General features: G+C 34.9%; 1 protein-coding gene and 2 pseudogenes across 1 annotated transcript; all 3 read right to left on the minus strand.

Annotated features, from left to right (window-relative positions):
• Positions 1-14,711: 14,711 nt before the first annotated feature.
• On the minus strand, positions 14,712-83,413 carry LOC149540239 (uncharacterized). The gene is made up of 16 exons (XM_089801384.1): positions 83,138-83,413; positions 51,423-51,555; positions 50,757-51,333; positions 50,408-50,659; positions 49,663-50,313; positions 47,938-49,564; positions 27,271-27,350; positions 27,099-27,156; positions 26,743-26,948; positions 26,023-26,652; positions 25,815-25,926; positions 16,293-16,372; positions 16,121-16,178; positions 15,769-15,974; positions 15,050-15,679; positions 14,712-14,968 (listed from the first exon to the last, which is right to left on the minus strand). The coding sequence occupies exons 1-16, from the start codon at positions 83,217-83,219 to the stop codon at positions 14,846-14,848; spliced, it is 5,505 nt and encodes a 1,834-aa protein (XP_089657510.1). The 5' UTR covers positions 83,220-83,413; the 3' UTR covers positions 14,712-14,845.
• Positions 64,855-72,420, minus strand: LOC149540240 (taxane 9-alpha-hydroxylase 1 pseudogene; annotated as a pseudogene).
• A 28,194-nt stretch (positions 83,414-111,607) lies between the features above and the next one.
• On the minus strand, positions 111,608-112,843 carry LOC149540241 (protein RRP6-like 3; annotated as a pseudogene).
• Between the last annotated feature and the right edge of the window lie 31,336 nt (positions 112,844-144,179).

The raw sequence follows: 144,179 nt of genomic DNA on the forward strand, positions 1-144,179 counted from the left end.
ATCTACCTTCTCAGTAGAATTATCATACCATTTTGAGAGCTTATTACTTTCAAAGTGGTATTTGGTGATACTCAAATTTCCATGCATCTATCAAATCCATCCATTTGAAGCTTGAGCACAAGAATTAGCACACATCCACGATTATGACCACATCTACATATCAAGGAGGCAACACAGAGATGTAATGTTTGTATGTTCTGTTATTTGGTTTTCTTATTGGTTTATCATATATCTTTGTTAGATGTCTGGCTTGGGATTTATATCTTTTGCATCTTGATTCTAAAACATACAATTTATAGGTAGAAACTTCTTCTTTCTAGATTCCCTATCATCATCACTAAAGTCTTGATCTTCCCTTTTCCTTTATTCTATCAATCTATTTACAAATGTTCCCACCAAAGTGAAGCATAACCCTACAACTTGGTGACTACTATCTTCACTTTCCTATTATTTGGGGCTCATCCATAAGCAAATAAATTCTTCATCTCAAAGATCTAATCCAACAAGGCATTGGTATCCAATTTCCCATCATAACTATCAACTTAAACAATAGATTTAGAATTCTCCCTTGATAAAATTCGTAAAAGCCTCTCTTCATCTTCTTCAACTTTAGGTTCAAGATTAGGTGCTACCACTGCTTCATCATCACTATCATCATCAAGATCTACTCCTTTCCTTTAGGTTGTCTCAACTACATTGATTTTGGTATAATTTATTTTAGTGTGTTCATAATAACATTGTCTATATTTCGTCTACCACAAATAATCTTGACAATAGTTTCTTGCAAGATCATAATTCTCTATAAGCTATAGGTCATAAATTAGATATGTTGTCCTACAACCAATCCAACTAGGGTTTCCTGTGATCTAAACTGCACAAGGATTAAACCTTTATCTGATACCACCTAACATAGGGGAGAATGATATTTAGGGCCAAATGCTCACCCAATTGTTATGCAACCTTACAAAGATAACATAATAGAAGAAAATAACCAAGAGACAAGGCTAGAAAGAGAGAAAACAACAAATCTTTATTGAGTTAACAATTAACTTCATACATGTTGGGTCATAAGGTCTTCCAAGTTGTAGCTAAATACAAAGATTCAATTATAGAATAGATTCTTCATTATTCATGTGCAATGTGCAATTTCTAATCTTACAGACTTCTTATCTTACTTTTCTCCATATCTCCCAGCATGCATAAACCTAAGACTTGACCCCCTATTTATACTTGCCTAAATGTCATACAGAAGATTCTAGATCTAGATTGGATAAAGTAATCACCCAAAATAAATAGACACTCTTTCCAATAATCAGTCCCATATATTGAATTGAGATCACAAATTAAATGCACAAGTCATCCCTTGAAGAAGAACCAAATAGAAAACTCAATGAACAAAGGAACTAAGCATCAACAAAAAAACTCATACAAGCAACTGAGCATATTCAATGAATAAAGATAAGAAATAACTCAAGAACATGCACACTAAGCCAAGCCAAGCTAACTCAATTTGGTAAAACAAGACAATAGCAATCCATAAAGCCAACTACAACAACAACTATCGAGTAGGTTCAAGGAGGTAACTGAGGATATCCACTATAAAGGAGTAGGATAACGAAACAACCTAAGATGTTCTCACATCAAAATTGATAGATCAACTCTCCCTACATAACCTTCCAATCTTCTATGAGGATGAATCCCATTGATGCAACAAGAACAAGAACTACCAAAATCTCCCTAAGCCTAGCCTCATCATGCTTAGTTTAGTGCAATTTATCTATTTATGAGAGAACATTAGACCATAGGTACTGTTGTTTGTAGTGCTCAAAGATCTTGACTCTATGTTAGGACTCCATAACTAGTATTCTTGATGTTATATGCATTTCATAGGAAATTTATTGCAAATATGAGTTAATGTTTAAATTGATAATTTCATCATTTAATGGTTTAATTAATCATTTTTGAATTTTAATAGTTGTTTATGATTTAAATGATTTTATATGGTTCTTCATAGTAAAATAATACCTAGATATTGTTTGGAGGCCTTGGGAAGAATTAGGGTTTGAAAAAGATGTGTTGTGCATTTGAACCGTGATTTAATATTTATTGGATCTTAATATGGCATAGTTGTGCTCATTATTGTGGGATTTGCTTGTCACTGATGAAGCTCATGAAAAATTTGGACACAACCACTAAAGATGACTCTTAATTATTCTCAAAATCTTATCAGAAATTGACTTTTTGACTTTTGAGAAAGTCTCTTATAACTACATTTCATATATATACAAACTGTATTCTTTGATGTATTAATTTATTTATCTTCCTTGGTAAAAATATAAAACAACTAATCTTTTATGGTGACATAATCAATGTGAAGGTGTAAGAAAAGAGATAATGCTTAATCTTTTATGGTGATTGTATGTAAAAGCTTGTACTATATTGAATCAAAATAGTTACATTGTAGACAAATCACCTATCAATTTGAATATCTTCATTTTTATTTTCCTCTAATACATATTCTAACAAAAGAATACCATAATATGTCTAAAATATTCTCAATTATAAACTAATTGTAATTTAATACACACAACTATCTTATATAAACATGAATTTATTTTCCCTATTAACATACCTATCGCACCTCCTTTAGATGCAAGTGCTAATATTATACTTATTAATTTTAGAAATAAATTCAAGAAGAAAATAGAGCTACAAAGATATATTTTTAAATAATAATAAAATATGCTGATTTATTAAAACATTAAAACTAGTACTATATCTTATCTGCTTCATGGCATTTATCCTTCATCTAGCTCATTGATGAAGTCAGCTAGGGAAATTTGAGGTTTGATTTATTCAATAAAACCATCCTTACATAGATCCCTCACCTAAAATGACCATTGAAAAATAAAAACTTTGAAAGGCTTGTCAATTTATTATAAAAAACATAATTAGCAAAGATTAGAAATTCAAACTCACTGCTTGATATAACCTACTTTATCCAACACATCAAAAATGCCTTCCAAACCACTACTAGCATCATTTGTGAAGCCATCAACATCACCAACCCATTTTGACAAATCAAAGCCATGCTTACGTAACAAGTGTTGGCCAAAAGCTTTCAAAGCTAATCGATGAAATGTTGGAGCAAAATCTCTGCTCCCTTTCAATGAACATTTTCTTAGGCACTTCAAAGCTAATGGATGAAATCTTGGAGGAAAATCTCAGCCCTCTTTTAATGAACATCTATTTGCACACTTTAAAGCATAACCTCTGTGATATGCCCCTAACACTAACTTCTATATACACATTTCTTCCAAGAATATTGCTAGAGCCTTTCCTCTTCAAGCCTTGGAACATGCATGATTGACCTTGAGCCAATATTGAAATTCTATTATGTTCGGTATATATGTGAACCCCAACAGTATTTCATTTATTACGTACAATTTATTATTGTTTTCCCTTTAATTGCCTATCTCTTCATTTTCTTTGAGACTCTCTCTCTCTCTCTCTCTCTCTCTCTCTCTCTCTCTCTCTCTCTCTCTCTCTCTCTCTCTCTCTCTCTCTATCTATCTATATATATATATATATATATATATATATATATATATATATATATATATATATATGTATTGGAGGTTCATTATTTTGTATTTTTTTCGAACAGCTGAAGCTACTGCTGTGATGTAAAGTTTAGACTTTAACATTAATAAGAGATCTTCCTTGCAGTGTGGAAGTAGCCACAATTTGTGGTGAACCACGATAAAATTATGTGTTTCTGCTTTTCCTCTTTATTGCTATTCTATTATTTCTCAATTTGCACTTTCAACAAACTTCACAATTAGTATGAGAGCTTGGCATAATCGTTGGAATCATTTTTGGTGTTTGAAAATCTAGAGTCATGGAAGATTTGCGAGTGCAGAAATTCTTAGGACAAAATTTTAGTTTGTGGAAAGTTCAGATGCATTCATTGCTAGTCAAGCAAGACTTGGAGGTAGCAATTGATGGAAAATAAAAGAAACCACTTGTAATGAAGGATGAAGACTGGGATAAAACTGATGAGAAAGAAAAGGAGATAATCTCTCTTTCCTTATCACATAATGTTTTATTCAATGTTTACAACGAATCTATGACCAAGGAAGTTTGGGATAAACTTCAAAGTATGTACAAAATAGCTTCAGTTGCAAACTAAATATTCATTATGAATAAGCTCTACAAGCTGAAAATGAAGGATGGGACTACGATGTCAAATCACATAAATAATTTGAATACTTTATTAGTCAAGCAACCTTGCTTGGCATGACATAAGATGATGAATCTAAAGCTATCATCTTGTTGTGTTCATTAGCTAATAGCTGGGATCCTATTGTTATAGCAGTTAGTACTTCTAAGTCCTCAAAGAGCAAGCTAGTCTAAGATGAAGTTATGAAAACTCTACGTAGTGAAGATATGCAGAGAAGCAACAAGGAATCCTCACCAAGTGAATCCTTGACGACTATCAGCATCAAAAATAGAGGAAAAAGACAAAATAGAGGAAAAAACAATCATCATAGAAGATCAAAATCAGCTAGGCACTTGAAGTCAAGGAAAAGGAAAAGACGAGACTACTGGTTTTGAAGCAAAAGTGGTCACATGAAAAATGATTGTAGAGGTTATAAAAGAGCACAAGAACAAGTGTAGGAAAGCCAAGCCAACACCATCTATGATAAACATGATAGTGTGTTGATTTTATCTACAACTGAGACTACTTTAGCCTCATGGGTTTTGGATTCTAGCACATCATTTCATGCCACTTCATGTACGGAATACTTCTCAAATTATCAAGAAGGTAAGTTTGGTTAAGTATACTTGGGTGATAATAAAGCATGTGAAATAGTAGGAAAAATGAAATATTTTATTATCTTTGAAAGAAGGTGTTAAATGGCTATTAAAAGATGTGCATCATATTCTAAAACTAAAGAGAAATTTTATTTCCATAAGTCAACTATATATACAAGGTTTTGTCACTTATCTAACTAATCCATGAAAAGTCACAAAAGGATCCATGTTAGTTGCAAAAGGAGACAAGATTGGGAGTGTATATATTGTAGAAAATATCAGTGAAATGGGGGTTTCCATGATAGTTGAAGATAGAAATTTAGAATTGTGGCATCAAAGGCTTAGTCACATGAGTAAAAAGGGCCTTGCTATTATGTGTAAAAGGGAGCAATTACCTTGAGGCTGAAATCAATTGACTTACAATTTTTTGAACATTGTCTCTATGGAAAATAGAATCGGGTCAGCTTCTTGAGGACCAGACATGAAAAGAAAGGTACTTCTTTGGCACTTGTTTATTTTGATGTGTTCGGACCCAGTAAAGAAAGCTCTATTGAAGGAGAAAACTTCTTCCTCACTTTCCTTGATGATTGCACAAAAAAGGTATGGATTTACATATTGCATAAGAAATCTGATTTTTTCAACAAGTTTAAAATTTTAAGGCTTTAGTTGAGAATCAGATTGGTCACAAAATAAAGTGCTTGCAAATGAACAATGGTAGAGAATATTTTTCAATGGAGTTCGATTCATTTTGCACAGATAATGGCATCCATAGAATTAAGATTGTTCCATTCACCCCACAAGAAAATGGAGCAACAAAGAGGATGAATATGAAAATCCTTGAGAAATCTCACTGTATGCTTTCTAATGTTAGTTTAGGCAAGGATTTTTGGGTAGAGGCATGTAATACAATAGTATACTTAATTAACCAAATTTCCTCTTCTCAATTGGACTTTGGCATACTAGAGGAAGAGTGGCTGGAAAAGAAAATCTCATATTCTCACATCTAGGTGTTTGGATGTGAAGCTTATGAACATGCTCCAAAGGAAAAAAGAAAGAAGCTTGACCCAAAATCACAAAGAGGCATTTTTGTGGCCTATGGTGAAGACTAGTTCGGTTTTAGATTATGGGATCTAGTTGGGAAGAAAATTATTAGAAGTAGAGATGTCATCTTCAATGAGAAGGTATTTCTAGCATTACACAATGAAGAAAAAATGGTATGTGAATATGTCCCTTTCTCTATTTTTGATAATAATAATGCTAATAGAAATCAAAACAACGTTTCTTCAAATACTATACCTCCCACTTCAGTTCTAGCTCCTGTCCTTCTTTCCTCGTCTACAAGCATGTGGAATCAAGATAATGAACATGGTGATTATCATAGTTAGAGTGATAACACTTCATCCTCAAATTACAATAAAAATAGAGAAGATAATCCTATGTTTGGGTACAGAGAAAGTGGAAAATATATTGAGCAAGGCACTCTCCTTGTCAATGTTGTAGAACACATGTCACTCACAGATGAGGTGGACTCTACACAGGAGCCTCACCCATGGTCTTCCCCACACTATATTAAGTGTGACTTAGTAGTCAATTCTATGCAATGACTTCCAAATGTTGGACCATCCACACATACAACCGGCCACTTCCATCACACCTTGGATGTAGATAGAGACATGGACAATAGACATGCTCCACTCACAATACATAGTGAAAGACTTGTGATAATCCCACATCACATGGCTTGCATGAAGCGACCTCTACTGATGTTGACTAGTGTGAATCACACACAAACCATGTTACCCATCCACGACCCTTATCTCACATCCATGTTCCTATTCATAGCTTGACAGAAGCACATAGACTTCAAATCTCCTATTTTAACAAACATACAAGTGACTTTAGGCAGTACTCTAAAAATACTCCTTTTTATCAAAATTGTGTTGTTCCTCATAAGGTTGAGCATTCACATTTGACCAATTCTGGTTATGATTATTAGCATGAAATCCATACGGGTCAAATAATAGTGCATGATAATCCTTGACTACAAATCTCTACTATTTGCCAAGGTGAAGATGACAAAGGATATACAATAGTAGGAAGACATAATTAGGATTGTTTCCATACATCCATTGATAGAAGTCATAGTGAAAATTTTAGTAGCAGACTTCCTTCACAATAGAGAATTCACTTTGATATAGAACATGAATATCAAACTGATCAAAAAAATAATAGAGATGTATCTTTTTAGGGGGGCCAAAATGTACAGAGACATGATCCCAGTATGGGGACTATACAAAAAGAAATTGGTCAAAATCAAACTCAAAAGAAGTAGTGTACATCTTCAAAGGGTAGTGACTTTGAACTCCAAACACCAAAATTCTAGGATAAAGAAAAGGGACATTTTGATCATAATAAAAATGCTCAAGGATGGAGGAAATCTAAAAAATAGAGAAGGCTTCCTACCCGATTCTCTAATTATGAACTCTTGCACTCTAAAGAAGTAGAGCTAGAATTTTTTCTTTCAGACCAAGTTGAACCAACAATCTTTAAAGAATCTTGCAAAGCATCAGATTCTCACAAATGAGATGCAAGAATGTAGAAAGAGATGGATTCTCTATTGCAAAACAAAACTTGGGATTTGGTTCCTTTGCCACCAAATTAGAAAGCACTCAAAAATTGATGGATTTATGGGTTAAAAGATGAATGCAAAAATCAAAATCATAATAAAGCTAGGCTAGTTGTTAAAGGTTTTGACCAAAAGGAGGCATATATTTCAATGAAATCTTCTCGCTCATTCTCAAGATGACTACAAATTGGGATATTCTTAGTTTAGTTGTTGCTCATGGTTTTGAACTTGAATAGCTAGATGTCAAAACGACCTTTCTCCATGATGATCTGAATGAAGAAATCTACATGATCTAGCTCAAGGGATTTATTAAACATGGTAAAGAAAACTTATATTATAGATTGAGGAAGAGCTTGTATGGTCTCAAGCAAGCTTCGAGGTAGTGGTACCTCAAGTTTAATCGATTCATGACTGAAAATAACTTCATTTGGTGTGAATATGATCCATGTGTCTACTACAAGAAGTTACCTGATGGTCCCTTTATTCTTTATTGTTGTATGTTGATCACATGCTTGTCATTGGCTCATCTATGAAGTTGATTTCAGAATTGAAAGAAAAGATGTCAAAAAAGGTTTGCCATGAAGGACTTAGGGGCAGCAAAATAGATACTTGGCATGGATATTATCCATGATAGACACAAGAGGAAAATAAAGCTTTTGCAAGAACACTATATTCTCAAGGTACTAGAAAGGTTTGGCATGGAAGATGCCAAAATGATCAACACTCCTCTTGCCAATAATTTTAGATTATCTTTAGCCATGTGTCCCAAGACACAAGAAGAACAAAACTACATGAATAATATCCCATATTCTTCACTAGTGGGTAGTCTCATGTATGTAATAGTTTGTAGTTGTCCAGATATCGCCCAAGCAGTGGGGGTTGTCAGAAAATTTATGAGTAATCTAGGTAAACAATATTGGGATGTGATTAAGTGGATCTTAAGATATCTTAAGGGAAATCCTAATTTTGTACTGTGTTTTAGTGTAAAGACAATTCACTTAGAGGTTATATTGATTTAGATATAGATGGAAATTGAGATAATAGAAGATCTACTACTGGTTATGTATTTAGCTTTGTTGGAGCAGCAATAAGTTGGGCATTAAATTTGTAACAAGTGGTCTCACTTTCTACTACTAAGGCTGATTACATTGCTCTCATTGAAGGAGCAAAAGAGTTGATTTCGCTGCAACATCTATTTGGTGATTTTGATTGTCCTCAACAAGGATCAACCTTGTATTTTGATAGTAAAAGTGTCATTGACTTAGCCAAAAATGTAGTGTTTCATAGTAGGACTAAGAATATTGAGGTACAGTATCATTTCATTCGCAGTAAAATTGATGAGGGAAAACTTCAGGTCTTGAAGATTAACACCAAGGAGAATATAGTTGATGCACTTACAAAGGTTGTTCCATGAGAGAAGTTCGAGTTCTGTAGAGCTTTGCTCAATGTTGTAAAGAAATAACAGTAGGAGAATTTAGGGGAGAGTCATAGATTACAACAGTTGCACTTCAAGTGGGGGTTTGTTGGGTGTATATGTGAAGCCCAATAATCTTCCATTTATTATGTACAATTTATTATTGGTTTCCTTCCAATTGTTTGTCTCTTCATTTTGTTTGAGACTCTATATCTATATATGTGTGTGTGTGTGTGTGTGTGTGTGTGTGTGTGTGTGTGTGTGTGTGTGTGTGTGTGTATTGGAGGTTCATTATTTCACATTATGTTCGAAGAGCTGAAGCTATAGCTGTGATGTAAAGTTTAGACTTAAACATTAGTAAGAGATCTTCCTTGTAGTGTGGATGTAGCCACAAATTGTGATGAACCACGATAAAATCATGTGTTTATGTTTTTTCCCTTTATTGATGTTCTATTTTTTCTTAAATTGCACTTTCAACAAACTTCACATCTAGAACTTCTATGCTTTGTCCAATCAGGAAGATGTAGCTATTATTTCCATACTCTGCATTAAGATGGTGTCTTACTTCATCTATGCTATCTTCCATGATTATATTGTCCAGAACCAATAATACCTTTTGGCCCTTCACAAATGTACGGAAGATATATCATGCCTCTAACATATATGGCATACATTGTGCAATAGTTCCTTTATGAACATAGAAACATCCCCCAAACAAAAAGAAAATACACGTAATTACTTACATTGTCAATGCTTGTTACCAATTCAATTTCTAGCATAGAGAAGTGAGTGAGATAACATAGGGCATGCTTTTGTCTGTCCAATGCGTTACCTTCACAAAATTGCAAAAGGCATACTTTCCCAACAAAATTCCCCAATTCATGATTGTAGAAAGGCTTGGAAATTGTATTCTTACCCAGGCTTGGTTCTCCATATAATCCATATAATCATGCAATCAGAAAAAATAACTTTCAATAACATAGGGCATGTTTTTGTCTATCCAATGCATTACCTTCACAAAATTGCAAAAGGCATACTTTGCCAGCAAAATTCACCAATTCATGATTGTAGAAAGCCTTGGCAATTGTAGTCTTACCTAGGGCTGGTTATCCATGTAATCCTTCTCTAAGGGGAGGAATGTTGTTCTACACTCATGAAGCAGTTTCTACATTAATCATGGAGCATCTACCATAAGTGTACATTCTACATTAAGGGGTGACTACATGGTCCCTCTTCTACTTCTTCTCTCTTATATGGAAATTTTCTATTGTAAATACATAATGTATATCATAATGGGGGGTTGATGCAAGTGTATAACGAATCATAAATTACATTATCACAACTTCATTACTTATTAGGGAAATATTACACACTTTTCCAAACTCATAATCAAATCAACAAACTAGGACAGATTCAAACCTGCAGTCACCAAAATGACCATAACTTCTGCAAAATTTAATAAAATTTGACCAAACTAAAATCAAAGGATAGCTAACTCAAATACCTTTTCGAAACTATAAGTTGCAGGTTTTTATCTTTTCATATAAATGTGTACTAATAGAAACAATAGTCAGGTTTTTATCTTTTCATGACCATTTTCCTTCTCCCTTACATGATCTTTACATATTGTCAATATTATATGACAATTTTATTACCTATTTGAGAATTTTCATCTATCTTGACAATGTGACTCTAAACATAATAAATGGGCATATTAAATATCAATTAGCATTAAATTAATCCTTTTACATCAATAATCCTTTGTTTAATCATGCTTGAATTGTAAGACTCTAATTGACTTTACAACATGAAATATTTCTTGAATCTTTATCCAATGTGTGCTCTTACACCATACTCCCAACTTTGAAATCTTTCCAAGTACTCTTGGAAACACCTATAAAATAAACACTATAAAATATTTTTAAAAAATTCATCTTTACTTTAGGCTTATACTCATCTTCTAGTTGCAATCTTGTCCTTACTTAACCATGACCCACTTGGATGTGTCTGCGCTTCTTCATTATAATCTTTGGTTTGCCTCTTTTTGGTAACATGAAAACCATTTGTTGTTGCAAATTAATTTTCAGAAACAACTTAATCACATATACCAGCTCTACTACTAAATACATATGTAAATCCACAAAATACACTTTCCAATAATGCTCCTTTTTCTTGTCACCATAAACATACCATATCTCCATACATGGAGACTACACAAATATTTAAGCCCTTTCATAGCCCATAACCAACTCTTTTATAGCCTCTTCTCTTGAGACCAAATCAGATTTCTCAATCTAAATTTCTTCTTCTTTGCATTTCATTCCAACATTCAACTTTAAGGCATCAACATTTTCTTTCAAATTCTCTATTATAAGAGTATCTTGTTGAATATTAATTGTTTTTATATCTACATCAATTTGTTCATTGTGTCCTTCCAATGGTCAACTCTTTTCTTCATTGGTAACCAAGTTTTGTATTCCATCTTCGAATGCCTTTGTATCCTCAATAAATGTCTACTCCAAATTACTATTTTCCTTCTCCATATTTTTCTTCAATTCTTCTTGTAGTCTCTCTAAATTTGTTTCTCCTTTTCTAAGTTCCCTCATTAGGAAACTTATTTAGATTCTTCTATCTCTTGTTTTACTCTAGCTTCCTCTTCTCATTTCTTTTCCTCTTCCTTCTTCTTTTGAAAATCCCAACAAGAAACCCATGGATCTAATAGTGTCCTCTTATCATGAGATAAATCTCCTTGAGTGGCCACCTTCTTCTATCTAGGTTCTCTCCAAGGCCACTCTATAGGTTCTCTCTTCAACCCATCATAACAAACAAAAATTCACAATGCACCTTTGCCTATACCTTTTTTTGAGCTCTAATACCAATTTGATGCAAGTGTACAAGGAATCAAAAATCACATAATCACAACTTCATGATTTATCTAGGCAATATTACACACTTTTGCAAACTTTTAGTAGAATCAACAAACTAGGATAGATTCAGACCTGCAGTCACCAAAATGGTTATAACTTCTGCAAAACTTAATGAAATTCAACCAAACAATAACCAAAAGATAGATAAATCAAATACCTTTTCGAAAATGTAAGTTTTAGGTCTATATCTTTTCATATGAACTTGTAATAATAGAAACAATAGTTGGGTTTCTAGAAATTTACACAAAAAAGTTGTCATAAAACTCCCAAATACAAGCTTCTTTGGCCATTACATTCTAAAAATAATGATCAATACATCATCTACTAAAGTCTTTTAAAATTATATAACTAACTAATTACCCCTCATGACCATTCACCTTCTCCCTTACATGATCTTTGCATATTGTCAATATTTTATGACAGTTTTATTTCCTATTTGAGAATTTTCATCTATCTTGACAATATGACTCTAAATATAATAAATGGACATATTAAATATAAATTAGGATTAAATTAATCCTAGTACATCAATAATCTTTTGCTTAATCATGCTTGAATTGTATGACTCTAATTGACTTTACAACATGAAATGTTTCTTGAATCTTCATCCAATGTGTGCTCCTACACCAGGGGGGTGTCTTGATTACTCCATCCATCCATGAACCTTTCCCTTCTTTTTATCGCTCTTTTTGGAGGAGGATTTTTCCCATGAGGTTTTTACTCTTTCTTATTTTTATGAAAGACTGCACTACATATTATTTACTTTTTCATATTGTACATGGGTACCTAACACATGGCCTAGTAGCCTGGACCCACCATGCATTGTCATCTAGCTTTTGTAATCTTAAATGCATTTTCTAAGGTTCACTTTAGGAGGGTGTTGGTGTAATTAAATATTATTAGTTATACTTTACTTAAGTTTACATAGGTTAATGCATTTACATGTTAATTGTCATGTAGACACTTAGGAGTTTGCACTTCATTTGAGTACAAGTTGTCTCACACCTCTCCTTGTGTGATACACATGTGTATTCTTATCCTCTCATTGTTTCACATTCTTTGATGCAAAATACAAGATAATCCATATTTTATGGAAAAGTGCTTAGTCAGGTTATGCTTATTACTTGCATCACTCCTAGTTATCCTTCATTACCTATATATTTAGGCACATCTATATGTCTTATATATATATGAATCTAATTATCTATTATTATCAATCATCATTGAATTAGTTCACTTGAGAATCATATCATTTTATCTCTCTTGTGCTATCAATTGAAATTCTAGGTCTTGAAATTTCATTATTTTCCGTAGGAAAAGTCTTACAAAATTATATTTAATAATAAATTCTAATCGATGTAGTAAAATATATATGTTATATTGAAGTGGATTATTATGACGCTAAAGATGATAATTTGTCTGTATTTTCATGGAGGCTTCACTTAATGAACCTAAATCATAGTATGCACATACATGGCATACTAAACCCTCCCATTTCCAAGAGATTTTGCCCCAAACTAACTTTTTGCTAGCCTCCTCGAATACCCACCCAATAACTCGCACACCTATTTTCCTATATAAACAACCACCCCTCTCCTCCCAAACCCACCTCCCCAACTATACAAGCAATGTATTACCCCTTTTTTCCCATTTAGGATGCATGTGCTATTTTACTACCCCTCTAGTGAAGACCCCATGGCTATTTCATGAAATTTATTACATGATATTACTATTGTTACATTGTATATAATGAGCATATATGAAAGGGGTATCATTATAATGTTCAAATACATAAAAATTATTATGTTATCAAAACTCCATTTCAATAGCTCCAATCATTCATATACATATGTGCTTTGGCTACTGTATATGCATGAGTAGGTACACTTGACATGAGAGTGTCAAAGAAACAAGGCATCGACTCCACCTATCTCAATAGGTCTAAGCATGCCCTAGAGATGACACATTGGATAATCCCTCTAAGCCTAGCCTCATCATGCTTAGTTGAGTGCAATTTATCTATTAACGAGACTCACATTACACCCTAGGTACTACTATTGGTATTGTTCAATGTCATGAATCTACCTCAAGACTCCATAACAAGTGTTCGTGGTTATATGTATTTCATAGGTAATTTGTTACAATTATGACTTTATGTTTAAATTGATGATTTTCATAATCTAATGGTTTAATTAATGATTTTTTCATTTTAATGGTTGTTTGTGATTAAAATGATTTTTGTATGATTTTTCACAATAAAATAATGTCTAGATGTTGTTTGTGGCCCTTGGGAAGAATTAGGGTTTGAAAAGGATGTGTTGTGCATTAAAACTATGGTTTAGTAATTCATTAGTGCTTAATATGGCATAATTGTGCTCATTATTGTAGGGTTTTCTTGTCACTAATGAAACATTTGGACACAACCACCAAACAAAACTCCTAATTATTCTCAAAATCTTATCAAAAATAAACTTTTGTGAAAGTCTCTTATAACTACATTTCATATATATATATATATGGTATTCTTTGATGCGTTAAAATATTTTTTCTTGCTGAAAAAGAAAACAACTAATCTTTTATGGTCACATAATCAATGTGAAGGTGCAAGAAAAGATGTAATGTTTAATACATTCATCATATTAAACTTAAAAATAGGATTGTATGCAAATACATGAACTATTTTGCTTAAAAAATGGTTATATTGTAGGCAAATCACCTGTCAATTCTAATATCTTTGTTTTTATTGTTTTTATTTTTCTCTAATACATTTATGTTTATTTTCTATTAAATGACTAACAAAAAAATACCATAATATGTCTACAATATTCTCAATTGTAGAATAATTGCAATTTAATACACACCACAAGCATCTTAAGTAAACAAATACTTATTGTTCCTATCAACATGCACATTGCACCTCCTTCAATTAAGTGCTAGTATTATTCTTATTTATTATAAAAATAAATAAGAGAAGAAACTAGTAGCTACAAAGACATATTATCCAAAAAAAAATTAAAAAGTATGCTGAATTATTGTTTTAGTAAAACACTAAAACTAGTACTAAATCTTAACCGCTTCATTGTGTTTCTTCATTTTCCATTGAACTAACTTCTTGATGAAGTCAGTTATGCAAATTTGAGGTTCGATTTCTTCAATAAAACCATCGTCGCATAGATCCCTCACCTGAAACGACAATCGAAAAATAATTTATCAAAACGAAAACCTAATAACAACTCGAAGAAAAGCTTAGAAATTCAAACTCACTGCTTTCTTGATATACGCGATCTCTTCATTGCAATTTGTTGCTACCCATCTAACAACATCGTCCGAAGGCTTACTCTGCGGCATATATATAGCGAGAAACACGAATATCCTGCGGTATCTAGGATCCATATTATCAAAAGCATTTTCCAAGACATCAAAAAAGCCGTCCAAACTATCACTGAGACCGTTCATGCAGCCCAATACATCAGCAACCCACTTTGACAAATCGGAGCCGTGTTTACGGAACAAGTGTCGACCAAAAAATTTCAAAGCTAACGGATGAAATGTTGGAGCTGAATCGCTGCCATCCATGAATGAACATATGTTTGCACACTCCAAAGCATAACCTCTGTTTTCTGCTCCTAATGCGGACTCCTCTACATATATGTTCCCCAACAATATGGCTAGAGCCTCTTCCTCTTCAAGCCTTGGAACATACATGCTTGACCATGATTCAATGTTGAAAGTCTTTAGAACATCTACGCTTTGTGCAATCAAAAGGATGCAGCTGTTGTTTCCATACTCTGCCTGAAGATAGTGTCTGACTTCGTTTATGTTATCTTCCGTGATACTGTCCAGAACCAACAATACCCTTTCTCCCTTCACAAATGTACGGAACATATATCGTGCCTGTAAAATATATGACTACACTGTGCAATAGTTCCTTTACGACGTAGAAACATCGCCCAAACAAAAAGAAAATACACGAAATTACTTACATCGTTAATGCTTATTACCGATTCGAATTCCCGCGTAGAGAATTGAGTGAGAAAACGCAGGGCATGTTTTTGTCTGTCCAATGCGTTACCTTCACAAAATTGCAAAAGGCATACTTTCCCGGCAAAATTCTTTAATTCATGATTGCAGAAAACTTTGGCAATTGTAGTCTTACCCAGGCCTGATTCTCCATATAATCCATATAATCCTGCGATCGGAAAAATCCACTTTCAATAACGCAATGCATGTTTTTGTCTGTCCAATGCATTACCTTCACAAAATTGCATGGGCATACTTTCCCAGCAAAATTCTCCAATTCATGATTGTAGAAAGCCTTGGCAATTGTAGTCTTACCCAGGGCTGGTTCTCCATGTAATCCTACACTCGGAAAGTTTACAAAAGCTGCGACCTCCTGCAACCGATACGTATAATTAATAATAATAACACATAGGTATATCCATATATGCATGAGAATGAACAATGGAACCAATCAGTTATAGCAAGTAAATTAGCGATGGGGTTTAACCTGGCATATGCGTCTTTGTCCTTGCATAGAGGAGACATGATACCTTGGTACGAGAGATATGGCTTCCGAAATCTCCCACGCTACCAGAAAACAAGTATTAGTAAAGCCAAAGTTAACAGGAAGTTGTGCTATGCATCACTGCTGTAGTTTATATTCATTATAAGTTATTATGGAAAAACATTTTGGATGATATAAATGAAGATTGTGTGAAAAATCAACTATTGTAGTCACTGATTATTAATTTCTTATCGTAAATGATTATTAAACTGCTGAAAATAAATTCTCAACTAATATCGAAAAATAACACAACTGCAACTTCACTTATAAAATATGGAAAGAAATGCGCAACACAATGAACACAATATTTTCGAACAAATTGTCCCTGAAAAAATCAGTTCTACAGATGAGGAATTATATTAAACTTCAGCAAATCAAGAGATACAAAATTCTTTGCCTCTCACTGGCAGAACTCCGACAACCTTCTAGTTTCTCCCACTGATATTCTCCACTGCTATCCCCACGCTAACACTGTGCCCTTGCTAACACTGCAAGACTGTTTGCTAAAACTGCAAACGTTTCTCCAAAACTTCATATTCTCCAAATGCCCCCCTGACCTCCTTTTATACTACTCCTGTTGGTAAACAAACGACCGAGATTGATTTACAATCGATGGTTGAGATTAAAATAACTCGACAGCCAACAATAGAATTGGTTGCAAGGTGTCCAAAAGGGAATCACTAAAATTAGTAAATAATTATCCTTGCAATAACCATTTACTAATTCTTGGCAAGTGGACAAACAGCTATCCAAACCACCCATAACTAATGCTGCTTTACATAGATAAGGACGAACAGTTGTCCAAGCTACCCATAAATACTACTACTATTTCTGGGTCAGAAATAATAGTTGTCCAACTAACAATAATTAACACTCCCTCTTAGTGAGGAAGCTGTTCTGCAAGACACCTAACTTATCTCTGAAGAAGATAAATTTTGCCTTCCCCAATGCCTTAGTCAGAATGTCTGCTACCTGCTCCTCTGTAGGTATTTACTGTAGCTGAACAACTCCCCTTTGTACACAATCTTTGATGAAGTGATAGCTGATATCTATATGTTTAGACCTATCATGAAACACTGGATTCTCAGACAACTTGATGCAACTCTGATTGTCACAATGTATCACAGTAGTCTCAACCTTCTGACCAAATAAGGCTCCTAACAACTTTCGAATGCCATATAGCTTCACATGTCGCCATGCTAGCTACTTTGTATTCTGCTTCTGCTGAACTTAGAGCCATAGACTTCTGCTTCCTACTGAACCAAGATACAACTCCTGATCCCAAGCTAAAACAACACCCTGAAGTGCTCTTTTTGTCTATTGCACTTCCTGCCCAATCTACGTCAGTATAGCCTATCAACCTGATACCTTCACCTCAAACATATCTGATCCCATACTCGACTGTACCACGCAAGTAACATAGCACATGCTTAACCGCTATCCAATGCATTCTCTTTGGTTCAACCATGAACTGACTAAGAGAGTTAACTACAAATGCTATATCTGGCGTAGTGTTGACCAAATACATAAGCGAACCAATCAACTGTCTATATAAAGTGGGATCTACATCCTTCTCCTTAGATGTATCTACCTTCCTCCAATTCGTAATCATGGGTGTAGACATGGCTTTGCAATCCTCCATCCCGAATTTCTTCAAGATTTCAATGCAATATTTCCCTTGACCAAGGAAAATCTCCCCATCTATCTACCACACTTCCATGCCTAGAAAGTAGTGCATAAGTCCTAAATCCTTCATCTCGAACTCTTCTGCAAGGTTCCTCTTGCAATCCACTATGAGCCCTAGTGAACCTGTAAGGAATAAGTCATCCACATGAAGAACAAGAATGAGAATTTCACCCCCAACCATCAAGTAGTAGAGGTTAGCATCTACTTCACTCTTCACAAAGCCCATTTTCTGCAAGTATGTATCAATGCGCTCATACCACTCTCTAGGAGCCTGCTTGAGTCCGTACAATGCTTTCTTCAATTTGCACACGTGGGTCTCTTTGTTGTGTGCTACAAAGCCTTCTAATTGTTCTATATATACCTCCTCCTTCAACTCACCATTAAGGAATGCTATCTTGACATCCATTTGATGGATCTGCCATCCCATCTGTGCTGCAAGTGAGATTACAGCTCGTATAGAAGTATACCTGGCAACAAGAGCAAATGTCTCCTCATAGTCTATTCTCTCCTTCTAAGAGAACCCCTTTGCCACTAACCTCGCCTTGTATTTCTCGATGCTACCATCTGCATCGTGCTTTATCTTATAGATCCAACATGATCCAACTATAACCCTATCTGTTGGTCTAGGTACTACCTCCCACACATCCTTTTGCGTTATTGAAAAATATTTCTCAAACATAGCATCTCGCCATACCTGATGTTCTGTAGCTTCCTGATAGCAAGAAGGCTCACTATCTACCAACTGGCTAACTAATGCCACATAGTCATTGAACTTGGCTGGTTGTCTTCGCTATCTAGTGCTCTTCCTAGGAGCTCCCACAAACTCCTAAGTATCCCTTTGTGTATCTAGAACCACATGGTTCCCACTGCCAAGTGTAGAGGATGAAATTTCAACCTCGAAGTCTTCTAGATGCATTTCCTGTTGCACTTGTTGCTCCATACTCTATGAATCTTCACTAACTGAGTCTACACTCGTACTAGTAACTGTACTTGAGCTTTGTTGCTCTTGACTTGGTCTTGGAGCTTCTATTGGCTGCTCACTCTGATCATCTGCTGGCAAATATCTGGATCTCCTGTATGCCTTGTCCCCTATGAACTTGACATCCTGTCTGACAATAATTCTTTGTCCTTGGAATGAAAATCTTGTATGCCTTTGAGGTCTCACTGTACCCAACAAAGTACCCCCTCTCTGCAGTCTGATCTAACTTTGTACGTGTATCTCCAATAATATGGCAATATGCCAAACTCTCGAATATCCTGAAGTGACTAACATCTGGCTTCTTCCCTGTGAAAGCCTCCTCTGGTGTCATCTTCTCTAGCACCTTGTATGGAACTCTATTCTGAATGTAGACTGTTGTATTACACGCCTCTACCCATAAGTAACGGGGCATGTCCTGGTCATGTAACATAGCTCTTGCTGCCTCCAATATAGAACGGTTCTTCCTCTCAGCAACTCCATTTTGCTATGGATTGTAAGGAATAGTCCATTCTCTCTTGATTCCTTCTCTAGTGCAGAACTCCTAGAAGACATTTCCTTTGTACTCACCTCCATTGTCTGACCGAAGAACCTTTATCTTCTTTCCTGTCGAGTTCTCCACAAGAGCCTTGAACTCTTGGAATCGACTAAAAACCTCACCCTTAGTCTTCAAGAAGTATATCCAGGTCTTTCTAGAGAAATCATCAATAAAAGTAACATAGTACTCATATCCTCTGAGAGATTTCATTGACATCGATCCACAAACATCTGAATGTACTAGATCAAGAACACCCTTAGATCTAGTGTCACTCCTTGGAAAAGATGCTTTCGCAAACTTTCCTAACACACATCCCTTACATACATCGTCATGCTCTGTGCTCACCTCTGGAACACCTATCACTGTCTCACGAAGCAATCTAAGTGCTCCATGATGAATATGGCCCATCCTCCTATGCCATAGCTCTCCAAGATCTCTAGGATTACTGTTCCTCATAAGTGCCTTAGGAGTATCAAACTGCAATCTATAAAGACGACCACTCCTAACTCCAATAGTTATGGGTGATTTCCAATCCTTGTGCTTAATCAACACATTTGTCCCTCTAAAGAGTACATTATACCCCCTATCTTGAAGAATAGATATAGAAATCAAATTCATACCTAAGCCTGGCACATATAACACATCATGAAGTGGAATTATCTTTCCATTCTCCCTCTAAAACTAAACAGTCCCTTTCCCAACAAGGTTGAGTTTGGACAAGTTTCACATAGAAATTTGGATGTTGGTGTCCTCCTCCTTGTAACTGGAGAAGTACTCTCTAACTCCTTTCATATGAAATGATGCCCCACTATCTATATACCAAACACATTGTGAGGTTGAGCTAACCATACAAGCTATGAGTGCAAACTCACCTTCCATTCTACTGGAGAGTTCTTCCACACTTGCTGAAGCTACCACCTGCTTCTTATCCTTCTTCCTCTCTGGGCAATCACTGACATAGTGGCCAAACTCGTGACATCTAAAGCACTTGACCTTAGAAAGGTCCTTCTTCTTCTTCTCACTTTGTGAATTTGATCCTTTGCTAGATCCCTTCTTTGCTTTCCCTTTACCCGCTAGGGCAACGTTCTCTTGTTCCACCTCATTTTTCTAACTCTTGTTGGCCCCATTGACAAGACTTAGTCTAAACTCCTCCTGAGTGAAATCAGTCCATAGTCGATCCCAACTTGGTAAAGTCTCTCGTCCACTAACAACTTGAACAAAGACACTCCATTGTTTAGTAAACCCATTTAGGGCTATTCTCACTAGCTCGTCATCACTGGGGCTATCTCCAACAGCTGCTAACTCATCCTTGACAAGTCTGAGCCTGGTGAGGTAACTTGTGACATCTTCTCCCTAATTCATTCGGGTATTCTTTAGCTTCTCTCTAAGAATCAACTTCCTGTTGGTGGTAGCATTCTGGTACAGATTCAAAATGGCGTCCCACATCTTCTTCGCTATATCTAGCTCCAAGATATGTGGAACAATATGATCCTTGACACCATCAAGGATTATCCTCCTTGCCTTGGCATCGTCCTTTCTATATGCTGCAAGCTGTGTTGCATCTGTTGGTACAGGTACAACACTGGTAGCATAATCCTTGATACCATTCTCTTCCAACAATAAAGAAATTATGGCCTTCCAGACACCAAAATTTGAGGCACCATCCAATCTATCCAGATCTCTCAAACCAGTAGAAGCCATCTCAAGGGTTTAAAGCAATAATAAATCTAAAGAGATCAAAAAAAAATTCCTAGGGAAAAACTCTTCTACCCTTTACAATGCTCTGATACCATGTGAAAAATTAACTATTGCAGTCATTGATTATTAATCTCCTATCGTAAACTATTATTAAACTGCTGAAAATAAATTCCCAGCTAATATCAAAAAATAACACAACTGCAACTTCACTTATAAAATACGGAAAGAAATGCGCAACACAATGAACACAATATTTTCGGACAAATTGTCCCTGAAAAAACCCCTAAGGGAAAACCAGTTCTACAGATGAAGAATTATATTAAACTTTAGCAAATCAAGAGATACAAAATTCCTTGCCTCTCACTAGTAGAACTCCGACAACCTTCTAAATTCTCCTGCTGATATTCTCCACTGCTATCCCCACGCTAACACTACACCCTTGCTAACACTGCAAGACTATTTGCTAACACTACAAACATTTCTCCAAAACTTCATATTCTCCAAATGCCCCCCTGACCTCCTTTTATCTACTCCTATTGGTAAACCAATGGCCAAGATTGATTTACAATTGAGGGTTGAGATTAAGACAACTTGACAGCCAACAATAGAATTGGTTGCAAGGTGTCCAAAAGGGAATCACTAAAATTAGTAAATAATTATCCTTGCAATAACCATTTACTAATTCTTGGCAAGTGGACAAATAGCTATCCAAACTACCCATAACTAATGTTGCTATACATAGATAAGGACAAACAGCTGTCCAAGCTACCCATAAATACTACTACTATTTTCAGGTCAGAAATAACAGTTGTCCAACTAACAATAATTAACAGATTGACGTTGCTTGCATGTTTTTTAAACTCCAGCTTCAAATCCACCGCTTTCCCACCCAACTCCGGCTCCACCGATACTAAAGCAACTATTTCATAATTTTAATTTAATTTTTAATAGTAGAATAATGTCTATTCCGTCGGCTGGGTAGCCACTTCCCTTGAACAGCAGCAATGCACAGGGAAGTGTCTACCCAGCCGATGGAATAAACATTATTCGACTATTAAAAAATTAAATTAAAATTATAAAATAGTTGCTTTAGTGTTTATAAATAATTAATAAATTGCAATTTTTTTGGCTGAATAGTTGTTCAGGTTCTACAATAAACTTTTACATGACTGAATAAAAAAACATTGAATATCAATAGTATAGATTGTAAACTTCTATATTGAAGGAATCTTGTGAAAGAATTGAAGAAGTTAGAAGCCGAGAAAAGTGCAGTCCAAGTGGAAATGATTGCATAATACATTGTGATATGAAAGAATCGAGCTAAATTCTTTGAAAAACTTCTCTCTCTTTTTCGTGTTGTATGTGTTAGTGGTTAAAATTAAGGGGGAGGTTGTTGACATTGTAATTTTCTCCAACGTTCATCACAGGAAATCATTCCTAAAGTTTCATATGGATACATTAGATATAATAGTTTATTTTGTAAAACAAATGATAATTTCAGTTAGAAGGTTTACCTATGTAGTCTAAGAACTCTATTCATTGAGGCTTTTGTAATGCATTCAGTATCTTTCATATATATGATGAGTTGATCATTGATCTTGTGATTGAAAAATTATTTCAATCAAATTGAATGAGTGTAATGTTTTATCTATTATTTGCATATTTTCTTCAATTTTATATTCTAGATATTTCAAAAGCTATAACATGATGACATCAAATTTTACACATATAATAATAAATTAGATGACCTCCTTATTACTGATGAATGAATCAATATAACTAAATAATTTTTTTTTTAAACATAAAAAAATTAAATATAATTATCAACATAAATAGTAAAATAATGTTGTAGGAGAGGCAAGAGTCTAGAACACAATGCTACGTTATGAGCCTCTTACTTCGGAGGTCTTTTGTTCTAGTCTATTCAAGCTTAATACATAATAATGATTAGAAAAATAGTTTAGGAGCACTTGAACGTATAATTTGTTCCCAATTTCTATATTATAAAATAAAATGCCTTCTAAAATAAATGTTCTAATACCATGTCAATGAAGATAATTTAAGAAAGTTTAAATGCTTTTTCAAAATGATTTTTTTGAAATGGGGTTTGAGCTTCCAAGAAAATGCAATTGGTAGTTGTAATGCCAAAATTTCAAATTCTAGCAAGTTTTAAGAAGATCTTATATGTTTTCTTTGAAGAAAATAAATGAAGAGGCAAGGCATGATAGAAGGGAATTTACAATGGGAGGAATTTTACTCCTATGAACACTCCCAAATTATAGTACTTCATGGTCATCAACCTCACATACACAACATCAGTATTGTGCAAAAGGCATAAACTAAGTCAAATGAGTTAATAAAAATTGCTTTTGAATAATTCCATAGGATTTCCCTATGGCTATGTATGGTCATAATAAAATCTTGTGTTAACATCTTTTTTGGGCCAAATAATTTGCAGCTAAATGTTAAGATATATTTTGCATTGTATAAGTCTAGCCTAAGTAACTAGCCTTGTTCATAGTATTAAATCACCCTCCATTATTAAGTTCTTCAATTTCCTTTTTCTAGAGTGAGGATATGGTTCACCTAAAGCAATAAATTCCCAAATCTTAAAAGAAAGGTAGAGAAAACTCCTCAATTTACATTAAGATTTACAAAATGTCAAACAATTGAATTAGTAAAGAATTTGGTATTTGTTGAAGTTATAACTAGTTGGGGGTTATTACATTTTATCTCTCTTGTGCTATTAGCGGAGCTTCTAGGTCTTGACATTTTCATTATTTTCCTTAGGCAAAGTCTTACAGAATTATATATAATATTAAATTCTAATCAATGTAGTAAAATATATATGTTACATTGAAGTGGATAATTATGAGGTTAATGATGATCATTTCTCTTTATTTTCATGGGGGCTTCACTTAGTGAACCTAAATCATAGTATGTGCATACATGGCATACTAAAGAACCCTCTAATTTCCAAGAGATTTTGTCCCAAACTCACATTTTGTTAGCCTCCTCCAATACTCGCCCAAAAACTTGCACACCTATTTTCCCATATAAACACCCACCCCTCTCCTCCCAAAACCCCCTCCCCTTATTTAGGCAATGTATTACCCCCTTTTTCCCATTTAGGATGCATGTGGTATTTTATTGCCCCTTTAATGAAGACCCCATGACTATTTCATGAAATTCATTACATGATATTATTATTGTTATATTGTATATAATGAGTATATATGAAAGGGGTATCATCATAATGTTCAAATACATAAAAATTATTATGCTATCAAAACTCCATTTCAATAGCTACAATCATTCATTTATGTGCTTTGGCTACTGTATATGCACGAGTAGGTACACTTGACATGTGAGTATCAAAGAAACAAGGCATCGACTCCACCTATCTCAATAGGTCTAAGCATGCCTTAGAGATGACACATTGGACAATCCCTCTAAGCCTAGCCTCATCATGCTTAGTTGAGTGCAATTTATCTATTAATGAGACTCACATTACACCCTAAGTACTACTATTGGCATTGTTCAATGTCTTGAATCTATCTCAAGACTCCATAACAATTGTTCTTGTGGTTACATGCATTTTATAGGTAATTTATTGCAATTACGTGTTTATGTTTAAATTGATGATTTTCATAATTTAATGGTTTAATTAATGATTTTTTCATTTTAATGGTTGTTTGTGATTAAAATGATTTTTGTATGAATTTTCACAACAAAATAATGTCTAGATGTTGTTTGGGGCCCTTGGGAAGAATTAGGGTTTGAAAAAGATGTGTTGTGCATTAAAACTATGGTTCAGTAATTCATCAGTTCTCAATATGGCATAATGTGCTCATTATTGTAGGATTTTCTTGTCACTAATGAAACATTTGGATACAACCACTAAAACAAACTCCTAATTATTCTTAAAATCTTATAAAAAATACACTTTTGTGAAAGTCTCTTATAACTACATTTCATATATATATATATATATATATATATATATATATATATATAGTATTCTTTGATGTGTTAAAATATTTTTTCTTGCTAACAAAAAAACCAACTAATCTTTTATGTTGACATAATCAATGTGAAGGTGCAAGAAAAGACGTAATGTTTAATACATTCATCATATTAAACTTAAAAAATGGATTGTATACAAATACGTGAACTATTTTGCTTTAAAAATAGTTATATTGTAGGCAAATCACTTGTCAATTCCAATATCTTTGTCTTTATTGTTTTTATTTTTCTCAAATACATTTATGTTTATTTTCTATTAAATGACTAACAAAAAATACCATAATATGTCTACAATATTCTCAATTGTAGAATAATTGCAGTTTAATACACACCACAAGCATCTTATGTAAACAAATACTTACTGTTCCTATCAACATGTGCATTGCACCTCCTTCAACTAAGTGCTAGTTGTATTCTTATTTATTATAAAAATAAACGTGAGAAGAAACTAGTAGCTACAAAGACATATTTCAAATTTATTTTTCAAAAGTATGCTGAATTATTGTTTTAGTAAAACATTATAACTAGTACTAAATCTTACCCGCTTCATAGTATTTCTTGATTTTCCTTTGAACTAACTTCCTGATGAGGTCAGTTATGCAAATTTGAGATTCGATTTCTTCAATAAAACCATCGTCGCATAGATCCCTCACCTGAAACGACAATCGAAAAATAAAAGCATTGAAAGGCCTGCCAATTTATTGAAACCTAATACCAACTCGAAGAAAAGCTTAGAAATTCAAACGCACTGCTTTCTTGATATACGCGATCTCTTCATTGCAATTTGATGCTGCCCATCTAACAACATCGTCCGAAGGCTTACTCTGGGAAATATATATAGTGAGAAACACGAATATCCTGCGGTATCTGGGATCCATATTATCAAGAGCATTTTCCAACACATCAAAAAAGCCTTCCAAACCATCACCGGCAGCGTTCGTGCAGCCCTCTACATCAGCAACCCATTTTGACAAATCGGAGCCGTGTTTAAGGAACAAGTGTCGACCAAAAAATTTCAAAGCTAACGGATGAAATGTTGGAGCTGAATCTCTGCCCTCCATGAATGAACATACGTTTGCACACTTCAAAGCATAACCTCTGTTTTCTGCTCCTAATGCGGACTCCTCTACATATATGTTCCCCAACAATATGGCCAGAGCCTCCTCCTCTTCAAGCCTTGGAACATGCATGCTCGACCATGATTCAATGTTGAAAGTCTTTAGAACATCTACGCTTTGTGCAATCAAAAGGATGCAGCTGTTGTTTCCATATTCTGCCTGAAGATAGTGTCTCACTTCGTCTATGTTATCTTCCGTGATACTGTCCAGAACCAACAATACCCTTTCTCCCTTCACTAATGTTCGGAACATATATCGTGCCTGTAAAATATATGACTTACACTGTGCAATAGTTCCTTTACGACGTAGAAACATCCCTTAAACAAAAGGACAATACACGAAATTACTTACATCGTCAATGCTTGCTACCGATTCGAGTTCCCGCGTAGAATTTTGAGTGAGAAAACGCAGGGCATGTTTTTGTCTGTCCAATGCGTTACCTTCACAAAATTGCAAAAGGCATACTTTCCCAGCAAAATTCCCCAATTCATGATTGCAGAAAGCCTTGGCAATTGTAGTCTTACCCAGGCCTGGTTCTCCATATAATCCATATAATCCTGCGATCGGAAAAATCCACTTTCAATAACGCAGGGCATGTTTTTGTCTGTCCAATGCATCACCTTCACAAAATTGCATGGGCATACTCTCGCAGCAAAATTCGCCAATTCATGATGGTAGAAAGTCTTGGCAATTACATGTAGTCTTACCCAGGGCTGGTTCTCCATGTAATCCTGCTCTCGGAAAGCTTACAAAAGCTTCAACCTCCTGCAACCGATAAGTATAATTAACAATAATAACACATAGGTATATTCATATATGCGTGAGAAGGACCAATGGAACGAATCAGTTATAGCAAGTAAATTAGCGATGGGGTTTAACCTGGCATATGCGTCTTTGTCCTTGCATAGAGGACACATGATACCTTGGCACGAGAGAAATGGCTTCCGAAATCTCCCACGCTACCAGAAAACAAGTATTAGTAAAGCCAAAGTTAGCAGGAAGTTGTGCTATGCATCACTGCTGTAGTTTATATTCATTATAAATTTTTATGGAAAAACATTTTGGATGATATAAATGAAGATTGACGCTGCTTGCATGTTTTTTAAACTCCAGCTTCAAATCCACTGCTTTCCCACCCAATTCCAGCTCCACCGATACTAAAGCAACTGTTTCGTAATTTTAATTTAATTTTTAATAGTAGAATAATGTCTATTCCATCGGCTGGGTAGACGCTTCCCCTGAACAGCAGCAATGCACAGGGAAGTGTCTACTCAGCCGACAGAATAGACATTATTCTACTATTAAAAAATTAAATTATAATTACAAAATTGTTGCTTTACTGTTTATAAATAATTAATAAATTGCAATTCCGTTGGCCGCTGTTCAGGTCCTACAATAAACTTTTACATGATTGAATACAAAAACACTGAATATCAGCAGTATAGATTGCAAACTTCTATATCGAAGGAATCTCGTGAAAGAATTGAAGAAGTTAGAAGCCTAGAAAAGTGCAGTCCAAGTGGAAATGATTGCATAATACATTGTGATAGGAAAGAATCCAGCTAAATTCTTTAAAAAACTTCTTTTTTCCATGTTGTATGTGTTAGTGGTTAAAATTAAGGGGGAGATTTTTAACATTGTAATTTTCTCCAACGTTCATCACAGGAACTCATTCCTGAAGTTTCGTATGGATACATTAGATATAATAGTTTATTTTGTAAAACAAATGATAATTTCAGTTAGAAAGTTTACCTATGTAGTCCAAAAACTCTATTCATTGAGGCTTTTGTAATGCATTCAGTATCTTTCATATATACGATGAGTTGATCATTGATCTTGGGATTGAAAAAATATTTCAATCAAATTGAATGAGTGTAATGTTTTATCTATTATTTGTATATTTTCTTCAATTTTATATTCTAGATATTTCAAAAGCTGTAACATGATGAAATCAAATTTTACACATATAATAATAAATTAGATGACCTCCTTATTACTAATGAATGAATCAATATAACTAAATAATTTTATTTTTTTAAATATAGCAAAATAAAATATAATTATCAACATATATAGTAAAATAATGTTGTAGGAAAGGCAAGAGTCTAGAACACAACGCTACATTGTGAGCTTCTTATTTCGATTATTTCGGAGGTCTTTTGTTCGTGTCTATTCAAGCTTAATACATAATAATGATTAAAAAATAGTGTAGGAACACTTGAACGTATAATTTGTTCCCAATTTGTATATTACAAAATAAAATGACTTCTAAAATGAATGTTGTAATACCATGTCAATGAAGATAATTTAAGAAAGTTTAAATGCTTTTTCAAAATACTCTTTTTAAATGGGCTTTGAACTTCCAAGAAAATGCAATTGGTAGTTGTAATGCTAAAATTCCAAATTCTATCAAGTTTTAAGAAGATGTATGTTTTCTTTGAAGAAAATATATGAAGAGGCAAGGCACGATGGAAGGGAGTTTACGATGGGAGGAATTTTACTCCTGTGAACACTCCCAAATTATAGTACTTCATGGTCATCAACCTCACATACACAACATAAGTGTTGCCCAAAAAGCATAAACTAAGTCATATGAGTTAACAAAAATTACTTTTGAATAATTCCATAGGATTTTCCTATGGCTATGTATGGTCATAATCAAATCTTGTATTGGCAGCTACATGTTAAAATATATTTTGCAACATATGAATCTAGTAGATTCAAAACTTAGAGTTTAGATATAAACCTCTTCTAAATATTAATTCATTATCTAGCCTAAGTAACTAGCCTTGTTCATAGTATTGAATCACCCTCCATTATTAAGTTCTTCAATTTCCTTTTTTTAGAGTGATGATATAGTTTACCTAAACCAACAAATTCCTAAATCTTAAAAGAAACTCATCAATTTACATTAAGATTTGAAGAAGAATGTTCTTAACATGAACCAACTAGAGGTCAAAGGTATGGGAACATTAAAGAGTTTAGCTTCAAGGTTTCTTGGTCTCTTTTTTTATTTTGGTTGTTTCCTTGTTTGTTTTTCATTGTCTTGTTGTTGTCAGCCAGGTGTATTTTACCTATACAAGAGTAGCCTTGGTTTGTGGGTACTTTTGTTTATGTTTATCTTTAGAATCTCTCTGCAATAGGGTTTTGGGTCCATCTAATTTTTTTTTGTTATGTAATCTAAAACAAAATCCAACTTTTTGATCATACAAAAGACAAGAAAAATATGATAATATATTATAAATGAAGATTATAGTACAGTCTAATAAGTATTGGATGCTCTAGATTGTTTGTATAAATCAATTGGTTCTACATTGAAATAATGACTATTAATGCTCTTGAATCAATAAGGAAAAATAAATGAAATCCTCAAATTCGAAAGAACTTCAAAAATCTAACAATACAAACAAATTTTCTATGAAATTGTTCTATGTTTCATTGCTTTCAAATTTTCTTCTAGAACAATTTGAGGAAAGTATAATATTTTCTTAAAGTTTGTTAACTCACAAATAAAATTGTCATATATCAAAAAATTGTTGGATGTTGGATGCTGAAAATTTGTTAATTGCTTGAAAACTTGAAGGCCACTTTAGATAGAAATATAGAAAAATATTTGGTTAGAATATTATAAAATAAAATTTAAAAAATTAGTGGATGGGAGTATAGTTGAATGATATTCCTTAAATTAGGAATGATTTTTGTTAAAGTGGGGAAAGTTGATGGTTATTGGGTTTTTTCTCCTCAGCAAAAATAGTTATTAATTTTGGGATATTGAAAAAAAAATTACAAAATTCTAGGGGTCGACTACAGCTAATAGAAACTTGCATGGGAAGAAATAAAAGCAAGAGAATGAAGAAGGTTATGCTATCTGGATTCAAGGGGTGTCGCCTTCAAAAGAAAAAATAAAATTAAAAAAATCTAATTTTGGGAAAATGTCACCACTGAATGAGACAAAAGAAGAGAGTTTCAACTACATTTTGTAGCATAGAAGATTCCTATATGTTCAAAATTTTCCGATTGTTGTCAAGACATGCTCTACTTTAACTCAAAACCATTATTGTCAAGACAGGTTCTACTTTAACTCAGAACATTTTTTGTGACTACTTTTGTGTTGCATCTTTAAGATTTTTTGCCAATGTTGCATTGAATAGAAGACTGCATTTTTTCCTAAGATTATCATAATTCTTGAATTACTTGTGGGGAAAAGAAAACAAATCTCACCTTATTGTGGTCTGTATGGTTTATGCACAACAATAGCAATTTTTTTCTTTATAGAAAGATAGACTCCCTACTCTAAACAAGACAAACACATCCAACTTCTTGAAGAAAAGTGATAAATCAAAAAATTGGAAGCCGTCGTGATAGATACAAATAAGGAACTTTTTGTTTTATTGTTTGGAAGTGTGTTTAATTGTCTAAATTTTGTTAAGGTGCAAAAAATGAGTTATTTTCTTGCATTTTAATAAAATTGTAGAATTTTTGGAGACTTTTATGAGTTGTAGAGAGATTGGATAAACAACATGATCGTGCATTCTCTGTGTCAAATTAATGAACTCTAGAATGCCTCAAGAATCAATGTTTTTTACTCCACTCAAACTCGGATTGGAGTCCTTGAATATCTCAAACTAGAACTACTCTCTTGTTGTTGTGGTGCAGACACCAAAATTAAATGCAAAGGAAAGTAAGTGACCTGTTGAACTAATTAAAAACAACAACACAAAGAGTAAAAGCATAACTCTAAAATCAGAGAAGCAAAACAAGATTGAACATATCAAATATGCACACTTTATTAGTAAAGCACTATAATGTTTCTTCTTGTATTTATAGTTGAGAGAAAAGCTCTATTTATAGAGCTTATACATATTTTTAGAGACTTCAAGAAAGGAAGCATTCTAGAGATTTCTATATATTTTTAAATTTACATATTGCTCAAAGAGAGAAGCTTCATTAGGTAAGTAGAAAGTTCTGGAGTATGCATTAAATGCATTCCTACCACTGAATAAATAAACATTATTCCAACACCCTCTCTTAATTTCTACCACTAATGGATCTATGTGTGGGATAAATTAATTAGATAGGACATGGGTCCCAGCATTATACCCATTTACAACATAAGATTTTGGTTCCCCTTGTCACCATCACTTTGTTCCTCTTGTCATTATACTCTAGGGTTTTTACTAGTTCACCCCTAACCATTCGATATTTTCCAACTAATACAATTTCCTTTTGCTTTAGGTTTTTCACCCAAGAAAGTTGTTTTGGATTACCACAAATCATTCAAAGGTTTGGCACAAATATCATCTCAATAATGGGGAAACTATCTTTAGGATTTTCTCCTTTATTAAATCTCATTCTTCGTGGATGTCTTAGTGAAAAATGATTTTGATTTTCTCAAACCATTTTTACTCCTTGAGAATTCACACTTTGATGGATTTTAATTATTTTTCACACTTGAACATTTGTACTTAAACAAAACTTTGATCATATCAATGATCTTTTGCCAACTTGATCCATAACTCCATCCAAAGTCCATTTTAAAGCAGTTGTCCATACAAATATTTTTACACTTTCTATTCCAACACATCTTTTCACTATGACTCTTTAAGCCACAAACATTAAATTGATGAAGATCCCAACACTTCTCTTTCATGTGTCCTTTCCTATTACAATTTGAAAATTGCATATATTGTTTATCTTGAACAATTTTTCTTGAACTAATGACATCATTTCTTTCATCTATTGTATATCCTAGTCCTTCATACTTTGGTCTCATTTTTGGTAGAATAGGTTCTATGATTCCTTGTTCATGTTTTTCCAATCCTTTACCTTTGTAACCAATTTTCTTCATGATATTCCAACCACCATTCTTATTATCACGACTAGTATTATTTGTGAACATATTGTTCTTTTCTTTTTTACATTCATTATCATCTTTAAAAACACATTTATCAAGTGTTGATTCCAAATATTCTATAGTACATGAAATATCACATATTGATTTCGTCTTCAAGCATTCATTCCTCAAAGTTAGTGATTGATTTAATTCATCTTTTAACAATCTATTCTCTTCTTCTAATTTCTTCATTTCTCTCTCCAATTCTTCATTTCTTTTCTTAACATAATCAAACAACTTCTAGTTCTTCATTTGCATCCATATAAACACTAATCTAATCTAGAAAGTTATGTCTTTCTACACTTAGTTTCTTTCTTAGCTTTGTCAATTCTCTTTACAAAACATCATTTTCACTTATTACTCTTGCATTTTCTTTCTTTACCTTCATTAATTCTTCTTCTAAATTATTGGCCTTCTCCCTTTTAACTCTTCCAGCTCTTCCCATTGAGATTAAACACTCTCCCTCTCTTTTGTCAATTTCTTTACAATTTCTCAAATCTTTAAAAAAACACATTTACCAAACAATTATTGTTTTATAACTATAACCTTCCAATCCAAGCTAACCCTTAAGCTATACGCAATTCTTAACACTCTTTGTCAACATCAAGATTCATTTTTTTTATGACATTCCTGACTGCGATTTGCAAACTTTGATCACTTTCAACCTTGGTCAAGAGATGAAGACTTCAATCTCCTACTAAAGACACATAACCTTTTCTCAATACACTTCAATGTGCTCTTTAAACACCATGGTGTCTTTCTTTTCTTCTTCAGAGTTGCAGTTTCTTTCATAAGACAATAGGAATCCTTACGAACTAGTTGCTCCAAAACAATGCTTGCTCTACTTGATCTTTCTTCTTACCAAGAAAATTATTTTATTAAATTAGACTTCTGCTAGTTTTTCAAAGCAACATTTCTATTCTCCAGGTAAATGTCTTTACAACCAGTAATCTGGTCATTACAAAACTTTAGATCTGCAAATAAGTCAGAATTTTACATAATAGAAAAAATAGCACATCCCATGAATCATAATATGCTTTGATACCATGTCAAACTAATTAAAGACAACATCACAAAGAGTAAAAGCAGAGATTAAAAAACAGAGGAGCAAAACCATATTGAACATATCAAATATGCACACTTTATTATTAAAGCACTATAATTTTTCTTATTGCATTTACAACTGAGAGAAATGCTCTATTTATAGAGCTTATACATATTTCTAGAGACTTCTTGAGAAGCTTCAAGAAAAGAAGCATTCTAGAGATTTATATATATTTTTCAATTTACATATTGCTCAAAGAGAGAAGCTTCATGAGGTAAGTAGAAAGTTCTAGAGTATGCATTAAATGCATTCCTACCAATGAACAAATGAAAATTATTCCAACACAGCCAATAATGAAGGAAGAAAGTCTTAATGTCTGGCATAATTTTGCCTCGGATGAATTCATTTAGTTTCCATTCTTCAATGTTTCACGGTAATCTATTTAGGATCAAATTGAAAATAAAATAAAAACTCTTGATTTTGGAAGTTATTACATGCCTCTTTAAAAAATCCATTTCCTATATTATGAGGCTCAATGGGGCTCAAGTTGCAATCTTAATTTCCATGATTTTTTCCTATCATTTAGATGCTTTCCTTTCTTGAGAATTGGCCAAGGACCATGGCTAGGATTCATAGACCTATGATATTATTGAGGTCTCGTTGCATTTTATTAGTTGTAAATATAATTGGACCAAAAAATGAAATTGTAATGAAATCTTTGGGTGGTTGGAAGTGTCGGTATAACTTCCTTGTTAAGATTATGGGTGTGTAGCTTTAGCACAATCCAGAGAAGATGTAATGACCCGTACCAATAGGCCACTAAACAAAACCCTAAATTTAATACACTGCTAAAATACATTGCTGAAATAAAAGAAACAATAGTGCCAATGTATTCATTCAATGAAAACCAAATGTTTTTACAAATGATATGAAAAATTTCAGCACCAAAACATTATGACATAGCACATTACAGAGAAACCCTAACTTGTTGTATACAATTGAGAACTTGTTGCAACTACAGATTGAAATGAAGAACCTGGATTGATCAAATGGTGGAGATTGAATGCTGAAGATGATATGGTGAAAGTGCAACTCCACTTGAAACTCCAAATCAGCAATTAAGCACAAGTGAAAGGACTGAAATATCCTTCCCACGGCTGCAATAATTCAAGTGATCTCTCACACCCTCAAAATTGCATACCAATTGAGAGTTTTTTTTTTCTCAATGGCCAATTGTGACTACTTGTAGAAACCCTAGGATCCACAACGCACATTAGCAAAAAGAAATAATAAATCTTGATGATAGGCAATAAGCCCTCAATTCCTATTTATTTATTTTTTCTTGATAGGTTGGCCTCCTTTTTATTTATTCATTGCTTCTTCCAGCAACCTCTAGAAGATTGATTTATTTAATGATTTTATAAAATATCACTTTATTGAGTTAATTAAATATAAAGTTATCTTGTAATATATTTTTATTGATAACTTTATAAATAATTTAACTCCTCCAAAAACTGGGGATATTACAGGTCCGCCCCTCCTAAAATTGCTTGGCCTCAAGCAATCTTAATGCTAGATGCTGCAAAATCACTTCTCCCTCCCAAGTAGCATCTTCAACAGGTAAATCTTTCCACTTAACCAGATACTCTCTGATTACTCTCCTGCGAAGCTGCTTCTCTCTACTATCCAGAATGGATTCTGGCACTAAGATTAGTTTCCCCTCATCATCCAAGGGAGGTAATACAATAGAAGGAATCACATTCTAACCCAATGCCTTTTTGAGGCGTGATACATGAAACACATTGTGCACTGTACTATTTGTGGGAAGCTCCAACTCATAAGCCACCTCACCAACTCGTTTGATGATCCTAAATGGTCCATAATAGCGTGGCTTGAGTTTCTCTACACCACTCTTCTTGAGAGTGGATTGCTTATATGGTTGCAACATGAGGTAAACCATATCATTTACCTCAAAACTACACTCAATCCTCTTCTTGTTTGCATACTACTTTTGCTGGTTCTAAGCTCTAGCAATGTTGTCTCTGAGAGTAGCAACTATATCCTTACTTTCTTGTAATAGTTCACCTGCAAGGGGTACTCGACCGTCTCCCAACAAAAAATCTAAGAAACTAGGTGCCTCATAACTGTAAAGTGCCATGAATGGTGTCATTTGTATAGTCATATGATATGTAGTATTGTAACAATTCTCACAAAGATATATCCATCTGACCCAAGCTCGTTGTTGATCTGCTACATAATTCCTCAAATACCCTTCCACCCATTTGTTTAAAATCTTTGTTTGACCATCAGTCTATGGGTGATAACTGGTACTAGGTGTAAGCTCAGTGTCACACAACCGAAATATTTCCTGCCAAAAGTGACTCATGAAGCAGTTGTCCCTATCACTCACAATGCTCCAAGGAAAATTGTGTAATCTAAAAATCTCCTTGAAGAAAACCTCTACCACCTGAGTTGCTGAGTATGTAGTAGCGATAGGGAAGAAGTGAGCATATTTTTTTAGCCTATCCACCACCACATAGATGCAATCGCACCCCTAGGCCCTGGGCAAGCCCGTAATAAAATCCATAGAGATGCACTCCCACTTCCTGTCACGAATAGGAAGTGGTTGTAGGAGCCCTACTGGATAAGTGTGCTCTTGTTTATTTTTCTAGAAAACATGAAACTCTCGCACATACTACAAAACATCAGCCTTAAGTCCCTTCCAAGTGAATTGTTCTCATACTAAACTGTAAGTCTTGAAATACCCAGGATGGCCTGCTGTAGGTGAATTATGGAATGCTCTCAAAATCAACTGCTTCACTTTCTATCCTAGGACTAAGTAAATCCTGTTCTTGTAAATGATCAAATTATTTATGAGAGTGTATTTGGTGTCAATTGTTGTTCCCTCCACTATAGCAAAGGCCCATGTGTCTTTGGCATATCTGCTACAATTGAGTGTCACCAATCCTCTGATATCTGAATCATAGAAGTGAGGTGTGGCCTATGGGATAAAACATCTGCAACAATATTTTGTGTCCCCTTAACATATGTGATATCAAAATCATATGCTTGTAACTTACTCACCCCCTTCTTCTTATGATCATTCAGGCCCCGCTATCCCAAAAAGTGCCTCAAACTATTATGATTAGTTTTAATACAAAATTTGTTGCCCACAAGATACTGTCTGAATTTGGCCAAGGCATGCATGATGGCCAACATCTCCTTATCATATATGTTGAATGATCTCTCAGCCCCTCTGAGTTTCCTACTCTCATAAGCTATAGGATGTTTGTCCTACATGAGTACAACACCAACTCCCTCTCCAGAAGCATCACATTGAAGCTCAAATGGCTTTGTGAAATCAGGCAATGGTAATACTAGGCATGTAGTCATTATTTCCTTGAACCGCATAAAACACTCTTCTGCCTCCCGAGTCCACACAAATGCCCCTTTCTTCAGAAAATATGTCATGGGTGCTGCATGTCATGAGTAGCCACTAACAAACCTGTGATAGAATCCACATAGACCAAAGAACCCTCTTAACTATGTAAGGTTCTCTGGTGGTGGCCAATCAACAATAGCATGGGTCTTTTTAGGATCCATTCGCACTCCTTCCATACTAATGATGTGTTCAAGATACAACAATTCTATCATCCCCAATTCACATTTGGACTCCTTGGCATACAAGGACTCACTTTGTAAAATGCTTAATACTATCTCCAAGTGCTCTAAATGTTCCTGCCATGTCCTACTATAGATCAAAATATCATCAAAGAACACTAGCACAAATTTCCTCAACTGATGGTGGAAGACCTTGTTCATAGTGGACTGAAAAGTGGCAGGTGCATTAGTCAAACCAAAAGGCATGACTACAAACTCGGAATGCCCGTAATGACATCTAAAAGCAATTTTTTCAATATCGTGCTCTCGAACTCTGATCTGGTGATAGCCTGATCTCAAATCATTTTTTGTGAAATAACAAGCCCCATGCAATTCATCTATTAGCTAATCAATGCATGGGATGAGATACTTGTTCTTTATAGTTCTCTTATTCAACACCCTGTAATCAATACACATTCATAGAGTACCATCCTTCTTTTTTACCAAAACAACAGAAGATGCAAAGGGTGACTTACTTGGTCTGATGTGTCCCATTGCTAGCAACCCATTGATGGTCCTCTCCATCTCATCTTTGAGTCATTTTGGGTGCTAGTATGGTGTGATCATGACGGGCTTAGCACCTTCCTCCAACTCAATAATGCGCTCAATACCTCTGTCTGGTGGCCTGCCTAGTGGAATCTCACTGAATACCTTCCCATACTTGATTCTCAATTTCTGAATATCTGGATGATATTCAGTCTTTTGTTGCCCCTCCTGGGTAGGCATCAAAGCGCATATTGCCACCTACTCTATATTATTATGTTTGGCTAATCTCTCCAACCACCTAAATGAGATAGTCTTAACATCACCATTACGGATAGCCTTTAGCACATGAGTCATGCCATCCACCACGAATCGTATCTCCATATCCTCCAATCTTAGGGTAACCTCCTTCAAAGAATGTAGCCATTGCATCCCAAGTACTATGTCCATGTCACCCATGTTGACCACATGATACTCTGCCTTAAGTTCATAGTTGTTTAGGCGCAAAGGTAGATCTCGTAACATCCTATCACAATGAAGAGTATATCCATCAGCTACCTTAACTCTCAGTCCCTCAAACTCCTTAGTAATGAGTCCACGCCTCTCCACAAATCATGCATCAATAAAATTATTTGTGGCACCTATATCCAACAGAGTAATAATCTTTTGTCCTACCAAGACTCCCCAAAATCTAAAAGATCCCTCTCTTTGAATACTAGATAGACGTGTCTCTTGTAAATGTATCTCTAGAGCCTCTTTTTTCTCAGCAGTATCTACCTCTTATTCACCCTCTGCCTCATCGGGATCCTCATCATGGTGCTCTGAGATGTCTGAATCTGAACCTTCGTAATAAGCCCACATAACCCGATTAGCCTTCCCCTTAGGCTTCATAGGAAAATCATGACCAAACTCATAGGGACCTTTGCAAAAGAAGCATAGCTTCTTCCTACACAGGTCATTAAGTGTTTCCTTATCCCAAGGTGCAGCTAGCTTGTCTTTTGAGTCACTAACCTTCTCTTTACCGTTACTGAATTTCCCTTTGTTATCTCTAAATGATGAAGAATTCTTTGAACTAAAAAAGTTTGCTGGAGCTGCAAGTTCCATAATATGGGCTTTCTTCATGGATTCCTATAATGTAGGAGTATCAAAGGCCTTAACCCACCCCTTGAGTGGTTCAGTTAATCCCTCTGTGAATAAGATAACTAGCCTCCTTTCTGAAATGTCAGGCACCATCACTGCAAGCTTCTAGAAGTCATTGATAAATTGTTCTAAACCTCCTGACTATCTCAATTGGGCTAACTCCCGAAAATAAACTTCAGTATTTTTTTATCAAACCTTTCTATCAATCTATCCACAAACTCTTGATAAGTGCTTACCTGATTGTGTTGCAGTGTGATCATGCCATCTGTCCACCAATCACGTGTTTTCCCATCTAAGTGTAAAGTGGCATACTTGAGTGCTTCAAATTCTATCATAGTCTTTAGAGATAGGAAATTATCTACCTTATGAATCCAAGCATGAGCAGTCATTTTTCCACTGCCATCAAATGTGGGTAATACCAACTTGTCGGTGAACTGTTGCAACTCACTATGTTTATCTACTTGCTTCTGCCTAGCAGCTCTATAGTTCAGGTACCTATCAAATGTCCATCCATCCTGTACATATTCTGGTAATAAATCCCACTCATTCCTCACTTGTTGGAGTTCATCTACAATATCTGTTACCATAGCATCAGTTGTGCATGTTGGAGTTTCTTCTCTAAATGTAGGACATGTGGGTCTATCAACTGTTCTAGACCATGTCCTATGTTGTGATCCTGCTATGCTTCTTTCATCCTGATCATTATTGTGATTATTTCTCCTATTTTCCCCAATCAAATGTTGCATCATAACCATCATTTCCTGTGTACTTGCCTCTATTGACTGTAGAAGCCTCTCCTATTGCTGTAAAGTCTCATCATCTCGCACACTTCTGGATGGGCTTTGAGAATGTCTCTTAGCCATATTCTTAGTTATGTTGGTTCCTTTCTAAACTAAATTAAATGGTAGCTGGGTAACCCTATCAGGTTGGTAGGAAACTGCTTTGATACCACTGTAATGACCCATACCAATAGGACACTAAACAAAACCCTAAATTTAATACACTCCTAAAATATATTGCTGAAATAAAAGAAACCATAGTGCCAATGTTGTTGAGATAATGGGTGTTGCACACATTGCATAATATTGTTATTTTATTATTTTATTTTTATTATGTAATGTTGTACCTAGATGGATGTCCAACATGTAAAGATTCCCATAGAATATTCTTGATGAGTTGTATTGTAACATTGTGATAATATTTCATGTAATTATTTAATATTGGGGAAAAGAATTAAATGCCCAATATTAAATGTGGGGTCAATGGGTTAGCTAGCACATGGTATTAGCACATGGTTTATGTAATACCACTTAGTGGTTTTGTTGGACTTGCTACTATATAAGCAGCCACAAGGTTAGTTGTTGTAGAGTGAGAGTAAGAGTGACAAGGAGAAGACAAAAGGCAAGAGTCGAGCGGGACAAAGCTTAACAGGTTAGCCAAGGGAGCATTTGTGAAGGTTGAAAGCATGGCATGGGATGTGTGGATTCATGCTTGTTCACATAGTTTGCTTGGTTGTGGCTATGGCCATGAAGGCTTCCATGGTTGTATGGCAATGGTATTTTTGCTGAATAATACATGGTAATGGATGCTTTTGGAGGCTAGGTTTTTCCCTCAATGAGGGTTTCCCAGGGTATATCTTGTCTCATAATTTTCTGGGTATGTTGTCTATTCTCTCGCATGTGGATTTTAATTCCGTGTTTATTTCAGATCTATTATGGGTTATGAGAAAATGGTTATATTCTTTGTTGCCAAGTTTCCTTACAAGTGGTATCAGAGCTATGGTTTTATTATTGTAATCCTAGATTGAATCCATGGGAATGCATGAGAGGATAAAAGAAAAGGGCAAGATATACGAATGATTTATTGCAGATCTGAGGCTTTTGGGTTTGCTGTTATGATGGGATGTTAAAAGATTTGGGCATGTCAAATTTTTGGAGAAAAGAATTTTTTCGGATATTTCATTTAAATGAGGGTTTTGGGGGGTAACTTGCAGAAATGACCTCCTAGGTAAAAACAGACCTCACCATTGGATCCGGATCGACATTCCCATAAATTTTGATATATAATATGCCCTAGTTTGGCCATGTTCAGAGGAAATGAAAGAGTTTTTTAGTTTCAGCCCATGATGGCCATCAAATTTAATCCCGTCAGAATTTTCAAAAACTGAAAAAAATTAAAAATTAAAAATCGTACTGAAAATGGTAAAAAGACCATCTTAGTAAAATGGCCATAACTTTCTCTCAAAATATCGGATTTCAGAGTTCTTATAGGTGTTGGAAAGCTAATTCAGAGCACTACAAGATGATGTAGGTTTGATTCTATGATTTTGAAATTTTGTTAGGTTTTCAGAGCCCTAAAGTCAGATGTTGTTTATTTTGAGCACAAATTAGGGCATAACTTGGGCATACGGAGTCGAATTTTGGACTTCGAGTAGTCAACGGAAAGATCTTGGAGAGCTCTACACATTGGTTCAAATTTGGTGTAGGTTTGGCATGATTTATTTGGTGATATATTTATCTGAACAGTTTATAGATATATTTTAACTATGGTAACATTGTGAGTTTATGGCATTGGAGATTTAAGTTTTGATGTCATTGTATACTCAGTTCATATTCAGATTGGTCTCATGATGATATGGTTATTAGTGTTTAGTTTGGATATGCATGATGACTTGTTGGATCTACAAGTTGTGCAATGTTGTAAGCGGTTTATACTTACAGGTTGCATTTATAGCTTGGTTATAGGTTGTCTTTGCCCATTGATCTTTCATTATTGATGCATATTTAGATTGGTGGCTTGGATTTGGGTTGTCTATGCCCTAAGTCACATGATTTTATCTTCATGTAGAAGGGATGAGATGTTCTTACCAGGTACAGTCATGGTGGAGGATTGTGGTTGACTATGCTGACAGGTTGGACATATTGAGAGCCAGATGCTCGGTTCATGGATGTGATCATGGTGTCATAGATTTTGGCATGACATGATTGGTTATACAGGTACATCTTTGATGTTCATTAGCTTGGATTTTTTGATTCAGTTATGGTGATATATCTTCTTGGTTGAGGATCATAGTTATTTGGTTTCTTTTGAGGAGCTCATGATGTGCACTTTGAGTTCTTTGATGGTTTGATGCCTTGGTTGATTCTCATGGTTAGAGGATGGATTTTTCATCATCATGTCATGGATAGCTTGGATACACGATTTAGTGGGAGCTTGTGACAGTGATGGGGTGACAGTGCAGGATTAGTTCCTGATTTGGTTTATATCTTCTTGGTTTGGAGAGGATGGATTTTATGATGCCATAGGTGATTTGGTACCACAGTCGAGTGGGAGTTGTTGGCATTGATATATTTATTGAGTGTTTGCAGATGTTGGAGGTTTGTCTTAGATCCTGTTGCTGCAGAAGTGTCTTTGACATTTGCATGGTGCACTTGTTATCTTCATGGTGTGTGGAGATGGTTCTTCATGGTATGTGGAGATGGTTTTCTTCATGGTGTGTGGAGATGGTTGTATCTTGAGGACTCACAGGATTCTTGGTAAAGGTGTGGTTTATGCTTCTATTTGGCATGTTATCCTTGGTGTGAGGATGGTTTCATTATTATGTCATGGTATACTCTTGATACGCGTTTAGAGTTGTGACATGTTATAGTGTGTTCATGTGGAGCATGTTATCTCTTTAGTTGAGATGGTTAGATCATGTTGCCATGTTTATGTTCCTGAGGCCATGGTTGGAACTTTGACATTGATCTTGGTTTAGTTTCTTGGTATTGAGTACACTGATCATAAGCTGGATACTTCGTGATATTGCTATGTTGCATTTGGAGCTGGCATGGATTGATTGGTTACAGGTGCTCATGGATACTTAGAGACGGTGGTGATGTTGATTTCTCTTGGATTAGAGAAGTATTTGTTGGGACGATTGATGGTTTCAACAAGAAGTCCGAGGGGCAGTCACCTGATATGGACTTGAGAGGAGATTGTTATTAGATGAGTCTTGGTTGGAGACTTGGGTATCTTGATAAGCATTCTAATTCCCCACTCTTGGTCTACTCGGTGGTTTGCTACTTGAGAGGTATAGCCCATTGTTTCTCTCAATTGCATTATATTTATGCTTGTCTTTCATGGATATGGATCTTGAGCTATGGTACATGAGTTAGTTCTGGAGGGTTCATTTGAGAGATGGTTAAGCATTGGTTATCTCCATGTGCATATGTTGTTATGCTGGTTGAGTTTGGGAGATGGTTTTATATTGGGCATATTCCTTGGATTAGGAATGGTTATTCCTTGGTTTAGGAATGGGTTTATTGAGTTTTATCTTCTTGTGAGAGGCTTACATCCATGATTAGTTATATGGTATGGTTTGGGTGTTGTTGAGGCTTCTTGTTGGGGTTTTATGGAGGAGATCATACTTGCACAGTTTACATCTAGAGGTGTGTGTAGAAGGACATGATACATGTTATGATTTGCATGGTTTCTCCAGTCTTGGTTATCTTCCTGGTAATCAATTTTTCTTACATTGGATTTGAGATTGGTTAGAGATTGTAATCACTGGTTTATGCTCATGTATGTCATGTGAGAGATGACATGGTTATTCATTTATCTCTTTCCTCTTTTGGTTGTGGTGAAATTGGGAGAGCATTGGAGACTTGTTATGAGAGTTGTTCTTGCAGGATATTAGTTTATGTATTGTGGATGTCCTTGATACTACATGGATTCACTTCTTTGAGATGTTGTGAGTGGATTGGTTATAGATTTGACATTATCTTTTGCAGTGGGAGCTTCTTGGTATATATGTGGCAGGTATTGCTCTTGAGGCTTATGATTGCAGGTTACATTGGATATGTTGGTGATATGAGATTCACTTGTTATACCTTTGAGGTATGGATAGTTGGATGGGTTTGGCACTTGCTGTGGGTGCTATTTCAGCTATGAATATTTTGACAACTATGGATACATGTGATTACCTTTGGATCAGGTTATTTGTGCTTGGAATTTTAGTTGGTACAAGATTTTATGATCTTCTAATGCAACAGGTTGGGTGGCTTTCTCTTTGGATGGCTTCTATGTATGTCCAGTGGGAGTGGCATAATAGGAGGTGAGATCATTCATGTTTGAGATGCTGGATACTTTGATTTTGTTGCAGGTACCAGGATGGAGCACTTGGTTTATTTTGATCCATGATGGTGGATATGCTGGGAGGGATTGTTCCCCTGTTCATTTATGTGGCTACGAATTGACCCTATGCAATGTATACAACAAGTGGGAGATTGTTGAGATAATGGGTGTTGCACACATTGCATAATATTGTTATTTTATTATTTTATTTTTATTATGAATGTTGTACCTAAATGGACATAAACATGTAAAGATTCTCATAGAATATTCTTGATGAGTTGTATTGTAACATTGTGATAAAATTCATGTAATTATTTAATATTGGGGAAAAGAATTAAATGCCCAATATTAAATGTGGGGTTAGTGGGTTAGGTAGCACATGGTATTAGCACATAGTTTATGTAATACCACTTAGTGGTTTTGTGGGACTTGCTACTATATAAGCAGCCACAAGGGTAGTTGTTGTAGAGTGAGAGTAAGAGTGACAAGGAGAAGACAAAAGGAAAGAGTCGAGCGGGACAAGGCTTGACAGGTTAGCCAAGGGAGCATTTGTGAAGGTTGAAAGCATGGCATGGGATGTGTGGATTCATGCTTGTTCACATAGTTTGCTCGGTTGTGGCTATGGCCATTAAGTCTTCCATGGTTGTATGGCAATGGTATTTTTGCTGAATAATACATGGTGATGGATGCTTTTGGAGGCTGGGTTTTTTCCTCAATGAGGGTTTCCCAAGGTATATCTTGTCTCATAATTTTCTGGGTATGTTGTCTATTCTCTTGCATGTGGATTTTAATTCCGTGTTTATTTCAGATCTATTATGGGTTATGTGGAAACGGTTATATTCTTTGTTGCCAAGTTTCCTTACAAATGTATTCATTCAATGAAATCCAAATGTTTTTACAAATGATATGGAAAATTTTAGCACCAAAACATTATGACATAGCACATTACAGAGAAACCCTAACTGGTTGTGTACAATTGAGAACTTGTTGCAACTACAGATTGAAATGAAGAACCTGGATTGATCAAATGGTGGAGACTGAATGCTGAAGATGATATGGTGAAAGTGCAACTCCACTTGAAACTCCAAATCAGCAATTAAGCACAAGTGAAAGGACTAAAATATCCTTCCTACAGCTGCAATAATTCAAGTGATCTCTCACACCCTCAAAATTATGTACCAATTGAGAGTTTTCGTTCTCAATGGCCAATTGTGACTACTTGCAAAAATCCTAGGCTCCATAACGCACATCAACAAAAATAAATAATAAATCTCGATGATAGGCAATGAGCCTTCAATGCCTATTTTTTTTTTTTTCTCGATAGGTCGACCTCTTTTTTATTTATTCATCGCTTCTTCTAGCAAACTCTAGAAGATTGATTTATTTAATGATTTTATAAAATATCACTTTATTGAGTTAATTAAATATAAAGTTATCTTGTAATATATTTTTATTGATAACTTTATAAATAATTTAACTCCTCCAAAAAATGGGGACATTACAGAAGAATTGATTATTTTAATCATTTTGTCAAAATTAGCTAAAGTTTTACAAAAATGGTCATTGTGGCATAAATGGTAAAATAGGTAATTTTTTATATGTATCGTTAAGAATTTATAGTTGGAAGTAACTCTTCCATAGAACATAGATAGTAATGGTTTTAATTCCAAAAATGAAAACTATGCTACTATTATCACCAATAAAAACTTGTGATACTAGAGTAGATGTCCCTATGCTAGTAATTTTTTCATCTAACATTCACTAGAGATGGCCTTCAACAATTTTTTTATCCAAGTGTGTAAACCTTTTGTCATAAATTTTATGTGTATTTCCCTTGTGTAAACTATGCATATTGGGAAAGTGAATGACTTTTTCCTTTCTTATAAGTATAGAGAATTTAACATCATAGTTAGGCTCTACACACAACTTCCTTAGATTCTTTTCAGCATGCACAATCTTCTTTATTGTTGGGCGTCTCTTTGTTACATATATCCAAACTAGAATGGTTGAACTTGAAATCCCATGCTCATTGCCACATGTGTAGGACATTGCAAATGGATCAGATTCATAAATCTCTCTTCCTTGGAAGAATTAAGATCATCGGCATATCAAAATTATATCATAGGCTGTAGATGCTCTTTAATGTAGGTTCAAGAGCTTGAGCTTATTCTCCATGTTGTAAAATTGCAAACTAAAGGGTAAATTTGGAGTATTTAGATTATACAATTATCTTTTAGTCTCCAAATATGCATGATTCATTATGCTATTTGAGTAGTTGTTCTAGCATAAAGAGAATCCTTGGTTTGCAATTTTGTTCATCTAAATTAATATATGAACTTTTTGCAAGTTGGTGCCCATATTTTTGGGAGTAATTGAATAATTAATAATCCACCTTTTGACGCATATCGAACTACTACTATCCAAATAGCAATCCTTTTGAATAAATTTATTTGCTATAAATGTGTAGTCACAATGTAAACCTATGTCATCTAAGTGTCTATCTTGCTTGGAACATTGAACTTCTAAAGTCCTTTAAGTACCTTTCTAGGATATGTGGATTGGGGGTGTTATATTATACAAATAGTTATAGTGGTGAGTAATCGAGTTGTAGCATTCAATAAGTTTCTATATGGGCCAAGCATTACTTACTCTTTTGTATACCTACACCTTGATCTTCCAAATTAAAGCACTTTGATGGATTGAAATGATTGTGGAAATTTGACTATTAAAGTATCATCTAGTAAATGTTCTTATAAATATGTAGATGGAATTAGTAATTTTTGATGTAGTGTCGATTTTAGATGAAAAGCTTCTAGTATGAAGTACATTAGTACATTTGTTAATGATCAAGTTGATCAAGTTACTATGATATGCATTTGAGTAACACACATGTAATGAGTGTTTATCTAGTATTTAAATGTGAATATGTTGCTTAATTTCTTTTGTAAGAAAGATTTATTTTAGAGGCTATGGAAAAGTGAAATTTGAATTCTTTTATCAATAAGTTTACTTAACCATACTTAATCAATGCATTATATTATATGATTTTCAAAACAACACATGTCATATTTAGTAGGATTCTTGACAAATTTATGATGTGCAAGTTTTACAAATTGATGATTTTGTTACAGCATCTAGGGGACAACACCCATTGCTATATTTAAGAAAATTTTGTGTAAACACATTGTTACCAACTCCATCCTTACAAAAAAATGCATATTATGATATTTAATATATCTTGCTCTTATGTTATTAAAATTAGCTTCCATATTGATGCACCTAGTTCCTTTATTTAGAGTTAAAAAACACTATCTCACAATGGCAAAAAATACAATAAAGACAATATGCTCTGATTGGCATAAACATTGCACCTTTTGGTGCAACTACTAATAACAATATTTTTTTTTTCCCTTGTATTAGGATCTTGGAAGACCAATTTTTCTTGGAATGTATTTCATAAGAAGACAAATCTTACTATCACATCCCAAACAATAACTATGAGACTAAACTAGTTTGAACAATAAGTATGAGATTAAACTAGGTGAATTTATAGTATTGAACCAAACTTATGTTTCAACCTAATTCATATTTGTATTTGTAACTCTAATCTTTTTGGTAAACTTATTGAACTAATATGCAATCCTAAACATTTATCCATTTCAATGAATTGTCACATATTTGAATGTTGAAATTTGTTTGGCTATGTCTTTGTAGAACCAAATATAAGAAGGAGAGAAATGACATTTATAGATACTATTGAATAATTTATCAAAATGAGTTACATTATGACCTTTAAAATGATTAACTCAACTATTCAAAATAAAAATTACGATAGAATACTTTAAAATGAATATTCTACTCTTTATTATTAACATTTTACATTCTAACTCCTAAAAAATAAAACATGATTATAAATTAATATTTTAAATATAACATCAAATATAAAATTCAACACAATTTTTTTTAGCTACCTCATAATTATTAATAAAAAATTAAAACTAAAATTATATTATTTTTTCCTATTTTCAAATTTAAAGAGGAATACGGCATGGATGGTTATGCTGGTTTTACCCATAAAAAGATAACTTATGCATGGTTTTTAAGAGCGATGAAACACAAATACAACCTTTTACAACATATATTTCATATGTAAAAACAAAAGACATATATTTCATATGTAAACCATTTAAAGCTGATTTTAAAACCTTACCGGAGGGGGTACTTCGAGGAGTAATCACATGTTGAGCAAAATAAGCTTGCACTGTATCTAACCAGTCATTATATTGCTTATCCTGCGTCGGGAAAGTCAAGATTTTGTTCTTTACCAATCTGAGCCTCATGACATGGCTGTTGCTGTAACGCTCCGAGCTTTTATAAGGTTCATAAGGAGCAGTGACAGAGTAATAGAGCTTCACCCCGTGGAAATACTTCTTTGCCATCATTGTCTTATTCTCTAACCATTCTTTCAGTTCTTCTGGAACAGATACACCCTCTAAATTTTCTAGGATCGCGTCTTTAAACCAATCAAGACAAGCTTCATGATCGTCATCTGCTTCACAAGTGTTTTCATCAAATCCTTCATATGAGACCTCATTAGTACTTTGCCAACTCACTTTGATTTCCTCTAATTTTGGGCACTTATCAATCTTTGAAACTCCTTTCATATTATGGTTGTAGAGCAGATTAAACAACCGTAGTTCATGGCAGCCACTAATATCAGGAGGAAGTACAACTCTTATGCAATTATATAAACTTAGTTTCTTCAACTTTCTCAGTAAAGAGAAATTAGGAAACCTCTTCAAATGTTTTAGTGAGAAGAAGTAAACATACTCTAACAGGACACAGCATGTAAGATCCGGTGGCTCCGTTATACCACATTTGCCAATTTCAAGCACAGTCAAATTCGATAGACTTCTGAAACTCGGAAGTCTTTCTAGTCTCCCCATATTCCAGAGTTTAAGGCTTTCCAGTCTGCAACAAGACTTCAAACTCTTGGGCACCGACGAAGAACATGATGAAATGTGCAACTCTAGTGTCTTTAAAGCACTTGACACATCCATATCTTGACATTCCCTCACTGCATAGCATTCGAACAAAACAATTTTGGATACTTTGTTACATCCAGCGATGCGCGGCGGGGCAGCCATCTCGCAGCAACTGTTGAGGACAATACTTTGAAGCTCCACGCATCCAGTACAGTCCAGTGGCCCCTTCACTTTATCACAAATACTGAATTCCACTTTCTCCAAATGTGATAAGCCATTTAACTTTGGGAATTCCAAAAGGGATGGACAGCGAACATTTATCTCTTGAAGGAGAGAACAAGGGGTAAGATCTCCCATCTGGCTGATCACCTGGCTGACTGCAACGTCGATCTCAAGATATTGTAACCCGCTGAAGCTGCTTAGCTTGGGAAGCATGAACATTTTATCTACCCCTCTTATCTGAACCCACGTCAGGTTTAGCAAGTTCTCCATTCCTTCAAATTCTACCAGAACTTTGCAATCGTGTAGTGTAATGCTTCTGAGACAATCCATTCCACCCAAGTCAAGCTTCCTCGTATTTTGCATACCAACAAGTTGAAGCAGCAATAGATTTTGATGAAACTTAGGAGCAATTTGGGACGGATCTCGATGCATGCATCGCTCCATCTTAGCCAACTCAAACCCTTGATTGTCTTGTGAAATAAACCCGCGTGTCCTGGGTTCGTCGCCCTTCCAACACAGCCATCTCCCCATTTCATTTGCTTTGCTTTGAGCAAACTCAATATATAGATCGTGTATGCAAATTTCAGGGCTAAATTCTTCAATAAAAGCTTTCCTACTGAGATATTCAACCTGAAACCACATATATTTGGAAAGTTTAATTTAACGGTCTTCGATTACAGTAACCTAATCATTAATTAAAATGGTTTAAAAGAAAATATTTAACTCACTGCTTCCTCGACAAAATCAATCGATTCGTTACTACTTATTGCAAGCCACTTTGTAACATTGTAGGGAGACATGTTGGGCGGTATGTATACGGCAAGAAGCATGAATATCGTGCGATGTTTCGGCCTCATGTCATTAAAAGTTTTGTCCAGCAAACCGAACACATCATGCAAACCATATAAACATCCGCCTACCAAGCCATCGAACTCAGCAATCCATTCTGACAAATTCGAGCCAAATTTATCAGAGAGGTAGCTGCCAAAAGCTTTCAAGGCTAACGGATGAAATCTTCGAACTCTCCGACCATTGTCCCTACAGAGCTCCTGGAAAGCACATCTGTTTGCACACTCCAAAGCAAAAGATTTGTCCTTTGTCCCCAACGTTGACACTTCTGAAGACGTACTTCCCACCAAGATAGCTATGGCGTCGTCCTTTTCAAGGCTTGGGATGCGCATGCATGACTGTGGGTTAATTCTGTAACACTTCACTAGAATATCTATGCTTCGTGCGCTCAAAAGGATGCGGCTGTTTGTCCCGAAGTTTGCCTTGATAAATACTCTCACTTCGTCTTTGATGTTGATTTCTTCTGTGATATTGTCAAGAACCAACAAAACCCTCTGGCCGTTCATTTTATTTCTCAACGCAACTTCTGCCTGTAAGTTGTTAAAAACTGGATTTGTAAAGAGAATTATCAGTGGCAAGGAAAAATATCCTGCAGACAATATTAAATCATATGAAATTGCGCACCTGATCTTCTGTGAAGTTTTTGATACGCGACTGAGGGCAGTGAATAAGATAGTGCAGAGCAATTTTCGCTCTTTCGATTGAATTACCTCTGGAAAAATCCAGATGGCATACTTTACCTTTAAATTCCTTCAATTTGAAGTTGCAGAAAGCCTTGCCAAGTGTAGTTTTCCCTTCGCCCGCTATTCCATGCAATCCTGCAATACGGATTCCCTTTTCATTGGGCTTAACAATGTTGAAGAACTCTGCGACCTCCTGTGACCGTTAAAGTTGTAATTAGCATATGCGTGACTGTACAACAAAAGAGAAAGAACGGAGTAATAGAAAAAAAATGGTAGAGATTATTTTTCACCTGACACATTCGATGTTCGCCTTGCATAAAAGGGACATGGTACCTTGGTGAGGCTGCTGGAAGTTTGCCCCATATTTCATTCACTATTTCAGTTCTGAACTCCGTTTTATCGTCCTTTCTAATGAACTTCAAACCATTTATCCCGCGTATTGCTCGCAATGCATTGCACCATTCGCCACGCTGATTCTCCTCTATGCCAAGCTCTAATTTCCACTTATTCTCGAGTGAAGTAATTTGCTTAAGATCCGCGGGTGAAATTTTATAAAACAAGGGTATAATTTTGGGAGGGAGTCTTGCGTCTCTAGTGTCTCTAGCCTTCACGCAAGCAGCGAGTTCGAGCATTGGCCACTTTGATTCCAAGAATTCCTTAGAAAGAAGAAAAAGTGCTACTCCGCATGTCTCCACGGCTTCGAATATACGAGGGGGGAAAACATCCCCAACTGGCAAACTTTCATCCCGATCTTCATCAAAGAAGCAGGACAAACCTTGATTTGTCAGATCTATGTGGAGCTGCCTAACAAAATTTTTCTGCTTCCCGCTGTGACTGAGAAATACATCATACTTCTGACCGCTACTACTGCCAGTCGAAAACAATGAGTAAGTATTAATGTTGGACTCATTTGGCGGAGGAAGTGAGCAACATTTAAATAAAATACATATTACTACCTGTGCTGAGACGACTCGCTTGTGCCCGAACTTTTAGTCTCCCCGGTCGATTGTTGAGCTCGAGAATATTCCCCGCTGCTTAATTTCTGAGTGGTCTGGGTCTGATGTACTGGGGGACATTTTGCAGGTACTTCTTCACACAAAAAATTGGACACAGGTCACCAACAAGCGTGAATAAAAGGCTAGTGAAATTTCCAAATACTTTCGTACTTACTGCACATCCGCGATCAAATGATATTTCAAAACAGAGACTTGCAATTCTGATTTTCTCGTAGGAATATACAATGGAATAAAAATTCATTTGAAGGAAAAATAAAATGGAGACATACAAGCTTTCTTCTTGCTTTCTACTGAATTCTGAAATAGAAACATACAAAATAAATCTAAAGGCTGCAATTATGAATTACAAATAAACTTGCAGCATTATGAAGCTACGCCTAAACACTTGGAGCTGTTAAGATCTCTTACAGATTGTTCTCAAGGAACCACACGGAATGTCATGAGCAATCACTGTTCACTGCACAGTCAATCTTATACACACATTGTTGCTGCTCACAATCAACTTGATTGACTTAATGAAGAATAAAACATTTTTCACTTTTTTGTCTATTTGTTATCCCATGGCTTCCTCCTATTGTCCTTTATCCCTGTCAATTAGGTTCACCCCTGAGCTTGATGCCCTCTGTATCCATCTTACCTTTACCACTAATTAGCTTCTGTACTAGCCTTTAAATTTTAGTATCGCTATCCCCAATGACTTTCTTCAGGTCCTGCATTTGACCCAGGATGCCATCTTCAACCTTTTCCTGACATCAACCTCTTTCTTCAAACCTTTGTCCAATTTTCCAGCATCCTCTTTAGTGGCACTGATTTCATTAATTCTGATGAACTGTTAATAACAGCAGCAGGAAGAGAAAAAATAGAATAAAATAAAAGAGCAACAGATCAAAATACACACTAAAATGTTATAATTTTACTGATAGAGCACTGCAGATTTTTTTGTTGTTACAGATAAATCACAGAGGCTGGCAATTTATAATCACTTTTTCAGACTTCTGAAAAGTTCTTGGAACAGCTACGATGAGGATAAGGATAAGGATAATGAACAATCTGGAAACCAGCAATGTACAGGATATTTCTAGACTTTATATTAAATGCTCACCTACTGAGCACAGAAAATATTATTCTAACAACCTCTCTTAATTTCTACCACAAATGAATCTATATGTGAAAGAAATTAATAAAAAATCTAAATAGGATGGGTTCTGACATTAAGCCTTTTTAGGTACCCATTTAGAAGATAAAAATTTGATTTCCCTTATCACTATCACTTTGTCATTATGCTTTCGGTTTTTAACCGATTCACCCATAACCATTTGGAATTTTCCAACTAACACAATTTCCTATTGCTTTAAGTTTTTCACCCAAGCAAGTGGTTTTGGATTACCACAAACTCTTCAAAGGCTTGATACAAATATCATCTCAGTGATGGGAAAACCATCTCTAGGCATTTTTCCTTTATGAAATCTCATTCTTCATGGATGATTCTGATTTTCTCAAACCATTTATAACCCTTCTAGAGAATTCACACTTTAATGGATTTTTATTATTGCTCACACTTGAACAATTGTATTTAAACAAACCTTTGGTCATACCTATGATCTTTTGTCAACTTGATTCATAGCTCCATCCAAAGTCCATTTTTAAGCATTTCTCCATACAAAATTTTTTACACTATTTATTCCAACATGTCTTATCACTATTGTTAGGATAAACCACAGACAGAAATAAAAACTGCATGCAAATATGACCAATAACAGAAAATAATAGAACACACAGAAATGAACACAAGGCACCAAGATTTAACGTAGTTCACCCAATCCCTGGGCTACATCCACCAAACAGCAAGTCCGATCTTATTACAATCCAGTGATTACAACCTGATTACAATCCGTAATCCCTTACAGCTCAATACTGCCACAAGAACCAATTTCGTATCACCACATATAAAAAATACCCAACCCTAAGCCCTTTTTATACAAGTATTAAACCGCTTTAGGGTTATAACATGTCGGCCATAATATGTCGGCTACCATGTCGGCTACTTCCCAAAAAAAAAAATTTCATCAGTCACCACAATCTAACAATCTCCCACTTGGGGACTGATCAGGCTCCACACTAAACAACAATCTCCCACTTGGAGACTGATCCTGTAGCAATACAACTACCGCATGGGGCTCCCACCGGATCAAACCACCCTGGACTCTGTTGTTCTTTTATTCACATTTATTCTAAAAGACCAACTGAAGCTGAAGAGGAGTTCAGCTTCTCCCTTGTTACAACCTTTGTCAACATATCTGCTGGATTTTCATTGGTATGTATCTTCTCCAGCTTTAACTGTCCATCCTCCAAAACTGACCGAATGAAGTGGTACTGCAACTGTATGTGTTTGGTCTTAGAATGCAGAGCTGAATTCTTAGCAAGATGAATGGCACTCTGACTATCTGTGAACAAATAATTATCCTTCTGAGGATGTCCCAATTCTTTCAAGAAGAACTGAAGCCATATCATCTCTTTGGCTGCCTCTGTAGCAGCAACATACTCTGCCTCTGTAGTGGAGAGAGCATTAATCTTCTGTAGCCTAGAAACCCAGCTCACGGCTGCCCCACCAACAGTAAAGACATAACCTGTAGTACTCTGCCTGGTATCAATATCTCCAGCCAAATCTGAGTCAACATAGCCCTGTAAAGCAGTAGTAGAGCCCCCAAAGTGTAAACACTTATGGGATGTTCCTCTCAAATATCTGAGAATCCACTTGACAGCATTCCAATGCTCAAATCCTGGATGACTCATATACCTGCTAACGACTCCCACTGCATGTGCAATATCTGGCCTAGTGCATACCATAGCATACATCAAACTTCCTACAGCTGAAGCATAGGGTACATTGGACATCTTATCCTCCTCTTTTTGTGTCTTGGGACACATCTCCTTAGTCAATTTCAAATGACCAGGTAAAGGTGTGCTGACAGCTTTAGCATTCTCCATAGAGAAACGTTGCAACACCTTCTCAACATAATCAGCTTGAGATAGCGTCAATGTTCTGTTCTTCCTATCTCTGCAAATTTTCATACCAAGGATTTGTTTTGCTGCCCCCAAATCCTTCATAGCAAATGCATGTGCTAATTGGCGTTTCAGCCCCTTAATATGATCCATGTTAGACCCAACTATAAGCATATCATCAACATATAAACATAAAATAATGTAGCTATCATCATCCAACCTCTTAAAATAAACACAGTAATCTGAATGACACCTATTATATCCATGCTCATGCATAAAACTGTCAAATTTCAGATACCATTGCCGAGGTGCTTGCTTCAAGCCATATAAACTTTTCTTCAATTTGCACACTAAGTTCTCCTTACCTTTGACCTCAAAACCCTGTGGCTGAGCCATATATATTTCTTCATCCAAATCACCATGAAGAAAGGTTGTTTTAACATCCATCTGCTCTAAATGCAAATCTTCAGTAGCCACAAGACTTAAAACAGTACGAATAGAAGTCATTTTAACAACAGGAGAAAATATCTCATCAAAATCAATTCCCTTTTTCTGTGCAAATCCTTTTACAACTAACCTGGCCTTAAATCTTTTCTTACCTCCTTCCTCTTCTTTCAACCTGTAAACCCATTTATTCTGTAAAGCATTTTTACCTGCAGGCAACTTGCACAAATCCCATGTCTTATTTTTCAGCAAAGAGTCCATTTCATCTTTCATTGCAGACTCCCACTGAATCTTAGTATCCACCTGCACAGCTTCATCATAACTTTCAGGTTCACCAGCATCAGTAAGTAAAATAGAATACAAAGAGGGAGAAAACCTTTGTGGAGGTCTAATTGGCCTTGTTGACCGTCTAACATTCACTGGTGTGTGTGGTATTTGTTGTTGCAGTTGTTGCACATCATGAGGAATGGCTGGAACATCAGCTTTTGGAGTATCATCCAGCACTACATAATCATCTTCTTTCTTCTCATGTTGCTGCAACAGATCTTTGTACAACACTTTTTAATTGAATATGACATCCCGGCTTCTTATAATTTTATGATTTTCAAAATCCCAAAGCCTATAGCCAAATTCATTAATGCCATATCCAAAAAAGACACATTTCTTTGATTTAGCTTCTAGCTTGGTTCTATTTTCAGAGTCTATATGAGCAAAAGCTTCACAACCGAAGGTCTTGAGAAAAGAATAACTCACCTTCTTACCAGTCCATGCTTCCTATGGAATACCACAACCCAAAGGAGTAGAGGGACCTCTATTAATCAAATATACTGCAGTATTGACAGCCTCCGCCCACATGTGTAAGGGCAACCTAGCATGCAACCTCATGCTCCTTGCGCGCTCCATTATAGTCTTGTTCATGCGTTCAGCCACTCCATTTTCCTGTGGAGTCCTTGGAACAGTTTTCTGTCTACGAATACCATTAATGGAGCAATAATCTTCAAATTCATGACTGCAATACTCACCACCATTATCAGATCTGAGACATTTTAATTTCTTACCAGTCTCATTTTCAACCAAGCATTTCCATTTCTTAAAAGTTTGAAATACATCAGATTTCTGTCTAAGGAAATAAACCCATACTTTTCTAGTTGCATCATCAATAAATGTAACATAATAATGAGAGCCACCAAGGGAAGATACCTGAGCCGGTCCCCATACATCTGTATGCACAAGCTCTAATTTCTCCTTCTTGTTTTCCTTCCCTGTCTTTACAAAACTCACTCTCTTTTGTTTTCCATACACACAACTTTCACAGAAATCCATATTCACACATTTTAGACCTGGTAAAACTTTCCTTGAATGAAGTACTTTCATACCTTTCTCACTCATGTGCCCAAGTCTATTGTGCCACAGCGCTGTATCAGAATCTACAGCAGCTATTTGTTCTCCCTGCTCAACTGCAGTAATTGTTCCTGAATATTCATTTTTCTCTGAAACAATCAAAGTAGAAGGAACAATATGACCTATACAAAGATATAAGGTGCCTACTTTCACACCTTTTGCTACTACAAGGGAACCTTTTGAAACCTTCCAATTTTTATCATTAAAAGTAACTACACAACCCTCATCACCGAGTTGCCCTGCTGAAATTAAATTCCTACTCAGCTTTGGAACATGTCTTACCTCATGTAGTAGCCAATGATTCCCATTCTACAACTTAATCTTAATTTTTCCCTTTCCAACAATCTGACAGGGTTCATTATCCCCCAAATAAACAAGCCCAAAATCCCCTTGGACATAATCAATGAAATAACCTCTATGAGGTGTAGCATGAAAAGAAGCACCAGAATCTAAAACCCATGAATCATCAACACTCTCTAAAGACAGAAGCAAAGCATCCTCTTCGGATTTGTTACTTACCACATTTGCCTCTTTGTCTTCATCTGATTTATCTCCTTCATTTTTCTTTCGAGTCCAACAATCTTTCTTTTTGTGCCCTGGTTTCCCACAGTACCAGCAATCATTTGGTCCTCTCGATTGAGACCTCCTCACCTTTGACTTTCCTCTTGATTTCCCACGATTTCTAGAGTTACTTCCTCTTTCAGTCGTTTTGCCCCTGCTTTGTGCATTTAAAGCACTTCCTGATGTAGATCCACCTGAGGATTTTCTACGAGTTTCCTCACTTAAAATAACACCGATCACATCATCATATTTTAGGGTACTAGATCCAGGAATAGAATTACTCACCGACATTACCAAGCCATTCCAGCTTTCAGGCAAAGAACACAAAATCAAGAGAGCCCTAATTTCTTCATCAAAATTGATACCCACAGAAGATAATTGACTAGTAATAGTATTAGACTCATTTAAATGATTTGCAACAGATCCACCTTCTGCCATTTTCATATTAAATAAACGCTTCATGAGAAATACCTTATTTGAAGCAGAGGGCTTTTCATATAGTGTCGCTAGGGTTTTCATCAAATCTTCTGTCGTCTTTGCTTTTGTAATATTAAATGCCACTGATGGTGCTAAGCATAACCGAATACTTCCGAGTGCCTTTCTGTCCAAAAGATCCCATTCAGCCTCTGACATAGTTCCCTGATTCTTGGCTTTTCCTTCCAACGGCTTCCATAAATCCTTCTGATATAGATAGTCTTCCATTTGCATCTTCCATAACTGGAAGTTCTGCCCATTAAACCTGTCAACCCTCAGCTTACCCTCATCTGCCATCGCTCCCACTCAACTGTGAGACTCCCACTTAACCGTGAGACTTTCCTGCAGAGGATAACTGAAAAACAACCTCGCTCTGATACCACTTGTTAGGATAAACCACAGACAGAAATAAAAACTACATGCAAATATGACCAATAACAGAAAATAATAGAACACGCAGAAATGAACACAAGGCACCAAGATTTAACGTGGTTCACCCAATCCCTGGGCTACGTCCACCAAACAACAAGTCCGATCTTATTACAATCCAGTGATTACAACCTGATTACAATCCGTAATCCCTTACAGCTCAATACCGCCACAAGAACCAATTTCGTATCACCACATATAAAAAATACCCAACCCTAAGCCCTTTTTATACAAGTATTAAACCGCTTTAGGGTTATAACATGTCGGCCATAATATGTCGGCTACCATGTCGGCTACTTCCCAAAAAAAAAAATTTATGAAATATGTACATTACTTTCCTGATCAGTCACCACAATCTAACAACTATGACACTTTAAGCCACAAATATTACACGTATGTAGATCCCAACACTTGTCTTTTGTGTGTCCTTTACTATTATGATTTGAACATTGTATATATTGTTTACTTAGAACAAATTTTCTTGAATCAATAACATCATTTCTTTTATCTATTGTATATCTTAGTCCTTCATACTTTGGTCTCATCGTTGGTAGAATAGGTTTTGTGATTCCTTGTTCATGTTTTCCCAATCTTTTACCTTTGTAACCCATTTTCTTCATGATATTTTAACCAAAATTCTTATTATCAGAACCGATAGTATTTGATGCCACATTTTCATAGTCTTTCTTGCATTCTTTATCACAAACAACTTCAACAGAATCATACTTTTCTAATAGTGAATTCAAGTCATCTGTACTATGTGAAATATCATATAATAATTGTGTCTTCACATGTGTATTTCTTTTAATAACTGATTGATTTAGTTTACCCTTTAACAAGTCATTCTCTTCTTTTAGTCTCTTCATTTTGTCCTCTAATTCATCATTTGTTTCCTTAATATTATCAAACATCTTTTTTTTTGTTGTTCTAATTCTCCATTTGCTTCTATATAAACATTAATCTAATCTAGAAAGTTATATCTTACTACACTTAGTTCATTTCTTAGCTTTGTCAATTCTCTTTGCAAAACATTGTCTTCACATATTACTCTTGCATTTTCTTTCTTTACCTTCATTAATTCTACTTCTAAATTATTGGTCTTCTCCTTTTTAACTCTTCAAGATTTTGCCATTGAGATTAAACACACTCTCTCTCATCAATTTCTTTACAATATCTCAAATCTTTTTTAAAAACCACATTTACCAAACAATTATTGTTTTATTAACCGTAACCTTTCAATTCAAACTAACCCTTAAATTACACTCCTCTATTTCTGATTTTGATTATTGTGAAATATGCAATTCTTAACACCCTTTGTCAACATTAACAATTGCCATCAAATTTCATGCTTACCCTGATTCATATTTTTTATGACACTCCTAGTAGTGATTTGCAAACTTTGATCTTTTTCAACCTTGGTCAAGAGCTAAAGATCTCAATCTCCTACTGAAGACACATAACCTTTTTTTTAATAGACTTCAATGTGCTCTATAAACACTGTGATGCCTTTTTTTCCTTCATAGTTGTAGTTTCTTTCATAAGACACTAGAAATCCTCCACAAAATGGTGGCTTCAAAAATAATGCTCATTCTTTCTTTACAATTGGCAATTTGGTCATTAAAGAACTTTAGATCTGCAAACAAATCAGACTTTCACATAACAACAAAAATAGCACAACCCATGCATCATAATATGCTCTGATACCATGATGAACTATTAATAATAGCAGCAGAAAGAGAAAAAAATAGAGTAAAATAAAAGAGCAACAGATCAAAATGCACATTAAAATGTTATATTTTATTGATAGAACAATGCAGATTTTGTGTTGTTACAGATAAACCACAAAGGCTGGCAATTTATAATCACTTTTTCAAACTTTTGGAAAGTTCGTGGAATAGTTATGATGAGGATAAGGATAATGAACAATTTGGAAACCATCACTATATAGGATATTTCTACACTTTATATTAAATGCTCTCCTACTGAGCACAATAAACATTATTCTAACAAATTCCCTAATTGTCAAAATCAATTGAGGCCTTTGATTTCTCCTTAACCCTGTCAATATTATTTCAAGCACCCTAGTTAGGAGAGGAAACAAAGTCTTCCTTCTCCTTCACAATTTTCTCCGCTAGCTCCTCTTTAGACACTAACACTAAGTGTGCCACATTGTTCTTGATAGGAGAATCTACCCTTTCAATATGCTTTCCCTTCTCATCTTCTCAAGCCAAATTCTCCTTGTTCTCCTCTATTGGAGTCTTCAAGATTTTAACCAATGTAGAGGATTTTTTAATTTTTTTGACAAGAGGGGACTCTTCGCTATCTTCCCTCATTTCTACTCCATCACCTTCTTCCCCCCAAACATCTATAGAAACACTATCCTCTTGGGTGTCTATAGATGTGACTTCTTCTTCATCTCCCATTTTTATCCAAGAATCTTCACTCTCTACATGTTTTTTCTTCTTACTGGTAAAAGATTTATTTTTACTTCCTAACCAACTATCATATTTGATTTGAAGGATCGAAGCAAGAAGTCTAGCTTTGTTGTACTAGATGAAAAGAAGGATGAGGCCTTCATGAAGGATAGGGTGGGAGGCTTTCTTCCTATGGTTGGCCGTACTCTTATTCAGGGAATATAGAAAAAAGTAGGGAAGTGAAATTCTATCCCCATACCGAAAATGGTTTAAGAAAATGAAATTGAAATAATGAACCCACTTCTTCCTACCATCCAGGTTAAAGTAAGCCCTAACATAGCTCAAAACACAATGTCATAAGGGTTTAATTTCCTTGTTAGAGAAAGAGCTACCCAACTTATCCAATGCTTTCTTCTCAACTTTATCCTTTGGAAATTTCTTCAATGCCTCTTCTGTGGTTTTTCTTTCCTTGAAGAATATCTAACCATCATTCGACAAACCAAAATTTTTAGAGATAAATATATTGTTAAGGGGAAAGGAGACCCCATACATGGTGACATTGTACTCCTTCAAGCCCTTATAGAATTCCATCATTGCCTCAGGTTTGAAACCATGGATTTGATTAAGATAAGGAGTTAGTCCTCCCTTCACCAATTGATCTCAAACCTATGATTCCTCCTTCCATTCTTTACAACTACAAAGTTTATTTCTCTTCAGCTCACCACTAATGCCTTTGCTCTTCTCATTCTTGAAAACTAAGTGACTTTGCACAAAGCAAAAATAAAGATGAAAAATAATCCAAGTGACCTAGAAAGCGTGCATGTTATCACATCTCTTAAAACTCTGAATCTGCCACATTGACTTGCAATGACTAGTGTCTTGTCCTGATTAATATTTCCCTTATGCAATCTTTTTATAAGTTACCTTTCCATAAAATCTTTCTCTTCGCTCGTGCTCCCAAGTTGACAATATAATTCACTCATAATTTATATTCTTTGTACTCATGAGAAATAACATGACCTTCTCAAATGTATTTAAAATTGATTTTGCCTCTTTTACAATAGGCTATATTGTCCATATAGGATGAGTTCTCATATTTAGGAAATTTATTATATTCTTCTAATCACTTTCAAGCCATAAATTTTTACACTTCATAGCTTTAGCAAGTTTATCTACAAGGAGGGCCCCATTAGCCTCAACCACATAGCTAGATTGGGTGGGAAGTGGACTCGCCCATGCTTCAATACAGTTACCTTTTATGCCTTATTAAAATTTTACTTTATGCATTTTTCCCATTTAATAATTATATTAATTATTAAATGTTTTCATTTGGGCAAGTGAACAAAGATGGGGGACCAAAAATAGGGCATAAGTTGTCACTTTTTTTTCTTCTAAAATTAGACAAATCTGAACTTCAAATACAAATTGAAGATAGTTGGACTCAAAATTTGAAGATATGATAAAAATGAGAGTTGCAACTCTTTGAATCTAGTTTGTAATTTTTTGTTAAATGGTGGAGTTTAAGGCCCTCAAAAAAGGGGAGCACACAAAGTGGTCTAGTTTTTTTAGTAAATTTATAGCATAGTGTCAGGTGTGTTTCCGATAAAATATCAAAAAAAAAAAATCACTCTAATGAGAAGTTAGCCAAAACTATGTAGTTCATCTCAGATTTTTTTGGCATTTCTTTACTCTATATTTATTTATTATGAATTTTTAAAGTGGATTCTTCTTGAAAACTTGGAATTTTGTCCTGGCACCCCAAAAAATCAATGAAGATTAATAAAAAGTCAAACTTTATTTTTTCTAAAGTTTGTAGAATGGAGTCTACTTTCTAGTAAAGTACTTGTTGCAAAAAATGACAAAAAAGTGAAAATATTCCCATAATACTACATGCTTGTTTTTGACAAAAATTGGACATACAATGAATTAAAATTAGGGATGAAACATTTAACATGATCTAAATTCAAAAAAAAAAAGGTTAGATAGCTAACATTGAGATGTATAATGTCATCTAACCTAATTATCTTGTCATATTACCATGAGCATACCTGATCGATGTGATAGAACCAAATATACATTTTGATGTGTATACTAGTTGGAAATCACATCTCAATCTTGTTTGAGATGTCCAATGTTGATCTCCAAGCCTATGTTTTTTATTAATGTGCAAACACTTAGTCATTTACTAGGCAAGATTACATAGTCATCAGTGCGACCGATTTATCTAGTGGAGGCCAAGTATACAAAGCTTATACTAAGTAGGATAGTGATTGTTGAGTATTCAATTGAGACCAAGCACATGTACATGCCAAACAATATAGTTGCATAGGGTCATGTCAAGCACCTTGAATAGGTCTTTGCATGGATTTGGTTGTTTCCCCTTTTTTTGCTTCTCTCTCCTTGTTTCCAACCTCTTTCTAGCAACTTTCTCTAAGAAATTGAAGACTTTGACTTTCTGGGTCAATGACGACTTGATTGGTCAAGGTCGACCTTGACCTTAACCTAGGTCAAGGATGACCTTGACTCTGACCTAGGGCATATTCAACCTTATCCCTTACCCCAGGTCTAAATTTCAAGTTCTAGAGGTTTCGGGATATTAGGCTTTGGAAAGTTTCATTTTCCCCATTTCGGGTCGGCCATTTCAGATGTCGAAATGGTAAACTCTTAAATTGTATTTAAACTAGGTCCATTTCTAGCATTTAAGGTTTATTAGATTTTTTTTTCCAATGTGGGCCTCTCTAGAAGTTTGTGCCTTAGATCACTATATAAGGAAGCCTTCCTCTCTCATTTGATATAACCATTATCAGACGATCAAAATATATATTACCTACTTTTCATGAGAAGATAATCTAGAGATAACTTTCTATGATCAAGCATCTGTAATCAACCATTCAAGTATTCAAGTTCTCTATTGAAGATCAAGGATTCAAGCATTCAGTCCTTTAAAGGGATTTGGTTCAAGCATTCAAGATTCATCATTCAAAACCCTAGATCTAACCATCATGGTGGTGTGATCTGCCTTCAAGATCCTTTGTTCATCTTCAAGATCTACTCATTCTTCTCTGGAGGTGGATTCCAAGCATACAATCATGAAGGTTTTGATTTAAATTTGCTAATGTTATGTTCAAGTTTTCATATCAACAAACTTGTTTACATTTCAAATACAATTGCATATCTATTGAATATCATAGCTTCATTGTTAGATCTACTTCTACTAATTGCTAGCATACTTTATTTCAATTATATTATTAAGGTTGATTCCAAACTAGGGTTTGACCAAGGAAAGCCCCTCATCTAAACAAGAAAAAACCATTTTTCTTGCAAGCATAGGTGTAGGATAGCAAATTGAAATTCATATATAGAGTTGCGAACATAATTTATGTTGGAGCTATTTTAGGTCAAGGACGACCTTCAATGAGGGGTAAGATTGTGCCCCACTATCTAGGTCAAAGTTGACCTGACCTCAGGAGGACAAAAGATTTTTGGGTTTTCTCTATCTTGGGATTTCCAATCTAGAGCAGGTCGCAAAATTTCCTTAAACTGTGCACAAACATCAAAAATAAGCATTTTCTAGATTTTCCCTACTTTGAGGTTAGTATTTATCTTCTATGCATTCACGATTTCAAGTACATAGTTTTTATAGTAGATTATAGGATTTCCTCCTTTCTTCATAGTTTTTATAGTAGATTATAGGATTTCCTCCTTTCTTCATATTCTCCATTGGTTGATTCATTTGTGCATTGATCACCTCTTTGTGATTGATCAATTTGGATCTTTCCTTATGGGAATTTGGATCAAGGATAGATCCTATATTCCCCTTCTTACATCATATCATACCCCTACATCATATTTTCTTCTATTCACATGTTTATTTCTATTCATTTTGGTGAACCCACGATAAACAACTCTTTCTTTTTTGTATTAGATCTTTTTATTTTTATGCTCTTGCATTTTAACATTCAAAATACAAAAAAAATCTATATATTCAATAAAATACAAAAAGATTTCTTGCATTTTATGTACTATGAAGATTATTAAGATGCTTTGGTGTGTGGCCATGTTCCTTATTACCCTTCTTTTAGCATCTCTTTACCATACCTATAATTTTTATGAGAATATCATTCACTTTATTATCTTGATGATCCTTCATCTCATTCTTGCTTATGCTTTTGTGAATTTGATCGATACTAGTCTTCCTACATTCAAAACTTCCATTAAAGATTCATGTGGTAGACTCATTATTCTGTTGGATCATGTGAAAAATTTGGTAGATGATACACCATCTCGTAATCTTCCTAATCCTAATCCTATCATTCCTAATTTAATTCCTAATCTCCTTATTCCTAATTTGATGCCTAATTCTTCATCTATTAATCCTAGTTCTTCCCATACTTATGATGGAATTCATGCTATAGCTTAGGATGCAAATGTGCAAAACTTCTTTGATTTACCTTCTCCTCTTATTCATGATGATATTAAAGGAACAGGTAAAGAAATTTCTTCAAAACATATTATTCCACCTTATACAACCTTTCCTCATAAATATGATAAAATGATGCAGGAGCCGCTTGGGTTTGCTTGGTGACTACTTTGGAGTTCATTGGAGGAGTCTCAGTAGTTTCTTTGGAGGGTGCTTAGACTAATACTTAGTCGAATAAGGATTGGTGCTCGGCATGGTCTGGGAGCTTGGTATGGTCTATGGAGTTCAGCATGATACTTCTCCTCTTCTCTATCAGAGAGAGAAGCATCTTTTCAAGCTTAGACTAGGCCTTCACTACCTAGTTGAAATGACTCCCTAGGAAATTGATGGACACACACATATTCCTAGCAAGAATGGTCTCCAATAGACTATGAAGTGGCTTCAGTTCATTCTCCTCCCTTATACCAACAAACAAGCTGCATGCAATAGAAAATGAAAGCTCTCTTACAAGAGGAAGTACTTTCACCTGATCTTTTCCCTTCCACTTCTCATCAATATGTTGCCTGATTTCAGAGCTCATCTGAGCATCATACTTCTACAACATCAAAGTTCCAAAGAAGGTATTGTTGATGTGTGTTTTATGACCCACCAAATAGTAGAATAAAATACTGAAATATCTTATCCTCTCTTGAATAAGTCTCGTGTATGCTAAGATTGCTAGAAGATCATACGACGACTTCAAGGTTCCTTTAATGTTAGGTCTTGCCTGTGGATAAAATCAATGGTTGATGTGATTTGCTAATGATCACAAGGGGCCTTACATGTTTATTCAGATTCATTTCAAGCCATACTAGATGTGGGAGCTATCTTAAGGTTTTGCAATGAAGTACTTTTTTGGAGTTTTCACAAAATATGTAGAAATTCAATAAGATAGGGTTTAGGAATTCTACTCTAATCCTAATGGTAGTGATAAAAAATAGTACTCTAGTGGACAAATTCCTCAATTTACCAAATTCTACTTTGCCAAGTTATACTACAACAACACATGAATTGGTGCAATCTTCAAGGGTTATGCCAAAGATTTTCATATCACCGCATACGCCATCATAAAGAACAATGCATACGAATGATAGAAGTTGAGAATATACATGAAAGGGATTCAAGCTAACTTTGCACAATGAGTTTGAATCACTAAAATGTCAAAAGTATGAACCAAAGAAATTCATCAATACACCATCATATTATTCATTGAATCACCACACATTAACTAGGCTACACTTAATCTAATTGAAGAAATTTAAGAGAACAAGAAAGCACTAAGACACATCAAGTATTCACCAAGCTCCAATGAAAACTTTATTGTCTCAGTAGCTCATAGCAACAATTTCATAAAAATCTCCCCATACAAATGAGAAATGAGTCCTTTATATAGGTCCTCAATTACAACAGGTGGCCCAGATGATCACAATAACTGATGGTCAAGATTGTGCCACATCAGCCCTAATTAGGGTTAGGGCAAAGGAAAGGAATCTACATTAATGCAACAAGGAATCCACTACTGTAGTGCGTAATAAATGCCCACTATGCATGCTTGTTTAGGAAGGAGTGGGGTGTAATAAATGATCCCTAAGAACACCCACTATGCATTAAATGCATCAATCCTTGATTCCCCTCCTTGAAGGAGCGAAATCGATCTAGCACTATTTCCAACTCCTCTGTACTAATGCTTGGTGCAGATTCTTGCTTGAATTCTAGAACTGCAAGTGCTCTTTTTGATTTTCCCAAGCTTTCATCCCAATCTGGTAATAAGTCCTTAGTAGTGTGCATTGTATTTGAGAAGATGGAGAAGTTCTCAAAATCATCTCTTTCATAAACATTTAGTTGAAAGAATTCCTCTAACTTGACTTTCAGATTATTAGTTGCCATTTCTTCTTCCACCAATCTCTACGATAACAAGGATGCAACTACATTGGATATTCCTTGCTTGATGTTGTCAAAAATCTTCTTCCATCGAGTGGATTCCTTGGTGAAGCTCTCAAACATTTCCTTAGCTATGATCACTACATTGTACCATCAAATAAAATCGTAGACATCTCCCTCATTGATAACTTGACCATTGATCAATTCTTTCTTTGGGGTCTCCATCAGATTCTGAATGTTTGCAATCACCTCTTCTTGGTAAATATGCTCATCCACCCATGATTCCTCCATGCACTGGATCCTGGAGAGTGCAGCTAATGCCCTATTATGTACTTGCACTAATTCTTCTGCATGTTTAAAGGCTACCTCTTGAATTCATTCAACCCAAACCTTTGCACCTTCAGCAGTTTGCTTCATTTTATCAATATCATCTACTACTTCAATAGAAATACCTATTGGAGGGACAAATGATGGATCTTTCTCTCTTACTAGATGAGGCAAGTTATTAATGTACTAACATAAGGCCCTAATTTCTCTTTTCTATATTTTGTACCCTTCTTCCACTTTCTTCAACCTATCCTTCAAAGCTTGTGTGGAGTCATCAAATTCTTCTTATATTTTCTCTCGAGAGGCCCGTAACATGATATTCATCTGGAGCAATCTAATTTTTTCCTTTGTCAACCATGGGAGCCACAATTTACAAGATTCTAGATCCTGATTCTCTTCTGATGAATTTATTGTATCTTCTTGCTTTCCCTTGTTCTTTTGATCTGTTTGATCGGTCCAAAATTTCCTATAATTCAATTGCCAGATCAACCTCCCTTTGTTTATGCAATTGAATTTTTTGCCTCAACCATTCTGGAATGGGTATACTTTGGTCTCCTGGAATCACCAATTGCTCTTTCCTTTGGACTGCTCAAATGTCGATCTCCTCTTCACCTTCTGGACTATCCACTATAACCTCAGGAACTATGGCTTCAACATTTGGAGGATGTATTGCTACTACTGGAGTTTCTTCCTTTGGTGGACCATCTCCATCATTAATCATTTCTTACTTTGAGATTGTAGTGAGACTTTCCTCTGTGGTGATATCTTGATCTCTCCCTCTTTCTTGCATGGACTTTTCATAGGCATTTATACTTAGTCTATCATGAATTGGCCTATCCAAATTTTTTTCTTGCTCAAATCTCCTTATATGTGTCCCTATATCTTGCCTTTCAAATGTTTCTATCTCTTGAACACTTGGAGTGTGACTCGGAGAAGAGGGAGCATTTTCATGTTTTTGCTTCTTATTTTGAGGTTCCTAGATGACTTCCTCAATCCTAGGATGCTTTTCTTGAGGTACCTCTTTCCCTTTCTTGGTTCCTATATCCTCAAATGGAGTTCCTCTTTCCTCAATAATCCCCTCAGATATTTGTCCTGATCTTTCATCCCTAAGTGGTCTATGACCAAGTAACTTATATGTGAATCCATTAGCTAGTGCAGCTAATTTTTTAAGCTTACACTCGATCCACCACTTTGTAAAATCCAAGACTGGCTTTGAAAGAGCCTCTAGATCTGTAACTTCTTTCCTCTTCCAATCATATGGTTGAGCTATTATTTCTGGATTGAATCCCTTTTGTATCACGTTTGGGCCTTCCTCCATTTGATCATGAACCCTGAATATGTTGCATGTTATGATAATGTTCAAAGGTAATCTTGAATGCATCTTCTTTCTAATCTCATTCTCATCTGCCGCATTTGCCTAAAAGTCTTCAAGGTGAACCTTGTGTTGGTACTTTGATCCTCCTATTGATGAGATCTTGTTGTAAGGATCAAAATCATTCCTCTTTGGATAAAGCGGAAGACGGAAGAAGTGGAGCTCATCTAATGATCTCTCTATAGCCTTTAGACATGGGCATACCTCAATTTTTCCTTCTCCTATGGAATTTGGGAAATGTAATCCCAACTTCTTCTTCCCTTTCTCAATCTTTTCATAGGCTATAAGTTGTTGAGTAAGCTCTAACAAGACCATCTTGTCTGTTGGGTAGTTGGAAAGTTTGTATAGCTCCATGGAGAATCCTTGAACTTGGATCTATGAAAAGGTGAAAAATTGAATGAGCCAAGTGCCATATTCTTCGACCAACTTCATCACACCTACTGACAATCTTATATGTAGCCTCTTTTTTAGTGTTCTTAATATGCGCATGTAAAATATATCGTTAACCCTCATGTAATCAACCTTTGAATATAAATGCAACTGCAAGTAGCATTCATGGACTTTGAGGTGTTGGTTTCCACTTCCAATCGGTCCTAGTCCCTCATAATTCATTCTCCATGCTAGCATGTAGATGACATACGAGTTCATGTAAAATTTTCTTGTATGCTCTAGATTCATCAACTATTCATTCAAATTATCACTTATGAGCTTAGCCCAATCTATTATATCGCCTTCCTGCATCACCTGCTTAACAAAATACCACATCCAAGATTCAAATATATAAGAATGAGGCATGCCAAATATGTGACTCAACATCATGATCATGTCACTATATTCCCTTTGCAAGTCGAACCATACTATTTCCTTAGGAATCTTGGAATGATGCGATCTATTCTTTTTCAACCATATTTTGTTGATTATTTCATCACAGAAATGGACTCTAGAGGTGTAGATTCTCAATGCTTGCTCTTGTGTTGTTGTGAGCATCCTTCGGTGAGAAGGAATTCCAAATGTTTTAGAAATGGATGCTAGAAAAAAATCTTCCATAATATTTCATTCATAATCCCTGATGGTTCTGTTCCTAGGACTGTAGTGTTTTGTACATTCCACAATTAACTTTGGATGCTGAAAAGAAGGAGGAAAACTAGTTGCAGCAACAATTCCACTTCTCACAATTCTTGTGGCTAGGTGTGTTGGGTGATGGTCATTGTATCCAAGCATCCTTTGGTTAAAATCTTTCAAATCGAGACCAACGAGGCTTGTATCTCTGATTTCTACCCACTTTGACACAATTTTGGATTCAGTTAAGAATCCCCTCCTTTCATTCTTTATCAATTGGCTACACATTTCTCCTATTCCCCTGGGTTCTACCATTCTCCTTTCTTATAAAATAGAAAATGCCCACACATAAGACTATGCAAAGAAAGTATAAAAAATAGATACAACTTGTCCATAAGATAAAGATTTTAGATTTTTTTCCAAAATTTCCATACTCCTCTCGAGATTCACTTTTCAATATTTCCACGAGAAAAATGCAATTTTTCACAACTCACTAAAAAAAAGTTCCTTTCTGATAAGATTCAAAATCCTCTGTTGCAAATTTCTAAAAAACTCCTCAATGATTTTAGAAATTTCCTCAAAAATCTTCTTTCCAAACTCTTTGAATTTCACTCCTATTCTCAATTTGCTTTTCAATTTTTTGTGTGAGAAGGAATGAATGAGAGGGTTTCTTATATAAATCATCCCTTAAAAAAAATGTTTTTAAAGTTGTAGGCTAAAATTAGGTAGTTGCTTTACTTAGCCATCAAGGTTTCCATCTTTTGTGCCACTTGTCTCTTTTTACTGTTTGTTTCAAAAAGTTGCCATTATTGATTCTTTTAACTTCAAAATGAAACGAACTATTCCTTTATCCCATTTTTATTTTTTTATTTTTTTATTAATTAAATATCAATTAAAATCAATATTTAATTAATTTCCATGTTTTAATGAAAAAATCAAACTTCTTTTTAACTTTTCTCCAATATTCATTTTTTGGATTATTATTTAAACAACCAAATTAAATATCAATAAAACTAATATTTAATTTTCCATATAAATCCAAAAAAATCTCCTTGAAAGAAAATCATTTTTTTTTCTTTTTTTTGGAATCAAGTTTTTCCATTCATGAAGAATTTTCTATTCTTTTATTTTTTTAATATTTCGATCGATTTTCTTTTCAAGATTGGGATTTTTCTCAAATTTTCCAATATTTCAACTTTTCATGATTTTTTATATTTTTAGAATTTTTCAGGAAAATTTGGATTTTCATCCTCAAGAATTTTGAATTTCCGCAAGATTTTGGATTCCAAACTTCTTTTTTCTTCACTTTAGAATCTTTTGAAATGTCTTGAATTTTCACACTTTCCATGTTTTAATAATTTTTTCACATTTTTCAATTTTCTCAATTTTTGAAAACTTGGGTGATTTCTGTGCAGAGGTGTCCAACTTAAATCGAGTTCATGATGAGTACCAAGATAAAAGAGGGCTGATTTTCAGCTCCCAACAAGTTTTAGATGCTCACCAACGGTTGGGTTAGGGGTCAAGCCTCAATATGAATGTTGAAGAGGACAGAAAGGCGGGCATTTCAAAATTCATTGCAGCAAAGTTGCAAGCATCCATTCGAAATGAACCTGCAATTAAAGGCGGTTATGTATGTTCATGGCTGCAGATCGATATCAAAGATTTGATTATTGGCCACAAACCAATAGGAAAGGGATCGAGTGGGCTTGGATACAATTCTTAAAGAGAGGTTGGGAAGTAACAAGCCCTCTTTGCCACTTCCAGTTGCAGTGGACATTATGCTTCAAATATCACGGGGAATGGAGTATCTTCATAGCCAAAAAGTCATGCACATTGATCTTAAAGCAGCAAATGTCCTCATACAACCGTCAACACTACCAAAATTCAGATATCAAGGGTATGGACGAGTCAAGCTTTGTGATTTTGGGCATTCAAGTTTGAGACTACATAGTTTTCGTTGTTCAGATTAGGCTGAAGGAACTTCTCACTGGAGGGCACCTGAAGTCCTTGAGTATCCCCAACAAGGTTTGGAATTAGAAGCGGAGCCTCTAAAGGAGTATACCTACAAAGCAGGTGTCTATAGCTTTGGCATGACTCGTTATGAGATTCTAATAGGCAAGCAACCCTTTGAAGATGTTCAACGTGCCAAACATGCCTGTTTTTCTGGGAATGTTTCAGGAGCTTCCTGTGTAATGTGGAAAGGTATTCTACAAGATGGAACACATGTTGTTGTGAAGGAACAAGTGAAATTAGAACTTTCAATGGGTGAGATAAATATATTGTGCCGATTGCATCTTCCAAATATTGTTCGCTTGAGAGGTGTGGGTCGCAATTTTATTGCAGTTATGGATTAATCATCCGCAGGAGACATTCCATGGCCAACCCAAATGTGTGCTCGAGAATTTGCGGGGAGTGGGGTTTTTTGCCGAATGAAGGATTTTGTCGTTCATAAAATATTCCACGCGATCACATAAAAACACTCCAAGGTATGCAGAAAGCACGTTTTCACGGCAGTCATGGATTTCGGATTTGACCATTCCCTTCAGATGGTTGACTTGCGGTCCGCCAAATGAGGATGAATCCACGGTGAAGTCTAAGTTTTAAAACCGGGGGTCCCAGGCATGGGCGATGGTGACTCTTGGTCACAACAGGTATCAATGGCTGCTTGCAATATCCAGTGCTCCTCTCCAGTTTTGGCGGCGACGGAGTCCTAACCCATCAGTCTCACGAAAGAGGCCGGCCATGAAACCACCAGAGCTTATTCTCGTTGGACAAAAGCAAGCGGTTTCCCTTGTCACCAGATACCACTATTGTGGGATACCCAATAAGGGAAGTCATGAAAACATCTCCATATTTCGCTATTCTCTCATCGAAAAAGTCTTGGGCTTTGTTAGACCTAAGGGCCGCTAAGAATTTCAGAGTTTCGCCCACCAGAGGGAGGCCTAGGTTTCCTAGCTGGAGTTTAGCAGAGGAATTTCTCTTAGAATTACGGAGGAGGAAAAGGAGTATAATAATAATCTCTGCTATGTTTGTTAGGGAAAGGGGAGCAGGAGAAAGAGATTCCCATTGGAGCTTTTCTGCAAGAGTTGCGCTATTAACATGAAAAGCGTACATCTTTTTGGCTCTGATGGAAAAGAGACGAGGAACAATTGAATGTGAGTTGAGAGTGTGTGGGGGTAAGGCCGTTAATAATGATAAAACCGGCTCGGCTTAATCGGCACAACTACAGCACACAAATGGTCTGTTGCACTTGCCATGCGTTGGAACAAGTTCTTCACCAAAAACGGTATCATTTCCATCTATTGTTTGTTTTCAAAGCTGAACAAGTTCTTCACCAAAAATGGTATCCTTTCCATCTATTGTTTCCACAAGTGCTATACATCAACATTAACAACTATTAACTTCAAAAAAAAATATTAATGTGATGGTTACTTTATGATGTCATGTCTTTTATGCTGTTGTTTTTCGCTTTATTTTTGTAAGAAGATGGTGACTAAGACTAGATCACGAATGAGGGGTCATAGCTCCGGACAAGGTAGAGGCCAAGGAAGGGTTAGGAATAACATCCCTCATTTGATTGATCATGAGAGTCTTGTTTAGGAGGATAATAGGGAGGATAGTAGTGGAGAGTATCACGTTGACTCAGAGGATGTCAACACTAGGTAGATGTTGAAGATCATCTTAGAGCGCCTACCTCTTCATAAGGGGATCAAACATGAGGAATCACATCACTTTGGAAATAATGATAGACAAAGATCTAGGAGCTCTCGGAGAGAGCATCATGATGATTGATAGAGGTCCATCAAGGCCACCTAGATGAAGGATCTATAATGGGCTAAGCTTAAAGCTTTCACAGGAGAAGGTACCAATAACAATGTAGAGAATTGGTTGATTTCCTTGGATAGATGCTTTACAATGGAGGACTTTGATTCTAATCTCAAGGAAAGTTATGCCATTACCCACTTGGATACCTTTGTGGCTATGTAGTGGAAAAAAGATGAAAAGAATCTCAAAGTGGACATGAGTATCTTTACATGAGAGTTGTTCCTTGAAAACTTCCATGATTAGTTCTTACCAGAGAAGTGGCACTAGCAGAGGGTAGATGAGCTTCACAATCTGAGGTAGTATACTCTAACTGCATGGTGGAGTACGAGTGAAATTTCTTTGAGCTCATGTTGTATGTAGGGATTAGTGACAGTTCACCACTGATGGTACACCACCACATTTGGGGATTGAACAACTGTATCATTGGGGGTGTGAAGGTATTCCAGACTAAGACTCTTAAGGATGTGGTTCAGTGGACTATATTTGTGGAGCAAAATGTCTCTTTGGGATATGGTGGTTTTGTGGGAGCACCAACCAGTGGGAATGTACCTTCAAGAACTAGGAGCACACAAAACAAAGGAGAAGGCAGTAACAAGAAGCCTTCTTTATCAAAGGGAAATCAGGGCAATCAGGGGAATCAACAACAACATTAGTATAGAGGATCTTTTCAATCAACTCAAAGCACCGATGGTGGTTCGAACTCTTAGAACTTATGTAATGCGCAACACAATAATCATAACCAGTACAGTCAGTTGGTGCAGAGTACCCACTCCTTTACTAGTAAGGTAAGCCACCAACAATCTAGTGCACCTCTAGCTAGTAGAGGTTCAGGAAAAGATACATGATGTTTCTCTTGTGGACATTTCAGGTATATTACATCGAACTACCTACAACATGCTCCATAGTATTTTAGATAGAGACCCACAACATCTGAGCCTATAGTGGGTGATGTGGGGAGGACACATAGAGTCTTGTGACAACAAACCATTGTTAAGTGGATCATCAGGGTACCCTTGTTGATACCATCGGAGCTATCAGAGGTACACCTCTTTCTATTTTATTTGACTTTGGTGCTAGAGACTCTTTCATATCACCTTCTATAGTAGCCAAGAGCAAGCCCAAAGTGGTTAAGCAATATATAGATTGGCAAGTGGAACTAGTTTTAGGAGCCAAGCTAGCCATAGAATCCCTAGTGCATAAATGTGGTTTGGACCTAGGACTATTCACTACCACAGTAAACCTTTGAGTTAGTCCCCTTGGTTTGTATAATGTGGTGTTGGGTATGGATTGGTTAGGACTGCATGGAGCCAATATTGATTGTAGAAGGAAGAATATTAAGTGCAAGGATGAGGGGGGTACGGAAACAATGATCATAGGCATCCAGAGACCCATATCACTCTACATGATATCTATGATGCAACTTAGGTGGAGCATCCAAAAGGGATGTCATGTATTTTCCATTATGGTAAATGAACTAGAGGAGCTCAAGGAATCTAAGGACAAGACACTAGATCACCCTACATAAGAAGAAGTTTATTGATGTCTTCCCTAGTGAGATTCTGGGGATTCCACCCAAGAGGGACATCAATTTTTTTAGTGATCTCATTCTAGGAGTAGAGCCCATATCTAAGGCCCCATATCGGATGACTACTCAGGAGTTGGATGAGTTATGACTGTAACTAGAGGAACTCCTAGATAATGGTTCCATTAGGATAAGTGTTTCCCTATGGGGAGCACCTGTACTCTTTATGAAGAAGAAGGATGGATCATTATGCTTGTGCATTGACTATAGAAAGTTGAATAAAGATTAATAATAGACACCCATTATGAAGGATATATGATCTATTTGACCAGATTAAGGGAGCTAAGGTGCTCTCTAAAATTGATCTTAAGTCAGGGTACCATCAGTGGTGCATTCATGATGAAGACATCCATAATACAACATTCTAGACTTGCTATGGTCACTATGAGTTTACATTTGTTCCATTTGGTTTGATGAAAGCTGCATCAATATGTATGTGCCTAATCAATGGAGTATTCTATGCTTACATTAGCTAATTTGTACTCATATTCTTAGATGATACATTGATTGATTCCAAGTCAAAGGAGGAATATGAGGAGCATCTTTGGTTAGTTGTATAGTGTCTTAGAGACAATTAGTTATATGCCAATGTGGAAAAGTGTGAATTCTTCCAATCTGAGGTGCAATATTTGGGACATGTCATTTTAGGAGATGATATCTCAGTGGATCTCACAAAGATCCAAGCTAAAATGGATTGGCTTGCACCCACTAATGTTTTTGAGACTCGTAGCTTCATGGGTTTGGCTAGGTACTACCACAGATTTTTTCTAAACTTTTCTAGATTCTCCTATACTTTCACTTCCCTCCAAAGAAAAAGAAAGAAGTGTGTTTGGATGGGAAAGTGCAAAGAGGCCTTCCAGAAGTTCAAGGAACTTTTGACTAGTGCACCCTTTCTAGCAATACCTGATCCAACAGGTGATTTCATGGTATGTACCGATGCTTCCGTAGAAAGTATTGGAGTAGTCCTTATGTAGGAAGGATGAGTGATTGCATATGAGTCTTGCAAGCTCAAGGACCATGAGTTGAACTACCCACTCATGATCTTGAGTTAGTTTCCATAGTTAATGCCTTAGTGAGATGGAAACACTTCTTGTTGGGGCATCGATTTGAGCTTCATAGCGATCATTACAGTTTATAGTACATCTTCACACAGCCAAATATGAATGATTAACAGAGGCACTAGACAAAGTTTTTGTACAAGTATGACTTTGAGGTGAAGTATATTTAGGGAAAGGAGAATGTGATAGAAGATGCTTTAAGTCATAGGAGACATTAGATTCTAGTGTTGACTCTCTATGTCTAATTAAAGGGTCATAAACTTTAGGCACTTCCTAGAGATACATGGTATTAGCAATTGAGTACAGAGAATGACTCGAGTAGACCTTTGGAGGGTAGATATCTAGGATATGTATTGGAGTTAGATGGTCTATTATGCGATGACCTTCATACATTGGAGGGATGATTTATGTACCACTACTAGATGACCTTCATACATTGATACTATGGGAGGCTTATCGCACACCTTACTCAACACACACAGGTGTCAAGAAGATGCATGCAAACTTGTGGAAAACGTATTATTGGTCTAGGATGAAACATAATATAGCTGATTTTGTGCCTAGATGCCTTGAGTTTCAAAGAGTAAAGGCATAACACCAACATCCTATAGGGCTTCTCCTACCTAATCTCAATCCTACATGGAAGTGGAACATTATCTCTATGGACTTCATTATGGGGTTACCTATGACTCTCCTGTGACATGATGCTATCATGGTCACCATTGATTGGTTGGCTAAGGTGGCACACTTATCATCGACGAAGTCATCATATAAAACAACTTTAGTAGCCAAAATCTTTATGTGTGACATTGTGAGATTGCATGGTATTCCCTGAAATATAATTTTGGACAAGGATCCTATATTTACTTCCACATTTTGGACTTTATTGCAGTATGATCTTGGAGCACAACTAAATTTGAGCTCATCATATCAAGTGGAGACCGATGGTCAGATAGATAGAGTGAATCAATTTTTAGAGTTGGGATAGTCTAGAGGATAGTCTAGAGTGAATCCTTTTTGTACACATTTGAGTTGGGATAATCTAGAAGATCACATCCTATTGGGTCCATAGATTCTTAAAGATATGGAGCAATAGGTAATTCGCATCCAAGAGCACATGTCTACAACACAAGATAGATAAAAGAAGCAAGTAGATGCTCATAGGATAGATAATAAGCTTGCAGTGGGAGACAAGATATTCTTGAGAATGTGTCTATGGAAGAGTCTGATTTGTTATGGAAAGTGTTCAAAGATAGCACCTCAACTTGTGGGTCCATTTGAGGTTCTTGAGAGGATAGGTCAATTTTCCTACCATCTTGTATTACCACCAAGTTTGGCTCATATTCATGATGTTTTCCATGTTTCTATAATTAGATAATATATTCCTAATGTGGTACATGTTCTTGAATTGAATGCACTATAAGTAGAGGATGGTAAACTAGCTTTGGAGCTTGTGCACATTCTATAGTGATGGGAGTTGACCCTCAGGGGTCAAGCCATAGAGCAAGTAAGGCTCCAAGGGGACCATACTGATGAGACATTAGCTACTTGGGAGGATACAGCTAGGTTATAGGATTTATATCCCTATTTATTTGTAGGCTTCTAGAAGTAAGCCTAATTTTAAGAGGGGAGGATGTAGTGCCTACCATGTTTTTCTTTCAGTTATATTGCCATACACTTTTAGGCTAGTTTTCATGTTATGTTATTTGATGTATTAGTACTTGGTTACTCAGATGGGTTGATACTATCGTCATGACTTGCTTATATATTTGATGAGATACTTTGTACTCAAATAGTTTTGGTGTTATTATGATTTGTGATTATTCATGTGATCATGCTTAGATCATGATGTATATTCTCTTAGCATCCCATACCTTGCAACATGTGTAGTGAATGAGTATGCATCCTTTTTTATTGGTATATTCTTTTGGGAGATTTTGGCACATGCGGTATTCCTATGACATGGACTTGTTTAGTTATTAAAACTTAAACTTCATGAAACTTAAAATGTGATTCAACATTATGGAATGCTTGAGGAATGTAACTATTATTGCTTTGCTTATGTATGTATGTGGTGTGTATTCAAGTGATTGCATCTACATTATTATCTCTTTTATGTTTTAATCTTTCGAAGAAGAAAAAAATTTATTTAGAAAACTTAGCATCCTTTTAAGTTAATTTCTCTTGGGTTCCCTAGTAGGGCATTACACAATTCAAATTGTAGTGTGTATCTCCTATTATGCATATACACAATATCACTTGATTGGGAAAAAACCAAAATATGGAAATGTTTTGGTCCCACATCTTTGTGGGTTTGATCTTCTTTTATAAGGATTGATCATTTGTATTCTCTAATATAGTTCCATTATCTTTGAAATAAATCTTTCCTATTTTTAGAGCCATCCTCTTGCCTTTTGCTTCATTCTTCCTTGTGACATGTTATTTGGCATGTAGGTGGTCATTGGGTTATGTGAAGTTTTATTTCAAAACTTTTATAGTAAATTCTAAGTTGTGAATCTTAGTCTTCCTATTATTGTTCCTAGTATGGTTGATCAAAAGGAGTTCAAATTAGATTGTAAGTCACGTGTTGTTTCTCAAATGAGCACAAGTTTTTTAACAATGTTCAGCATTTAAAATTTTCAAATAAGCCAAGCAGGTTATGATTTTATTTTTATTTTGATGCAAACACTTTTATGCACACCGTTCTGGTCTACTTACCCATAATAGCATACATTTACCCAAGAAACCCTAATGTGGATAATTACTTACACATTTTGAATCTTTTATTCAACTTGTATATAAAATATTCTTTGTAGAAAAATACCATATAGATTTCTACAATGATAAGGTTCAAATCTCATTGGGGACAAGGTCTCCCATTTGTGGCCCTAGTGGTTTTTAGTTATGGATTAATGAATTTACCCATCCTTAATAAGAAAAATGTTTACTATTTTCATGGGCCCAAAGGCATATATGAGTGTACGAGATCAAAAACACTTTTGGATCTACTACCACTTCCAGGAAAATTGGTCTTAGCATATTTCCCAAGAGTACATCCCTTTCACACCTCATGATTAATTGTCTTCATCTTAAGAAGCCTCATCACTATTTTACTAAGCATATTAAATGCTCCATGGTTAAGGGGAACCTTAGTCTTGTGCCATAGAAATCTTATCCCTCCATAGCTTATCACTAATACATGTGGTAGCTCAAACTATAACTAAAACAAGTTGTCATGCCTAAATATAATCACTTTTTATACATTGGAATTCTTAGGATGGATATAGAATTTTCTTATAAGGTCATGATTCAACCCTTGTCTTCCAAATTAGAAACATAGATTACTTTTTCTTTAATGTTAGGGATATGTACAAAATATCTTGAGCTACTAATAAAAGTTTTCTAGACTCCCTCTAAAGCTTTATAATACCAACATGAGTTTCATTTGTTGGACATTATCTTCAATCTTGATATATAAATCAAAATTCCTCTTGTCCAATTTGGTGAAATGTTCTCCAACTCCCGTAATGTGGCATGAATTCCAATAATCAATATACCATATATCATTGGCAATCAAACTTGAGAAATGTAAAATGAGTGAAAATGTTTTTTCCATATTGCAAACTTGTTCACCTCTACAATAGAAGAAAATTAATTTTTTTGCTTGCTCTATTTTTTCTTACTCACACATTTAATAGGGTAGTGACAAGAACAATTCCAAAAAGCTTATTGATCTTTCTCAATTCTTTCTTTTACCCATCCTTAGAAGAAGACCCTTAAGTTTTTCCTTTATTGAGCTTCTACTTACCCTTTCTTGCATGAGAAGATTATCTTCATCTTCAACTTTCTCCATCTAACACTCTAAATTAAAACTTGCATAGATCTCCTAGACAAAATCATTTCAAAGCCTTGCCTAGTGTGGTAGGTGATCTCTACTGATAACAAACTTAATAAATACTTCTTAATGCTTTACAAAACTATTCAAGGCTATCTTCACCAAATCCTCATCAACAATAATCTCTCCAACATATGCCAACTCATCCCTAACTTATGTCAACTTGTATAAGTAAAATGTCATTCATAGGGAATATAATATGAATCTTCCACTATGAAAAATTAGGTGTACCCCCAAGCTCATTCTCATATCAAAAATTGGTTTCCACAATCATAGAACAATTTAGAGACATAATTTTGGTTTTAATTTCAGAAAATATGTGTCTAAAATATTTGCTTTGTGTTGAAATTTTAGAGCTGTAATATCATGTTAATTTCTCATTGCCTAGCTATAGTTTAGTTTCTCAATCATAGAATAAAACAAAAATAAATCTTGTCAATCTAGTTTATAAAAACTAATAAACTACCTGATAATTAGTAGCTAATGATAGAAGAAGAAAAAATAACAAGAAGAAAATTGTAGAAATATAATAACATAGATTTACCCAGGAAACCCCAATTTTATTCAGCCTCTACACAAAACTTTCTTTCTAGAAAAATACCATACATATTTCTAGAATGATCTTTATACATACAACCATGGTAGTTTTTATTAACAGGTGGGAGAAATGAAACTTTCCTTATGAAATGCAACCTATCACACACATAAAATTATTCTTGGAGCTAACTGAACTTCACCTCAAAAGATGTTCTATTAAATTGAATAGAAAAAATGCTATTGCTAAACATCCAACTCCATTTACATTGAAGAAACTCCAAGCTCCCAATCATGGAAAGCCTTTCAAGCTACCAAAAAAATCAACATTTGATTGTCCCTAAAAGATTTTTTGTTTTGTTTTTTTATGTAGTATCATAGACAAGAGATGTGAAGTATTTAATTAAATACCTAAAAAGACATTTCTTATGGAATGGGCTAATCATGGATTTCTCAAAAAAAATAAAAAATTTAAAGGGTATCAAAAAATTTAAGAAAATGCAATTGGTGGATGTGAAGCCAAACTCTACAACCTTTTCTAACATCCTCTTAGCTTGTGCCAAAATGGAATCTTTGAAATAGTAATGGAAATCTATCAACAAATAGAGGGTAAAGAAATTGTATCAAATGTAGTTGGGATTACTTTGAAGACATGTATGCATAATGTGTACTTGTATGTACAAGACCTATGAAAAAACTTGACTTTATTCTTCATATTCACAAATCTAAGATGCTTTAATACGACCCTTCAATTAGTTTTCACTAAGCTATCTTTCATACATATTATCTTTTAAATATCTTCAAACAATCATATCATTCATAGTTAGTCAATCCAATAATTTTTTATTTTTATTTTCAAAATATATTTTAGAATGAAAAATTTAATTGGTAGTCAATCAACCAATTTCTTATTTTATTATCATTCCTATTTGAATTACATTTCACTTAGATTAGGAATTGAATTTAAGACATGCTAAACATTCTGCCTAGAAAGGAAGATAAATATAATTTGAACTAAGAGAGGAGAGAAATACGCAAGGAAAACAATAAATTATAAAAAGAGTAAAATACAATTGGCAAAAGAATAACAAACCAAAAGGGTGAGAAGAGGGAAAGTTGAAATAGACGGCCACCACACTAGAAAGAAGAATTCGCATCTAGATTGAAAAGGAAAACAATGAAGCAAGTAAAAGAAGAAGATGAAGAGAAATGTTCAAATGAAGAAAACTTGAAAGAGGAAAAAATATCGTGCCACCAAATTAGAAGGAAGAACAATTTGCATTAAAATTAAATTGCTATTAAATCAATCAACTTAATATTTTTTTATCATTTCCTAACTTAATTCCATTCATATTAAGAATTTGATTTAAATAAGACATGTTGAACCATCCAACTAGAAAGAATAGTAAGTACAAGTTGAGAGTTAAGAAGAAAATACGAAAGAAGAAAAGGGCAACAAAATCTTTTTTTTTTAAAACCATAGAAAAGGAACCAATTCAATAGAAGAAGACAAAATTGTATTTCATAAATCTTTAAAAAAAATTATGTTAATGATATTATACTTACTTCCTTTGAGATAAATAGTCTCAATCGAAAATTATTAGAAGCATCAAAGACATAACCTTAATCCATTTCCTTAAACATAGTTTAGAAGACCATTCATCAATATATTGTCTCATTTTTTGAGATATATAGTCTCATCTAACAATAATTAGAAGGATCGCAAACCTAACTTAAATTTATTTCCTTAACCAAAGTTTAGAAGTCCATTAAACAAACAATTATTTGAAGCCTCCCAAAACTAAACTAGATCCATCTCCTTATCTAGAATTTAAAAGATCATTTAATAAAAAGTATTTACATCTTAAAATTAATAATCAAGATTCAAATAAATAAAAGATTAAAACAATTTACAAAAATCATTTATATAAATAATTAATTATAAAATCTGAAAACTGAATTTTTTTCCTCTTAATGATCTCCTATCTCCTATATGTCATTTTTGTCGTTGATTTTTTTAAAATTTATTATAATTTTAGATTAAATAAAAGATAAATTGACTTTTGAATCACATCTAGAAAATTCTAAAATACCAATAAGATTGCAAAAGCTATAACGAATATTCAAATAAATTAAAATAAGCCTTGGAGAACTAATTAATGGAATCCAATAACACATTAATGTTGATTTCCCCTAGCTTACCCAAAAGTGCAGTTCCCTGTTTCTGCTATGCTTATTCTATTATAAGGCTCTTTCAGATCGGCTGATTGATATATTTGTGTTCTTTGATAGCTGATTGATATAAGAAAGTCAAATGAATCCCATTCCCTCCGGCACGGCTATACGAATCTAAAGACGTGTTGTAAAGGGTACTGAAGATATATAACAAAGATTTTGGGCAAACTCCTTTCTCAGCAATTAGGCATTTGGATCTGGGCACGTCTAGTAATATTTGTAGCCCCTCCCTTCTCTTCAGTCTAAAATTAATACCAGTTAACCGCTAGCACTTTTAGAGAAGATCCATCTTAAATTAAGTCAGAGTCTGAAGGTAATCTGATCTCTTGTCATATTGCTATCAGGATTTAACTATAATTTTTTAGTCAAATTTATTGACCTATATTTCATAGTAATGATTTATATGAATTTATTTATTATGAAAATAAATAGAAAACCTAGCTTTAAATACAAGGACTTTCAAGGAGATCACCCATCTCAATACTATTCTAGATGAATTCATATAAATTACTATTCATGAAATATAGATCAATGAATTTAGCTCAAAAACTATATAGCTACTTAATTTCTATAGCAAGATCATAATTTTACTTACTGCAGTAAAATATCCCCACTTATCAAACTTTCGTCAGCAACAGATATAAAGGGTAGTGAAAAAGGGATATACAAGAGAGTTTGCATAAAAAGTAGGTCATAGTGTACCTTTGTTCGCATCATTACCGTCTTCCTCTTCTCCGCTTGACTCCCCAGTTTCATCTTCGCTCAAGTACTTCATTTCCTTCATTTCTGCTGCTGCCGAGTACTTCCGATCTCAACTCATCTCATCGCTACACCAACTGAATCAAATCACCCACTTTCAGACCTAAACATACACAATTTCTTTCAGAATGACCAGGGGCCATTTGCCTCGAGAGTTTTTCCGGTGTCTAATTCTAAATTTGACTCAGTCTAAATGTAAAATTTGAGGGGATAGATAGGAATATGTATAACTACTATTTTCGTATTTTCCTATCGCGTGGGGTATAAATAATGTGGCCCCAAATAAGTTAAATAAGAACTGCTTGCGAAAGCTTAGGAAGCGTTCAGCACTAGAGTGGTTTGTGTCGGCCCATCCAATCTTCCGTTCGCCTTCCGTTGTATTCATGTAACACTCTCTATAGATTGACGGTAACTGCCACGGTTCAATTTAAATTTCATTGAATTTCTCCCTCGCAGCAAGTGGCCAGTACTTCTGCCTGTTTATTGTCATTTCAATTGAATCTAAATTTAACCTTTTCTAATATTGTTCTTTTTTCTGGTATATGAAATGGTTGAATTATTAAATAATTTTTGGTTTACTAAAAGTTGAAAGATTCGCAAAAAAACCTACAAAAATCAAAATTGCTCCCGAAAGGAGAAGGAAACTTCCGTGACGGTGAGAACACGATTATAGAACGCGTTTCTCCGACTCAATCAAGACAAGTTATTAAGCGGGGCTCGTTCCCTAGTCTTTATCGATCGACGGTTCACACTGCCCACTAACAATGCAACATAATATTTACATGTGACTGGTGATGTCCGGTGCGCTATAAAGTCTACCTCGCCAAGAATGCTGCGTGAATTTTCGCAAACGCGCTTTGCTCGTATAAAACGCGTGGTCGGAAGAGGAAACAAACGACAAATTCTCTCACGAGGGAGCTAAAAAGTACAAGTCTGAGGGTCATATTTAATCCCTATTTTAAATAATCTGAAATATATCGTGTCTTTAATTTTATGGCTCATACGATGAACACAGTTGGTGCAAGAGTTTTATAAAAGTCACCGATGCAGAAAAATTGGCTTTGTTTCAAATTTTAAAAAAAAAAAGTCACCAATGCAGAAAAATTTGAATGACAAGAATATTATATTGTATCATTATTATTATTTCAAGAAATCTTGTCATATACCTACCACTATGTGATAAGACAAATGATATGACAGAGTAATAATCAAATATTTATTATAAATTAAATAGATAGAATATGTTGGTAGTAGGTACTACAATAGTTATCAACGTCTTTGTTTCTTCCCTTGTCAAAACATAAATATCCAACAATTTAAACAAATATAATATTTTTAAATTTATGATGTTTGATATTTATTATATTTAAATATATTTTAAAAATTATTATTAAATAATAATATAATGTTGGAATTAGACTTATGATTTATGATTGTAATTAAACAAATGATACAATTATATTGACATTTAATTTTTTAAATCTCCTCTTTTTCATTTCTATTTTTTTCAATAGTTGTATTTGTAACAAATCTCAAGATTTATATTAATTTTTTTTTTTTTGGTCTAAATGGCTATGATACAATTCATCTATTTTTGAAGAAACAAAATGATTCATATGGTTATATTAGTATTTTAAAATCTATTGTTTAGTTTCGCAAGTTTGTTTTTCACGAAAAATCTCAATAATGAATGCATGGTTTATCGATTACTAACCTTCCTACAATAAATTATAAAGCTTGACAACAGAATATTTCAAGCATTGCATTAAACTCAAATAACAATTGGTAGGAACTACACACTATACATCTTTTGTTATATATGTCATATGTTTTGACTTCTTTTTTATTAATAATAGGCCAAAGCCTAGATTTATTTTATTATTATTTGTTGAAATTAATTACTACATATTAAGCTCGATTCTAAGGGGTGAGGCCACAATAATGGTTCCCACTTTCCATCACAAAGAAATTAGATGGAAAGTGTGAATTCCATTTTTAAGGGGCTATGAATGAAGCCTAAACTTCAAATGAAGGTCCCTAAGGGCTTCATTCAAAGCCCGACTGGCACTTGGGCATAGGAGCTTCAAATGAAGCCTAAGGCTTCATTTAGGGCCCCTATTGCCATCAAAAGCTCTTTAAGTTCCAACTTTTTAACTTTTTGTCTCATTGTTATTTCTATGAGGTGTTGCACTAGGGAGCTTAGAGAAAATTCTATGACATGTTAGCTTGCATTAGCATCTAGATCTACCATTTTTGACCTCTTTCGAGCATTTGGCTATGTATTTTCTTACTTTTTGTGTTTTTATGAATATTTTATATTTTTAATGAATATTTAGTTGTTTTTAATAAGTTATTGTTAATGAAGATTTAGGTTTTGAAAAAAAGAGGGGTAAATTTTTTATTGAAACTTGGAAATGAAGATTACAAGAAAATCTCAAAACTAAAAGCTCCAAGACAAAAGCACAAGAACAACAACATAGAGAAACATCACAAGTCAACCAACTTCGCAACCATCCATATCCTCGGTCAAGATCCTCCTCAAATCTAAACTATAATCTTGGGGAAGATGTCTCCATTCCTCAACCCTCCAAACATCAAACTGATTTGAAGCCCACTTCGCTAAACAATCACCAACCCTATTCCACTCATGTGGAATGTGGACAAAGGAAACTGACTCCATCTTAGAACTAATTTGTAGAATCTATTGGAAAACCAGAGCCAACTACCAATTAGCATCCTTCACCTTAGAATGAATCAGCAAATTCACAATAACTTGAGGGTCAAATTCACAAATAACCTTACACAAACCTAAAGCATAAGCACGCTCCAAAGCATAGACAATTGCTTGTCTGGATCCATAAAATTGTTAGTCTACCAACCTTTATAAATAGAAAATAAGAACACAACTTCACCTAAATAGTCTCTATCCACACTATCAATCCTAGTTGGTCCAGGATTACCACATGAAGAGCCATATGTGTTAATCTTTAAGATATCCTTAGGAGGAGGCATCCAACTACCCACCCTTTGAACTTTCTTTTTTGTACATCTACTCCTTATAACACAAGAAGAGGCAAGAGACAAACCTTGAAAACACAATCTATCTATAGTTTCAACATCCCCTCTATCAAGCAGGAACATCACCTCACATTTCACTTCCCTAGTCTCCTAGATCATTCTCAAAATTCTATGCCAAATTTGTTGGACTCCTAACCTTTCCCTATGAAAAATCCTACGATTTTTCTCTAGCCAAATCTGCCAGAGAATAAAGGTAGGACCGATGCACCAACCAATCTAGAGAAAATGAGTCAAAGTAGGGGACTTACCCAAGCCTCTCTAGAATTCCACTAAGGATGAATCATGAACACAAGGGTGTTTCCAAACATCCTACCAAAAGTGTTAAAGTTGCAAGGAGAAAGAACATCTCAATAACAATTGTGAAGAGTTCTCCTTACAAGCACCACAAAAAACACATAAGGAAGGTCCATGAAACCCACGCTTCTGAATATTATCCCAAGTCAAACATCTATTCTAGGCCAAAGTCCACACAAACCAGTTACATTTTGGCCAAGAGAACTTATTCCACTCATACTTCCGCCAATGGACCTCTTCTCTATTCAACCTATAAGCCATTAAATCTTGATATCTACTAGCCACAGAAAAAATGCCTTTAGGATTCGGATGCCAAGCAAGAACATCCTTGTCATTGGGGGCACTACAATGTCTCATTGGTTAAATATTATAAAGCTCCACACAATCTTCCTCCAAGCCTACCACTAGCCACTCACATGGGGGCTTCCATCTAGCGACCTCCAACTAACCACAAGGATGAAAAGACTTAAAATCACCCACCCTTGACCAACCAACCTCAAGGAAGCACTAGCAAAGAGTAGATGAGATAGGAAATTGAGAGATAATGAGAGGAAACCCATCCCAAGAGTCTAACCAAAAGAGATCTCTTGTTCCCTTCTTACATATCCAAAATAATCCCTCCTTAATCAAAGAACCCTCTTTCTTGAGAGTACCCCAAATCACTAATCCACTTCCTACTAGAGGATAGTGGGGAACCTCCACCTTCAGGATCCCATGAAGATACTTATGAAGTAGAATTCTAGCCCATAGCTAATCTTTCTCCACACACCATCTCCAATAAAGTTTTACATCCAAAGCCATCCTAGATAAAGTCAAATGACTCAAACAAAGACCACCCAACTGTCTTAGAGAACACACAATATCCCATTTGACTAGGCTCCATTTAGAGGAAGAGAAGTTTCTTTCCCATAAAATTTGCCTTGCCAAGGAATCCAATTCCTTAACAAAGCCCATCGAAGCCACCTAAAGCATACATTTGTATAGGGAAAGAGCTTAAACCATATATTTAAGAAATTAAACTTGCCCAACACAAGAAATTCATCTATGATTTCAATGATTAACCTTCACTCAAAGTTTATCTAGAATATGTTAGAGTAAATAATTAATTATTAATTATTTATTCTATTACTTAAGCTTACTTAGGTTAATGCATATTTAGTATTTAATGCATGTAGTGGTTGTTGTTGACAACTCGGGAGTTTTCTCCTTTTTTAGCATATTCCACTTTTTGAGGATATGTGCTGAGTTGTCATTTTTGTCCTCTACCTCCTTTCAGCTTGTTCTACAAGCTTCCATGAGGCCTTTTTAAACAGTCTCTCTCTCATTGTAAATCATTCCATTCACATAGCAATCTCATTTTCCTATTGTGAAATATTTCCTCTTGCATTGTTTGCTTCATGCTCTTGCTCTTTCGGTTTCTCTTCAGCAAGCTATTTGCATGTAGGTGATCTTGGCGACTGCGGAGTTGGATTTCATCAACTCCTACATGGTATCAGAGCCTCCCTGCTGCTTCTTGTTTGAAGGATTTGTGAAGCCGTGATTTGAAGTCACAAACCCTAGTTTGTTTGTGCATTTTTTCTTCAAATCAGGGCTAGAGAGAATTTTTGGAGCACTTTCAACCCAAACGGGCATCACTATTGGATCCAGAAGGCCATTTACAGTCAAAATTCATATAAAACTTTCCGTTTTTGGAGACAGAGCTCCGGAAGGCAAATTTTTTTGTTTCAGGGTCTGGCCGTACCATCGTACGGACGCGCGACAGTGCAAAAATTTTTTTAAAAAAAAATCGGGCACCGCCGCAGCAGCGCCAACGCGCCACCGCGGGGCCACCCGATCTCCGCCCGCGCGCCTCCGACACTCCGCTCCGCCAGCGCCTCCCGCCGCGACGCCACCCTGAACATCCGCCGCCCGGGCGCAGCTGCCTCCGCCACCATAGACAGCGGCGCCGCCGAGTTTTCCTCTCGGGCGCCACCGCCACCGGCGGTTTTCACTGCTCCGCCGCCCTGCGGCCTCTCCAACCACCGACCGCCACGTGGCTGCTAACAGATGTGCTAACGTCATATTCCGGTCCGCTGACGTCACTTTCCCGGCATGTGACATCACCTTGCCGTGACGGTTTTTTTTCCGGGGACAGGTTTGTGACGGGCATACGGCCGTCAAATTTATGCCAGTGTCTGTAATTTTCCAGCAAGTGTTTTTTTTGAGCAGCAATCGGTTTTTTGGCTATAACTTGAGCATACGAAGGTCTTTTTCCGATCCGAAAGAAGCGTCGGAAAGCTGACTCAGAGATGGACACATTGGTGCTAGTTTTGCACGATTTTGAGTTTGTTTGAGCTTCCATTTTTGGTGTCAAAGTAGAGGCTTTTGTTTCCTCTTATTCTGCATCAACAAATCCAGGTTCCTTTCCAGTTTTTTGCTTTCCTTAGTTTTTTTTGGTATTTGGGAGATATTTTTGTACGTTTGTGGGGGGGTGTCTTTCTTTTCTGTAATTTACTTCAGTTAAGACCCTTCTACTTCCGTCTTCTTCTTTCTCTCAATGGCGGATCCATCTATATCCCGTCTCACACCACACAACTACCACACATGGAAAGCACAAATGACTAGACTTCTAATGTCAAGAGGTCTATGGTCTTGTTTGGATGAGCATCAGCCTAATCTCCAACGACCTTATGAGATTCTGCAACACAGAAACAAGATGGATGAAGCCATGGGGCTTATTGCACTCAACATTTCAGACAGCTTGTTGTTTCACCTGGATGGTTTGACTACTCCACGGGCTTATTGGCTAAGATTTCAGACTTTGTTTGGACAAGTGAATGAGTTTCGGGCACTTCAGCTAGATGCAAAATTGACTTCTTTGACACCTGATCACTTTCCCACCATTGAGGACTTCTTGATGAAGTTCAAATCTCTACGTACACTTTTGCAAGGATGTGGGAAGAACAAAACAGATGATGAGTGTATCTTTTTGGTACTCTCAAAGTTAAAGGGACAGTATCAGATCTTCTCTTCCACTTTCTACTCCACTATGGATGCCTTGGGTGATCGACATAGGATGCCTTCATTTGAGATATTTTGTAATCGGTTAACCCGTGAACAGTCGAAGATTACTCAAATGGATTCACTTTCAAGTTCTCAGTCACAGGCATTGCTTTCCAAGGTTACATAGGAACAGAAGTTGAAGCAGCTATCAGATCCCTCTTCTACTAGTTCATCATCTTCTAACAAGAAGGAGAAAAAGAAGACCGCAACTCCTACCTGTTCCTATTGTGGGAAAGGATCTCATGATGAGGCACGTTGTTTTCAGAAGAGATGTGATGGCTATGAGAAACAGATTGCTGATTTGCACGCTCTCCTTCAGAAGAGCACTATTTCCTCTCCATCCTCTTCTACCTCACAAGGGTCTTCTTTTCAGGCTTCTTCCACCTCTTCAACATCTACATCAAATCTTGGAAAGGGTCATGCATTACAGGCTTCCATTGCATCTTCTTCACAGGTTCCTTGGATACTGGATTCAGGTGCTTCTCACCATATGACATCTTCTCAAGGTGTCTTCTCCACTCTTGAGGCTTCTCCTATTCCTCACATTCTCATGGGGAATAACATTGCATTACCAGTCTATGGGAAAGGTTCAGTTCCCATCCAAGATGGTATATTCAATGATGTATTGTATGTTCCATCTTTGTCTGCCAACCTTCTCTCAATTTCTCAGATTACACGCAGTGGATCAGGGAAGACAGTTGAGTTCACTACTGATTCAGTCTTCATTCGAGATCATGCTACAGGAGATCTTATTGCTATAGGGGCAGTTGATCCTTCCACTCATCTCTATACCTTCTCACACTTTGGTCCACCATCTCCATTGTTGGAGCACACTACTTCACTTTCGCAGGAGCATCGTGTGGTGCAGTCAGGACACTTGAACCTTTGTATTGTTCCTGAGATCCCTATTTTGACTGCCACACCACAACCAGATGAGGGCTTTTCCTCTCTACAAGATTCTCCTTCCGCTCTACCTGATCTTCCAGCTTCATTTATTGAGACTCCAGGTACACTTGTTGCAGATACTTCAGTGGACATTCATGACAATGTCATCACACCTGCCTTGGGGATTCCCTTTTCGGTTCCTCATACATTCTCTTCTGGAAAAATGTATAAATTTTGGCGAATCAAACTTTAGTTCAAGGGAAAATAATTAATTTCTATTAGTGAATTAATTTTTTTGAGTAAGAAAAAAATTTAATTTAATTGGGGACTTTTTTTCAACTCAATTAAGATTCTATAAAATCAAGGCGAATATTTCATTATTGCAAAAAATCGTGGATAGAAGTACACATACCTAGAAATAATGATTTTATTATTGTTGTTATTATTATATGGATCCTAATTGATCATAAAACTTAAAGGTTAAATTTATTTCACTTATACCATCATAGTTCTCTTCCAAATTATTGAATCATTATTTCTAAATCAATGGCCTAAATCCTATTTTGGGCCAAACTTTTAAAAGAATGCCTAATTTTAAAGAAAGTCCTAAAAATAAAGACACATGTTCCAAATCAAATCTATTTTGGGCCAAAGGGAGAAAGGATAAGAAGTTTCATTGAAATTTTTTGGAATAGGGAGGCATGTGCAATCTACATACTTAGCCTGCAACCTAACTTAAATTTTTACCAAATATTGGCTAATATGAAATTGAGTAAGATAAGAATTGGAAATTGTAGGCGAATATATATAATTTACTGTGTAGAAAAAATAGATTGCACTAGCGAAGTCATCACTAAAATACAAATACTAATGTAATATTATTGGCAATTAGCTGATGCATGGAACCCAATATTCATAAATTCCAAGTGACATGACCACCACAAAAGTGCAAAAAAAAAAAGCCAAATTTAGGGTCCATGATCAGTGAGATTAGCTAATTGGTGAATAGTATCCACTAAAGTTATCCTTGGCAAGAATCTTTAGGGACCTTACCAAAAGAGATTGGAATACTTAGATATGTCAAAGTAAGAGATCCAATTTGAAACCTTAAAAATAAGAATAATTTTATGTTGAATAGATTTTGGTGTACTAAGAAAGAAGATGGAGGACTTATATTCATTAATCAATTGACCAAAAGTAGAGAGATAAACATCCAAAGCCCTACGTAGACTAGTAGCCTCCTTGACTGTAGCCATTCCCATCAAGGCAGTATCATCCACAAATTGTATGTTTGACTAGGGAGGCAAATCATTTCCCCAACCCCACCCCTAGATAACCCCTAACTCAACATTACTTTTCAACAACCTCCCTAAGCCTTTAGTAATAAGAAGAAATAGATAAGGGGAAAGAGGGTCCCCCTGCTGAAGACTATGAGATGCATCAAAAAGATTTGTGTGCTCCCCATTGATTAAAATGGAGAAGGAGGTAGAAGTAACATAGCACATAACCCACTAAATCTAGTCCTCAATAAATGCAAAGGTCACAACAATATTTCAAAGGAAGGACCACCAAACTTTATCATAAGCCTTAGGCATATCAAGCTTGATAAACATTACCTTATCTTTTGAAGTAGCCATAGATTGGATAGTCTTTGTAGCAATAACAACACCATCCATAATCTATTGGTCAGCCACAAAGCCACATTGCTCCTCAAAGATAAGACATTCAAGCCATTTCTTCAACCTTTTAGCAATCACCTTAGAGATAATCTTATAAACCACATTACAATGGGCAATGGGGTGAAATTGACTTAATCGATCTGCCATGTCACATTTTGGAATGAGGGCAAGAAAAGTGGAGTTCAGTGCACAAAGTATCTACTTATTCCTCTGAGATTCTTGGACAATCCTCTAATAAATCATCTTTAATGATATCCCAAAATTTTTGAGAGAATTCAATCAGAAACCTGTCAGGACTTGGAGTTTTCCATTTCTTGATATGGAAAAAAATCTCCTCCAATTCCTTCTGAGAAATATTGTGCATAAGATTATCACTCATTTCTCTAGTAACAAGTTGGGGGATCCAAGAAAGAACCTAAACTTTTGCAACAGAACCGTCTTGAGTGTCATAAATAAAAAAAGAAGTAAAATACTACATTGCCTCTCTAGATATCTTATGCAAGGAGAAGAGTTGTTCTCCTATATCATTCACAAGCACCAGAATAGAATTACCATGGCTCCTTTCCTTCACTAAGTTGAAGAAGAAGGCTATATTTTTATCCCCTTCTTGAAGCTACTTCACTCAAGCTTTCTATTTCTAGTGAATTTCCTCACGTGTTTCACATTCTTCCTAGATTTTTAAGGCCATAGCCTCTTCCTAAAGAAAGGCTTCTAACAAACCATTCTTCCTAATTTCCCTAGTTACATAATCTAACTTATATTGTGCAATATCTTTATCATGAAAAATATTCCCAAGACATTGATGATTCCAATACTTAAGCTGTTACTTAATATATTAGAATAGCTTGGCTAGAGTATAAATAGTTGTTCCATAGGCAAGCCTACTGATCCTCGACCAGTGAGAAATATAGTCCTATAGAGAGGGATCATGCAACCACATAAGTTAGAACTTGAAAGAAGGAGATCGAACCACCCATGCAGAGGGCACCATTAACTTAATAGGCCAGCGATTAGAACCTTGTCAATCCAAAATCTCTAAACAAGAAGACCAACCACCACCAACCCAAAAACAAGAAACCAAAAAGTGATCAAGAAGGAGATTGAACCACCCGTGCAGAGGGCACAAATAAATTAATAGGCTAGTGATTAGAACCTTGTCAATCTAGAATCTCTAAACAAGAAGACCAACCACTACCAACCCAAAAACAAGAAACCAAAAAGCAATCAAGCCTTTCTACAATGCACTTCTCCCCAATTGTCCAGTCGTTGCAAGTAAACTGTCCATTTCTAGGCTTGATATCCACAAGGTTTAAGGCTGATATATTATCATGAAGCAAGAGAGAAGAAGGTTCCAATCTTGTGACACCACCCTATTTTTTGACCAACTTAGTAATGGCATTGAATTCTCCAACCATAATTCAAGGATGATAAGGCACCAAACCCTGGATAAACCTTATATGGGACCATAATAATGCTTACCCAAAAAGTTAGTAGGAGCAAAAATGTTGGAGAGGAGGATAGTTTCCCCTATCTTAATGCTCGTAGCAATCAAAGATATAGAGGATTTAGAAGACATCCACCAGAGAGGGAGAATCCTTAAAGGATTCCAAAGGCAAGCCACACCCCTAGTAGTACCATAACCACCAATACACTGGCAATCACCTCTACTCCAAAACTTAGAAGATAAACTAATCATGCTTTTGACAAATAACTTTGTCTCCTGTAAACAAGGAAAATCAGGAGAGTGAATTCATACCAAGTCTCAAACAACTTTTTGTCTAGGGCCACTATTTTGGCCCCATACGTTCCAAGAGAGAATGATCATTTTAGAGGATTATAAAAGTGGGAGTCATTGAGAGTTTTCACAAAACCTAAGTCCACTAAAGTCTTCCCCATCAGCTTGATTTTCTCCCTATCTTTCTTTCTTCCAGTCTTTGAAGGCTTCTCAATAGTCCCTTTTTCAATTCTTTAAGAAGAATAACCAATACAAAAGAAGCCTTGCTTCCATTTGCTACATCTGGAACAATTTTCAAAGGAGGATTAGTTGTAACGCTCTCCATCACTGGTGTAACAACCATAGGCTCAAGTTCCCTAGATGTCCCCAAACTTTGAGTTGTGTCCATTTGCAAGACCCCTCCATTTGTGGAATCTGAATGTCCAATATGACAATGTCTTCCTAAGCCCCTTCCATAACACTCTAATCCATTCCCATTGTTGGTGTTTGAAACTACTGAGCAACAAAATGCTCAATATCACAATGAAATTACTCACACAATCTAAGGATTAGCCAATTCCTTGTAGCAATTACATGAATAAACCACTTTGACCCAACTTCAACAAAACCAAAAATGGTTTTCTACTCTTTAGGCTCTGCTAAAGCAAGGAAAGCATACCTAGGGATGATTCTAATGCAAACTGTGGTATGAAACTATCTTAGTTTCATTCTAATTCTCATCTTTTACCCTCAAGAACATACACAGTTAATCAATTTTTTCTAAAAGCTTCTCAAATCTACATGCATCCCCTATAAGTAAATCTGGTTATAAATCTCCTATAGTTTACAAGTATTTCTGGAATTAGTGGCTATCTAAGACTCAGAAACTATATGCAAATGAATGGTAACCAGCATTTTTAACCTTAAACAAAATGGAATGAAATGGTTTTGATTTTTTCTTAAAATGATTTGATATGCAGCAGCAGAATTCACCCTTGCTCATTTTTTACTTATGTGATCGGTGCCTTATCCATTGGGCAAAAAATTAACTATTAGTAGGAGATCTAATTCAAATAACTTGTAAATGAATTAATCAATTGTAATCACCCATTTCCATTCTTATGAAGTATCTTTTCCATAAACTCATAAACCCTACTAATTCATTGAAGCATTTCTATAATTCCTTGAATTAAAAGCAACAATGATATAAACATACAACCCATCTAGATTGCATTTAGCCAAGTTAAACCTTATTTAAAATGACTTCAAAGTAGATAAACCCATAAAAAGGAGATAGAAATTTATGACACAAATATAGTGTAAATACCCCTTTGTATTATCCTTTCAAATGACTAATACAATGACCAATAGAAATCAATTGAAAGCCCAGAATAGATTGTCTTTTCTATCATTTCAATATGTTATCAGAGAGTACAATTAGAAGCAAACTCAAAACACCTACATACTATTGGACCGACTGAATGTACTTTTCTTGAAAGAAAACAAAAATTCTACAAGTTTTGGACCATCACATTGCCTTGAAAACTCATTTATTTATGCATGAGTTGCAACAAGCAAAGGGCAAATGTGATTGATAGGTGTCCTTCAAAAAGTTTTACATACACCTATCACAACAAGACAAAACTGTGAATAATAGAAAGACTGGTACATCGAACATTCCTTTGTGGGTCTGCTTATGTTATTCCCTTTGGAAAGACAAAAATATTATGATCAGATTCCTTTAGTATTCTGGTTCCTCAGGATAGGTGGCCATCAAATGTAACAGTGATGTGTCATCTCCTACTACCTGAGGATCCTCTTTGTCTTTATCATCAGTGGTAGAGGTGGCTTCTAATTTTGTACCCTCTTCTTTATCATCATCCTCCACCTCATCATCAGAAAAACCTAGATGAGATCTCGAACCTTTGGAGAAAGGCACCTTTTCAACAACAGAATGGTGAATGTTATCTTTCCCTACTATTTGCTCTTGTGAATAGCTCCCTTTCTGCATCTGATTTCCCTTCACAGCCCAATTCTATCTTCCTCTAGGAGGGAGATCAGTTTGTAATTTGATTCCCAAGTTTTTCCTCACATTTTCCCATGTATTTCTTTTATTCTCCATAATTTGAGATAGCAATTTTCAAAAAACTGACACTGGTTAAACATTTGAGTCACCACCCACACTATCAAAATGGGAATAAATTTGTTGAGTGGATAATCACAATTACTTCACTTAATAATTTCAAGTAGAATGTAAACTGTTAGAAATATTCAAGATATGACAAGTTACTGAGAGGGGAGGGGTGAATCAGTAACTTCTAAAATTTCAAACAATAAAACTGTATACTGATATATTCATCATTCATCCAAGTAACCTATTGTAAGCATGAAACAAAATCATTTGCAACACTTGAACACACAGATTTGGTGACCCAGAAACCTTCCAAATAGAAAGTAAAACTGGGGTGGGGATGAAACCCACAAACTTCGTTACTACAGTATGAAGTTGGCCGGTTAAGGCTTACAATGACCACTTCTGGTGATCTGCCCTATTAGGAGCACAAAGGATCGCTAGATCCACCTTGTTAGAGGATTTCCAAACATACAATTAAGTATGCACTCTGTTAGGAGATTTACAAAAGACTGTTAAGTCTACCCTGTTAAAGGATTTGCAAAAACTGATTCACCTGTCAGAATGAAACAGTGGATCTGATTACAACTGATTGCTGATAAGATCCGCTATGCTCTGATTCACCTTGATGTGATAGATAAAACTTTTCTGCTTCAAAATTTGACCTGCTGAATATCTTCACAATTCAGTCCACATACTTTCGCACGCATGTATTTCTTTCGCACTTTCACACATTTACACTTTCACATTTCCACTCATTACTATTTTCCATAACTGTTGTTTGAATGATACAATACATTGCATATATATACTATCCATATAAATAATACATGCAAGGTCGGCTAAACAATACATGCAAGGTCGGCTAAAACAACAAGTGCAAATCTCTATACAAAGTCGGCCCAAGGTAAAAACTCGAGTTCACTGAACTGACTCGGTGTCCTTCTGATACTCGGCGTCCATTGCGTTACTCGGCATCGTCATGCACTCGGTAGAAGTGAAGGCACGGTTCATACTAAACACTTCGAATAGTTCTGAACTCGGTAACCACTGGAGACTCGGTAGAAGAGATGTCACTCGGTGAATACATCTATCTGAACTGTTGCTCGGTGATCAAAGGAAAACCTTGTGACTCGGTGATAGTTAGTTTCCTTGATATCCGTCTGAGCTCGGTAAAAATTAATTTCCTTGATAACCTCAGGAGCTCGGTTATCATGAAGTTCTCGGTTACATCTTAGTACATCTTTACTCGGTCAAAACTGATTCCTTTCTTTGTCTTGAACACTCGGTAAACACTGATTGCTTTGTTCACCTTGATCACTCGGTAAATACTGATTGCTTTGTTCACCTTGATCACTCGGTAAACACTGACTTCTTTGTTCACCTTGATTACTCGGTAAACACTGACTTCTTTGTTCACCTTGATTACTCGGTAAATACTGACTTCTTTGTTCACCTTGATTACTCGGTAAACACTGAGAACTAGGTAAAGCTTGGTTTCCGGTGTGAGCTCGGTAAGCATTCAGAATCCAATAAGTGTTGTAACTAATGACAAAAATGTATCAAAATGGGAATAAATTTGTTGAGTGGATAATCACAATTACTTCACTTAATAATTTCAAGTAGAATGTAAACAACTTTCAAACCCATGGGAATCTTCTCATGAAATATCTACAACTCTACCCAAGGGGACATAGATATCTAATAATTCACTATTTATGACAACACTAAGTGTAATTCCCCAGTAGAGTCACCATTTTGTTGGCTCTTGATTTAACAGTTTTGTAGATAACCAAGAAACTAGACCAATGCATCTAAGGCTAGCAAATTCCTATGACAAATACACGTAAATGCAATCTTGGGCCAACTATAAGGCATAACTCCTTCTTCACTTCAAGCTTTGCTAGACCTAGGTGAGTAGACCTCAAAGTCAATTGATATCGTACCAGTGCAAAACGTATCCCTAAATCTATTTACTGCACATGAAACCCCTTATATCTCCTAATTACTCATGAAATGACACAGATCTACTATAGCTAGCTACAAATCTAGGAAATTCATAAGCTGAGCGAGGGTTAATCTTTTAAGTCCTTCAACATGAAAAGGAGAGAACGTTTGATTAATAATGTTGAATTCATCAAAACCTCAAATATGCAGCAGTAAGACCTAATGATCCTGTAAACTGATCACTGCCTTAACCATTTGGCAAATCTATGAATAAAAAATACACACATGGATATCTGATACCTATTTGTATCTTCAGATATACGATCTATACATTCACCTTGTAAATAGACATCCATGTCCAATCTAAATCTCATTCTTACATGATATCCTTCTTAATAAACTTGCAACCCTGTTGATTCCCTGAAGCATTTACATAACTCCTCGAGTCATAAGCAACAATAAAACAACATACAACCTTAAGGGACTGCAACTATGACCTAAGCTCTTTGTTCAAAGATCATAAAACATTGAAAATTCACTGAGACTGGAGACAAGAATCAAAATGAAACTAATGAAATTCCTCTGCTCTTTGTATTATTTCGTTGAAATTATACAGTCATATGAATGAAATGAAAACACAGAAAACACCTAACAAATCTGAACTATTTGTATTATCCTTCCTAATGTTGTTCATACAAGAGAGAATATGCTGAAGAAAATGGTTTCACAGTAAAACACTGGAACCCTGCTGGTATTACCCAGAGAAAATTTCCAACCCTTACAATGAATGAAAGAAAGAATGATATAGAAGAATAGATGAATTCTTGGATTTGATCTCAGAATGACATGTGTCCACTTGGAATTCCATACCTTGCAATTGAATAACCTCTTTCATCTTTCTACCCCTTTTGATCTAATTTTTTTTTTCATCATTACTTGTAACTGATCTTGAAATATCTCTACTCAATGATGAAAAACCTTTATGCATCCAAAACATCTAATCTGCCTCAGTAAATGCTAGTGAAATTTTGAGTTTTTACTGAATATAGGTGACCAAATTCGACCTTAATTGTATTTCCATGGTCTTTTACCTATAGTCAGGTCATTACCTTACCATAAATCAGTTTTGAACTTTGATACTTGAATTCGGTTGCAAGATAGGAATCTGGAAGAAAACCTCATGTAGCTCAAATAGACTACTTTCTATGCAAAAACTAACTCCATAATCAAAAAAATTTAGATTCTCCTGATTCCGGCGATATATAATATCGCATATTTAGCCTCTTAGAAACCTCCTAAAGGTTGATTTGAAAATCACCTCCTTGGTAGAACTCTGTAACTTGCAACTGAAATTTAAAATTTCAAAAAATTAAACAATTCTAAAGTCATAACTTTAGAATAAGCCCCTCTGAATTTAAAAAGAGTTCTAAACGTGAATACCCATTTGAATTTGAGAAAATAATAAAATATTAATTTTTGCATTTAAAAGATATTTTATTTTCTCCTTCTGCCTTCAAATTTGGGGTCAACTGAGTTTGACCAAGCACCACGTGGCACTTTATGATTGGTCCATCTCTGCATATGTGCCACTAAACTGCCACATCACCATGCCCGGACCTGTGGACATGTGTCAGCCACCTGCAAGCTTGCACTTTTTAATTGGTGTGCATCTTTGTCAAGTGGGATAGTGCCATTCGTTGGATTGTGACACATGTCACAATCCTGTGCATCATCTCAAACTGATCCTATGGCACCACCTCATTGCATGCGAGACCTGTTGTCAATTGTCAAAATCTAACATTCTCGCAATATTTATCAGTCGAGCATGTTGAAATTGCGAGCTTGCACCCATCACACGATCTGCCACGTGGCAACATGTGTCAGCCACCTGCAAGCTTGCACTTTTTAATTGGTGTGCATCTTTGTCAAGTGGGATAGTGCCATTCGTTGGATTGTGACACATGTCACAATCCTGTGCATCATCTCAAACTGATCCTATGGCACCACCTCATTGCATGCGAGACCTGTTGTCAATTGTCAAAATCTAACATTCTCGCAATATTTATCAGTCGAGCATGTTGAAATTGCGAGCTTGCACCCATCACACGATCTGCCACGTGGCAACATCTCCTTCTTTAGTCTGCGATCTTGCCACATCATCCTCTTTGCTTTTTCATTTAAAATTGTACCTTCTTACCTACAGCTGACGTCATTGGTGGGACCCCTCCATGTGAGCCTACGGCTTACAAAAAGCCTCTATCCTTGAGACAACAAGCTTTGTGTGTGCAATACTATTTGAAAAATAAAAATACCTCCCTCCTACTCAATGTGGGATAATTTGTTTTGAATAGTCTTCACACTGAGCTAATCTTTTTCAAGCGAATTCATCTCTTGCCATCTCTCTTAGCTTCATAACCCTCCCCTGCGAGTTCCTCTTTTTATTCACATGTTTGCAGCTTTCAGTGTGTGGACCTTTTTGAGCTTCAAGTGGTGGCTTGGGCCTCAATCTTCCCTTTTGGTGTTAAAACAAACCTCTTTTCATTTACCCGCAACTTTCTTTTCATTTGCAGGTGCTTCTATTTTAACCGCGTGTGAATGTTAGTTTTAAAAATGTTGCCTCCCTATGCCTATGGCTTTATCATGCATTGGCTTTTCTTTTCATTGCCTGAATGTGTGAGTCTTGATCTAGCTGACAACTCCCTTTTGATGTGATTTTTTGCCTTTGTTGCTATGCTGGCTCTTTTTATGGCATGGGTCTTCAATGTGCTTAGCGTGAGCTTCTTTTGTTTTAGCATGTGATTTCCCTCCTCAACATCAGCATGGAGGTTCTTTGAAACAACGGCTTCCTTGTCTTAAGCTGTCCCCTGCTCTCCTTCATTTGCATCTGCTGCTAAATGTGAGTGTAAGACAAGATGTGGTTGCATGTGGAGTTGCGTATGGGATCTCTGCCTTTCTACTCAACGTGGTCTTTCTTTGCACATGGTTTCATTGATAATCTACTATGCATGATCTGCTCATGGATTCTCCCCTACTATTTAGTGCCTTCAACATGGGTTTGAACCTTTAAAATTGTAGCCTCTTCAAAGAATATAATGCCTTCCGCTTCCTAACATGGTTCTATTCCTGGGAGGTGGGTGTTCCCTTTCTATTTAACTGGCAAATTCTTCCTTTGACAGTGACTCATATTAAAATGCCTCATTTTTTAGCATGGAACCTCCCTTCCTTTGTTGTAGGTTGCAGCTTGATCTTAGCTGCGTGGGCAGCTTTGTAAGCATTTGCATAAGCTTTTTTTATAGTTCCCATGCCTTCTAGTGTGGATCTTTGAAAGCATGCATTGACTGGTACTTGGGCTTTCATTTTATGCATGAGGCTTCTTCTTTTCAAATGCCTTCATTTTTCTTCCTTGCATTTTAGTCATTTACTGACTTTGTATATATTCCAAGATAGGATGGTGACTCTAATGCAGTCGACAAGCTTGTGAATTCTGATCCCTCTTTGCAAATATTTTCTTTGGAAGAACTTTCTGGATGCCCCTCTATTTCATGCATGACTTTCTTCCATTCTTCCATATTAAACATTGAGTTTCCCTAACAATCCGCACTAGCTCCTTTTTTAATTGTTTTCAAATGTCTTATTTGCTTGGGTTAATGTGAACATACCATGAGCTTCCTTGTTGGCTGACTGCGGCATTAAAAGTGTGGGTTTATTTGTTTTAAAACCACTAGTTTCTTCCTTTGTTACTTGCGTGCCTTAGAAAAAGGTCTCTTCACTTTGTTGACCCACGACTTCTTGGTTATACTAATGTGTTCCAAAAGACCTTTACTTTGTAATCGAGTATCTTCAAACCCTCGAGTGTCGCTTTTAAATATTTTCCAACCAATTCCTTCCATCTATTTGTTACTCAACAACAATTTAGATGATCCAACGTTCACAAAAATCAAGAATTCCAAATCATTATGAGTTCTTCTCCTTTTAAACATTTTAAAATCCCAATGTCATATTAAACAGGCGGAAATAGTCGGGCCCCAAAGTGGGTCCGGCTAAAAAAAATTTTGCTTTCAAACACCTGAACTGGAAAACTGATCCATTCATCACCTCGAACTGATTAAAATCAAGTTCAATCACTAAATCATCAAATAAAACTTTCTTTACTACTTATTTGCAAATTGTGAATTTGGTACCAGGAGGTCCTTTGACTGGCCTTAAAAATTGATCAAATCACCTGACCAAGCTCTGAAAACTAGCACACTGAATCTTTGTTCCGCATACTTGCATCCTGCCAAATCTCGTCTCATGACAAGTTCGAGGTCAAAATATATTCACCGTCAAAGTTGACCTCTCTAAATTTCCTACAAGAAAACATGTCAAAAAACCATAAATTGCATTTGGAATCAGCTTCGAAAACTGGGCAAATCGACACTTAGGAAGATGAAAACTTGGGCATTGGTTCTTTGTCATGAGGAGAATATGGATCTATGATTTGGGCTCATGACGAACAACTAGGCACAACTAGTGAGCGGTCAAAGCGAGCTACTTAGAATTTGCAGACTAGAACAATGACAAAAAAGTATTTTTTGCAAATGGAATTGACCTGGAAAAGTGTGCGAATGGATTTTTCATGACTTGCAAATTGGCACACTTGGAGTATTTTTAGAGGACAACATAGGGGTATAATCTATTTGACTTGACCTATCACAGATTAGGAGATATAACATCATGAACAGGGGTTCCAAAAAATCTGCAAATGTTGACACCAATAAAAAGATAGAAATTGTGTTTGGAATCACATTTGAAAACTGATCAAATGGATTCATCATAAGTTGAAACTCGAAACACAACAAGTCTCTGATGTCTAAAATGCAACACAAAAGGAATTTCAACATTTTGGTCAACTAGTCAAAAGTTATAACACATCAAATAGGGCTTCCCAGAATTGTGTGAATTTCATATCAGCGTGACATTGATAACTAACCAACTTTGAGGGATTTAAAACCTAGGCAAACAGACTCAAAATGACTCAAAATCTGAAACATAAGTTCTTAGGTATGGAGACTAAACACTCCCAAAGCAGTGTGTCATGAAACATTACTAGGTGCAAGTTATTCAGTTGCAAACACAACCTCTTGTCATTATTTGACATTTAGGGTAAAATGCAAATTTGACAAATGCTCAAAACGGGATCTTACATAATAGCTCAGAATGGCAATTTAACATCATGGAACACATAGACACACTGAATAAAAGGTATTAGAAGCATTGAACACCTCTTGGGCCTCAAAAGTATAGTCGGGTATGACCTCATCAAAAGCATTTATAGGGCTCAATTTCTCAATGGTGCTCAAAATTCGAGAAGGAAATTTTGAGTCCCAATACCCAACATACCAATGTTCACCTTTTGAAGACTAAGATCATCCATAACCTCAAATCGGTTAAAGGTATCTTCCTCATGTCTTTCCTTAAATGTTCTCTTCTAACCCTGATTCTTATTATGAACTTCAGTGAATAAAACTATCACCACTTGCAACCCCACTAGACATAGGATCTTTTCCTTTGTCACCCCTTAGAGGGTTACGAGGGGGTTGAGATGACTAAGTCTCAATGGTTTATATCTCGGGCATCATCTCTCAAGATAGCCATATTCATGGAAAAGGTGACAATGATATGACAATGTTTCATTATAGTCTAACTGTTCAACCCAAGAATATGAACCCGCTCAAATTTCTAAAGAATTATGAATGAAGTTACTTAAATCTAATTCAGCACAAATGCGAGAAAAAGTCATTGCCTTTCTTTTTCACATTTTTTCAAAGGGGCCAATAGGATTACCCAATAGTGCAGCCGCATTATGCAATATATAATTATGCCAATGTTTAATAGGAAATCTGGTGAGAGACACCCAAATAGGAACATAGTTTGGTAGTTCCTCTGAAGGATTGAAACCTGCATGCCAAGGTTTCATAAAAGGACCAACCTAATTGTGGAAGTAAGGTCCACCCTCAAAAACTGTGGTTTGATCTTCCATGTGATTGAAAATCACCATTAAGTAGTTGTTTTCCAACAACATAAATTCCATTTCCCCCTCAAGAGACCAAGTTCCCTGCGACCATGATTACAAAAATTGAAGTGAAACCCTCATTCTCATGAATTTGGAATGAAAGGCATACTTTGAATAATATTTGATGTCCTTTATAATTTATTTTGATTGAATTACCAAAACATGTCTCTCTTGAGAGTGTTCCAGGCAGTCATTCACCTTCAGAATTCAAGATCCTCCTATAGGCAAAAACTTCCACCTCCGACATCATTGAAAAATAAACTATTATCATAAACTCTTATCTCTTGGTTTGGGGAAGAAATTTCACTAGAAGTCTCACCTAGAGCCATAAGCATAGAATGAAGCACAATTTGCAAAAATCAAAGAAGAAGAAAACCAAAAAAAATGATGAAGCTACAATCACTAAGAGAGAAAAAGTTGCCCCCAGCCCTGTCCGACAGCCACAATCCACAACCCTATACACTTAAGAAAGCCAAACCCCACACTCAGCTCAAAAAAAGGAAATGAATAAGCCCAGAAATAGGCACATGTAAGAATGAAAGGCCCTTCATCCAATTCATAGGTTACACAGACCAACACTCTTCATCGCCCAGAATGCAAGTTAATAAATGTTTAGTTGATTATAATGAAAATTTAGTTATTTTTAAATATATCTTAATTATTTTAATGTTTACATGTTTTTGTAGTTAGTTTTATGTACATAGATAAGTGTTTTAAAAAAAATTATGTTAGATAGTTTTGAACACAAAAATAGTTAGAAAATATTGAAAAAGCATAGTTAAAACTATAGTTGGAAAAAATAATAGGTTTAGAAAATGAAAAGCTCTATGTAGATAGAAAACAAAAAAAAATTTAGGACTAGGTGGATAGAAAAACAAAACAATTTAACTCACTCTCTCTCCTCTCACTTTGTCTCTCCACACTCTCTACTCACTTTCTTTCTCCTCACTCTCACTCTATCTCCTCAGTTACTCTCCCCTCACTTTCTCTCTCCTCACTCTCTCTCCTAACTCTTTCAAGCTCCTTAATTTCTATGTCCTCACTCTCTCTTCACTTTCTATCCTTTCTTTCTCCTCACTTTCTCTCTCCTCTCACTTTTTGTCTCCCCACTCTCGTTCCTCACTCCTTGTCTCCTTACTCTCTCTCGTCTTACTCTCTCTCGTCTTACTCTCTCTCTTCACTCTCTCTCTCCTTACTTTCTCTATGCTTACTCTATCTTGTCACTATCTCTCCTCACCATCTCTCTGCTCTCTCTCTCTCCTCACTATCTCTCTCCTCACTCTCACTCTCCTCTTGCTCTCCTCTCACTCTCTCTCCACCCTTTCTCTCTCATTACTCTCTCTCCTCACTATCTCTCTCCTCTCACTCTCTCCTCACTATTTCTCTCCTCCCTCCCTCTCTCCCCCTCCTCTCTCTCTCACACTCTATCTCTCTTTAATTTCTCTCTCCTCACTCTCTCCCCTCACTTTCTCTCTCCTTACTTTATGTCTCCTCACTCTCTCTCCTTACTTTTTATATCTCTCTCTCTCTCTCTCTCTCTCTCTCTCTCTCTCTCTCTCTCTCTCTCTCTCTCTCTCTCATGCTCTTCACTTTTTCTCTCCTCACTCTTTCTTCACTTTCTTTCCCCCCTCTCTCCTCACCCTCTCATCTCTCTCTTCATTTTCTATCTTCTCAATTTAAAAATATGTTCATAGTTATATGTTTAATATATATCTATTTAATTTGTATGCATTTGTGCAAATTTATTTGAGATATTTAGATGTCAAATTTAATGTTCATTTTTAGATGTACATTTTTTTATATCTACATAGAGGTACATTTAATTTATTTTGATCTACGCATTAACACCTATTCTAGCACGTTAACCTCTAATAAGACCTATTAACCCTTAATAGGAAAGGTCTTAGGACCTCTTAATTTAAGATCTATTAACATGTCTAATATGACCTATTAAAACCTAATAATCCACCTCTTAAAATGTAATAGGATGGCTAATAACATTTAATAGGCCCTAGTTAACATTTAGATGGCATCACATGATAGAAGATTAGGGTTAGGGATGGGATTGTGGGTAGTCTTAGGGTTAGGGAAAGGATCATGGGTAGTCTCAGGATGATGGATAGGAACAAGACCATGGGCAGCCTCAAGGTCAAGGATAGGATCATGGGAAGCCTCAGGATCAAGGACAGGGACATGGGCATGGACATGGTCAAAGGCAAGGAGAGGGACAGATACATGGAAAGGGATAGGGATAAGGGCCATGTGTTGATGTACACCCTATTCACTCTCACACTCTTGCTTTGGATAGTGTATTCCATTTTTCATCTATAGAGATGTCATGACTCAAATGTCGATTGATAGATTTGATGATCATTTATATAGAGGTAGTTGTGAGCACATTTTGATGAGTCTTCAAGATCTTACTGATTGACTTAAATCATAGATTATATTTGTACCACATTTTGTTGATAGGATTTTTTAGAGCTTAGAGTAGAGGTCTTGAATGATATGTCCTAAGTTTAGGTTTAGACCCTAGTCCCTAAGGAGATTAGGCTCAAGTGAAGGGATATGAGCTTATGAGATGCATTATGCCATAGATTGCATGCATGATATACCCTTGTTTACTTGCAACACATGGTCATTATCCCAATAATGACCAAATACCATTACATTTAGTGGTTGTATGTGGAGTCTTGTTTGGGGCACAATGTCAACTATTTAGATCTTCTATCATATTATGGTCAGGGACATGGTAGAGTTGCATATTGGGATTACCATCAAGTTTGTTGACCTAGATATGGTCCTTGATAGTTGGTGGGTTAGAGGACTCCAGCAGTGACACTAGTGATGATTTCTATTTCAAATAGAGTTATTATTGCTTCTTAGCTCAGGTTGTTATTCCTTCTTACAAGGTAAAATTTTGGGTAGGCTAGAGACCTAAATATATAATAAAATTATATAAATTAATAAATGATCTCCCTTTCCCCCCCTAGGCGCCCCCCCCCCCCCCCCCCCCCTAACACCCACAACTCCCCCCTCTCTCTCTCATCCATCCCTACCCCCTCTCCCCATCCCTCCATAACCCCCCCCCCCCTCTCTCTCTCTATTCTTTAACCTACCTCTCTCTCTCTATCCTCTTAAAAGAAAGTTTTTGATTGAAATATTCAATAGAAAATGGTGAAAATTAGCATAACATCATATGCTGATGTAGAAATAATCAACACAATTTATTTTGAAATTTTCATCTTAATCTAGTTTTTGATTGAAATATGTTTAGTGAAGGCATTGAGAAGAGTAAATTTTGAGTCGAATTTATTTCAAATAGATTAGAGACACTTAGCTTTCCACCTCATTTCCAAAACCTTTAGCAAGTGTTGTAATTAATGACCATTCATTATAACTTTCATTTCCCCTTGTAATGTCACTATTTTCTTATATTGAATTACTTTATTTTATAGGTTAATATCAAATTATACTTAATTATTTACAATATTAAAACAAAAATATGAGTAAAATACACACAATCTCAATTTTCAGTTGGTCTCAATATCCTAAAAACACCTTCGTGAGAGGAAGGCTCATTTTCACTAAACTTTTGTGATTTTGAAAGTTTCAATGGAGGTTTTAATAAGTTTTATTTGAAACTCCTTGAAGATTCTAGAAGATCTCTATGTTGACAAAGGATTTAATGTTAAGTTTTTATATTTTACCACTATCTTTTACATATACACCCTATGCTAATTTTTCTTTAGTTTTGATTCTTATTTATCCTACACAAAGTAAGTTTGGAAAAAAAAATTAGGGATCTTGAATTGATCGATAAGAATAGTCAAAATTTACATGTTGTGTGGAGCTCTGATACAAAGATTATTACAATTTTGGTAAGTATTCTCGGGCTAGGGCATTTATGAATCCTTTCTTAAGAAATGAATCTTGTCACTTTTAAAACAAATTCTTCTTCTATTCTACTAATCAAACATGCTCTATGCGTACCATTTTATATGTTCATGATACATCTCTTGTAACATTTATATACATGGCTTTGATTTCAAACTAAAAAGTACTTTAATCATCTTTTACCTAAATGGTACACATAACCTTATTTAGAAGAATTATACCATTACCCTCTAAAGTTCTTGCAATTTTGTTCCAATCAAAACAAAATTTAAGCATATAAAACTATACTTAGGGGGCCTACACTCTCAATTAGTATTGTTCCTTGTGTCTTTGTATTGTTGTATGATTTGTTTGAGTTGTGCAATTCAATTAATAAATCAAAGACTTATCTCTTTGAACACCAATAAACTAAAGAATCATTCTTTGTGAACCATTTAACTTCTGCAATAGAGGAAATAAGACAATGTTGAGTTTTATATTACAATAATGAATACTTGTGAAAGAAGTGGAATCACATTTGTACAATGTGGTCATGTGTGTGTCACAATGCCAAGATATGTAGTGTTGATTGAATAAATAGTTTTTGCTAAAACAAAAGATATGTCACAATGCCAAGATATGTAGGGCAAGAAGAGAGAGTGAACAAGACAAATAAGAATCCAAATGAGGAGGCAATTAGTGAGGATTCACCAACATCAAATTTCACATGGATTGTTCAACACTTGTCTAGAGTGAACTTGAAAAAAATATTACTCAAATATTTTTATAGTTTGAGGATATAAATGATATTGTTTAAAAAAATGATATTATGACTACATTTGGGGCATTGAAGTTGGGGATGTCCAAAAAACAAAGTTAATGCTAATTTAAATTGAATTAAATATGCAGATTCTGATCTTCCAAAAAAGGAAATATTGTAGACTAGTTGTTCATGTACTTGGACGTAGTAGCTTCTTCCACTTTACCTTATGGTTGAACTAGATATGCTCTTTCTTGCTTGGTTGTCAATAATCGATAACCAAAGCATATTGTTAGAAAAAGGTACATATTCACTTACTTCCATTTTTACATATAAGATTTATACATTTGATGATGATAGAGCCTACATTGCAGCTAATGCTTCCTTGAAAATATCTACATTGTAAATTTAACCTTGCATATTTGAAATAATGCATCGAAGATTCTGAGTTCATATCTATAGTAAGTGACTAGTGACCACATATTAGTGAAACTGTGTGCGCGTCCTAAAAAATGTATAGCTTTTCTCCTGATACACAAATAGTGTAGCATATGTAATGTTTATTAGCTGCAAACAACTCATACTAAGTAAGATCTATAGGCGGTCAACTTGATGGATGTTTGCAACCTCTTATCTGCAGCTCAATTGGAATATTTTTAACTCACTATTGCATAGTCTATAGCTAATGAAGTTGATTTGTGGTAAGATTTCTATCTTCCTTTTGTATTGCTCTATTTATTAGACTATCATAATTCTGCAAGAATATATCACTTGACATTGCAATGTTATCACGATCTAATCCAAGCACATCCACACTTTCTTGGGTTCAATCGATGTTGATAAATATTTTTCTCAATGTTAGCCGATCATGCATGGTAATAATATGTTTCCCTTCCTATTGTTTATATTCAACATTATCTTTGGTTTTTTCATTTATGAGGTCAATGGGTGCTTTATAGAATAGACTAGACAACTGAGATTCTGCTTCAATTTCATTCACATGTATCACTTCTTTGACATGTTTTTGCATCATCCTCTCTTCATTTTATGTTTTTTTGGGTTCATTATATCTATGATAAAGTTAAATATCATTATTTTAGTTTATGTAACTAGTAACTTCTAAGAAAGTACTAAAAATCTATTGTATTTCAGTTACTACATAATGATATGATCAATGTCAATAAAAAAAAAAATTTTTACTTTAAACTCATTAGATGTCAAGCATGTTGCAACCACTCATTTGACAACAATAGTATCTAAGATCTGCCACTATAACTCTCCTAACTATCCTGATTGACCAACCTTCTTCAAGCGGAACACTAAGATAATAATTTCTCAACAAATGATTTTTGATGAGTGGAAGCTTCTATTTGTGGAAATCTCATGTTGAAATTTTGGAGGACACACAAACAAATATAATTGATACTTATTGAAAGCTACATTGATGTGTTCAATTGATTCTCTATTAGCTCAAAAGTTTTCTGTCTTGAACAAGCTTTCACTTCAAATTTATGTGAGGCCTTCTTTTTCTTCTTTGAGAGGGTATAGAACTATTCATTGTAAAATTCTTAGAGAATGCTTACTAACTAGATATAATAGTAGAAGCCAAGTAGTGGATGAAGAACAATCACTAATTTATACCTCAAAAGAATGGATTTTTATCCAAAATAGGTCCTTAAAACTTTCCAACTCATCCAATAATAGGAATTAGCATAATGACATCTTAGTTAGTAGTTGTTGTCATGGTTTCCATTATTAGAAGGAAAAAATAAATTCTAATATATAAAAATAGGACCAATATGCAATAGAAAACAACTTGGTTATTTTCTGTCTTGTTTAAGTGCAAATAGTTATTAATCACAACTTTTGAGCTTCATGTAAATGAAATCCATTCTGGATGCAAAATTATCTCCAGTTATTTTTTATTACATTAACATGCTAAATTTGATTTGACAATGGCTTTTACAAATGGAATCATCATTGAGTGAAGGGGAAGACTCATAAGAGCGACTAGAAACTTTATTATCTCGTAAGGAATCTTCTGATTCATGCAATAGAGTGATTTTGGAGTGATTATAGCACAGATAGACGTTATGTTGGTTTGAATATAATGTACATTGAATAAATCATTCACACATTTCTAGGTCATTCTATAATAAAAATGCTTACGCATAAATGGATGCGCTATTTGGTTTTAAAGAAAAAGAAAGGCATAGAAATTTGTGATACAAAGCATGAGAACTTGAATTACAATCAATGAAAGACGAAAACTGATCAACCAAACTGGAAGATATTTTTGTGTCTATACAAGGAGAAGATTCGTGAATTTGATAATTGCATAGTCAATATTTAGATGACCCTGATGGAGTTTGTATCTTCCCAGTATAAAATGTATCGATATCACACCATAAATAAGTGGGAATCATGACATATGATAATAAGTGTAACGCCAAACCAAAATTGTGGCATCATGATAGACATATATAGATTCATACATTTTTTAAAGGTAACTGATATCCTTTGAGTCAGATAAGACAAGAAAAATAAGTATAAAATACTCAAAAAGAGAGTGCCAAGAATAGAATTTTTGGAGACTTGGAAACGTCACAACCTATCATTTACTTATGACTAAGAACTTATTCCATCATACTAAAAAATCTGGGAATACATTCCCCATTAAGCTGAGAACAATCATTCTTCAGTAGATACAACATTGGAAGATCCACCAACAATAACCTCATCATCTTGATTTGAACCAGCCAATATAGACTTATCCACAATGTTGTCTTGATACACATCCACAACCCCTTCCTATGTTGAATATACCATCCAGAAGGTGAGAAGTCAAGTTTCACCGCTTCAACAAAAATAATGTGTCATTGCTGGCAAAACTATTGAATGTCTAGTTTCTCACCATCCTCCTCCAGTATTTTATCAACTACACTTTTTTAATTAAAACTGGCGGTTTCCCTTCTTCAGTTGGACATTTCTTTTGCTAGAACCAAAAGGTAGACCTACATTGTTTCTTTCTAGTCAACTGTAATTAGTATATATAGATTACTCCCTCGGGAGATTGCAAATATCAATTATATGAGCATAGACTACAGGTGATGGTGAAGGTAAAGGTGCCATGAAAGAAGTGTCTAGAGTATGTGAAATGGAATCAACTATGGTAATTGTGTTTTAAATCCTTTCTGGACATATAGGTACTTCTCGTGCAAGAAAAACTATGGCTTGATCAGAAAGTTAAAAATGCAAACTCTCATATTCTTCCCTAGCCACAAAATCTCTCCATGCACACAGCAACTTCCTCACAAGATTCTGAAATTTTCCATCATTCAAACGTGAATTTATAGATTTATAACACTTTTCTACTTGATTGCAATAATAGTGTGACAAAATAGATTAGAAGCAGTAGCTACTCCCTCAGAAGCTACCCAATATTTCTCATATAGTTAGAGTCATCAAATTAAAACTACGAGAAACCTACTCAAACAAACATAAACATACAAAATCAGTGTAGGAATTTTGTAGTACATCTTCTCCTGCAACTAATTTATTTCCATGAAGCTCTGAACAAAGGAAATCTACGATGTACAGAAGATAATGTGCATCAGCATATGCATCTTCAACCATTAGATCTGGTTAAGGATGAAGTCACAAATCTGCATTCTATTATGTTTTATTTGGAAGTATTCTAAAGTATGTTTGTAGACAATATGCCAATGATCTTTTGTGGCTTCCCAAGAACATCACAATCCTTTATAGTGTCAAACAAATTTACAACATATATATGAAAGTCATGTTGGAGCCAAAGGATGTCACTGTCTATTCCATGGAAGACCTTACAAATCAAAGGATTAGCAAAGACCGATTGTAGTAAATGTATATCGTCATGCAATGAAATAATATGTACAATGTAGTCTTCCTTCTGAGTCAATATCTAAATTACAGTAGTAAAACCAAGAGATGTTTTCAAACCGTGTTTTTCTATATCTACAGCAGAGACATGCTCACATGATCATAGTTGGGAAATAACTTTTAACTCAGACCTTTCTTGGATCCATGTATAAGGTCCACCATGCTTAACAAATCATTCATCAAACTAAATTGTAAAGGATGTGGAGGGTCCTCAAACAAATTATATATTATGTCCTCATATCGATGAGAAAATTTTGTAGTGTCATAACATTTTCAGGTTTCAAGTCTTCGTAGACAATTCCAAACATATACAAATACTCCAAGGGAAGTAGGACCTCTGATGCATAAAACCGTGCAGAAGATTCAACAAAGTGTTTGCCGAGTTGTCTCTAACAAAGTATATGAAGATCTCCTCCAAAAACTCCGTGACCAAGCATGAAAAGTTTTCTATCTCAAAATGTGTATACAGAGTTGGTAAGAAAGGGTGGTCCAAACAGGATAAAATGTCCCTCTCTGTCTCTTCCCTAATAAATTTCTTCCTTCCTTCTAGTGATCCTTTACCCATTGCTTTCATGGAAAAACAGCATTCGGTTCCCCTTAACTCTTCTAAATATAGATTTCCAATATCGCCACATCCAAAGCTCTTATAAAGTCTGAAATGACAAACCTAAATCACAATCTCTAGCTTAAATATATTGAAAAGTTTCCCACCTTGGATCATTGGACTTGTGTGGTTAGTTAAAAAGAGTACTAAGACTATTAGAGATGCTCTCAACACCATCACTCATGCTGCGGTTGGCCATGCTCATGCTGCTCTTCCCACTTTTACTAAATTTATCCCTCATTCTTTACACAATTAGTAGGTTCATACTCAAAAGTTTCTTTACCTGTTCCATCGTTTACTTTGCCACTAAATCTATTTTTAATACTATTGGAACTAGAAATGATGTTACTTAGACTACGAGCTTTAAACCCACATAAAGGATGTTACTTGTACTAAGACTCCCTATAATAGGTACAACTAAATCTGTGATCTTTTCTCTCTCTGACTCTATTGATACCATGATTTTGATTGCAATCATGTACCATTTCAACATTAGGGCCAACCATCTTACATACCAACACAAACTATTGTCCCAAGCTTGTCTCTTTACATCCACCCACCCAGTTAAAATGAATATGAGTTTGGAGAAGAACCTTCTAACTAGACCTCATAAAAGTATCTAATAGGTTGAATTAAAAATTAAATGATAAAGTAGCCTAATGTTGAGAAATTCTAACCTATAACACTCCAATATCTGATAATATAGTTTGCATATTTTTAGAGAAAAACCCTTGTCTCTTCTTTTCTTTTTTCTTCTCTGTGATAAGTTCTTGCATGCAAGCATTCTTCAAGTTTTGTGGATTTGTATTGCTCAAATCCTTCATGGTATTAGAGCCAAATCTACTATAGCTTATTTAGTATTTGGAAAAAAAGAAAAACAAGGGTTTGACATAACAAATTTGGCATTTTTCAAGTATTTTATGTCAAAAGAGGGGGTTTCTAATTTTTGGAGTATTTTGAGACCAAACAAACCTCACAGTCAAATTTAGGAGGTGTCAAAGCCTCCATTTTCATATAAAATTTATCAATTTTGGACAATGTTGATCTATGAGGCAATTGTTTTTTGCATACCAGGGTTGTACGACCTCTAGCATGCACTCAGAGATGAAAAATTATTGAAAATTGTAATAAAAATAAAATCCAAAATGCATTTTTTAACTCCTAATAGTTTGAAATTTACGACAACGGTTACCAAAACTACTAGTGGTCTAGCTAGTCGCGTTGATCACTACCTGCAACCAATCTAAACCATCAGCGACCAACCACTTCAATTGCCATAGTGCCACCATCCAATTGACATCGCCAGTTGTATGTCACCAATGCTCCGCCTTACCTCCACTACCCAGCCCATAGTCATATGGAGGGTTGGGTAGCTTAATTCCAAGGCCCTTTTCATATATTAAAAGGGTTTGCTCTAGCTTGAGCATATGGGGGTATTTTTTGATCCAAAAGAAGTGTCAAAAAATTGATTTAGAGAAGGAGATCATGGTATGAGTATTTTTTTGGATTTATTTCTAGTTTGGTAGCTTTTCTTTTTCTTGAAGTCATATAATGTTTTCTATCCCTTAGGGGTGTAACTTGCTCATTTTAGCTCCATTTTTTAATTCAAAAAAAAGTGTAAAAAATCTCTTCTCAAGCCCTATCTAGATTCTCTTTTATTTTCATTGGCATTCCTTAAAGACCTACATGTGATTCTCAAAATGAAGCTTTTTTTCCTCTCTTCTTATTTAGTATTTGGGAAAAAAGAAGAATGAGTGTTTGACATAACAACTTTGGCATTTTTCAAGTATTTTATGTCAAAAGAGGGGGTCTCTAATTTTTGAAGTATTTTGAGGCCAAACAAACCTCACAGTTGGATTTAAGAGGTGTCAAAACCTCCATTTTCATTAAAATTTGTTAATTTTGGACAATGTTGATCTATGAGGCAATTTTTTTTTGCATACCAGGTTTGTATGACCTTTAGCGTGCACTTAGAGGTAGAAAATTATTGAAAATTGTAATAAAAAATAAATCTTAAATGCATTTTTTAACTCCTAATAGTTTAAAATTTACCACAATGGTTACCAAAACTGCTAGTGGTCTAGCTAGCCACCGGGGTCACCGCCTACAACCAATCTAAACCATCAATGACCAACTACTTTGGTTGTCACAGCCCTGCCATCCCATTGATACTGCCAGCTACACGCCACCAATGCTCCAAGGTGATCCCACAATAATGGGTTCCACTTTTTGACCAATTTTGACACTGAAATCAATATTTTTGCAACAAATGTCACATTCAAGTGACTATATCTCCAAAATTATAAATAATTTCAAGATGACATAAAATAGTGATTTTGAGTACTTTGTTCCTACTTTGTAACCATATTTTTTAATCTAAAAAAAAGAATTATTTATGTCAATTTTTTTTATCTCCTCCAAAAAGTGGTACATAATAAAATTCAATATTTTAAAGAGTGACAGTTTATTTGACACACATAACTTTTTGTCTAGAAATGATAATGAAGTAATTCTTTCAGCGTTAGATTTGTAACATCAATATCTAGAGGATGCATTTGATTTGATTTATTTTGGTTGAATATTGTATAGTTTATGAAGTTTTGAAGTGACATGAACCGTAATTATGACATACATTTCGTTTGACACAGATAATTTGAAGTCAATTTATCATAAACTTTTTTTTTTTTAATAGAAAGGTATCTCAATAAGCTAGTTCCTATATTTTTTTAAAAAAAAAATTGAGCTAATTTACTAATTTTCTCGAGGTGTCAAAGTCGGTTGATGTTCAATCGATAATGAACATATAATGAGTTAAACTCATATTTGAAAGTCTTGATGATTAAAATATGTATTAAAATTATAGTCATTGGAAAGCTTTCTCCGAGCATCACATTTTGACATTTTTAATTTTACAGTAGGAGATCATTCTCCTGCAATTATGGAAGTCAAAAGAGCAAAAAAAAAAAAATGTAAAAGAGGTTAAATTTTTTGTAATTTTGCATGTTCGTGCGAACATGGCATTCACGCAAACATGGCATTCGCACGAACATACTAAGTATGTTCACGTGAACATACATTTGTGCGAACATAACCCCTCAAATTTTGCGGCCGCCAGAAAAATTTGGGTGCATGTTCGGGTGAACATACTATGTTTGTGTAGATAGTCTAAACGCATGTTCAGGCGAACATATTGTGTTCATGCAAATAGTCTAAAAAATCCAAAAAAATTGTCATTTGTAAAATTATTTGCAATTTGTAAAACTATTTGCCATCAACCTGACCAATAGTGCATTGTCTATCTTTGCCATTCGTTCACAAAATTGAAGGCATCAATTTGGCAAAAAAAATTGTAGATATAAATTATTTATTTATTTATTTCATTAGTGAAGTTGTTTGAGATGCATTGAAGTTAAATTAAAAATTAGTAACACATTAATAGTGTTAAAAAATGTATATTCTTATTGTGTTACTAATGGTCTCCTTGTAGCATGTGGCAATCATGGGATGAAGACATGATCATAACAAACTACTAATGCTTGTTTTGCAGGACGTTGTCGAAGACCATTGTGTGTTTGTCAAAACCATGTGTGTGGATTTATTAGATTAAAAAACACTTTGTTTGGTGCTTAAAATGAACTTTTTATTTTCTGTCTGGCATGTCTACAGTGTTTAAATCCCTAAGAGTTGCATTGGACGTATCCTCTCCCCTCGGCATTCATGGATCTTGGGTGTAAGAGAAATCCATGTAACTTCTATAGGAGGCCTGCCTTGGACCAAGATACTCGATATTAGGTATGCCAGGGGACGACCTCAGAGTAGTAACAAGCCAAAAGCCTGGTCAACGTTCTAGCCGCTATATAAAACCCAATTATGGTGAAAGCTGTGTCGGCAGTATTGCTGAGTGATAGCTCTCCTCTAGTACCATTATGGTGCGTCAAACCTCGGTTCTCGGGGCTAGGAGACCTTCTGAGGAAGTTTATCACTCACTTGCTGAACAGAATGCCCTTACTAAAAATCATGTTTTAGTGGCCAAAATCCTTTCTATCCACTGGCTCAAGGGGTCACTCATGCCTATGAAGACATCCTACATTCTTGCGGTCCTTAGTAGAGATAACAGTCCCTTGGGAAGTGGATCTTGGTAGCCCCAAGAAGTGAGTGCATTGTAAGGGGGAGCCTGTGGTGCCAAGGTCCTAAGTTGTCCACTCTGGATAAGTGCGGCTAAACTTTGGTTCAAGTAGGAATTCAGTGGATACAGTCCTAAAGCCTAGGTTGTGGTGTGACTGTTCACTTTTAACAACAGCTATTCTTGTCTTAATGTGTCTTGCGTGTGTGTAAAACATAATCAAGATAAAAGCCAACATTCAAATTTACACCTTGGAAACTTGCAAAACCTTGTCAAAACATCAAACATTGTCAAAACCTTGTCAAAACATCACAAACTTTGGTTCAATACATTCAAACCTTGGAAAACATGGCAACTTGTGCTCCTAAACGTGCTTGGCAAAACATAGATTTCACTCTTGCATAGCATCCACTTGCATTCTCCATAGTTTGGGCCTCATACTTGCATCATATAGACTTCATATTGCACCTTTTTAGTATCCCTCATATTCACATTGCAATCATTAGCATTTAAGCTTGCATCCTTTGCATTTCACCTCCAAAATCATCACTTTGCATCTTGCATCTTTGCATACCAACCCTCATCTTGACCACTTTAACCATCATTTTGAATGTCCTACACATCATTTTGAGCATTCATTCTAGTCTCAACATTGTCCTCTACTATTTACCTCATTGTGGCATCAATCTAGAAAACATAGCTCTTAGAATTGCCTTAGTTTCAACCCAGCTTCCCAACTATGCTCTAAAACTACCAATTGCGCCCTTCGGAGCCCCAACTACACCATGGGTGTAGTTGGTACTATATAAGCACACTTGGTAGTATGAGAACCCAGTTTTGGCTTCCAAACAACATTTTGAGGCTTCAGAAGTGTCCTTAGGTACTTAGATAGGTCCCCTTGCATCAGCATGCCCTGATCTGCATTCTGCACCTCCTAGCCTTCATTGTCTTCACTTAGGACATCATTCCTTAGGTCATAAAATCTGTTCTACATCTCCCAACCCATCATAACATCAACCCCAACATTTTAGCTTCCTGGCATATCAACTTGGCAACCATACCATTCTGAATTAGCAGACCTTCATCCTAGCTTCCCAACTGTGCCCAAAAACTACCAACTATGCCCTTCTGAGCCCCAACTACACCATGGGTGTAGTTGGTATTTTTGGAGTGCACTTGGTACTTCCATAATACATTTAGGCACTTGCATGACCATTTTGGGCCTCCAATTTGCACTTTAGGACCCCAAAACTACATCTAGAAGCCTCTGCACCTCCTCATTCTGCACTTGACCCAAAACCGCATCTTGCACCCAAAATCTCATTTTTCACCTTAGGACCTTTGCATATCACATATCCACTCAGCATCATCACCATTTCGAGTCGCCTGAACATCATTTTGAACCCCAAAACCTTTGAAATTAGTCAAAAATCTAAACAAAAGTATGAACTCTAGAGTATTACATTGTGTCAACGGATGATGGATCTTGATCATGGTCATTTTATCATTTTCTTTGTTCAAACACTACCTATTTCAAGGTAGATTTGGCTTTTGTCATTTTGATCTTATCTTTTTTTGTCATTTTTTTGGTCAAGATCCAAAGTCTATTGTCATAATGTTGAACTCTTAGGTTAATACATTGTAAAGATTTCACCTAAGTTCAAAAAACCTTACATATACTAAGCTATCATTAGCATAATCATATTCCTAAATGTCATTTTTTACTTACCCTAGTGGTATATCCCCCTCATATTGCATTGTTCAAACCCTAGCATCATTTTCACTATCAAACCCTATCAAATTGTCCATCAACCAACTTGTCTTCTTGATCACCTATCCTCATTTTGCATAGCCTAAATGTCATTATCAACCCTAGGAAACCATCCCTTGCATAGTCCACTTTTCATACACCTACCTTGAGCATCTTTACCAAGTCCAAAACATAACCCTAACTTTCATTTTGCATATCATAATCTTCATCTTGCATACCTTCAAAATGATACCTTGCATTTGCACTTGCATAACATCCCAAGGACATTTGCACTTTTCATATCAAATCCCTATGTCATTTAGCTTTTTCTCACATTGCACAACATCCCTAAAAACTTAAAAATCCCAAAAACGCTCATATCTTGCATACCCACATCTTAATTATCAAGTTTTGACCTCTTTTACCAACTGCAACCCTATTTTACCAACTGCACACTTCATGGGTGAAGTTGGTGGTTTTAGAGTGCAGTTGGTAGTTTTAGGGTGCACTTGGTAATTAGGTGTTTCATTCTAGGTTCAAGAACCCTAATCTGCACTTCCACACCTTGCATTGCATCCCAAGACCTTAGGAAACACTCTAAATCACTCAAAACACTCAAAATTTGCATTTTAGGCACCCTGCAACCCTATTTTACCAACTGCAACCCTTTTTTTATCAACTGCACACTTCAAGTTTGCAATTGGTAGTCTAGGTGTGCACTTGGGAGACATAAAGTTCATTTAGGTTTCCCTCCACTGCATCTACATTCTAAGGTATCATGCCAGCACTCACTAGGACACAACCTTTGGAGTTATCAAATGCAATAATGGCACCTATAAGGTCTCATCAAGAATCAACCATCGAAATCCTCCAAGGTACATTTGAACACATCAATGTTAATCCCTTGTTTGATGAGATACCACCAATTCCTAAATATCCCAAAAGGACATTAAGACTTGATTTTAGGACTCACATCATTTGGAGCTACATCATTTGGAGAAGAAAGAAGGACATGAGAGCTACAAATGAAAGAGGGGATTTCTAACATTATGTTTGCTTCTTTTGATAGCCGATGCCATTGTCTTTTATGCAAAAATTTATTCTTGAAAAAATAGACTGATATTTTTCCATAAAATGAAAAAGAATTTATTTTTTAGAATAAACATTCTAGTATTCATACCATGTTATTTGTTTGTGATTCAATTATGGCTTAAGAAGGATTTGGTGCTTTGCCACTTGTAAAGAATGTGAATCATAGATTTTAGTCATGTTATAATGAAGAATATTTATTCTTTGTTGCAGATGACTGCATTCTATTAATTTCTGTCAAATAATTTAAAAGTACCAACAGTGATAGACAAATCTGTACAGTGATATTTTTATCTGGTTATTGCACAAAATTTATCTTGAGGCAAGGGATAAATTATTATTATTTTTTATTTTATAATAGGAAACAAGAAAGGAAGACAAAACAAATATGCAAGAAAAAGATCTGATGAAGTAAAACAAAGAAATATTTAGAAGACTGCGGCACGTTATCATCGAATTAAACAAGGTGAAGGAAATGTTGAAGAAGGCTCAACAAAAGTAGAAGTAGTGTGTATGGGAGAGAGGTCAGGAACACTCCCTATGGAACCTCAAACAATGAATGTTGAAGAAGGTTCAAGATCAGTCCCTACAGTGGTTCAAATAACAGAAGTCGGAGAAGGGTCAGAATCTTTCCCTCTTGAATCTCAAACAAGGGATGTTGGAGAAGGCTCAAGATCGGTCCCTGTAGAAATTCCAATAACAAAAATTAGAGAAGGGTCGAGATCAGGTGCAGGAACTGGTATGGATGAACTCTTAAATATTGTCCAATCTTTAAAGTATGGTATTTCTCATAATAATTTAGATCTTTTACTTAAAATGGATGTAGATAAATTGAGAAAACTTGCAGCTAGTGTTCAACCATTGATTTTGTCTAAGAGAAGGTCAATGAAGAAGAAGATAAGAGAAATTATGATCAATTTGATAACACTGAAACACTTGAACAAGCTCAATTGCTTTCACTTTTGCTTACACAAAAAAAGTTGGAAGAGGCATTGAAATTGTTAGGTGTAAACACAACATCAAAGAAGAGAAGATTTTCTAGCATGCAAACTGATTTGATTGAAAATGTTAACCAAGGTTTGAGAAACATAGGAAAACACTCTCAAACTAAAGATAAGTCTGTGGAAAGAAAAGTGATGTTGATGTCTGTTGTAAGTAAAAATATGTCTCAAAATAGACAAATATCTTCAATTTTGTCTGAAATGGGTTTTAGTAGGAAACTAATGAGACAATATGTTAAGAGAAGATTAATTGTGGATGACAGTACTATGGAGGGCAACTAGGCAATCATGTGTAGAGCACCTCATTCTGGTAGAATTCAAGAGTTATTAAAAAATTTAGTCATATCATTTTGGATTGATAACACTCATCCTTCATCAAATAGTAGAGATGTTATTAAGCATAAGATTGGACCTAGACAACATGAACATCATACAAAACATTGGTTGGACACAACACAGCATGAGTTATATGTGTCGTTTTGTAATGAACACCCTAATGTAAAAGTTGGGCAGACATTGTTTGAAAAATTGAAGCCATACTTTGTGAGGTCAAAAAAAGTGTTTGAAACTTGTTGTTGTCATCATCATATTGAGTTTGATCTCCACTATCAGGTATTTTGAAAGTTTATAGAAGACACATATGGTTTTCATGCTGCTCCTCCTAGTAGGAGAAGTGAGTTTATATGATCCATTTTGTGTGACAACATAGATGATCCAACTGGTAAAATAAATTGCATCAAAGGATTATGTGAAACATGTGGTGAATTGGCTCTATTTCCTTTGAAAACTGAAAATATTGATGTAAAAAAAATATTGAATTGCAAAAGTTACAAGTATGTCAAGAATGAAACAAAGTTGGGGAAAGAAACAAAAAGGTTGGAATATGTTGAAGAGGAGTTGCCTGTTCTAACATTTATGGACAGATTTAAGAAATTGATTCAACCTTATATTTGTCATGCATTTTTTGCAAAGTGGCAAGCACAACAGTTTCAAACTCTAAGAGATAATTTTCCAGTTAGAGTAATTGTATCATTGTTGATTTTGCAGAGAATTATTCATTTGTTCATTAGAAAGAAATTCAATCAGATTATTACTTTAATAAGCAGGTCACTATTATGGTACATGTTTTTTATAAACATGCACAGTTAGATTTGGATAGTGTTCAAAGTACAGTTCAAGCATGAGTAATTATAAAGGAATATCATTTTTATATAAGTGATGATAAAGAACATGACATTCACTATGTAGAACATTGCTTCAATATGTTCTTTTCTTATTTGAAAGAAAGAAACATAAATGTTGATAAACATTATGTTTGGTCTGATGGATGTCCCGCACAATTCAAATCATCTAGACCATTTTATGCATTGTGTAGATATCATCGCAATGAGAATATAAAACACATATGGAATTTCTTTGAGAGTGGCCATGAAAAAGATGAACATGATGGTGTTGGAGCTTGCATCAAACGTGCTTTGCGAAAGTATCAAATGAATTATCAGGGAGTTCATGTAAATGATGCACATGATGTTGTTGAATGGTGTAAGACTCATTTTGCATTAGATGAGTTCGAGACATCATCAACAATGAGTCGATAGGCACCATATAGAGTCTTCTGGGAGATAACAGGTATGGATGTGTACGTCTGTTTAACTTTTATGCAATTAATTTATAAAATTTTATTGTTAAGTTTTATTTTTGAATTCATTGAAGTTTAAATTTAATTTTTCTATATTTTCAATTTAACAAACTTTCAAGTGTTAATAGAAAAAACATGCATGGTTGCAAGAGGATAGAAAATACATGTTCCTTACATTCAGTCATGAGTATAGATAATTGCAATTGGACATTGAAGACAAGAGAATACTCATGTTTTTGTGACAATTGCATTGATGAAAACTATGAAGAATGCATCAATCAGACACATGGATATACAGGTGCATGGGTTTTGGTACCACTTGATGTTACCAATACATTTGATAAAGAAGATGAAAATTTTGATGATATTCCATTGATTTCTAATTATTATAATCATATCTCTAGATTGGTAAAAGTGGGTGAGTATCATAAAAATTAATCTCAACTTTTTATTTAATTATCAATTTCAACTGTCTTATATATATTGTACCCATGCATTCATGTATACTTGTTATGCAGGAGATGTCTTTGCAGTGATTGTTGAGCCTGGAAATCATGAAGGTGTCAGTTATTATTTATTGCGATGTACTGCACAGAGGACAAAGTTATATGACCCTGAAGAAAGTGATGGAATTTTGTTCCCCATAGGTAAATTATACATATACATGTACATGCACATATATATTTAAATAAATATATATATCTAAGTAACTTCATATCTGTCAAATTTTAAAACACTTAAATTTGTGGTACAGGTTCTGTTGTGATAGAGAGAACATATTTGAAGCAAGACAAAATAGTCCAACATGGAATACACTTTGTTGATTATCAACCTGACAACAAGGTTTTACAATACAGCCACCTAGTCGTTGCTATAGGGCTTTGTCTGCATTTAGTCAAACTTAAGCGTGTACGTCGCAAGTGGAGACTAGACAGTGAAGATCATGAAAAAATATTGCATGTTATAAGTGTACATCATGGTTCATTAGACCTTTGAGATTTATTTTATAATAATTTGAATATCAACTTTGGTGAAATGTGTTTTCAATTGTACTATGGTGAAATTATGAATATCAACTTTGGTGAAATTGTGTTTTTAATCTAAATATCTGAGTCTCAGTTATCATTAGTTTATTTAAAAACTAAAATATTAATTGTACTATGGATGAATTTAATAATTTAACAACTTGATATAAATAGGCTAGAAGTTAGTTTGAACTTACACAATTTCATTATCTATGTTACAATTCTTAAATATCAACTTCTTTTCAAACTATTGAATTTCATCTTGAATTAAATGTGTTTAGATTAATTATACGATCATAAGTTCTTGATTTTCATTAATTTATTAAAAAATTAGATAATTTAATAATTTAAATTAATTGTACCATGGCTGAATTTAATAATTTAAATTTATTTATCAACTTTTTTTCAAAATAGATTGAATTTCATAAGTGATAAATTATATTTATTTTTCTACTTAATTAGATTTAAGGTTAGGTTCAATTGTACTCATTGTTAATAATGAAATTCAATTAGTTTTATAGTTATGGTTTAACAAGATTAGCATATAAAAAGTAAGAACTTGTTTTTAAAAAGAATTGTGTGAGATGGCTTGGAATCTGATACCAAAAATAGCATCACTGCAGAATTTCTCAACTAAGAAAAGGGTTTCCCTTAATCATCTATGATTCTCCATACTCCACCTTAAAACGTTTCAAGGAAATTCAAGTAGTTGCAAACAATAAATATAGTGATTTTGTATCATTGTAAAATAGAACACATACTTTCTAAGCCCACGGAGGTCCTCCAAAAGTTATAATTAAAAACCATCTGTTAAAAAAGATCACAAACATTATTATTATGATAAGCTTCCATGACAAACCACTTTAGAGTCAGTTCAAAGAAATTCATTGGATGACTGAAAATTGAACTGTCGTTAAAAAAAAAAGTATTTTCTGATTGTAGACCTTTATAAAACTAGTTTAAAAACAAAAAAATTACTATTCTTAGTTAGGGTATGTAATCCTTTGATTTGATAATTTAAAATCAATAGAGAACATTCTGTTATGGTTAAAATCCTTTTTCCATTTTTCAAGTAGTCTATTAATGTTGAGCTATTTACAAAAAAAATGAGCCTACACATTGATCAGGAAAAATTATTAGCTCAGGCTTTTGAGTGCATTATTTCCCTCACTTCTATCACAATGTGGGGAAACTCATAAAAAATAGATACAACACAACTTAAATGTATCCCAAGTCGATGAAGAGCAACTTCTGCTACACCAATACCAAAAAATAGAGAAAGTACTCTAACGCCATTAGGATATAATGCTTTCAAGACTGATAAATGATATGCAACTGTATCTGTTTGGAATGAATTACCCAAACAACCTAAGTGATCAGTCGGACAAGAAGTTTCACGAGTGTGATCTCTATCAAATCCTAATATAAGCTCTATCTCATAAAGCTCTAGAGGGACGAGGTCACCTGGCCCCACCCATACCAAATTCCACTCTTCACACTTTTGAAGTATATATTTCTGCGCACTATCTTGCAGTTGCCCTCGTGAATTCTAAATCATAACTCTCAGTTCATCAATAAGGATAGTGCCACATCGTCTTGAGTCTATGGAATTCAATTTTGTCCTCTGATCCCATGAAGGCCAATACTTTTTTATTTGTGGAAGTGCTTCCTGAATAGTCATGGGGGGGAGAGGTTCTGCTTGAAATTTTTTTTCTATTGGAAGGTTATGCACATGCCCTCTTGCTCTTCTGGAAGCTGAAAAGAACATTGAGTCCACCAACTCTGGTTCAACACTATTAAATTGTCTAGATATTATCTTCCAAATATCCTTCGATGCAAAAGCATCATTTTCATAGTAGAAAAAAGGTGGCCCTTGCATGAATGCATTGATTTCCTTTGAATGTTGGCCAATAGGTTTCCCAATAACTCCAAAACCAATTAGTTCCTTGGGACACAAATTAGGGACTGCATCACATACTTTAAACATTTCTTGCTTGTCTTGCATACCCTCAATGTATTTTTCATACTTCAACACTTTCATTATCTATGTTACAATTTCAAACTTACACAATTTCATTATCTATGTTACAATTCTTAAATATCTTCTTTTCAAACTATTGAATTTCATCTTGAATTAAATGTGTTTTTAATTGTACGATCATAAGTTCTTAATTGTCAGATTTAGTTTATTAAAAAACTATATAATTTAATAATTTAAATTAATTGTACCATGGATGAATTTAATAATTTAAATTCCTTTATCAACTTTTTTTCAAACTAGATTGAATTTCATAAGTGAAAATTAAACATGTGTTTTTAAAATCGTAAGATTATAAGTTCATAGTTATCATTTAGGTTAGTTTATTAACATATTTTTATCCACATAAAACTAATATTTATCTTTAGCTGGTTAGTAATTGATAATTTAAGAAATATGTATCAAAATCTAACTTCCTACTAACTAATAATTGATATACATGTACACACGTCTCAAGATCATGTTCTATAGCTATAACACAAAAAAATACACATATGTACACATATACACGTCTCAAGAATAAACATCTACAGATCTAATATATCTTTATGTATCTGAAATGCAAACTATAAATTTTGAATAAATACACATATGTGGAAAAATATAAAATGTCATAGATACGTACATGTGATGGTATCTAACTACTAAAATACTCAATAATCAAATAAATAGTGAAAGTACATGCATGTCATCAAGGAACTGAAATACACATGTATACGTATGTAAACTAGACCTCAAATATATAAATGCATCAAAAAATATGTAAATCTAATCTACTACTAGGGGGACATCTCAAGATGCATACGAATAGAACAACCCTCTGATCGAGTCTCCTATACATCGTCTCGCCGAGGTGCATCAACCAAGCCTTGCAAATATATATACATATATACATACATGTGTTAGAGTTCTATCTTTAAAACATATATATACATATGTGCATCATGTACATGTACATTCAAATTAAATACAAACTTTAAACAAACTATTTAAAACTCAAGTACCTGAGCACTACCAAGTGCCTCAATAGAATCATCTCTCTCATGTACATGATGCCCTGAACCAACAGTATGTGTAACCATGTGCTCAATGACCTGTGCCTACATGATTTATTACGAGTTAAAGATTAAATTAAATATCTACATATATATATGAACTAAATTTTTCAATAAATGAACATATTTTTTAATTTCATATATTTTTGAAATTTTAAAAAATATATATATATGTACCTGGGTCTCTGGAGGTGGAGGATGATCAACAAACTCCATCGTATCATCTACTGATGCACCTGAGCCTAAAACTCCATGTCCAACTACTAGTAAATCTAAGTGAAGTGGACTGTGTAACTGGCTAGGTACATTTGGTGTAGAATTAGTGCTGCCAGGTCTAAACAACAGGTCCATGTATGATGAAATACCCAGGCTCGAACTAGTATCAATCTCAGATAAGCCTCACAACTACTCACCAAAATCATCAAGACCCTCAGCTGTGATATGGACATCTCCAACTCATATGCTCGAGTCATCTGTAGAGTGTCATGAGTCTGGTGTCGAATGCTGTGAGCTACGCACAGGTGTATTATCTGTCACTGGTGTGGTGGCCTATGTTTGTGGAACTATGTCAAGGCTCTGATGTTGTTTAACAACATCCATCACCGAATGTACTGGAATCCTCTGTGTATCAGAAATATAGCTAATAAAGTGCAACATATTCTCCAAAAAATATAGTGCCATATCCATATGTGTCTGCTATCCTGAAAGACCACAAATATCGCCTAGTAGTGGTAGCCCAATAGCTCTATATGCATCATTAGAGGAGGCACCTGAAGTGCTACTAGATGCCTATGAAGATGGTCGACCAAGTGGACGAGGACGTTGACTATGAAGATAACGACCAATAGAATCTGATGTGATACTAGCCGTCGTAGATGTAATGTGCCCAATAGTGTTAATTGCTTCCCTCTGGGAAGCAATGACGACTCTATCTGCAATAGGCACATGTGCAGAATCACAGGAGGAATCCTCAATCCAACAAATTGTCTAAGATCTGCAGGTGGCAGACAATCTACACTATGGTACTGGTCACGATCTATGATCCGACCACGCCCCTATCCATAATAATCAAGAATATCCAAGTAGTTGACATTGAGCCCTATACAGAACTCAGCATATAACTGTTGTGTAGAATAAAGGGGTATCTAGTCATTATTAGGATAACGACCATATGCAACTAAAAATCATGGATAGATCATGCTAGCAATAAATAGGGTCTCTGCATCGTGTGACTCTGTAGCCTCTCACCCTACCCTGTGTTCCCTCATAAGTTGGAAAGAGCTCTCTCTGGATGATGTCTTTGGGGGCTACCCTCTTGACGTCATCAAATGATGCATTTCCTAAAACCTCAGCCCTAAGCTCCCTAGATATGGAAGCTAATATGGCAAGAGTAAATGAATGGTGAGCTCTAAACCTAGTTGTCAAATCCTGTAAACTCCTACATATCATAGTACATATGTCTCTATAAAGACCATCATCAGAGGTCAATATAGAGTGATGCAGTCTAACAACCTCCTACTCTGAAAATGCAAATAAAGAATCGATATCAATGCGTAGAGGTGGTGCAGCAAGAGCTGCAGGTGCAGCTTGAACTAGAACATGAGCCGCACCAAGAGCTACGACAGGACCTACACCACCAGGAACTGCACCAGGAGCTGGAACATGAGCTGCATGATGAGCCCTACATCGAGGTACATGATGAGCCCCACCAAAAGTTGTAGCACAATCCTCACCCCGAGCTGCACGAGGAGCTAGATCAGGAACTACATTAGGTGCTACAACAGGATCTGCATCAACCTATGCCGCAATAGGAGCTGCAGCAGGGACTACATCAGGTGCCGCACCACGAGCCGCATCAAGCTGATCATGTGAAGCCATATCTGTAGAAATGTATGAAGAGATAAACTACCTGCTGTACACACAATTTTTTATTTTTAACATTAAAAATTATACACATGTAATAAAACATACATCACACATCATGGACCTTATCTGTAACACATCCAGAACTAGATTAATTTGCATATAAGTATAAGATAACTTTAAAGTTGAGAGTTTGGTTATGGTTAGAGTTAATTTATTGTTCTAAGATTTTATTATACTTTGGGGGGTATTATTAGAGAATTCAATTAAAGGGTAATAAATTATTTATATTACTCTTAAATGATAATGTTTCAAAGTTTAGGTTTCAAGTTGGGTTACATATATATCATTTAAAACAAGGGTGAATACTTCATATATGTACATGTGTTTGAATGTATGTGCATGTATCTCAAATGTAATTTTTAACAATTTAGGATTAGGGTCAACTTGTTTTAATTTTATGTAAGTTAGGCCTCAATTAGGTTTTGAAATAGGGTTTTAGTGTAATTAGGCTCAATTTTAGGGTAAGATTTAAGACCTTATGACATTGTTAGGGTTTACACAAACTTAAATAATTTCTAGCATTAAATTTAGGGGTTAATATTAAGGTCCATGGTTAAGAATTTAGGATAAGGGGACTTAGCATATGAAGTTTATGATTTGGTTCAAGATTGTGATTTAGGGTATTTATTATCATTTATAATCTTGGGTTTAGATATTAAATTTTAAGATCAAGGTTAGGGTTAGGGTTTGGATAATGGTTAGGGTTAGGGTTTGGTTAAGTTAGGGTTAGGGTTTGGATGTACATGTATGTTATATTCATACCTAGATATGCAAATTAATCTACATTCTTATATATGTATAATTTAGGATCTCCCCTTAAGACATGTCATTGAATTATATAGTTAATTATATACTTCTAATTATTAAGACATTAAAAACAATAACATATGTACATTTAAACATGAATATTGAAAACATATGTATGCACATCTATATCTACCACATGAACATATTTACATGTACATTAATGAAATAAAATATACATTTTAATCTACATTCTTATGTATAATTTAGGATCTCCCCTTAAGACATGTGTTATTAAATATAGTTAATTACACTTAGTTATAAGATAAATTAAGATCAATAGTTAACATATACACAAATTATACATATAAAAATGTGAATTTATTAAAAACATGTACATACATCTACTTTTAACCATGAACAAATATACATGTACATCTATGTTCAAAATAAAAAATTATACATTCTAATCTATATTTTTACATGTTTTTTAAATTTGTTTTCTAAAATTTATATTATTATAAATTTTCTAATGTTTTTCTAAATTTGTTTTCTAAAATTTATATTAAATTATAAATTTTCTAATATTTTTGTAATATTTTTTCTAATTTTGTTTTCTAAATTTTATATTAAATTCTAAATTTTCTAATGTTTTTGCAAAAAAAAATTAAAAATTGTTTTCTAAATTTTCTAATTTTTTTTAAAGGTTTTTTCTAAATTTTCTAATTTTTTAAAATGTTTTTTTTTTTAATTTTCTAATTTTTGAAAATATATTTTATAAATTTGTTTTCTAAATTTTATATTAAATTATAAATTTTCTAATGTTTTTGTAATGTTTTTTCTAAATTTTCTAATATTTTGGTTATTTTTTTTCTAAATTTTCTAATGTTTTTTATAAATTTCCTAATATTTATTTAATGTTTTTTTACTTTAAAAAAAAAATTATTTTCTAAATTTTATATTAAATTATAAATTCTCTAATGTTCTCGTAATGTTTTTTCTAAATTTGTTTTCTAATGTTTTTCCTAAATTTTATATTATAATTTTTTTGCTATTTTTTCTAATGTTTTCTAATGTTTTCTATATAATATTTTTCTATTTTCTAAATTAATATAAATAAACAATAAAAATATTAAATTAACATTTAGATATGTTTTGAAAACTATTGAAAACGTAAATAACATTCAAATATGTTTTCAAAACTATTAAAAACATAAATAACATTCAAATATGTTTTAGAAACATAAAGAAAATGCATTGAAAACATTAAAATCTACTTTGATAATATAAAAAAATACTTCAAAAATGTTGAAAACATTAAATTAATAATATTTTGACATACTTGATGATGAAAATGAGAACGAAAGTGACAAGATGACGCTGACGGAGGTGGCAGAAACCACACGTTCGCCCGAATGCTTAATGAAGAGTACTCGCCATGAAAATGACTTTGGAAAAGTAAAAAAAGCAATTTAAAGTGCCAAAAGTCAGCCCAATACATGTTCGCGTGAACATGTACCACACACATGTTCGAGCAAACCTACATTCAAACGCACTAACATGTTCGCGCAAACATGCGCATTGTACGTGTTTGCACGAACATGTCTAAGATGTTTGCGCGAACGTATGGCTAATAGAAATCTGAAAATTTGCCAACTTTTCCAAGTTTCTTCGTCCCACTAAAGTGGAACCCATTATTGTGGGTTCACCCTCCACCTTACCTCCACTGCCTAGCCTGTATTCATATGGAGGGTTGGGTAGCTTAATTCCTAGGCCCTTTTCATAAATTAAAAGGGTTTGCTCTTTCTTTGGTTTTAAAAGGCATTGGCAGTCTTTTCACTCTAACTTGAGCATACAAGGGTATTTTTGATCCAAAAGAAGTGTCAGAAAGATGATTTAGAGAAGGAGATGATGGTATGGGTATTTTGTTGATTTATTTCTAGTTTTGTAGCTTTTCTTTTTCTTGAAGTCATATAATGCTTTCTATCCCCTAGTGGTGTAACTTGCTCATTTTAGCTCCAATTTTTCATGTAAAAAAAGTGTAGGAAATCTCTTCTCGAGCCCTATCCAGATTCTCTTTTATTCTCATCAGTATTCCTTAAAGACCTATGTGTGATTCTCAAAATGAAGCCTCTCTCTCTCTCTCTCTCTCTCTCTCTCTCTCTCTCTCCTTGTTTACACATTCCTTCTAGCAACTAGGGTTCATTTTTTTACATTGTGGGGGGTGTTTTGTATTATTGTTTCTATTATATACATTAGCATACTAAAAGAATTTCAAAAACTGATCCAACACCTTCTAAAATAATGGTCAAGACCTCTTCTTTTCTAGAACTTCTGACCCCTCATAACTATCACACATGGAAGACCTTGATGACTTGACTTCTCTAGTCAAAACTATTGTGGTCTTGTTTAGATGCAGTGCAACTAGTTTTACAGAGGCCTTTTGAGGTCATGCAACATAGGAACAATATGGATGAGCCAATGGAGTAGATATCTTTATAGGCATCTGATAGTCTACAATTTCATCTTGATGGGTGCAATACCCTTGTTGTAGATATGTGGACCAAGCTTGATGAGTTGTTTGGTATAGTGAATGGGTTTAGGGCACTTCAGATTGAGGCAGAGCTTACCAATCTTGTACTAGATTCTTTTCCTTCCATTGAGGATATCTTGATGAAGTTCAAACAACAAATATCTTTATTGTAGGGTTGTCAAAAAATCAAGACTGACACTAAGTGTATTTACCCGATTCTTTCTAAGCTTCGTGGAATCTTTGAATCTTTTGCTTCTACATTTTATTCCACCAAAGATGCTTTGGGTAATAGATTTACTATGCCATCCTTTGAGGTTTTTTGTGATTGTTTGACTTGAGAGCAAGCTAAGATCTCTTATTTGGATTTTCTCACAAGCTCATGGACTTATGCATTGATAGCTTAGCCATCTTCCGAAACAAAGGAGAAGACATAGAAATCACATTCTAAAGAGTCTTAGAATGATTCTAGCCCTCATAGTTCACTAGTACATTTGGGGGTTATTTTTTACCTAAATTTTTTATGGCAAGCCAATTTGGGTTGTCAATTTCATTTTAAAACAAATATGATCCCGATAATGTCAAAATTTTGATGATAGTTAAATTTAGCATCAAAATTTCAATGTTGTCAGGGATATAAACAAAAAGAAAAGAAAAGTGAAACTTTATTTATTCATGTAGAAAAGTGCAAGCATGGAGGAGGGAGGCTTCAGGAAGAGTTTTCCAATGTCATTAAAGGTAAGAGTTTTCTGAACAACCCAAGACAAGCCAATACTTTGCTAGCAACATTTCATTATTTTGAGATGTTTGATTGGAATTGGCAAGTAGTTGCATATTGTTTAAACAAAACCCTTATTTTTTCCATTGTTGGAGTTTATATACTATAAGAGGAAGACATTATATCTGTGTCATTTCCTATTCACCAATTTTTCATGACCCTAGAAACTTTGTGACAATTTATGTAAACCTCACCCCAACCAATGTGTTGTAAATTTTCCTTGATAAGGGCTCTTTACTCATGCTTTAATGTGTGACCATCATATTCATTTTTCTGTTTGAGATAGAGAAGATGTCATGGCATTCTAATTCAACTTCTATAGTTTTCAATGTGTTATTATAGTTATGTTTTTCATTGCAAACTACATTATTCCACCATAGCCATATTTGAGATTTGGTCAAGCATTTATCGTGCATCTGCGATTCTTTTTCTATGAGTTATTTGTCAGTGCCATTTTGTCAAAATGTTGGAGAGCATATCCCATTACCTTTTGATAATCAATGTCTTGTCTCTTCATTTGCATCTTTATATGAATCTTTCTAATCTCATTCAAAATTGAGGATTGTATGTTAGTTGTACTACCAAGTTCAAGATCGAGATCTATCTTCATGCTTCTTCACTGAATGCGGGTGTCATTCTATTCATTGGTTTAAATCCATGATCAATTTATGATATGTGGTATTCCATCTTGTCAGAATAAAAAGACCAAAATCTTCCATCTCTATCCTTGGTAAGGGTAGGAGGAACCCCCATCCTTATATTCACACATATAGTTTTCAACATAGGCTAGCTTGGGGACCCAAGCACTCATGTGAAGAGTCCATCAAGATTATTTATCACTCTAGCCACAATCTAGATGACACCCATAATGTCTTCATTGATATTATTTGATATCTTTTTTGAAATTAATTTCTCAAATTTAGAGCTTCATTATCAGGTCTTGTGAATCAACATTTTTTTAAGCATATGTGATGTCGCTCTTTACATTTAAAATGATGTGTATTCTTTGTCCCTTGAACAAAACTTGATGAGATGAGAATAGCCTTCCTTTTCAATCCAATAAGTCTCACAACATGAAGAATGGTCTTTGACACTCAAACAACATGCTATGTAATTCTTTGGAGTGGGCATTTCACTTTTTATAGTGACATTAGAAAATATGGAACTTTCTTTTTGATATTGTCAAGTGTTGCATTTTTCCCATAATAATGTGATCAAAGAATGATGAATGGATTCAATGTGCTAGGGGCATTTTTAAATCTAAGATTTGAGATGAGATGAATTTCACTTTTATTGATCTCATATAGAAACTTGAATTCTTTATGATATGATCTAGTGATAGTTTGTAAGATAGACTGTCTACATCTAGTTAGCAATGTAGATCACCATTAAGCTACCAATCTGGCCTATTAATAGCATCTACATCTTGTCAAACAACTTGCATAGATTTCCTCCATTAGAAGGTTTAGAGGTATTTTCCCATTAATCCATTTTCTAACAAAGAAACATTCACCTAAGTGCTAAGCCACTGATCCCACATGATCATACTTACAACTATCATTTTGAATCTGAACAATGAACCTTTGAATTTTCATTTCAAATTATGGACTTGGATCATGAACCTTTGAGTTCAAATGTAACTTTAAACCCAAGATATTGATTTGAGTTAGAACATTTTCACTTTGAAGTTTGAACATGAGTCGACACTTATGGTCATGGATCATGAACCTTGGGACTGACAAACCTTTATTTTAAATTCTAAATGATTTGATTTTGGTTCCTTTGCACCAATCTAACAAATTATTTATGAACCCAATGAACCATCTGGAATCAATTTGAACTAATTGTAAGATATATACTAGATTGAACCACCAAACTTGTGCTTTGAACTAGAACTCTTAACACGTAACTATTGCATTTCGATAATTCTCAGATAATCTAAATAACACTAAACATGAAATTTAGATATTTCATTTAGAAATTAATCAATTCTTGCAAAAATATCTTCTTTATTTGTAACAAAAATATAATTCTCATCAAATGAATCAAGTATTATATATGCCTTCACACCCAAATGATCACCCAAAATAGCATCATTAATTACACCAAGCATTCTACTTAATTTTTTATTTAGATTTTCATAATTTTCAACTTCATTTTCAGCAATAATAAATCCAAAGGACTGAAATAGAGAATCTCCAACTAGAACCCCATTTTCAGCTTGTATTAAATTAGTACCTAGGTTATACATAAAGTGTTTCTCTTGCTTGATAGAAGACAAAAACTAGAGAATAATTTTCTCTTGGTAAAGAAGAGTGATGTCCAAATTGGTGATGATTCATATAAATGTGGTACTTTAGTCATGTAATAATCTTGGTGCGAGATTTCTTCAAATTTTATTTCTTTTGTTGGAGTTTTAGAAAGAGCACAATCCGTACCAACTTGAAGCTTCACTTTGCCATCACTATTAGTTTTAATTATTGAAAAACAATATTCTTCAATGGATTGGCTATAGATTATTAAGTGTGAATATGATTCATTCACCTCTTTAAAATTGTAAACTTTTATATTAGGTGAATAAAAATATTCCCTCAAGCTTTTCTATCTCAATTTGTGAGCTCTTGAGTGTTGCTTTAATCATCAAGGATTTTAAAGTTTAAAATTTTTACCTTGGAATAGAGAGGGGTTTCATTAACATTTCATCCTTCAAACACTCAAGCTCTCTAGCATTGCCTTAATAAAAGAAAATTCAAATATATTTCATTTTCTTGATGTTAGACTATTACTTTTTGGACTTATTTTTTAATCAATTGTTGATCAGTTTCTACAGAAATTATTAGGTGATGTTTCTGGGCATTCTTCATTATCAACCTCTTAATGTTTTTAAGACTGTAGTACACTATTTTCACATTCTTGTAGATCTTTTTACTTATGAAAATTTTTATGAACACTTCTCCAATAAAGCATGGACACATGATCATCCTCCATGCTTATATTTTTTTTATTGCCTAGGAAATGCTTTCCTTGTAACAATACCACAACTCATTCAACATCTTCTCATCCCACTGATGAATTGTGGTGATGGTGGGATTTATCTTAGCTCTTCTCCTAATATGTGCTTGATCTATGATGATATTTTGGTTAAGGATGAAACTTCAACTTCTTTTTATTTCATTACTTTCCCCTTTAAAGATAAATATTTAATGAACCGTAATTTGTTTAGATTCCATCTTAACTGAAGAGATTGTAGTATTTAATTATTATTGATTATATACAAGATAATATTAAAGCTTGTATGCTTATATTTGATAAAATTTTATAGCCCAAATATTTTCTCGTGAAGAAAATCCATGCTTAACAATATGAACCAAGAACAAAATAAAGTGATAATTGCTAGATTGTGGTCTCAATTCAAATGAAATGGTGATGGAAAGTGTTATTTTCCTTGCAAAAAATGCAAGGTTTTAAATAATCATGGAATTCAAATCACAACAGTTCAAAAAACTGTAGGCAACATGATCACATTCAAGGGGGAAAGTATTTTCATCCTTGAGGTAAATGTGGATTTCAATCTGGTGGAACATGGAGGTGTGAATATCAAAGAAGGTGGTAATATTCCCATGGAAGAAAATGATCTTGAGGTAGAGAACACAATTAAAGATATTGGTATTGGTGCAACTAATAATGTGCCAAAGAACAAGATTAAAGAAGATTTTACTGGCACAACTAATGAAGATGATGAAGAGAACCTTGATATACCTATAACTGAAAATACATACAAGCCCTTGTACCAAGGTTCCCAAGCAAAACTTCTCTCTATTATATTGCTTCTCATAAACTTCAAGGTTATGAATGCTATATCCAATGTAGAAATCTCATATATGCTAAGGTATATTGTCATTTTTTTCATCTTCTATGTTAGTGTACCATTAATTTTCTTTATATTAATAACAATATTTTTCCATAGGTTGATAGGTAAGTGTTTATTACCACTACCAAAATTTCTACCAAACTTTTACTGAGAATTATTGACCATTACGAAAGATATTGGAATGGAGTATTAACAAAAGGAGGGTAAGAAGTACTAGGACTAAAGGCTCACCCAAAAATCCAAACCACCTTGTAGAGTTAACACAATGAAAGAAACCACACAAAGAGAAAAACACCATAGAGAGAGAGATTGATTCATCAAATAATCAGCATACATAGCCAACTTTAAGGCCTTCTATGTTATGGCTAGATACACAATACATTCAAGATCCATGATCTAGCTTCAAATTCGCACTTCTAGACACATATGCTTCAAAATCTCTAAATTCTCCCAAATCTTTCCCAAAATCTTCCCAAAATCTAAGCCTAAATACCCTATTTATACTTTCCAAAACAGCTTCTAGAATATTACATAATAGAAAGGCCCATCCTAAAACTGTCTGCACACACCCCAAGACAAGATCTTATCATAAAATTCATGATCAAAATTAATTTTGCAAGTCAACTCCCATTAAGAACTAAAACATAGAAGACTAGTCCAAAATGCTAACACTTGACATCAATAGGTTCACTTGGCACATGAAGGAATACCTAGCCAATTTTAGATAATTGGCACACACTGGATAGCTTAACACACACTATGGAACTCGACATGTACTACAAAGTGAGATGGGATAACACACTAATCTGAATGTTAACATGATGTGGGATAACTACAACTCGGCTAATACTACAAAATTATTGGCACTCAATAATTGTTGCAACTTAGCAATGACTACAACTCAACAATAGTTGGCAGAATGAACACAATTGAGCAAGAGAATATGTCAACCTAAGATGCTCTTGCATTAGACAACTAGGGCAGAAATAAATGATTCTCCTAAATCATTGAGATGTCACAACCTAAGTTAAATCCAACTTATATTGAGAAATCCATATAACATCTACAACTAGTATGTTCTTTCACTTTACCAAATATTCATAGTAGTCTTTTCCTCTTGTGCTTTTACCAACTCTTTAATCCAATATCTATTCAACCTCTTCAATATGCTCCTTAGGATAGTCATTAGGTACAAAAACTTCATCATATGACTAATGATACTGATACAGATCAACAATATTGAATATAGGAGATATATCCATGTCATTAGGTAACTCAACTTCATAAGCATTACCATTGTCAAACTTCTTCAAGATTTTACATGGTCCAAAATTCTTCATCTCCAGCTTACTATATGTTCCAATAGTAAATATGCCTTTTTAAAAATGTACCATCATGGTCTCATCACCAACTTTAAAAACATGATGTCTTTTAGACTTATCAATATTCTCCTTGTACTTCTGATTACTTTGTTCCAACTTCAGTTTCACTTCCTTATGCAAAGACCCCATAAAATCAACAAATTCTTCTCCTGCAACACTTCTATTCTCTTCACTAGAAAAATCCCTTAAATTTGACACTCCTTTAGGATTCTTTCTGGTAACAATCTCAAAAGTTTTCTTCCTTGTACTTCTATCCACATAATTAATATATGTAAACTCAACTTGTGCCAGTACCATCTTCACATTATGTGGTTCATCTCCAACTAAGCATCTCAACAAATTACCTAAGCTTCTATTCACAACCTTTGTCTATCTATTAGTCTATGGATGAAATGCACAACTATACTTCAACTCAGTACTCATATTCTTCCACATAGTTCTCTAAAAATAACCAACAAACTTCTTGTCTCTATCAGAAATATTATTTCTTGGTAATCCATGCATTCTAGCAATCTCTTTGAAAAAAAATTCAGCAACATGTTCATCATTTGATGTCTTCTTACATGGTATAAAATGAGCCATTTTAGAAAATCTATCCACAACAACAAATATAGAATCATACTCCTTTGTTGTTTTAGGCAATCCAAGAACAATATCCATATTAAGGTCACTCCAAGGTTTCTCAAGAACAAAAATAGGTGTATACAAATAGTATTCTAACTTACTCCTTTTGCAACTTGACAAACTCCATAGCTCTGCACAAACTTCTAAACATCTTTATACATTTGTGGCTAATAATACTTCTCTTTCAACAAACTCAACGTCTTATCAATTCCAAAATGTCTAGGAAATCCACCACTATGCTTTTCCTTAATCAAATTAACTCTCATTAAACTTCTAGGAATACACAACTGAATTCCTTTGAACAACATACCTTCTTGAATAAAATATTCATCATACTTACTAATGTGTTCTAATGGATTTGGTGCTTTGTACTCTCTCCATGCCTCAAAAAAATTAGGATTAGTATCATACAACTCTTTCATGTCATCAAAAACAAGAACTTCAATCATCATCTTAGTCAACAAAGAACATCTTCGACTAAATGCATCAATAACTCTATTACTAACTCCAATCTTATGCTTAATCACAAACATAAAACTTCGCTAATATTCAACCCACTTCATGTCTTTGATTCAATTTATGTTGACTTCCTAAGTACTGTAAAGCTTTATGATCAGTCTACAACAAAAGCTCCTTAGGAATCAAATAATTTCTCCATTTCTTCAAAACTTGAACAATAGCATAAGACTCTCGATCATACATAGAATACTTCCTTTTAGCATCATTCAATTTCTCCTCTTTCAATCTCTGTAATACTTATCTAACATGCTCAATATGTTCCTGGTCTTACTAGATATTTGAATATCATCCAAGTAAACAATAAAAAAATTACCTAAAAATCTTTTCAGAACTTCATTCATTAACCTCATGAAAGTACTAGGTGCATTAGTCAAACCAAAAAGCATAACCACCCATTCATACAAACCATATTTTGTCTTTAAAAAAAATTTCCATTCATCCCCTTCTCTAATTCTAATCTGGTGAAAGCCACTCTATAAATCAATCTTGGTAAAATACTTTGCCCCACTCAAACAATCTATTATGTCATCCATCCTCAACATAGGAAACCTATATTTCATTTTGATCTTGTTAATAGCTTTGGGATAAGTACACATTCTCCATTCTCCATTCCTTTTTGGTGCTAACACAATAGGTATTGTACATGGACTCAAACCATCTTTTATTTATCCCTTCTGCAACAATTTATGCACTTGTCATTCTCATGTAGGTATCAATCTCTATGGTGCTTTGTTTGGAAAACTAGATCCAAGAATTAGATCCATACAATGACTTATACTTCTTACTAATGGTGAACCATTAGGAATATCCTCTAACCCAATATCCTTATACTTGTTCAAAAATTATGTAATTTGTAGTGGCATTTGGTCAACACTACCAATTTCTATTGTCACTCGATCATTACCACAAACACTCAGTCCTCTAGGAACTATATAAAAAAACTTGATTCTTCTTCACTTCCTTTACAAATTTCTTTCCATAAACCATGCAAATTTTCATAGTAGTAGACATAAACTCATCCAAACTTTAAATCAAAGGCAACAATATTTACTTCTTCTCATTCATCCAAAGAGTATATTGATTCAATCTTCCATCATGTACAACATATCTATCACATTGCCAAGGTCTACCCTATTAGGATTAAACTATGAACATAAATAAATATCACATGCAAATATTAACAATAACAAAAAATAATAGATCACACAAAAAAGAACACAAGACACCAAGATTTAACATGGTTCACCCAATCCTTGGGCTATGTCCACCAAATAGCAAGTCTAACATTATTACAATCTAGTGATTACAACCTAATTACAATATAGAATCCCTTACAACTCAATACTACCACAAGAACCAATTTTGCATCATAACTTAATAAAAATACCTAACCATAAGCTCTTTTATATGAGTAATTTTATGCCACTTTAGGGTTACAACATGTCGGCCATATGTTAGCCACAATGTTGGCCATGACCCAACTTTTTTTTTCCCTTATCAATTACTACAAACTAACAGTCTCCCACTTGGGGAATGATTAAACTCCACAATAGATAAAAATCTCCCACTTGGAGACTAATCCCATATCAATACCACTACCACATGAGGCTCCCGCTGAATCAAACCACCCTAGACTCTGCTATTCTTTTATTTAGGTTTAGTCTAGAAGACCAACCGAAGCTAAAGAGGAGTTCAACTTCTCCCTTGTCACAAACTTTGTAAACATATCTATTGAATTTTCATTTTTATTTATCTTGTCCAACTTTAACTATCCATCCTTCAAAATTGACCAAATGAAATGGTACCGCAATTGTATGTGTTTGGTCTTTGAATGTAGAGCTAAATTCTTTGCAAGATGAATGACACTCTGACTATCTATAAATAAATTATTATTCTTCTAACGGTGTCCCAATTCTTCCAAGAAGAATTGAAGCTTTATCATCTCCTTGGCTACCTTTGTAGCAGCAACATACTTTGCCCCTATAGTGGATAAAGCATTAACCTTCTATAACCTAGAAACCCATCTCACCACTACCCCACCAACAGTAAAGACATAACCGACAGTACTCCACCTAGTATCAATATCTCTTGCCAAATTTGAGTCAACATATCCTTGTAAATTAGTAGTGGAGCCCCCAAAGGGTAAACACTTATTAGATGTTCCTCTCAAATATCTGAGAATCCATTTGACCAAATTCCAATGCTCAATTCCTAGATGACTCATATACTTTCTAACAACTCCCACTGCAAGTGCAATATCTAGCCTTGTACATACCATAGCATATATCAAGCTTCCTATAGTTGAAGCATAGAGTACCTTGGACATGTTATCCTCCTCTTCTTGTCTCTTGGGACACATCTCCTTAATCAACTTCAAATGACCAGGTAAAGGTGTGCTAATAGATTTAACATTCTCCATAGAAAAATGTTGCAACACCTTCTCAACATAATCAGTCTGAGATAGCACCAATTTCATATTCTTCCTATCTCTACAAATCTTCATACCAAGGATTTGTTTTGCAGCCCCTAGATCCTTCATAGCAAATGCATGTGCTAACTAGTGTTTTAACCCCTTAATGTGATACATGTGAGACCCAGCTACAAGCATATCATCAACATGTAAACATAAAATAATGTAACTATCATCATCCAACCTCTTAAAATAGGCACAATGATCTGAATGACACCTATTGCAACCATGCTCATACATAAAACTATCAAATTTCAGATACCATTGTTGAGTTGCTTGCTTCAAGCCATATAAACTTTTCTTCAATTTGCACATTAAGTTCTCCTTACCTTTGACCTCAAATCCCTATGGCTAAGCCATATATATCTCTTCATCAAAATCACCATGAAGGAAGGTTGTTTTAATATCAAGCTTCTCTAAATGTAAATCTTTAGTAGCCACAATACTTAAAACAAGATGAATAGAAGTCATCTTAACAATAAGAGAAAATATCTCATCAAAATCAATGCCCTTTTTTTGTGCAAATCCTTTTATAGCTAACTTGACTTTAAATCTTTTCTTACCTCCATCCTCTTTTTTTAACTTGTAAACCCACTTATCCAATAAAACTCTTTTACTTGTAGGAAACTTCATAAATCTCATGTCTTATTCTTCAACAAAGAGTCCATTTCATCTTTCATTGCAGACTCCCACTGAATCTTAGTATCCACCTCCACAGCTTCATCATAAGATTCAAGTTCACCAGCATCAGTAAGTAAAATTGAATACATAGAGGGAGAAAATCTTTCTAGAGGCCTAATTTGCCTTGTTGACCATCTAACATTCACTAGTGTGTGTGGTATTTTTTGTTGCGGTTGTTGCACATCATGGGGAATAGTTGGAACACTATCTTTTAGAGTATCATCCAGCACTACATAATCATCTTCTTTCTTCTCATGTTGCTACAATAGATCTTTGTACAACACTTTCTTATTGAATATGACATCCCTACTTCTTACAATTTTTTGATTTGTAAAATCCCAAAGCCTATAACCAAATTCATTAATGCCATATCCAAAAAATACACATTTCTTTGACTTAGCTTCTAGCTTGGTTCTATTTTTAGTATCTATGCGAGAAAATGCTTCACAACCAAAGGTTTTGAGAAAATAATAACTCGCCTTCTTACTAGTCCATGCTTCCTTTGGAATACCACAACCCAAAGAAGTAGACTGACCTCTATTAATCAAATATAGAACAATATTAATAGCCTCTTCCCATATATGTAAGGACAACCCAACATGCAACCTCATGCTCCTTGCACACTCCATTATAGTCCTGTTCATACATTCAACCACTCCATCTTCCTATGGAGTCTATGGAATAGTTTTCTATCTATGAATACCATTAGTGGAGCAATAATCTTCAAATTCATCATTGCAATACTCACCACCATTATCAGATCTAAGACATTTTAATTTCTTACCAGTCTCATTTTCAATCAAGCATTTTCATTTCTTAAAAGTTTGAAATACATCAAATTTCTGTCTAAGGAAATAAATCCATACCTTTCTAGTTGCATCATCAATAAATGTAACATAATAATGAGAGCCTCTAAGGGAAGATACATAAGTTAGTCCCCATACATCAGTATGCACAAGCTCTAATTTCTCCTTTTTGTTTTCCTTCTCAATCTTTACAAAACTCACTCTCTTTTGTTTTCCATACACACAACTTTCATAGAAATCTATATTAACACATTTTAGACCTGGAAAAACATCCTTTGAATGAAGTACTTTCATACCTTTCTCACTCATGTGCCACAGTACTATATCAGAATTTACAAAAGTTATTTGTTCTCCCTGCTCAACTACAACAATTATTCTTGAACATTCATTTTTCTCTAAAATAATTAAAGTAGAAAGAACAATATGACTTGTACAAAGATATAAGGTGCCTACTTTCACACCTTTTTCTATTGCAAGGAAACCTTTTGAAACCTTCCAAATTTTATCATTAAAAGTAACTACACAACCCTCATCATTGAGTTGCCCTACACTAATACATTTGGCATCGATTTGCGACAGCTAAGTGTCACAATTATGATGGCAATGTGTCGCCACTGCGACGGTATTAGATGTCATTGTTTTTTAGTCACAAATTACAACGTCTATCCTTAGACATCACGATTTCGATGCCTATCCATCTTAATTTCACCATTCTAACCGGGCATGGCTCTCGTCGCAATGCATGTGGCGGCCGTCGCAATTTTGATGTCTTCCCCACGCATTGTGATGGGGTGGCATCGACATCTTCCCACGGGTTGGCTGAGGTGAGATCCTTTCCAGTTCTCCCCTGGGTGTCGCAATTGCGAGGGCCCTCAAAAATTGCAACGGGGCTAGTGGTGCAGTAGCACTGGTGTCGATGCCGCCGATCGTCGCAATGTTTCCAATGTG

This window comes from Cupressus sempervirens, chromosome 9 (assembly GCF_028749045.1).
Source record: "Cupressus sempervirens isolate cs-2001-9-10 chromosome 9, ASM2874904v1, whole genome shotgun sequence".
NCBI classification, from domain to species: Eukaryota; Viridiplantae; Streptophyta; class Pinopsida; order Cupressales; family Cupressaceae; genus Cupressus; species Cupressus sempervirens.

Excerpts from the sequence above, each read along its gene's own strand:
- LOC149540239 (XM_089801384.1), bottom strand. The coding sequence starts at position 83,219 with ATGAAGGAAATGAAGTACTTGAGCGAAGATGAAACTGGGGAGTCAAGC. Across the intron at positions 50,660-50,756 it reads GCGAACATCGAATGTGTCAG|GAGGTCGCAGAGTTCTTCAA; the intron begins GTGAAAAATAAT and ends TAACGGTCACAG. Across the intron at positions 27,157-27,270 it reads GACAAAGACGCATATGCCAG|GAGGTTGAAGCTTTTGTAAG; the intron begins GTTAAACCCCAT and ends TATCGGTTGCAG.